At 49.0% G+C, this 140,305-nt stretch overlaps 6 protein-coding genes and 1 pseudogene across 16 annotated transcripts; 3 read left to right on the top strand and 4 right to left on the bottom strand.

Annotated features, from left to right (window-relative positions):
• On the bottom strand, positions 99-7,605 carry GJB1 (gap junction protein beta 1). Of its 7 annotated transcripts, XM_013986232.2 has the most exons (4): positions 7,454-7,539; positions 3,886-3,966; positions 3,047-3,096; positions 99-1,609 (listed from the first exon to the last, which is right to left on the bottom strand). In XM_013986232.2, exon 4 carries the CDS (start codon positions 1,591-1,593, stop codon positions 739-741), a length of 855 nt encoding a protein of 284 aa, XP_013841686.1. In that variant the 5' UTR covers positions 1,594-1,609; positions 3,047-3,096; positions 3,886-3,966; positions 7,454-7,539; the 3' UTR covers positions 99-738. The 7 variants fall into 7 exon arrangements, with proteins under 7 accessions (XP_013841686.1, XP_003135211.1, XP_020935773.1 ...); XM_003135163.4 differs by lacking the exon at positions 3,047-3,096 and having other exon boundaries at positions 7,454-7,541; XM_021080114.1 differs by lacking the exon at positions 3,886-3,966 and having other exon boundaries at positions 7,454-7,478.
• Positions 10,309-12,309, top strand: LOC110257742 (annotated as a pseudogene).
• NLGN3 (neuroligin 3) lies at positions 44,825-75,089 on the bottom strand. 3 transcript variants are annotated; one of them, XM_005652652.3, is made up of 8 exons: positions 73,341-75,089; positions 70,152-70,808; positions 69,457-69,516; positions 65,004-65,063; positions 63,142-63,291; positions 55,611-55,796; positions 52,145-52,934; positions 44,825-50,973 (listed from the first exon to the last, which is right to left on the bottom strand). In XM_005652652.3, exons 2-8 carry the CDS (start codon positions 70,606-70,608, stop codon positions 50,130-50,132), a joined length of 2,547 nt encoding a protein of 848 aa, XP_005652709.2. In that variant the 5' UTR covers positions 70,609-70,808; positions 73,341-75,089; the 3' UTR covers positions 44,825-50,129. The 3 variants fall into 3 exon arrangements, with proteins under 3 accessions (XP_005652709.2, XP_005652710.2, XP_005652711.2); XM_005652653.3 differs by lacking the exon at positions 69,457-69,516 and having other exon boundaries at positions 49,036-50,973; XM_005652654.3 differs by lacking the exons at positions 65,004-65,063; positions 69,457-69,516 and having other exon boundaries at positions 49,036-50,973.
• MED12 (mediator complex subunit 12) lies at positions 75,228-98,711 on the bottom strand. The gene is made up of 45 exons (XM_001927848.6): positions 98,414-98,711; positions 97,767-97,871; positions 97,368-97,559; positions 97,072-97,231; positions 96,210-96,391; positions 95,910-96,020; positions 95,527-95,781; positions 95,015-95,161; positions 94,757-94,856; positions 94,495-94,631; positions 94,142-94,273; positions 93,431-93,557; positions 92,747-92,976; positions 91,947-92,027; positions 91,644-91,814; positions 91,296-91,440; positions 91,079-91,129; positions 90,633-90,751; positions 90,301-90,444; positions 89,162-89,325; positions 88,819-88,950; positions 88,146-88,373; positions 87,824-87,968; positions 87,549-87,669; positions 87,078-87,179; positions 86,863-86,976; positions 86,436-86,611; positions 86,078-86,257; positions 84,953-85,024; positions 84,365-84,498; positions 84,035-84,196; positions 83,647-83,758; positions 83,387-83,476; positions 82,519-82,628; positions 82,152-82,287; positions 81,738-81,899; positions 80,352-80,726; positions 79,981-80,131; positions 79,633-79,826; positions 79,380-79,457; positions 79,070-79,287; positions 76,528-76,756; positions 75,998-76,138; positions 75,716-75,797; positions 75,228-75,500 (listed from the first exon to the last, which is right to left on the bottom strand). Exons 1-45 carry the CDS (start codon positions 98,510-98,512, stop codon positions 75,457-75,459), a joined length of 6,540 nt encoding a protein of 2,179 aa, XP_001927883.2. The 5' UTR covers positions 98,513-98,711; the 3' UTR covers positions 75,228-75,456.
• On the top strand, positions 98,353-106,027 carry IL2RG (interleukin 2 receptor subunit gamma). Of its 3 annotated transcripts, none has more exons than XM_021079497.1 (9): positions 98,353-98,669; positions 102,421-102,490; positions 102,721-102,874; positions 103,104-103,288; positions 103,493-103,632; positions 104,031-104,190; positions 104,749-104,845; positions 105,088-105,157; positions 105,515-106,027. In XM_021079497.1, exons 3-9 carry the CDS (start codon positions 102,813-102,815, stop codon positions 105,698-105,700), a joined length of 900 nt encoding a protein of 299 aa, XP_020935156.1. In that variant the 5' UTR covers positions 98,353-98,669; positions 102,421-102,490; positions 102,721-102,812; the 3' UTR covers positions 105,701-106,027.
• On the top strand, positions 106,525-109,620 carry CXHXorf65 (chromosome X CXorf65 homolog). Its single transcript, XM_021079844.1, is given in 6 exon segments — positions 106,525-106,865; positions 107,047-107,181; positions 107,772-107,840; positions 108,294-108,400; positions 108,626-108,745; positions 109,576-109,620. Coding segments are annotated over 6 exon segments (696 nt in total). The 5' UTR covers positions 106,525-106,645.
• Positions 109,218-117,046, bottom strand: FOXO4 (forkhead box O4). Its single transcript, XM_003135172.4, has 3 exons — positions 116,108-117,046; positions 111,023-112,088; positions 109,218-110,674 (listed from the first exon to the last, which is right to left on the bottom strand). Exons 1-3 carry the CDS (start codon positions 116,570-116,572, stop codon positions 110,667-110,669), a joined length of 1,539 nt encoding a protein of 512 aa, XP_003135220.1. The 5' UTR covers positions 116,573-117,046; the 3' UTR covers positions 109,218-110,666.

The raw sequence follows: 140,305 nt of genomic DNA, 5'->3' as shown, positions 1-140,305 counted from the left end.
CCATTCCTTTCTTGATCAGCAAAAAGCCAAGGCCAGCTCATCCAGGGGGAGGTCAGAGGTTGCAGGAGAAAGAACTTCACAAACACACAAGCCACCTCTTCATTTACTGTAAAATCCTGTTTAATGTGTAACATTTAAGGCAGAGAGAGGCCTTGGGGACTAGAGGCTAAGGTGGCCCTGACCAATCCCCCCTCCACCTTATCTGCCTGCTTTTCCCTCCCTAGATCCTCTGTCCCAGACCTGTCCTCCTTTTCCTCAGTGGCCTTCGGCGAAGCACTGTGCCTCCTTTTCTGGCACTGGCTACCCTCCCTTCTCCACCCACACGTCCACAGCACCCTCCCTCCACTCCATGTGCCCACCTCCCTCCCCACTGATGTGACTCCAGAAATAGGGTATCTGACAGCACAGGGTTAAGATTAGTTTCATAATTGGAGATGCTGTCAGAGCATCCTACCTCTGGTCCCCAGGGTCCCAGGGAGAGGGGGAGGGAAGAGGAAGGGATACGGGCCAAGAGAGCTGCCCGCACCCCCAGTAGCCTTGAGCACTGGCGTGGGTGGCCTCCAGCTCCCCACCCCTTCAGCCCCTGAGGCGGAAGGCCCTAGGAGGAAGGGAAGGAGGGTTTTGATGGAGCAAATCCCTCGCAGGCAGAGGCCTGCTCAGCCAGCCGGCAGGGGAGAAGGAGGGGCAGCCCGGGGCCAGGGTGGAGGGGCAGGATGGGAGGTTGCCTGGTCTGTGGCATCAGCAGGCTGAGCAGCGGTCGCTCTTCTCCGCCAGCCCAGCCCCGGTACCGGGGCTGCGGCGCAGTATGTCTTTCAGGGAGCCGTCCTGCTCGCTCAGCAGCTTGTTGATCTCGTTCTGCTTGTATTCAGGTGAGAGGCGGTGGCCGAAGCCCCCCGAGCCCTTGCGGGAAGGCGGATTGGAGCGGCGCTGGGCTCGGCGGGCACAGGCCCGGAAGATGAGGTACACCACCTCGGCCACATTGAGGATGATGCAGATGCCGGAGGCGGCCAGCATGAAGACGGTGAAGACGGTCTTCTCGGTGGGGCGGGACACGAAGCAGTCCACTGTGTTGGGGCAGGGGTAGGCCTCACACTTCACCAACCGCACCATGGCGTAGCCAGGGTAGAGCAGATAAAAGACGTACATGAAGGCGGCCTCGAACAGCAGCCGGAAGACCACGCTGATGACGTAGGTCCACCACAGCGTCCCTGAGATGTGGACCTTGTGCCTCTTCACCTCCTCCAGGTGGAGGGGGTCGGCATGGCCCTCAAGTCGCAGCATTTTCTTTTCTATGTGCTGCTGGTGAGCCACGTGCATGGCCACTAGAAGAGCTGGGGTGGAAACCAAGATGAGCTGCAGAGACCACAGACGCACATGGGAGATGGGGAAAAAGTGGTCGTAGCAGACGCTGTTGCAGCCAGGCTGGAGGGTGTTGCAGATGAAGGAAGACTTCTCATCACCCCACACACTCTCTGCAGCCACCACCAGCACCATGATTCTGAAGATGAAGATGACTGAGAGCCATACTCGGCCAATGGCAGTAGAATGCCGGTTCACGCCGCTGAGCAAGGTGTACAGACCTGTCCAGTTCATCCTGCCTCATTCACACCTGTAAAACACGAGCCACAGAGCAAGCTGTCAGAAGGCTGGGGCGGAAAGCCAGGCACCATAACTAACACTGCCTGACACCCCCCTCACCCCTGCCAAGAGCCAGTGACAAGAAAGGAAGCAGGACAGTCATAGCTTTCCTCACCACCCCCTCTCCCTTGCCAGCCTCTCCTCCTCCTCCTCCTCCTTGCTCATTTGCTAACTTGACCTCCCTGAACCCCATCTCCCTTCTTCTCTTCCATCCAACATTCTTTCCTCTCCTGCCCTTCTTTGCCAGGCCCATTTTGTTCTGCCATCAGCCATCCTCTTTAGCTCCCCTTCCCCCAGCTCCTTAAGCCTGGACCTGGGGCAAAACCAACAAAGCCCCGTTACCTTGGGGAGCGCCTATCCCTGAGGCCACCCAGACAGGTCCCCTATGGTCTCATGTCTGTGCAGGGGGAGTGGTCCCTGGGTCCGCGCCTGCGTCCCAATTCATCACCGCCCGGTGCTGGGGAGTCATATGCTGCTTTATACCCAGTGTCTGCACAATGGGACCTTTGTGGGGCTCTGAACAACGCCCTTTAGAATTCAGATCAAACGCCCTGACTTCCGCCCACCCTACACACAGAGCACTTGTGTCCCAGCGCCGGACACCCAGCCTGCACCCACCTGTTCTGTGCCCGCCCGGTCCATCGCCGCACCCGCCCCATAGCCCCACCAGAAGAATGGCCATGATGGGGGCGGGGGAGTGGAAATGGGACAAAGACAGGTGCGCATGTAAGAGGGGACCCCAGGGGACCAGGAGGCTCTGGGCTGAGGCCCTCTCCCATGACCCTACTAGAAACAGATTCAGCAGGATTTTTCCTAGGCTTAGCTCCCTTCCTGGGTATGGGTGAGCTTGAGGTTCAGGAAGGGAGCTCACATTCATTAAGCCAGGAACTGTGCTAAGCGTTTTCCCATACATTCTTTCTTTTGACCCACTTAGCAAGCCTTAGAAGGACTGCAAGTCTTTCCAGCTGAGGAAGCTGAAGCTCAGAGGAGTTCAGTAACTCACTCAAGGTCACACAGCTGAAGTGTCTGAGTAGGCTGAAACACAAAAGTACCCGAAGCAGAAGTCTCGGCTCTTTGCATGGTATACTCTTTGTGCTTTTGCAGACGGTGTTCTCAAAAGGGAAGGCTAGCCATTAACAACAACAGTAACAACAACAACAAAGGCCAAGGCTAATGCTACCCATAAAAGCACAAGCAACGTGGAAGCTGCTGACCTGTGGGTGCATTCCAACTCTGGTGTCATGGAGCAAACCCTGACTATCCCTCCTTGAGCTTCAGGAAACCGAACCCATAGAGAGGGTGGCCAGGTGAGGACAAGCCAGAGGGAGAAAGGAAAAGTTAATCAAGCAAACAGAAGGTTAGAAGATGGAATAGGTAAGAGTTTTGGGTTTGAATCCTGGTTCTTTACCTACTGTGCCTTTGGGCTAGTTACTAAACCTCTTGAGTCTGCGTGCTCATCTACAAATGGAGTTAATAGCCAGGGTTATTGTGAGGTTCAATGAAGCAACCTGCAAAAGTCCTTAGCCCAGCTCCAATTTCATAGTTGGTGATCAAGGGAAGTAAAAACCTTATCAGGAAGAGAAAACAACGTGGCTTTGGGGGAACTAAGTGGTCTGCCAAACCCAATATCCTTCTTTTTTCCCTTCCAATGCTGTTGTTGACCTATAGTGTCTGTCTGAGATAGAACAGACTGTTCCATTGCTACCCTGCCCCCCAAGTCAAGTGTACATTGTAACTCCTGGTTTCCTGAGCTTGCCAGTTGCTCTAGGGAAGAAATTCCCCTCTGTCCCTTAGGCAGGCCAAGAAGGCCTCCCTCTACCTCCCACCACTTCTGCCCTTAAGTTGTAAGGAGATGGTGCTGGAAGCCGGGAACTTGCTATGAGAACACACAGGCGGGGACACAGGGGCAGTGGTTGTGGCAGGAGCCCCACATCCCATTCTGGGTGGTTCTCTCTGTTGTAGGGGAAAGGGCAGGATATTTGCAACTAGAAAAATTTGGGGAAGGGAATGAAAGAAACTATGGGACAAAGGGAACATCCATGGGACATAGATCACTTTTTTTTTTTGCTTTCTAGGGCTACACTTGCAGCATATGGAGATTCCCAGGCTAGGGGTCTAATCGGAGCTGTAGCTGCCAGCCTATACCACAGCCACAGCAACACGGGATCCAAGCCGCGTCTGCAACCTACACTACAGCTCATGGCAACACCGGGTCCTTAACCCACTAAGCGAGGCCAGGGATCAAACCTGCGTCCTCATGGATGTCAGATTCGTTAACCGCTGAGCCATGACGGGAACTCCCATAGATCACTTCTTTGAGCAAGATTTCTTCATTTGGCCAAAAAAAAAAAAAAAAAAGTGTCAGTCCATCCATGCTGTGGGCCTAAACCAGTGTGGGAAAAACAGGGACACAGGTGCCCTTCCTCCCAAGCCTGGGATTCTGAAGGCAGAGCTGATAGAGGAGAGCATGGAAAGAAATGCTTCATCCAATGAGATGTGTTAGGTTCAAAAACAGATGATCGAGGGAGTTCCTATGGCAGCACAGTGGTAACAACGAACTCCACTAGTATCGGTGAGGATGAGAGTGCCATCCTGGGCCTTGCTCAGTGGGTTAAGGACCTGGCATTGCTGTGGCTGTGGCTGTGGCTGGCAGCTGCAGCTCCTATTTGACCCCTAGCCTGGGGACTTCCATATGCCTCAAACGCAGATCTAAAAAAAGACAAAACAAAACAAACAAACAAAAAACTAGGAGGTCTAAGACCCTGATTAAGAAGAATCATTTCCTGAGCACCTGTTTTATGCCAGCCCCTCGCACGCACATGATCTCATGTAAATCTCAGAACCACTCCGAGAGGTAGGTGTTATCTGTGATCTTCATGTCCCAGATGAGGAAACTGAGGTAAAGCAAGCTGAAGGGGCTTATCCTAGGGTCACAAGGGTCATGCAGTGAGTACGTGACAGAGCTGGGATTTGAGCCAGGTCACGCTGACTCCGTAGTCCATACTCTTTCCAGTAAGCTTTGCCCCCTCGGCTACGATGATCGTTTTTTCTTTCTATGAGTGTGATGTGTGTGTGTGTGTGTGTGTGTGTGTGTTGTGTGTGTGTGTGTGTGTGTATGTGTGTGTGTGTCTTTTTAGTGGCATATGGAGGTTCCCAGGCTAGGGGTCTAATCGGAGCTGTAGCTGCCGGCCTTTGCCAGAGCCACAGCAACGCGGGATCCGAGCCATGTCTGTGACCTACACCACAGCTCACGGCAACGCCGGATCCTTGACCCACTGTGCGTGGCCAGGGATTGAACCCATGTCCTCACGGACACTAGTCAGGTTCGTTAACCACTGAGCCACGACGGGAACCCCTCTATGAGTGTTTTTAGGACCAGAGAGATTCAAGACTGGTTGGACTTTTATTCTCCTCTTGCCCTTCTCCCCTTTCCTATAACTGACACCTCTTTTCCTTTCCCCCCTTCCCAGGACTTTCAGCTGCCTCCGGATTTGTTCTGTTTTTAAGGTAAGCTTCCTTACCTTTCTCCGGCTGCTTCCTCAAACGCCCAAGCAAATTCAGCTGTTCTCCTCTCTCTGCCCCTCAGGGTGCCCCACAGACAGCCTGGCCACCTCTGAGTTTCTAGGTACTTGTAGCTCTCCGCCCCTCATCCTCTCGAGCCTCTGGGACATAGCCACGCACTCACTTTGAGGCCCTGAGGACCCTTGTGTGGGCACTGGGATCTCAATTTTTCCTCTCCTTTTGGAAGAAGAGCTGATCCCTATGTCAACATCAATACCTCAAGGGTTTTATTTCATAAACATCCAGGAGAGTTAACTGATTTTGAAATCCAAACTGTTTTTGTGACTTTGGGTTAAAGTCCAGGTATTGATATGCTCTGTGTTGCTCTAGGCGTGTTTTGCTCTTGGGTTTAACTAGATACGACTCTGGCCTTGTCCGCGGATTAAGATTTGCCCACCTGCCCAAGCCCCCATTCAAAATCAGGCAATTGTCCTTTGTCCCTTCAACTAATATTATACCCACTTCTCAGACGAGGAAGTTGAGGCTCAGAGAGGTGAAATAACTTGCCTCAGTGGCAGCTGCACTGCTGCTAAATGGTAGAGCAAATTTCAAATTTGTTTGCCTCTGACCCCAAAGCCTTTGTATATTGCACTGCCATTGGCAGCCTCCCTTCCTTTAAGGACATCGTGTTCTAACAAAGACCAGGCCCATAACTCAAGAATCTACACTCCTTCCCACATGTGTCTGCACATGCGAGTGTGTACACGCTCACCTGCTCAAACATTGATCAAGTCTGTCTCTCTCATTCCGCCCCCACCTCTTCCCTGGTCCCTCCTTCCAATTATGGTAAATTCTTGTGTTTTGGAGGGTTTAGGGAAGAGGGGTCTGCCTCAGCTGGATGAGGTCACATTCAGCCTCAGACCCCACACTCCATCCCCTGTTGCACAGGCAGCCTCTGGCCAGGAAAGGACAGGGGGCTTTCTCTGAGATTTTCTTCTGAATTTCCACCTGGCTTTGTCAGTTTGGCGCTGCTAAGACCAAACCCCTCCAGCCCACCTCCTCTTCTGCTTTCCTTCATTGCCTCCACCCTGTGGTTCCCCAGCACCTCAGTCACTGACCAACCGCCCTGTCCCCTCTGCCCTGCCATATGTATTCTGTGGCCGGGCTTGCATCAGGGCCAGACTAGCTCTTTCCAATTTTCTCCTTTCTCGCTCCGCGGTGGTCTTTCCATAGAACTCCTGCTAATATTAGCTCCCGTACTCACTGTTTGGACGATACCCTCATACTCCTTCATCAGCTATCTGACTTCCTCTTGCTCTCTACTTGGGCTTCTTATAGCAGCCACCATTTATGCCAGGAGCAGTGTGTTCATCAGCTCTTATCCTCACAACAATCCTGCGAGCTGTGGGTTATTGTCTTCAATACACAGAGGAGGCAGTGGAGGCTCAAAGAAGCTGAGTAACGTAGTATACAGCTGGTAAGGCAGGGCTGGAGCTCAGATTAGGACTCATGTTGGCCCCTCACCAAAGCCTGGGTCCCTTCTTCATTGTTCTGCTGCATCCTCATTTATACTCCTCTCCATTCAACTCCCTCTTGTCTCTATTCTCCTCTCCTCATCTCATTTTCTAAGTCCATGCATTCTGCCGTGCCATTCCCAACAGCTGGAACAACTTTCAAACAGCTGGGGGGCCACCCTTCCTTTAGATCTCCAAATTGTCAGTTACTCCAAGCTCAGCTTGAGTCACCCGGCCTCCTTCAAGAAAATGGAAACGCAGGCTCCCAAATCTTGGCCGCACTGGCTGGTTCGCTAAGCCTGCTGAGTGCACTGTATTCATCGACCCGCAGCCCCCATGTTGGTTACATGCCTGGTTTACCTTCTAATCAGGGAAGGAAAGCAGCACCTGGCAGTGCCCCAGCGGCCCCCACCAAACCCTAAGCCTGTGTGGCAGGAAGCGTCTTAAAAGAGGCAAACTTGGCCACCCTGCACCTCGGGGGCCCCTCCAGTCTTTCTGGGGATTTGGCCCCAAGCGGATGGGGGGAATTCTTGTCTGGGGGAAAAAAAGGGAGAGCAGAAGCAACACTCAAACTGGGAAGAGGCTAAGAGTTGGGGGCTATAGAGAGAGACCAAGCAAGCCTGGCCCCTGGCAGGAGGGGCCTCAGCCGAGCTCAGAGGGAATCACAGAAGGGATCTAAGTGGCTGAAGGCTGAGCCCAAGAGAAGGCAAGACCCGGGCCTCTCCCCAGCCCCCACTTCTATCCCCCTGGGCCACACCAGCCCCCCGGGGCCCACTTCCCTCAGCCCCCAGCTTCCTCACCTGGCTGCTGCTTGCCCTTTCCCAGGGAATGTCTGCAGGCGTGTCTGCACTATGTCACTAGGTACTGTCAGCCCAGTCCAGGGGAGGGACAAAGAGCCCAGGGCTGGAGCCAGATATGGCCCATAGCCCAAGAGGAACCAGACAAACATTAACCAGCTCTACCTCCTCCCACACACAATCATTAAATAAGATTGATCCCCTGAGCTCCCAATGGCTTTGGAGAGACCGATCACATAGCCTGGAGTGACTGGCCCATCCTAGAGGAAGAGAGGCATCATTGTCAGCCATGTACCCATATTTGACCCATCTGGAAGACTGAACTGGACCTGGGCTCATCAACAGCCCTCAGCCTTACCCCACCCCTTGGCCATAGGTAGAGCAAATGTGTGGGCAAGCTGCAGAGAGGGCTCCTGTGCGGAGTTCCATCCCTTCCATCCCTTCCAGCTCCCAGCCTCTAAACTGACGTGACTCTGGGGGGTGGGGAGGGAGGCCCTGGGCAATGCTTAATGACGCCTTGAGGTCAAGGTGAGGGATGGCAGTTCTTCCCCCATGTGGCAGTACTGGGGTGTCTTTGGCCCTCTGGTATCGTCCACGTCCTGAGTGGCTGGGGGTGAACCAAAATATATCCAATCCCATCCCAGAACCCTAAAACCTCTTCAAAATTGCCTTCTACCCTCAGGGCCAAGGCAGTTGAGCCACAAAGTGTATCGTGTGCAGCAACAGATCTTGGCAATCATTAAGGTAAACAGAGAATGTCAACCATTAACTGAGGAATCAGCCCAGTTTTGAAAGAGGGTTTACCTGAAGACCCTGCTAATTCTGTGGCCTGGGTGGCGGTGAAAAAATAAGCAAAGTCACTGGAAACTGGTTCCCCTGCCTGCTGCTCTTCACCCCAGCCAGAGCTCACTGCCAGAGAGAGAGAAAGAGCCAGAGCCTCGGTTTCCCTTGGCCATACCCTGAGTACATTAATAAGTCTTTCCTCGACACCTGTTGGGTTCCCAGTACTGGTAACATGCCAGGGGCAGGTGGCAGAAGCAGGGACAACATCCCAACTCTTCTTAAGGAATGTATCAACTTCCTGAGGAGACGAGACCGAGACTCAAGAAGTTACCATGAAAAATATCAGTGTATCTTCAGTTACATGGTTCTGACTTGGACTGCTGAGGGGGTTTGAAGAAGGGGAAGAGGAGAGTAAATTTGAGGTAATCAGGGAAGGCTTCCCAGAGGAGGTGAGGCTAAAGGGGAGAAGTAAAGGATGGTGGGCGGGGAGTTGGAAAGGGGAAGGTTAGGGCTAGCATTCCAGGGAGGAGAAATAGTGTGAGTAAAGGCACAGAGATAGGACTGAGCAGGGCATGTCTGGGAGACAGAAAGGAGGAACTGTGTTGGGTGACTGTGGAAGAAACCTTCAGCCAGCCAAGGGGCTCAGAGCAGGGAGGACATTTAAAGTCAGGCAGGGAAAAAAAAAATAAAGTCAGGTAGGGAATTCCTTTTGTGAGTGTATGGTAAACTTGGTACAAGGCAAAATTGAGCTAGACACCTTGGGGGACAGGCTGAACGCTGTTCTTTGGCATTTTGCAATTCCTGCTGAGAGCACAGGTTGGAGTGGATAAAGAGGAGTAGAATTTCTTGAGTACTTAATGGGTGACAGGCAATGTTCAAAGTGCTTTGCAACTATTTCTTTGATCCTCAAAATAGTCCTCTGCAGGAGTTCCCTGGTGGTGCAGCAGGTTAAGGACCTAGCATTGTCACTACTGTGGCTCAGCTCACTGCTGTGTTATGGGTTCAATCCCTGGCCCGGAAACTCCCACATGCTGTGGGGGCAGCCAAAAAAAAAAAAAGAAAAAAGATAGCCCTTGGCAGTATGTGTTTTTTTTTTTTTTTTTAAGGGCCGAACCCACGGCATATGGAGGTTCCTAGGCTAGGGGTTGAATTGGAGCTGCTGCTGGCCTATACCACAGCTACAGCAATGCCGGATCCAAACTGCGTCTTTGACCTATATGACAGCTCACGGCAACATCGGATCCTTAACCCACTGAGCAAGGCCAGGGATCGAACCCGCAACCCCATGGTTCCTAGTCGGATTCGTTTCCGCTGCACCACGATGGGAACTCCCTGCAGTATGTGTTATTAATATTCCCATGTCCCAGGGGAATTAAGGCACACAGAGGTTAAGTGACATAACTGAGGTCACCCAGCTAGCAAGTGACAAAGCAAGATTTGAACCCAGGCCGTCTGGCTCCAGAGCTTATTTAACTGTGACATCACAGCCGATGAGCTCTATACTGGTGCCACTGAGAATCTAAGTGAGAACTGGTCTAGACGGTTCTCAGCTATCAGAAGAGGTGAAACATGTACCCGAGAACCTCCAACAAGGGAGTATGTCCTAAATGATATACGTAGATATGAGAGGCCAGAAGGCGTTCAGAGGTAGGAGTAAAAAGTAGGCTTTATTGGAAGAGGCAGAGTTGGATGTGGGTCATAAAGGAGATGGAGAGGCCAGGCATTCCAGGTGACAGGAAGCTGTGAGATGTGTTTGGGGAATGGTGGGCAGACCTGTTTGACCAGAAGAGAGAGCTCCTAGGAAGGGAAAATACAGGTCAATATCAGTGTGTACTCATTGTTTCTTGGAGTTCTGGCAGGGTTTCTCTAGGGTGCTTGTAGTTCTAGACTACAGGAAGTCTTTTAGAGTAGTTTGTAGCTGTATAAAAATACTTTTGCTAGAATCGACTTGTCCTCTGTTTATTGCTACTTGAACACATCTTCTGGACGGGGTGCTGCTACGAGAGCGAGGAAAGGGGAGAGCAGAGGGGGAGAGGAGGGAGAGGACGGGAGGGGGGAAGAGGGGAGGAAAATGGAGAGGAGAGGAGGAAACCTACTACAGCCAGCAGTGCAAATCCATTTGCTCCTGGTAAGTAGCTCATATCAGAGTCTGCCTTGAATCCTAGCAGACTTTCTTCTTACAATGGAGGTTTGGGGGGATATGAAAAGATTTTACATCAGCCTGTTTACTTCCTCAGATTCACTTGGGGAGCTCTTCATTAGATCTTGAAATCTCTAAGATAAGAGGCCCTCGGCATAAGCCTGCTGTCTCTGGTAGGGCTCAGACATCAGCCCAAATAAGGGCTTTCCACACTCCTGTTCCACTCAGGACCATGACAGTTGCTGGAGAAAATGGAAAATATTATTTAAGAGCATATCGCATCAGCAACGTCATTGCAGTTCAAAGGTTCAGACCTCATCAACAGAATCAGCAGGTTGTGGGCGCTCTGTTCACTACATCCCAGAGAGGAGAGGTGCTGGCTGCCTCAACACAGCGATCTTGAGGCTTCCCTGGATGGTATGCAGCAGCCTTGCCTCGCATGTGGAGTCCATCATCCAGCCCGTCCCAGGGCCTCATTACAGAACAAAATGTGGCATTTCGTATGGCTTTGATCAATAGGAGAGCACTGCTGTATGGCTCAGAAATCAAAGGGGACAGCTTCCAATGTAAATGTTGCTTAAGACACCCAGGCAAAACACTCTTCCCAAATGAGTCCATAGGATTAGGGAAATGGCTAATCCTGAAAATCTGCAGAACATTTCAAAAGTCCCCACCCCAGCTCAGGCTGTGGAAGGTTATGCAAACTCTTTCCAGTAAGGGCTGCTAGGGAAAGATGGAAGTTGTCCTGTATTCATAATTGATATTGGTTTTCACAAATCCTTCTCAAAGGGCACATAATTATATGAATGAGTTTGTGCCTCAGGAATTCAGATTCTTAGAAGAGGTCAAGTAGGGAGAGTTGTCAATATTTGTCCAAGGTTTCTGAAGAACTGGACCCAGATAGTGCACCAATTCATTTCACGTTAAGCATGTAACTTTTGCTCTAAGGACAGTTTGGAGCAGAAAACAAAGCAAAGTTGCTTCATCCTTTCCCCTCAAAAAACCTGAGTGTCTCTTTTGCTCAGGCCTGTGGTGCTGGCAGGATGGCCAAGTGTCGCAGTCTTCGTACTGCCAGGAAGCTCCGTAGCTACTGACGCGACCAGAATTGGCGCGATAAACAGTACAAGAAAGCCCATTTGGACACAGCCCTGAAGGCCAACCCTTTTGGAGACACTTCTCATGCCAAGGGAATTGTGCTTCAAAAAGTAGGGGTTGAAGCCAAACAGCCAAATTCTGCCATCAGGAAGTGTGTCAGGGTTCAACTAATCAAGAATGGAAAAAAATTACAGCCTTTGTACCCAATGATGGTTGTTTGAACTTCACTGAGGAAAATGATGAAGTTCTGGTTGCTAGATTTGGTCACAAAAGTCATGCTGTTGGTGACATTCCTGGAGTCTGCTTTAAGGTTGTCAGAGTAGCCAATGTCTTTCTTTTGGCCTTATACAAAAGCAAGAAGGAGAGATCAAGATCTTAAGTCTTGATGACAAAAGCAGGATAGTAATAAATTTTCATATGCCAAAAAAAAAAAAACAAAAACCAAAAAAAACCTGAGTGTGAAATATCGTAAAACCTGCCCCACATGGTCAGGACTGTGCACTCATTCTACCAACAGTAAAGCCTAAAGGTGATGTGGTGCTTCTTTGGAGCTTATAGATTTCCTGGGAGTAAGAGTATTAAGCACTGCCTTATTGACTCCCTGTAGTTTGAAATTCATTTTGCCCTGGTTTTTGTATTTTATGAAGACCTGAATTCCTGGAGGGGGGTTTTGAGGAATGGTACTGTATTTCACTGATGTCCAATCACTGCACCAACAGAGTGTATGCTTGCAAAAGACTCCAGAAAGTTCCACATCATTTCAAGCAGCCAAATGGAACAAGTGAAATGGGAAATTGGAACTTTTAGGCTCCTGTCTTAATGTTGCTGGGTAGTCAGCCAATACAGCTTTTTCTTTCTTTCTTTCTTTCTTTCTTTCTTTCTTTCTTTCTTTCTTTCTTTCTTTCTTTCTTTCTTTCTTTCTTTCTTTTCTTTCTTTTCTTTCTTTCTTTTTTGTCTTTTTAGGGCTGTACCCATGGCATATGGAGTTTCCTAGGCTAGGGGTCTAAAAGAAGCTGCAGCCGCTGGCCACAGTCTCAGCCACAGCAAATGGGATCTGAGCCACATCTTCGACCTATGCCAAAGCTCATGGTGACACCAGATCCTTAACCCACTGAGTGAGGCCAGGGATCAAACCCGCATCCTCATGGATACTGGTCAGATTCTTAACCCACTGTGCCACAGCAGGACCTCCCCAAGTAGAAATTTATTGGTCCATCACCCACCCCCTCAAACTGAAAATCCAATAAGACATATAAACCAGGCTCTAAATAGAGGCCCTGGGGCTTATCCTTTCTGTCTAATATTTGGACTCCTTTGCCCTTCCCTCTGTCAACCAAGTTTGCCAAAAATAACACCAGAATCCCCCAGCCTCAGCAATAATAACCACTACGCCTGCTATTTCCCTGAACCACCAGCACTCCCAGGTCAATGCTCAGGGGAATGCCAGGCTGCTGATGATACCCTGAAGGCCAAGGCTTCTTCTGACAAGCATCACTCATAAGAGGGATGGTAGGCCATCTGGGTAGGAAACCCAGGCACTTTCCCCCCTACTCCACTTGCCCCAGCTAATTCTGCTGCCATTTAAAGGACTGATTCTTTTTTTTTTTTTTTTTTTTTTTTTTTGCTTTTTAGGGCTGCATCTGCAGCATATGGAGGTTCCCAGGCTAGGGGTCTAATTGGAGCTGTAGCTGCCAGCCTACACCACAACCACAGCAATGCCAGATCTGAGCCTCATCTGCACCCTATACCACAGCTTACCACAACGCAGGATCCTTAACCCACTGAGCAAGGCCAGGGATTGAACCTGCTTCCTCACAGATCCTAGTCGGTTTGTTAACCACTGAGCCACGAAGGGAACTCCTAAAGGACTGTTTCTTAGGCCCATTCAGATCCCTGAAATCATGAACTCCATTGCCTTCTGTCTGATGTTCCCTTCACCCTCACCTTCTTGTCCAAGTATATCCACTCACCCTAACGGGAATAGGTAACCAGCATGTGTGTTACAGAGATTCCTGGATTCCCCAGCAATGAGGGTTCTGGGACCTGGTCCAGGGAGAGAACAGTGGGCCAGAGGGCCTATGAGCTTGAGTCCAACCTTAACTCTCATCCCTAGTGTGTTATGCCAACTCAGCTCCAGCCCTAGTCAATACGGTGGTGTGTGTGTTTGTGTGTGTGTGTCTCAAGGGGAAGATAGGATCTACCCCATATGCCTTCTTTAAGCTGTCAAATCAGTCCCTGAGCATTATATAAAAGAGGGAGCTCTCATACCTCATCATCCTTCACAACCTTCATTCTAACCTACCTATTTTCTTTAAATCTTTTTAAGGCCACACCCATGGCATACGGAAGTTCCCAGGCTAGGGATCGAATCAGAACTACAGCTGCCGGCCTATGCCACAACCACAGCAGTACCAGATCTGAGCTGTGTCTATGACCTACACTGCAGCTCATGGCAACACCACATCCTTATCCCACTGAGCAGGGCCAGAGATCGAACCCGCCACCTCCAGTATGCCAGTCGGGTTCCTTACCACTGAGCCACAATGGGAACCCCCCTATTTTCTTTTTTTGGTCGCACCCAAGGCATATGGGAGTTCCCAGACCAGGGATCAAATCTGAGCTGTAGCTGCAGCCTATGCCACAGCTGTGGCAATGCTGGCTCCTTAATCCACTGCACTGGGCCAAGGATTGAACTAGTGCCACCACAGAGACAAGCTGGACCATTAACCCACTGCGCCACAACAGGATCTCTTTACCTATTTTCTTTAATCTGTTCCTCGCACCTGAATGGGATAATCTTGCTCCTAAGCCTCTCAGAAAGATTTTGTCTCCTTCTATTTCCATCCTCATTTGCCTTTTCTTTAAAGATTATGGTTCTCCTCTATGGCTTGGCTGCTTTGGGCCTCCTCATGTGAAAACCTCTTGTATTTGAATGCCCATAGGGTCCTTCTCCCTTTGCTCACCCCTAGAAGCAGACACATCCAGAATCAGGATTCCATAATCTATGGGGCCTCTGCTTCAGTTATAAAGTAAGAGCTTCAGATCCTCCGAAGAGGTCTCCATTTTTGTTGTTTTTCCCTCCTCCAAAAGACAAGGATGATTGAGCTACTGCATTGTCTCCTAGGAAATGGGTGTTCAGTGGCATTGGATTTGCCAGCATGAGGGCGCTTTTCAGAATGTCAAGCAGTTATTGATTGCTAAATCTGAGTTAGTGCTTTAATAAGCATCAGCGGCTCTTTCTCACTGTGGACATTTCACCTCACAGTGTTGGGAATGGGTTGAGCCGTAGCAATCACTGAGGTTTGGCATTATTCCTAGAGAACAACACTGTCTACAGAACTGAGCTACACACCTTGATAAAGAAACCCTGACTGTTATCACATGAGTCATAAGAACTTCCACAACAATTTCATACTTATCACCAGCTTTGGGGGAGGGCTCTTTTCCAAGTATTAACCCACATTTTAAATTATGTAGGCGCATATGTAGCACTGGAGTGTTTTGCTCGGTTCTAATGATGCTAAGTTTGTCTCTGAGCCCAGGAGAGCAGCTTCTGGCATTGAATCCCTGAGCTGACTGCTGCTTCCAGTTCCTAACTCCGCTCTACCCCCTACACTGAACATCTCATTGTCAGAAGGCCTTCATAATCTACCTCTCTTCAGGGCGCTCAAAGCCACACACATAATGTTGGGAATCTTAAATCGGGTAGTGTCTTAAACTGGGCTTCTTCCCTCTTTTCCTCCTTAACCACATTTTTTTAGTGGCATCTATACTTGCCGTCTACACTTCTTCATCTCCCATTCACTCTTCAGTTCCACTCCCATCTGGCTTGTGCCCCTGCTCCCCACTCCACTGAAATAGTTTTTGCTAAGGTCACTTGGCTGAATCCAATGGACATCTCTCAGAACTAGTCGTACTGACTCTGAGATGTTTGATCCAGGTGACCACTCCCGCCTGCTCTAAATTTTCTTCTTTAATTTTTTTCTTTTTTATATTAATTTTTAAGTTTGCTGCTACACAAGAAATGCATATTCCTTACGGAAAACTGGACAATACAAAAAATCATAAGGATGAAAGTAAAAATAGTCTGGGGAGTTCCCATCGTGGCTCAGTGGTTAACGAATCCAACTAGGAACCACGAGGTTGCGGGTTCGATCCCTGCCCTTGCTCAGTGGGTTAAGGATCCAGCGTTGCCATGAGCTGTGGTGTAGGTTGCAGACGCGGCTCGGATCCTGCGTTGCTGTGGCTCTGGAGTAGGCTGGTGGCTACAGCTCCGATTCGACCCCTAGCCTGGGAACCACCATATGCTGTAGGTGCAGCCCTAGAAAAGGCAAAAAGACAAAAAAAAAAAAAAAAAAAGAAAGTAAAAATAGTCTGTAACACCACCATCCAGAGATAACTGTTACTAACAGGTGTGAAACCTTACAGTCATTTTTCTTTTCTTTTTTTTTTTGGTCTTTTTGCCTTTTCTAGGGCTGCACCTACAGCATATGGAGGTTCCCAGGCTAGGGGTCCAATCAGAGCTGTAGCTGCCAGCCTGTGCCACAGCCATAGCAATGCAGGATCCGAGCCGCATCTGCGACCTACACCACAGCTCACGGCAACACCGGATCCTTAACCCACTGAGTGAGGCCAGGGATCAAACCCACAACCTCATGGTTCCTAGTCAGACTAGTTAGCCACTGAGCCACGAAAGGAACTCCCATTTTTTTTAATTTTAATTTTTTTATTACTCAATGAATTTTATTATCTTTATACAGTCATTTTTCAATGAAAAAAATATATATATTTTTGCTTTTTAGGGCTGCACTCACGGCATTTGGAGGTTCCCAGGCTAGGGGTCCAATTGAAGCTACAGATGCCAGCCTACACCACGGCCACAGCAATCACAGATCCTTCACCCACTGAGTGAGGCCAGGGATCAAACCCACAACCTAATGGTTCCTAGTCGGATTCATTTCTGCTGTGCCACGACGGGAACTCCTATATACATATACTTTTAAAACGAATTTGTCATCATATGATATATATTATTATTGTTGTATTGCTGCATCCGAGGTAATTGTAAATTCCCAGACCAAGGATCTAATCCTAGCCATAGCTGCAACTGAGCTGCTGCAGAGACAACGCCGGATCTTCAACCTGCTGAGACATAGCTGGAACTCTCTCTCTTGCTTTTTAGGGCCTCATTTGCAACATATGGAAGGTCCCAGGCTAGGTGTCAAATCAGAGTTTCAGCTGTTGGCCTATACCACAGCTGCAGCAATGCCAGATCTTAAGCCTCATCTGCTACCTACACTGCAGCTTGCAGCAACGCTGGATCCTTAACCCACTGAGTGAGACCAAGAATTGAACCCACATCCTTATGGATACTAGTTGGGTTCTTAACCTGCTGAGCCACAATGGGAACTCCATGATACATATTGTTTTTTTATTGAGGCATAAGTTTTTTTCATTTTTTAAAGTTTTATTGAAGTATAGTTGAGGAATTCCTGTTGTGACTCAGTGGTAATGAGCTCAACTAGTATCCATGAGGACCCAATTGCCCGGGCCAGGAATCTGGAAGAGTTGGCACTGGCTTCCTACTCTTGCTCCCCTCCTATCACTCCATAGTCTATAAATAACTAAACCCTGTAGATTTTTATTTAAAAAAGTTTTTTTAATTGTTATTTCCCCAATAAAATTTTTTTCTACTGTAGAGCATGGTGACCCAGTTACACATACATGTATACATTCTATTTTCTCACATTATCATGCTCCTTCATAAGTGACTAGACAGCAACACCAGATCCTTAACCCACTGAGTGAGGCCAGGGATCAAACCTGCAACCTCATGGTTCCTAGTCAGATTCGTTAACCACTGAACCACTACAGGAACTCCGAGGAGGCAGGCAGGTTTGATCACTGGCCTTGCCCAGTGGGTTAAGGATCCAGAGTTGCCATGAGTTGTGGTGTAGGTCGCAGATGCGGCTCGGATCCGAGTTGCTGTGGCTCTGGTGTAGGCTGGTGGCTACAGCTCCGATTGGACCCCTAACCAGGGAACCTCCATATGCCAGGGGTGAGGCCCAAGAAATGGCAAAAAGACACACACACACACACACACACACACACACACAAATAAGTGACTAGACATAGTTCCCAGTGCTACACAGCAGGATCTCATTGCTAATCCATTCCAAAGGCAATAGTTTGCATCTATTCACCCCAAGCTCCCAATCCCTCCCCCTCCCTCCCCCTCTCTCCCCCTCCCCCTTGGCAACCACAAGTCTATTCTCCAAGTCCATGATCCTGTAGATTTTGCCTCCTCATCTTTCAGCTCCTTCTCTTTCTTTCTATTCTACTTCCACTGCCCTACTGCAGATTCCAATAATTTTACAACTGGATTAGTAAACCACTTTCCTAAATGTCCCCTGCCTCCATTCATGGCCTTTTCCAATCCATTCTCCAAACTTTCTTCAGATGGTCTTTCTAAAATGTTTATCTGGGAGTTCCTACTGAGGTGTAGGACCTGGTATTGTCACTTCAGTAGCTTGGGTCTTTGCTGTGGTGTGGGTTCAATCCTTGACCCAGGAACTTCCACATGCTGTGGACGTGGTCAAAAATAAATAAATAAAAATAAAACAAGGAGTTCCCGTCGTGGCACAGTGGTTAAGGAATCTGACTAGGAACCATGAGGTTGCGGGTTCAATCCCTGGCCTTGCTCAGTGGGTTAAGGATCCTGCGTTGCCGTGAGCTGTGGTGTAGGTTGCAGACGCGGCTCGGATCCCACGTTGCTGTGGCTCTGGTGTAGGCTGGTGGCTACAGCTCCGAATAGACCCCTAGCCTGGGAACCTCCATATACCGTGGGAGCGGCTCAAGAAAAGGCAAAAAGACAAAAAAAAAATAAAATTAAATTAAAAAAATAAATAAATAAATAAAACAAGAATATGATCTTATCCCTCCCCTGCTTCAAATTCTCCATTGGCTCATCAATGCTTTTAGGATGAAATCTGCCTATAATACCTGTTCCCCATTTCTTTGCCAACTCTTAGTTCTTTGAAACTCGGCTCAGATAGTCTGCCTTTTACATACAAAGGCTGAGGAGTAGGGAGAGGTAGCCAGTGGCCTTCTGTGCTAGATGCAAGAGTTTAGGTTTTATTCCCTCCACTTCCTCTATCCCCAGGTTTCTCCTCTGTGCTGTATATCTCTGTGATAGCAGTTATCGTAGGCCACCATATTGGCTGTTTACTTGTGTGTCTCCTCCATTAGCATCATACTTTTTAAGGGCAAGGCTATTTAGTTGGGCCTTGGAAGATGAATAAGAATTTGACAGGAGGAAAATCAAAGTAAGACACTCATTGAGAGAACATTATGTAAAAAGGCAGCAGGGCATGAAAGTGCATGAGCTGTACAAGGAACACAGAGTGTTGGGCATGGCTGGGTCATGAGGTATAAATGGTCATGTGGGAAATGAAGCATGGAAAGGTGGGCGGGCACCAGATTCCAAAAGAGTTTTGATGCCTAGCTTGGACATTTGAATCTTATTCAGTAGGCAATGAGGAAGCACTAAAAGCTTTTCCTTTTCTTTTTCTTTTTTTTTTTAATTTTTTTTAGGGCTGCACCCGTGACATATGGAGGTTCCCAGGCTAGGGGTCTAATCGGAGCTACAGCTGCTGGCCTACGCCACAAGCCACAGCAACACAGGATCCAAGCTGCATCTGCGACTTACACCACAGCTCAAGGCAACGCTTGATCCTTAACCTACTGAGTGAAGCCAGGGATCTAACCCATAACCTCATGGTTCCTAGTTGGATTCATTTCCGCTGTGCCATGATGGGAACTCCTAAAAGCTTTTCAGTGAGGGGAATGGCAGGATGGAAATGAGGCTTTAGTGGGGGCTAACTTGTCAGGATGAACTGGGGATGGGGTAAAGGAGAGGTGGAAAGAGTAGGTAGAAGGTTGTGTCAATAATCTGGTCATGAAGTTATAAATATTCAATCTAGGGCGGTGGCAGTGGTGACGGGTCCAATAAGATTCCAAGAGGCAGAATTCCCGTCGTGAGTCAGCGGTTAAGGAATCTGACTAGCATCCATGAAGACCATGAGGATGCAGGTTCAATCCCTGGCCTTGGTCGGTGGGTTAAGGATCTGGCATTGTCATGAACTGTGGTGTAGGTCACAGACGTGGCTTGGATCCTGCGCTGCTGTGGCTGTGTGGTAGGCCGGCAGCTACAGCTCCAATTCAACCCCTAGCCTGGGAACCTCCATATGCCGTGGGTGCGGCTCTAAAAAGACCAAAAAAAGAAAAAAGAAAAAAAAAAGGATTGCAGGAGGCAGTCTGGTGCTGTACAAAGTGCATTGGACTGGGGCTCCAATATCCCTGGGTTCCAGTTCTGACTCCTGTTTACAGGCTGTGGGGATTTAACTTTCAGGGATTCAGTTTTGTTTTCTGCAAAAGGTGAAGCTTGGAGAAATAATTATCTTCAAGTTCTCTTCCAGTTCTAATGGCCTCTGTTCAGACTACATCACTTGCCCAATCCACTGCCAGGATTTTGTCCCAGGCAGTCTTATCCCTAGAGGCAGTGAGCTTAACTACTGCATCACGTGGACATTTTATATAGCACTAGTCGACCAGATTTGGTAACAGATTAGCTGACTAGGAGCATGAAGGTGCCATTGATGGGATGATGGTATCAAAGAGGGAAGCTAGCCTTGTGGGGAAAGATGATGTTTCAGACATGCTGAGTGTGAGGTGTTGGTGGAACATCTGTTTTTCTTTTCTCTTTCTTTTTTTCTTTTCTTTGGTGGGGGGGCACACCCATGGCATATGGAAGTTTTCAGGCTAGGGGTCGAATCGGAGCTACAGCTGTCGGCCAGAGCTCACAGCAACACCAGATCCGAGCTGCATCTGCGACCTACAGGACCTACAGCTTACGGCAACGCCAGATCCTTAACCCACTGAGAGAGGCCAGGGATCAAACCCGAATACTCATGGATCCTAGTCGGGTTTGTTAACCACTGAACCATGACAGGAACTCCCCTGACTAACTGTTGAAAGATGGAATAGCAGCTCTGGAGAGAGGTAAGAGTTGGAGATTTCATTTTTTTTTTCTTTTTAGGGCTGCACCTGTGGCATACAGAAGTTCCCAGGCTAGGGTTTGAATTGGAGCTGCAGCTGCAGCCCTACTCCACAGCCACAGCAACCCTGGATTCCCGCTGCATCTGCAAACTGTGCTGCAGCAAGGCTGGATCCTTAACCCATTGAGCCAGGCCAGGGATTGAACCCACATTCTCACGGATATTGTGTCGGGTTCTTAACTGGCTGAGCTATGGTGGAAACCCCCAGAGTGGGAGATTTCAATTTGGGAATCAAAACCCCTAAAGGCAATCCTAGAAGCTATGCAAACAGACAAGTTTATAAAAAGAGGAAGTAAGTATAAGAGAGCAGAGAGCAAAGAACTGTGGGCAGTGAGAAATGGGGAAAAAAAAAAAGACAAAGAAGGAACAACTGACTGTGAACCTTGAACCAGCTACTTCCATTTTCCGCCTCATTCTTCTCATTTGTAAGATGAGGGGGTTGACAAGAGTAAGCGATGAGGCTGAGACATCCTATGCATAATCAGAGAAGAGAGAAGAGAACAGAATGCCATGGAAACTGCAGAAGAGAGTTTCTAAAAGGAGGCTTGAAGAGGTCACTTGCAATGGTGCAGAGGTGTCAGGAATCGAGAAGTTAGAAGATGAAGCCACTGCATTTAGCAATTTAAAGATCCTCTCCAAGGTAAGGACCTCTCCCTCTCTCTCACGCCACTGTTTTTATGTTCCCTTTCTCCTACCACTTCTAAATGTGAATATTCTGCCAAATTCCTTTCTCTGCCCTTCACAGTGGCTCAGCCACTCTCTAAGATCAACTATTATCTTTATAAGGTGAATCAGAAACCACTGGTCCATACCTTCCTTTTGCACATTTCCAACTGCCTATTGAACATTTCCATCAGTCACTGAAATTTAGCTGGCAGTAAAAATAACACTTATTAAACATAATAACTAGCACTTATTGAGTATTTACTCTGTTTTGTCTTGTGTGGTATGCATGTTATTATCCCCACTATGCAGATGAGGAAACTGAGGCTCAGGGATGTTGAAAAATGTGTCTAAAGTCATACAGCTGGAATGCTACAGAACCAGGATTCTTCCTGATTCTCTAGCTCAAGAGCATAGTAATTTCATTAGAGCAATCTAAAGTCAAGTCGTCATCTTTATTTCCTGAATCGACTCAACTGCTTCACTTTGCTATTTCTGTTTCATTCTCCTCCAATATCTTGCCACTGTCTTAGAACAGGTTCTCATCACCTCAAGCTCAAACAATTATTGGTCTCTTGATGGGTCTCGACACTTGCAGTTTTACCCTGGACCTGTGACCCACCTAGCTTTAAAAAGCTCTAGAATCTTCGCATTATCTACGTTAAACTGACTAATACACCCTTTATCTGCATTGAGCCATTAGTCATCCTCAAACATGGCAGAGACATTTCTATCTACAAGCCTTTGCCTATGTGTCACTCCCCACCCTTCACTGGGAGAACTTCCTCTCTTCTTTCAAATCCCAGCTCTAATGTCATTTCCTCCATCAAGACTTCTCAGATTCCTAACCTCTTCTTCTGACAGAAATTGTGTTTCCTCCTCTGTGCTCCCAGATCTCTACATATGTCTGCTACTATGCTATGAGCACCTTGGGGACAGTGACCTCACCTCGACCTCCCCAGTAGCCAAGGTACCTAATAAATGTTTGCTGGAAATGAAAGAAATCGCAATACTCGCCTTCTGTATATTTGTTATTTAATATACAGTAACTGGTATTGCTAATGTGAAAAGAAATATCCAGATTCTGATTTTCAGAAAAAAAATAATTCACACTCACTATCTTTACTTCCTTACTTTCCATCATAATTCAGTCCCTGAGTTCTGGTCTCTGTCCCAATCATCAGCTTTCATTATGCTCATAAGTGGCTCCCACATTGGAAAAGCCACAGACATGCTTTAGAGAGAAATTCTCAGTAGTATTTGATGCTAAGAACAAATCTCATTTCTGGAGAATTACTCCTCTTTTGGCTGTCATACATACCACGCTCATAATTTTCCTCTGCATTGTCCACTTCTGAATCCTTCTCTGTGGAGCTCCCCAGAATTCTAGCCTCAGTGTCTTCTTACTCTTGCTGAGTGATTTACTTGACTCTCTTGAATCCAAACACTATCTATTTGTTGATGACTCCTCTAGCTTTATTTCAAGGTTTTTTCGTTGTTTGTTTTTTTGTTATTTTTAGGGCCACACCTGCAGCACAATGGAAGTTCTCAGGTTAGGGGCCGAATCGGAGCTGGAGCTGCCAGCACAGCAACTTGGGATCCGAGCCGCTTCTGCAACCCACACCACAGCTCGTGGCAACACCGGATCCTTTACCCACTGAGTGAGGCCAGGGATCAAATCTGCATCCCCATGGATACTAGTCAGATTCATTTCTGCTGAGCCATGATGGGAACTCCTATTTCAGGTTTTGATGGTTCCTTCCTACCTCCAGCTCATTCCAGCTATTCCCAGTGTGAACATCCATTTCTCTTCAAACATCCATACTCCTCTCCTGGAATCAGTGCAAGATCAGTAGATAAATATGTCTTCATACAGTCTTCACCTCACATCTAGGAAGGTTTTTAATCCATTTATTTATTTTTTGTCGTTTTAGGGCCTCACCCATGGCATATGGAGGTTCCCAGGCTAGGGGTCAAATTGGAGCTGTAGCCTCTGACCTGTGCCACAGCCGCAAGGGATCAGAGTCGTGTCTGCAACCTATACCCACAGCAACGCTGGATCCTTAACCCACTGAGCGAGGCCAGGAATTGAACCTGTGTCCTCATGGATGCTAGTCAGATTCGTTTCTGCTGAGTCACCACGAGAACTCCTTTTTTTTTTTTTTTTTAATCCATTTAAATGCTATGGTGCAGGGCAAAGGTGCTGGGCAGTCCTGTGAGTATATCAGATGGTGACCTTTTTTTCATAAGCACATTAAACTGAAATGAATGAATTCACCTAAAGATTTATATATAGAGAAAAAAAATATTTAAATAATTCACAGATCCTACCTTTTAAAAGAGCAGTTTTAGGTTCACTGATCAGGCCAGTAATAAGGTAACATAGGAAATGTGGATCTAATGTTTTCTCCAAATTGCTCTCCATCCCCACAGGTATTTCATGACATCAAGTGGGATTTGAATTTACATTTTCAACAGGATGGCTCCTAACTGCATGTGCACACCTTCATCAAGGGTTTAATTCAAGAAACAGCAATCTGTTGCAGGCTGACTATGCTGAATTTCTTGAGAGAAAGTATGACATCTTCCTCCTCATGGTTTTTTTGTTTGTTTGTTTTGTTTTGTTTTTAGGCTGAGTTTTACCACTGTTATTTGAGGAGAAGCAAAAGTATAAAAGGAAGGAGGAGTTTCAAGAAAAATGTCACAAGGATCTGGCAAAAATTGTGAAGGTTATCCTTGAATGACTAAAGTTTGGGAAATATTACCTGAGTAGTCCTTGAGAACTGGGCTAACCTGTGTCCCTTGAGAGTCTAGCCAGACACTCTTGCATTGAGTTGCAAAAAGACTGAATTACAATCCAAAGGGCTTGTAGATGGTGGATTCCTGATCCTGATTCGCTGGTATCTAGGAGAGGGCTAAGAGAGCCTATTCCCAGAAGGCAAGGGTATGGCAGCCTTGTCAGGAAGAGGTGGGTCAGGGCAAGTACCAAGGCCAATGCAGGGAAGCCATGACCTTGATGGCTCTAGACCTGTATTTCCAAGGCCTTCTACATATCTCCTGGATGTTCCTTAGTCACCTCTATTGATATGCAGGAGTAGGCTGCACTGGCAGTCGATTGTTAATTTTTTTAAAGGCAATTTTTTTTTTAGGACCACACCCTCAGCATATAGAGGCTCCCAAGGCTAGGAGTCGAATCAGAGCTGCAGTTGCTGGCCTACACCACAGTCACAGCAATGCCACATCTGAGCCTCTTCTGCAACCTTCACCACAGCTCACAGCTATGCTGGATCCTTTAACCTACTGAGCAAGGCTGGGGATCAAACTGTATCCTCATGGATACTAGTCGGGTTCTTAACTGCTGAGCCACAATGGGAACTCTGAAAAACAATTTTAAAAGAGCAGTTTTAGGTTCACAGCAAAATTGAGAGTAAGGTACAATTATTTCCCATACACCTCTGCCTGCACACATGACAGCCTGCTCCATTTTCAACATCCCCCACTAGAGTGGTACATTTGCTACAACTGATGAGTCTACATTGACACATCATAATCACCTGAAGTCCATAATTTACCTTAGGATTCACTCTTGGTGTTTTACATTCTATGGGTTTAGACAAATGCACAATGACGTATATCCACTGTTATGGTATAATACAGAGTAGTTTTACTGTACTCTGCACATTCATCTTTCTTCCAACTCCAATCCCTGGCAAGCACTGATTTTTTTTATCATCTCCAAAGTTTTGTCTTTTCCAAGATGTTTTATATTGAAATCATACAGTATGTAGCCCTTTCCAGATGGCTTTTGGGTGTGTGTATGTCTTTTGAGAGCCGCACCTGCAGCATATGGAAGTTCCCAAGCTAGGGGTGGAATCGGAGCTGCAGCTGCTGGCCTACACCACAACCACAGCAACACCAGATCCAAGCTGTGCCTGGGACCTACACCACAGCTCATGGAAATACTGGATCCTTAACCCACTGAGCAAGGCCATGGATCGAACATACGTCCTCATGGATACTAGTCACATTCGTTTCTCCTGAGCCACGACAGGAACTCCCCTCCATGTCTTTTTGGGGCTTGATAACTCACCTCTTTTTAGTAATGAATAATATCCCATTGTCTGAATGTACCACAATTTATTTATCCATTCATCTACTGAGGGACATCTGGGTTGCTTCCAAGTTGTGGCAAATATGAATAAAGCTGCAATAAACATCTATGTGCTGGTTTTTGAGTGGACATGTTTTTAACTCCTTCGAGTAAGTATCAAAGAGTGCAATTGCTTGGTCATATTGTAAGAGTATGTTTAGTTTTGTAAGAAACCACCAGACTCATTCCAGTCAGGAGCCCTCCAAGGTGAAGTGTGCCCCTCCCGCCACGCCCAAGCAGTCCTTTTTCGTGCATTAACATCCCCTCCCCCCAAAGGAACTATGGAGGCCGAGCCTGGGACACCCCCCACCAAAGCCACCATTGCCAACACTGCCATGTACGCCTTCGCCTCCTCCGTGTTCCCCCGATGCCTGCCCGGCCACCCCGCACCTCCTCCACCACCGCCTCCCGCTCCCTGACAACAGACCATACTTTGCCTTTTAAAAGAAATGCCACCCACATTCAGAGACACAGGTGCAGCAGTTTGCACATGCCTGACCATGAAAAGTTGATGCAAACGTGTTACACGCCCAGCCATGGTGGAGAGAACACTTCCTCTGACCCCCAGTACCCCCTCCTCTCCTACGTGTACAAGGAAAAAACAGCAACAGAAATGACTTGCAGAACCAAACACTGCTTCTGATGTGTTTTACAAGCATAAGTTCTTCCGTTAAAAGACAACACGTTGAAGTTCCATTTTCCCTCTTGCCCACTTTTGGTCCCTGACACACTTTGTTAGAGAAAACTTTTTAGCACACAGCCCTCTTCCCCTGCAAAAGGTCCTGTTTCCTCTTTTTCCATTCTTAGATGAAAATAAGTCCACTGACACTTAGACGAGGAAACATGTAAACTGCAGTTCGGTGGGACACTTGTTTTGATCTTCCTCTCAACATGTTCACAACTTAACTGCTGTGGTGATCTTAGGTATGAAAATCATTTGTGGGAGGAAGAATGGTCCACACAGTCCAGTACTCTGCAAAAAATGTCTGAAGCACAAACTGAATACACCATCCAGTGCACAGAGTCAGCGGCAGATGCTTTGCATTTATTTGGGGTTACCCATCCTTTGTGAAATTCCTCCTCCAGGAGCCAAGTGCAGAAACTGGATGCTAACAGATGACCCTTCCAAGTGTCTAAGGGCTACTGAGTTGTGGAAGGATGCCTTTTTAACTTTATTGTTAAATGAAATGTGAAGAAAATGGGATTTTTCTTGTGAGTGAAAATTTTAGCAGTCATTAATTTTTAAATGTTTTAAAACGCTCAGGCATACCAGCAAAAAAAAAAAAAAAAAAAAAAAAGAAAGTGTCTTCCAAAGTGTCTTCCATTGCCCATCAGCAATTAATGAGTTACTATTGCTCCATGTCCTCACCAGCATTTGGTATTATCACTGTTCCAGATTTTGGGAATTCTAATAAGTGTGTAGTGGTACCTCATTGTTGTTTTAATTTGCATTTTTCTGATACCATACAATGTAGAGAATGTTTTCATATGCTTATTTGCCATTCATTTATCTTCTCCTAGTCTGTAGCTTGGGTTCTCATTCTCTCAACATTGTCTTTCACAGAGCAGAAGTTTTCATTTTAATTTTAAACTTATCAATTCTTTTTTTCATGGATTGTGCCTTTGGCATTGTACCTAAAAAGCCATTGCTGGAGTTCCTGTTGTGGTTCGGCAGTAACAAACCCAACCAGTATCCGTGAGGACAAGGCTTCAATCCCTGGCCTCGCTCAGTAGGTTAAGGATCCGGCGTTGCCATGAGCTGTGGTGTAGGTCACAGTCACAGTTCGGATCCCTGGCCGGCAGCTAGGCTCTGATTCGACCCCTAGCCTTGGGAACTTCCATATGCCATGGTGTAGCCATAAAAAAAAAGCCACTGCCATACCCAAAGTCATCTACATTTTCTCCTAGTAGTTTTATAGTTTTGAGTTTTATGTTTAGTTCTATGATCCAGTTTGAGGTTTTGTTTGTTTGTTTGTTTTTTGCTTTTTAGGGCCGCACTCGTGGCACATGGAGGTTCCTGGGCCAGGGGTCAAATCAGAGCGACAGCTGCCGGCCTGCACCACAGCCACAGCAACGCCAGATCCAAGCTGCGTCTTCGACCTTCACCACAGCTCATGGCAACGCCCAGTGACCGAGGCCAGGGAACGAACTTGCAACCTCATAGATACTAGTCGGATTCGTTTCTGCTGCACCATGATGGGAACTCCTTGAGTTATTTTTTTGTGAAGAGTATAAGGTCTGTTTCTAGATTCAATTTTTTTTCTTTGTCTTTTTGCCATTTCTTGGGCTGCTCCCGCGGCATAGGGAGGTTCCCAGGCTAGGGGTCAAATTGGAGCTGTAGCCACTGGCCTGCGCCAGAGCCACAGCAACGCGGGATCAGAGCCGCCTCTGCAACCTACACCACAGCTCACAGCAATGCCGGATCCTTAACCCACTGAGCAAGGCCAGGGATCGAACCCGCACCCTCATGGTTCCTAGTTGGATTCATTAACCACTGAGCCACAACGGGAACTCCAAGATTCATTTTTTTTAGATGTAGATGTCTAGTTCTTCCATCAGCACTTGCTGAAAAGACTATCTTTGCTCCATTATGTTGTCTTTGCTCCTTTGCCATAGATCAGTTGACTATATTTATCTGGGTCTATTTCTGAGCTGTATATTCTTTTTTTTTTTTTTTTTTTGCGGAGGGTGGGGGCATATCTGTGGCATATAGAAGTTCCCAGGCTAGGGGTCAAATCAGAGCCGCAGCTGCTGGCCTACACCACAGCCACAGCAATGCCAGATCCTTAACCTAGTGAGTGAGGCCAGGGATCAAACCTACATCCTCAGGGACACTATGTCAAGTTTTTAACCTGCTGAGCCATAACCGGAACTCCATGGGCTTTGTATTCTGTTCCACTGATCTTTTTGTCTATTCTTTCACCAGTGCCACAATGTCTTCATTACTATAGTTTTTTTTTTTTTCTTTTTCGACTGCACCTGTGGGCACATGGATGTTCCAGGGCCAGGGATCAAATCCAAGCTGCAGCTATGTCCTACGCCATAGCTGTGGCAATGCTGGATCCTTAACCCACTGTTCACAGCAGGAACTCTGATGACTATAGCTCTATAGTAAATCTTGACATGTCCTCCAACATTGTTCTTACCGTTAGTATTGTGTTGGCTATTGTGGCTCTGTTGCCTCTTCATATAAACTTTAGAGTCGTTTTCTGATACCCACAAAATAACTTGCTGGGATTTTTTTTTTTTTTTTTTTTTTTTTTTAGGGCCACATCTGTGGCATACCGAAGTTCCCAGGCTAGGAGTCAATCAGAGCTATAGATGCTGGCCTATGCCACAGCCACAGTGACATGTGATCTGAGCCTCGTCTGCTACCTGCACCACAGCTCACGGCAACACTGGATCCTTAACCTACTGAGCGAGGCCAGGGATCGAACCTGCATCCTCATGGTTCCTAGTCGGATTCGTTAACCACTGCACCATGATGGGAACTCCTTGGATTTCTTCTTTGACATTTGTGTTAGAAGTGTGTTGTTTAATCTCCACATATTTTGAGATTTTTCAATTATCTTTGTTTTTGAATTCTATTTAATTTCATTCTGGTTTGAGAGAAGACTTCGTATGATTTCTATTCTTTTAAATTCATTAAGGTGTGTTTTATGATGAAGAATGTGGTCTATGGAATGTTTCATATGAGCTTGAGAAAAATGTACATTCTGCTATTGTTGGACCAAGTTTCCTACAGATATCATTCGTATCCAGTTCACTGAGGTTGCTGTTTGCCTTTTTTTCTTTTTGCCACCCCATGGCATATGGAGCTCCCAGGCTAGGGATCTGAGTCGCAGTTGCAACCTGTGCTACAGCTGTGGCAGTGCTGGATCCTTTAGCCTACTGTGCTGGGTGGGGGATTGAACCTGTGTCCTGGCACTGCAGAGACACTGCCAATCCCATTGTGCCACAACAGGAACTCCTGAGGATGTTTTAATTCAACTATGTTCGTTCTTATTTTTTGTCTATCGGATCTGTCCATTTCTGATAGGGGGTGTTGAAGCCTCCAACTATAATAGTGGATTCATTTTTTTCTCCTTGAAGTTTTATCAGATTTTGCCTCACATAATGATAGGGGAGACTTTTTCAAGATGGGGAGAGATTAGGTTCAACTCTGAATTCAACAGGACAGGTGAGTATTTATAGCCAATGACCAGAGTGAAGGGGTCAGTGGACAGAAAATTACTAAGAGGCAATGTCAAGAATGGGGGAGTTTCACTAAACTGACCTAACAGTCTTGCTGATGGTAGGTCAAAGACTTATACGTCTGAGTTTGGGGATGAAGAACTTGATCAGATATCAAGGGTAGGAGGATAACTTATCAAAATCTTCGTTAATATTGGGCCGGACAGACCAAAGAAGAGACATTCTTCTTTCTTTGAAGCAATTTAAGTCCATTTCCCACCTGGTTACCTTTTATCGATTTTATTTATTTAAGAACCAGCTGAACCATATGTTGAGACTAGGTCGTAGAGGATATGTATTGGATGATGCGAGCCATCGGGCATTATTCAGGGAATTTCCATGAAAATGAAAGAACAACAAAGATTAGTGGTTGGTGGAGTTCCTGTCGTGGCTCAGTGGTTAACGAACCTGACTAGTATCCATGAGGATGCGGGTTTGATCCCTGGCCTGGCTCAGTGGGTTAAGTATCCAGAGTTGCTGTGAACTGTGGTGTAGGTCACAGGCATGGCTCAGATCCTGCATTGTTGTAGGCCGCCGGCTACAGCTCCGATTTGACCCCTAGCCTGGGAACTTCCATATACTGAAGGTGAGGTCCTAAAAAAAAATTAGTGTTTGGAACAGATTATAAACCCAGTTTCTGGAGTTCCCATGGTGGCGAAGTGGTTAACGAATCCGACTAGGAACCATGAGGTTTCGGGTTTGATCCCTGGCCTTGCTCAGTGGGTTAAGGATCCAGCGTTGCTGTGAGCTGTGGTGTAGGTCGCAGACCGGCTCGGATCCTGCGCTGCTGTGGCTCTGGCATAGGCCGGTGGCTATAACTGCGATTCGACCCCTAGCCTGGGAACCTCCCTATACCACAGGAGCAGCCCAAGAAATGGCAGAAAGACAAAAAAAAAAAAAGACAAAATAAAATAAAATAAACCCAGTTTCTGAGTCCAGAAGGCAGCCAGTCAAGAAGACATCTATACATCGGGCTCAAAGAAGATTTCTATACACTAGTGGAATAAGGACAGCAGTGGCAATCTGATGGGTTTTCTAGTTTGCACTTGCATTGATTGATTCCTGGAGCACAGCATGGAAGGTGCAAGTATTTCAGTGAACTTCCTGAGTGGACCATTCAGCAGCAGGCACAGAGGTTGCCCGTATGTGATCTGCTGTGGTGATGACGCCTTTGAGATTTATATCAAGTTGTCCAGCTTCAGTTTACATGGCTTCTATAGATCCCGGGGGGGAATGTCAGCTACATGACAACATTGAGTAACCAGATATTGAGGGACACTAGAAGAATTGAGAAGTTGGTAAGGGAGTTCCCTTTGTGGCTCAGTGGGTTATGAACCCCACTGATATCCATGAGGATGTGGGTTTGATCTCTGGCCTTGCTCAGTGGGTTAAGGATCTGGCGTTGCCATGAGCTGTGATGTAGGCTGGAAGCTGAAGCTCCAATTCGACCCCTAGCCTGGGAACTTCCATATGCCACAGGTGTGGCCCTAAAAAGCAAAAAACAAACAAACAAACAAACAAACAAAAAAACAACAAACAAAAAACAAACAAACAGGAGTTCCCGTTGTGGCGCAGTGGTTAACGAATCCGACTAGGAACCATGAGGTTGCGGGTTCGGTCCCTGCCCTTGCTCAGTGGGTTAATGATCCGGCGTTGCTGTGAGCTGTGGTGTAGGTTGCAGACGCGGCTCGGATCCCACGTTGCTGTGGCTCTGGCGTAGGCCAGTAGCTACAGCTCCGATTAGACCCCTAGCCTGGGAACCTCCATATGCCGCGGGAGCGGCCCAAGAAATAGCAAAAAGACAAAAAAAAAAAAAAAAAAAAAGACAAAAAAAACCCAAACAAAAACAAAAAAAGGAAGTTGGTAAGGACTGACAAAATGTGCAAGATGACAGGATGCAGTCCAATTTACAGGTAGAGAACAAACTAGAAAATAAAATTTAGTTTACCAAGAGGTGAAAAACAGCTCAAAGACAATGAACAAGACTAGAATCTAATAACCCACAGAGGTGTACTATATACTTTTCTATGCAATGCAAAATTTCTCTCTATGGTAACCCCCACATTTTTTATTCTGGTTTTAAAAATACATCTCATCTCATTAGATTTGGCCTCATTATTTACATAAATGCAGCAAAAATGATAATTTACCACATTATTAAAGTTTGTTCTGCTGAAGAGTTTCATGAAGAATCTTACATTAGATTTTCAAAAGCCTTCTGAAAGCCAAGCCACGAACTTGCCACCAGATTTCATTTCAACGATTCCTATAGTTGCAAGCGAATTCCTCTTTTCACAAGGTCTCCAAAGTAGGCCAAGATTCCTGGGCCCTTCCTTCCAGGAAATGATCTTCCTTACTCACCTGTAAGCCTGTGAACCCTGTAAACCAGGTATCAGGGCAGTTTTCTCAAGAGGACTTTCTAAGCATTAGCTCCATAAAGTCAACCTTATTTCCTTAAAACTGTCTGATTCTGTGCACATCATTTTCATTCTTTTTTTCTTTTTAGGGCTGCACCTGAAGCATATGGAATTTCCCGGGCTAGGGGTCGAATTGGAGCTCCAGCTGCCAGCCTACGCCACAACCATAGCAATGCCAGATCCAAGCTGCACCTGTGACCTACACCAGGCTCATGGCCATGCTGGATCCTTTAACCCACTGAGCAAGGCCAGGGATCGAACCTGCATCCTCATAGATACTAGCCGGGTTCTTAACCCACTGAACCACAAGGGGAACTCCACATCATTTTCAAATACGACATCCCAAAGTCTTGGTTATGTATGCAATGTTTCTAATTATATCCTATTTCAAGGAGGAGAGATCCTTATTGAACTTATGTAAATAATTATATTGCCAGAGTTCCCGTTGTGGCTCAGTGGAAACGAATCAGACTAGGAACCATGAGGTTGCAGTTTCGATCCCTGGCCTCGCTCAGTGGGTTAAGGATCCGGCGTTGCTGTGGCTGTGGTATAGGCTGGCAGCTATAGCTCCGATTGGACCCCTAGTCTGGGAACCTCCATATGCCTCAGGTGTGGCCCTAAAATGAAGCAAAAAAAAAAAATTGCTATGGAAATAAAAACAATCAATAAGAGTTTTCAAATTCCCAAGAGTTCTCTGTAGTACAGCTCGTTAAGGATCTAGCATTTTCACTGCAGTGGCTTGGGTTGCTTCTGTGGCAGGGGTTCGATTCCTGGCCTGTGAACTTCCACATGTCATGGGCACGGCCAAAAAACAAAACGAAAACACACAAAAAAAGAGTTTTCAAATTCTGAAGAGATCAGTTGGGGAGAAAAGATGTGTCATTTCTGTTTACAAAAATATAGTCTGCTAGCTGTTATGAGTATAGCCAACTGAATTTTTTTTTCTTTTTAGGGCCATGCTTGTGGCATATGGAAGTTCCTAGGCTAGGGGTTGAATTGGAGCTGCAGCTGCCGGCCTACACCGAGCAACACCAGATCCAAGCTGCATCTGTGACCTACACAGCATCTTGCATCTACATCGTATCTTGCAGCAATGCTGTATCCTTTACCCACTGAGCAAGGCCAGGGATTGAACCCATAACCTCATGGATACTAGTCAGGATCTTAACTCACTGAGCCACAATGGAAACTCTGAGTATAGCTAACAAGAGAAATAAAAAAGGAGTTCCTTAAATCCAGCAGCAATATTCCAAACAAAAGCTATAATCATCCTTCATCAGCTCATTCAGTACCATATAATTAATTCTTGTTCTGCTTGATCTGGGATTAGCAGTTTAATGAACCCATTAGCTTCTTCACTGGAGTTCTGAAAATCCTGACTCAGTCCAGTAGTGTGGTTTCAAAATTATTTAAGTAATGCTATCAGAAGCTTGTGCCCCAGATTACCTGGCACAATCCTTTCTGGGGGTCTCTGAGCTTGATTGTTAAATTTTCAGGAATTTTGTTTGTTTGTTTTTAGGGCTGCACCTGAAGCATATGGATGTTCCCAGGCTAGGGGTCGAATTGAAGCTGTAGCCACCGGTGTACACCAGAGCCACAGCAATGCCAGTTCCGAGCCACGTCTGCGATCTACCCCACAGCTCATGGCAACGCCGGATCCTTAATCCACTGAGCGAGGCCAGGGATGGAACCTACATCCTCATGGATCTTAGTTGGATTTGTTAACCGCTGAGCCATGATGGAAACTCCAAGTTTTCAGGAATATTTTGAGTGGGTTGCTGTCACATTGGTAGCCTGAAATTGGTCATAGTGGGTATATTTACACCACAGAAATCAGTAAATCAAGGACTCCCCACCACCACCCAGAGCTGGTAGTTAAACATTTACCAGCACAATACTGAGAACTTCCAACTTAGCATGTCCCAAACTGAAGTCTTTATCTCCTCCCATAAAACCCATTCCTGGAGTTCCCGTTGTGGCTCAGTAGTTAACGAACTCGACTAGTATCTACTAGTATCTACGAGGACAGGCCCACTGGTCCTGCTCAGTGGGCTAAGGATCTGGCATGCCATGAGCTGTGGTGTAGGTCGCAGATGTGGCTCGGATCTGGCGTGGCTGTGGCTGTGGTATAGGCCAGCAGCTGTAGCTCTGATTGGACCCATAGCCTGGAAACCTCCATGTGCCGCGGGTATGGCTCTAAAAAGCAAAAAAAAAAAAAAAAAAAAAAAAAAAAAAATTATATTGCCATGGAAATAAGAACAATCAAAAAGACACACACACACACACACAAAAATAGAAAACCCATTCCTCACCATATATTCCCAATCTTTATGCGAGTAATGTCTCAGTTGCCTAAGCAAGAAATCTTTGGCATTCTCCATGACTCCTTTCTCCCTGTCACTCACCACCTCAGTCACAGAGTCTTGTCAGCTCTCCCTTAGAAATGTTTTCCTGAACTAATCCTCTCTGTCACTATCTTAGTTCAAGCGCCCATCATTTTTTGCCTGCACAATGCACAATTGCAATAACCTCCTGAATGATCTGCCTGCCTCCAGTACATCTGGGAACTATTTCCCATGAAGTCTTCCTGAAACACCTCAATGCAATTCCGTCACTTGTCAACATAAAGACCGCAGCTTGGTCTCCTTTGCCTATGGGAGAATGTCCAAGATTATCAGCAGCACCCGAAAAAGCCTTCATAATCTGGCTTCAGGTCTTCTTCAGACTCATAGTCCCCACCCCTCCCTACTTCGTACCTCATGGTCCCTATGAATTGCTTATTGTTCCCCAAATGTGGCCTACTCTTTCAAAACTTTATGCCTTGGCTTATGTTATTCCTTCTATCTGAAATCTTCTCTGCTACTCAGAGCCTGGGAATTTTCCCCTCTTCTTTGAAGACCCAGGTCAGAGTTAATATTCTTTGTGAACTCTCCCAAGGGAAGTTAGTCTCTTCCCTCCTCCACACACAGAGTCTGTTTGTGCCTCTAATATAGAACTAATCACAGTACTGTAGCTATCCATTTTATTTTACTTTTATTTTTCTGTTTTTTTAGGGCTGTGCCCGCGGCATATGAAATTTCCCAGGCTAGGGGTTGAACTGGAGCTACAGATGCTGGCCTCTGCCACAGCCACAGCAACACAGGATCTGAGCTTCATCTGCGACCTACACCGCAGCTCACAGCAATGCAGGATCCTTAACCCACTGAGCAAGGCCAGAGATCAAAACCCATGTCCTCATGGATACTAGTCAGGTTCGTTGACTGGTGAGCCACGATGGAAACTTCTATTTTTATTTTTCTTTCTTCTTCTCCCCACCCCCCACCTGCCTTTTCTGGCAGCCCCATAGCATATGGAGTTCCCAGGCCAGGAATCAGAAGAGCCACAGGTGTGACCCATGCCACGGTGGTGGCAGCACTGGATCCCTAACCCACTGTGCAGGGCTAGGGATTGAACTTCATCCCAGCACTCCAGAGATGCCAATGATCCCTTTGCGCCACAATGGGAACTCCTATTTTTATTATTTTTTCAGCTCCAGTGTGCAGCAGCTTGATGTGGGATCTCAGTTCCCAGACAAGGGATTGAACCCAGGTCGCAGTGGTGAAAGCACCAAGTCCTAACCACTAGACCACCAGGGAACTCCTATCCATTTTATAGGTCTGGCTCCTCCACTAGACTGTCTTACCGCAGAGCTTAGCATAGCACTTACAACATAGTGAGAGCTCAAAATATGTTGTTGGAAGAATAGATGACAGGATGAATGAATGGAGTTGATTCCCAGCTCTAATAACTGCTGTTTCCTGGTTTGCTGTATAAAAGCCCCTAGTTTAAGCCCTATTCAGGTGCTCCGGCTCCTTACTCCTACCTTGGTGCATTATCTGGCACCTTAGTCTTTACTAGAATAATGCTTCATCTAGCTCTTGCCAGACTTTTTGACATCTGGCATCCTGCTCTGGAAAGCCTAGGCCCCATGGCAGAGCCTCTGTCACTGGTTGCCAGATACTCCTGCTGCCAACCACCTCCTAGTGTCTGCTGCATCCTGGTTACCCAGATGCTTGCTCTACCCACCTGCTAAATAGCTGGCTGCTGCTACTGCTTCTGGGATCTTCTGCTTTACCTGGTCTGCTTTCAAAGTCCTGGCCCTCCCTGTTCTAGCCTCCCTGCCACCAAAGGAGTTCCATTTCTATCAGTGTAGAGCACACTGACCAAAGTCATGGGCTCCAGACTCGAACTGCCTAGATTCACATCTCACCTCTTTCACTTACAGCCAGCTGTGTGATCTTGGGGCAAGACACTTCATCTTTTTGAACCACAGTTGGCTCATCTGCAACATGGGCATAATAATGATACCTACATCATAAGGCCAATGTGAGATGTAAATTAGATAATGTGTTTAACACAGGACCTGGCACACAGTACGTATTCAATAAGTACTTGTTCTTATTCTTATTTTTATGTTCCCAGTATCTAGGACAGAGTTGGAACTCTACAAATGTGTGTGGAGATGGGAGGAGGAGAAGAAATAACAATCAGTGGTTATTCAAGCTTTCTTGATCAAAGTCTACTCCATCTGCTAATTCCTCTCCCACCTCAGGATGTGAATGCATTATGGCCATTTGGTTCTGTCACTCAGCTATTTCTGAAATCCCACCTCCTCTAGGAATCCTTTACAGTTGAAAGCCAATAGCTGCACTTGTCCCAATCTACCTAGATCTAAAACTCTTACAACTGCCCACCCCCCACTTTTCATGGCAATTACATGCATTTATCTTGATTCTTTAGCCCTGAGCCGCACTGATGCCCAGATGTGTCACTGGTGTGAACTTCTCTGGACTACACATTTCACCACATTAGCCTCCTTCTTCCCTCCCCGGCCCCCCTCCTGTGTAAGTGCTTTCTGTATTTTCAGTGTCACTCAGCCCTTGTTGCCTCTGACTGTCAGGGCAAGGGCTGTGTGTAAATGAATGAGGACAAACTGAACTTTGGACAGAGAAATGCTTCTGAAGTGTTTTGTGATGAAGATGAAGGAAAGGAGGTGGAAGCAGAAGCTGGGGAGGGGATAAGATAGGATCTGCGTCTCCCCTTACTCTTCACCCCAGCAGGGGCAGAAAGCATGCCGCCTCTTTCCTGTTCATTGGCTACATTCCTCTCAGAGGCCAGAGGGGCAAGCCTGGACAATGCAAATGAGCTGTGGATGGGACTTAGCCAAGGGGCCTTCAAAGGGAGAGCAGCTGCGGCGAGGAGGGAACAGAAAAGGAATGTGCCTACGTATTTCTCAGCACCTTCTTTTCCCCGAGCAACAAACTACTCTCTTCTCCCAGAGGCGCAATACCAAAGTGCCTAAGTTCCCTCTGAAGAAATGCCTTAGTCTGTGAGCCCTTTGCAGGCTGGGTGGTCCCTGAGTCTCTGGCCTCTGGTGTGATACTCAGACTTTCTTGTGCACCCACTATGCACAGAGCCCTACACAGGCAGTGTTAGACCTAGGTGGACTGAAGCTTTCAATCACAGGCTCTCGACAGAGCCAAGTGGTGATGGCTGTGTGAGCATGAAAGAGCAACTGAACCTGTAAGTGCCCAAAGGGGACAAATTTAGCCAGTTTCTTGCCAACTTCCTACTATAGATCTTTCACTGGCTTCACCTGACCTATTCAGAAAAGCATGGTTCCTTGCCCAGGTGAAAATCCATTCATTCACCTATTTAAATGGACTGGTCCGGGACAGCTTCTTTTTTAAAATTTTTTATTTATTTTTAGGGCCGAATGTGTAGCATATGGAAGTTCCCATAGGGATCGAATTGGAGCTAAAGCTGCCAGCCTATGCCACAGCCACAGCCACGCCAGATCCGAGCTTCATCTGCAACCTACACCACAGCTAGAGGCAATGCCAGGTTGTAAACCCGCTGAATGAGGCCAGGGATCGAACCCACATTCTCATGAGTATTAGGTTTGTAACCCCCTGAGCCACAACGGGAACTCCCAGGACACCTTCTAATTTCAGTCCCAGCCCCCTACTTGTTTTGCTCCCCACCCCATCCCCACTTTCCTCTCCACACCGTTCGTTAATGACTCAAGGTCTGTTTCCCCTTTAGGGCTGCAGTCTCCAGAAGCTGTCCTATATGCCTAACGCAGATGCCCAAGAGACCCACAGAAATGTCTGAAAACTTGCAACCCTAATCGTGCTTCCCCTGACTCCTCCTGCTGCGAGGCCAGAGGTTGGATTGGAGCTGCTTGACCTTTGCTAAGAACTCGGAGCTGCCTGGGGTTTGGAATTGAACTGGAAACAGAGGCAGAAGCCACCCCAGCATGAGAAAAGGAAAGCTCAAAGAACTGTGACGGGTTAAGCTGCTTTTAAGGAAATGAACCTTCACTTTCCTGCCCGGAAATTGTGTTTTTTGCTTCTATATGTTTCAAGTACACTGTAAAAATTACACCCGATAGGATTCACACAAGGGTGGGGGAAAACTACGAGTTGAAAGAGAAAGGACGGGCGGGGCAGGTATAAGGAAGGAGAGCGAGCGAAGAATTTGAGGGATGAGTCATCAAAAAGAAGCTGGGAAAGAGAGCGGAACTAGTAAGCAGAGCTCGGAAAGAGACGAGCATTCATTAGACACAAACCGTGTCAATCACATCTGCTCCACAAATGACCTGAGAGCCTCCCAGGCCTCTCAGACCGGAAAAAGGGTCTCAGTGGGCGGTCTCAAGGCTTTGAAATCGGAAAAGACAACGCGAGCAGCCGTCAGAGGAGTCTGATGCAGCGCCGTCAGGCTTCTTGGAAAGATGGCGTTTCCCATCAAGGTCACATGGCCGCTTTAGGGGTCTAAACGAAATACTGGTGAGAGTTATAGGAACAGCCGCCAAAGGATTCAGATTTTTCAGAAGCAGTCTCAAATCCAAAAAAATTTTTTTCCAATTAGACTTATGAGCACACATATTTATCAGAACATAGGTCCTAAAAGACATAAAAACAGTAATGTGAAAGGGTGGGGTTTCACTGGGGCTCTGCTCTCTCCAGGAGCAGGAAAGAGTGGGGATGTTTTTTTAGGACCTATGTCTGAGGTGACTGCAAAACTAGAAGGCAGCTGGGGGCTAGGCCAGAAGACAATGGGGGAAGCTGACTCTGCTGTGGACTGCCAAGCTCACCAGATCTATGTCAGGCTAAAGTCTAGGTAGTGTACAGAGTTCCCATCGTGGCTCAGTGGTTAATGAATCCAACTAAGAACGATGAGGTTGTGGGTTTGATCCCTGGCCTTGCTCAGCGGGTTAAGGATCTGGCGTTGCCTTGAGCTGTGGTGTAGGTTGCAGACACTGGCTTGGATCCCGCGTTGCTGTGGCATAGGCTTGGCAGCTACAGCTCTGATTAGACCCCTAGCCTGGGAATCTCCATATGCCGTGGGTGCCGCCCTAGAAAAGGCAAAAAGACAAAAAAAACGTCTAGGTAGCATGGTCTAACCTCTGGCCTCTCACCTCACCTGTTTTGCAAGTTGGCCCTGACACAAAAGGACTTGGTTGGGTGCCCTGTACCTTGTACCAGATAAGTTCACCTACAGTCAGGCTTTAGCTGATCCGGATAGGATAAGAAATGTTAGTTAACCCCTAAACTCATTTGTTTGTATGTTCTTTAGTTAGTTTTCTTATCTGTTAGTTTCCTAGCAAATGTTACTTTTTTAAAAAAATGGCAAGCCTGTTGTAGCTAAACTACAGGATAAAGAAGGAATTGTTAACTTTAGCTTCTTGGCTTCCACTACTGCTGATCTGTATTGTAGGATCCAGGGAAGAGCTGGGACAAAGAAAAGTAGTGATCTGATGAGCTCCCATTGTGGTTCAGTGATAACAAGCCCGACTAGTAACCATGAGGGTACGGGTTCGATCCCTAGCCTCATTCAGTGGGTTAAGGACCCGGCGTTGCTGTGAGCTGTGGCATAGGCTGGCAGCTGCAGCTCCAATTGACCCCTAGCCAGGGAACTTCCATATACCACAGGTGTGGCCATAAAAAGACAAAAAATTATTTAAAAAAAAGAAAAAGAAAGAAAGAAAGAAAGAAAGAAAAAGAAAATGCCATTTGGGAGTTCCCATTGTGGCTCAGCGGAAATGAATCCGACTAGTATCTATGAGGATGCAGCTTCCATCCCTGGCCTTGCTCAGCGGGTTAAGGATCTGGTGTTGCTGTGAGCTGTGGTGTAGGTCGTGGATGAGGCTCAGATCCCAAGTTGCTGTGGCTGTGGCTCAGGCAGCTAAAGCTCTGAATTGACCTACTAGCCTGATAAAAAAGAAAAAAAAGCAAAAGGAAAAGAAAAGAAAAAAGTAGTGATCTGAGACTTCTGATCTAGCTGATTCCTTCCTTTTGCACTTCAGCCATGTTCATGCTCGCACCTGCAACCCATACTCCAAACTGAGAGCTGGCCCAGGATTTCCCAGCACTCAGAAGAGCCTGCAAAGGCTATGCCTGAGAGGATAGGGCACAACAGAAAAGCAGGCTTCAAGGGTACCTGAGAATGCAGGCAGTGGAAGAGAGATTTACCTCTTCACTAGCTCAGTCTTCTCCTTACTCAGCTCTGGCCACTCGCTTTCAAGCCACCCCCTCAATCTATCCTTTGCTGTTATTCCATTGTGAGGCATCATCAGACCAATCCAGTTTCAGTTTTATTGATCACTTTTTTTTTTTTTGGTCTTTTTAGGGCCACACCCACGGCATATGGAGGTTCTCAGGCTAGGGGTCTAATTGGAGCTGCAGCAATGTGGGATCCTGGCCGCATCTGTGACCTACACCACAGCTCACGGCAACGCTGGATCCTTAATCCACTGAGCAAGGCCTAGGATCGAACCTGCAACCTCATGGTTCCTAGTCGGATTTTCTGCTGTGCCATGAAGGGAACTCCTTAGTGATTGCTTCGAATCTGTTCGAGAATGGGGTTTGAGGGGAAAAGGGGCCACCATCTGTTCTACTTCTCGAGCCCCCCCATTTCTTCCCCTCCCCCCATCTTTTAAAAGGGCTGGAGAAAGTCTAAGTGTAGCCTCAGGGAGCAGATTTCTTATGGAACAGTTTGGGCTCAGTCATTCTAGAAGAGTATAGCTCACTCAGGAGGAAACACTTAAACCTGAGTCCGTGGGGGAACCAGACCCTTTTACTGTTGTGACTCCCTTGGCCACCCTAGAGGCTCCAACAATGTCTCTTGGTCCAGGCTGAAAGAGAGCTCTTGTAGCGTCTGTTACAGATATTCAGGCCATCGTAAGAGAGTGTGTGTGAGTAGGGGATGGGTGGAGGGAGGGGGCCAGGGCGGGCAAACACAGTCCTGTAGTGCTTGGGAAAACACACATCTCCGGGGGTACCCTGGGGAAAATAGATTTCTCGAGAGAGGAAAGGATGGCGATGAGGCCTGCCTGGAGTAGCACTCTCCCTTTCTTCCTCTTCTTTTCTGTTACCCACATCCCAGAGTGCCTCGGAACAGCTGGCTCTACTCTGCTGGAAGGAAGTTAGCCCCATCCTAGATGCTGGGCAGCAGTACAGCGCTCTGCTCTGAACTGCGCGGCTTCAGGAGGGAAGGAGGCTGCTATATCCCATCTTGGACACCAGGTGGCACCAAATTATAACCATCACTCCAAAGAAACTGGCAGGAAATGGACCTTGAGAGTCCTTGAACTATTTTCCTCTCCCTCCCCGCTCCCCACATGGAATTGAAAAATAAGAGGCCTTTTAGATATGGTGGATAACTTTCATTCAGTAAAAACACTTGAGTCCTTAATCTCCCAGCTGAAGATTCCTAGGATTTAAATGCAGCCTTACTCCCCACCCTTCCCAGCTGCAGATAAGGAAAATGGTGACTTTCTTGGAATCATTTCAGATGCCTCCACTCTCCAGAAGAGTTGTTTTTCTCCAAGATGGTCAGCTGAAGAGTAGCAGACATGAGACTCAGGAGGCCCTGCTCAAATGCTGGGCCTCCTTCCAAAGGGCTGAGTGTTCTCTCATGGGCATGGCCATGTCTAAACAAGTTGTGATGTGGCCCACCAGCCTCATGGCCTCTGACAGTCAGACTGCACTGCTTCCAGCCCCTCAAACGTGCTGCACAAGTTCCCATTCCCAGGCTCCTTCACCTGGAATGCTGTCCTCTCTCAGCCATTTCTGTCAGATCCAACCCACTTGTTGAGGGGTAGATAGAACTCCAGGAAGCCTTCCTTCATTTCCTCCAGTCTGAAGGGACCTCCACCTTTCAAAATTACCATAACATAACAACCTGTGCCGTTTGCCCTATTCTACTTTATATTACAGTTGCTCACAAAGTTGTGAACTCCCCAAGGGCAGGGACCATATCTTCTTTATCTTTTTAGACCCTATAGTGATGAACACAGTAGACACTCAATAAGTAATGATCATATCTTACATTTGTATGGTGCTTATAGTTTACAAAGCACATTCACATCCATTTTCTCGTTTAATCCTCACAACAACCCTGTGAGGTAGGTATTTTCAGCTCGATTTTACAGATGAGCAAACAGACCCAGAGAAAAGTTAAAGAATTTGCCCAGGGTCATACAGCTGGAAGGAGGCAGAGATGTGTCAGAAAGTGCAGGCTTTCTGACCCTAAATTCAGTTCTTTCAACTTTCTCTACCTGAGTTGGTGGCTGGAAATTCCTTTGTGGAGACTGAGGTCATGGAACTCATCATGGGACTGGGGGAAAGGGAGGGCAAGATCTAAAGGTCACGCTCCTTTCATCTCTGCTCCCTTTGCTCTCCTCTCCCTTGTTTCCAAAGAGGATTTCAGAACGCGATCTTACTTTAAGAATGTCCTGGTGTGAGATGTCCTTGTGGATAAGGGGAAAAAATGTGGGGTGAAGATAGGACAGTAAGGTGTATTCACAGCCGGTGACTAATGGATCTTTGGAGGCCTGAAGGGAGGTCCCTGGCCTGTCCAATAATTTAATTAAGGACTTGGATCAGGACATTGATGGCATGCTGATCAAATTTGTAAATGACATGATGCTGGTTTCAGGAAGAGCCCAAGAGGCCACAAGGAACCAGGAAAATGAAACGTAAAGTTTCAAAGTCGAGTTCGTCAAAAGCAAATGCTTAAGTGCCAGGTAGGAGAGAGGTGACTCGACGTGAAAAGGTTTCAGGTGTTTGAAGTGCCTGTAAGCTCATGATTTTTTTATGCTAGCTCCTGGAAATGCTAATGAATTCGGGGCTAGGATGTAGGAGATTACAGCTGTGCTTTCTTCTCTGCTCAGTAGACCACAGCACAGGACTGTTCTTTAGCCTTGGACATCACATAAGGACAGGGGCATTAACAACCTGGAATAGGCACAAAAGACAGAGACCAGGAGTGTGCGAGGGCTTCAGAATCATCGCGTATGAACCGGCAGAGGAGCTGTTTAACCTGGAGAAGGGATCAACAAGGGGATAGCGGAGGTTTGGGATCAAGTTTTCAAATATTGGAAGGCTCATCATATAGAAGAAGGATTCGTCTTGTTTTGCTCTATAAGAGGGGCAAAGGGCATGTGTTCTGGGAAAACATATTTTGACTCAAACTAAGGAAGAACTTTATGATGGTTCAAGATGACCAAATATTATGCAATGGTCTGCTTTGAAAGGACACGATATTCCCATCACTGGAGGTATTTAAACAGAGACAAGATAACGATTTGGCAAGGCAGTTGCAGAGGGAATCAAGCACCAGATCATAAGGGTGAGGAATTAGGCAATCATTAAGCCGGCTTCTGACACTGTAATTTGGGGATTCAATTCAGGGGTAGGGGTCGGGGCTGGAGGTGAAAATAGTTGTGGCCCTCAGAGTAGGTACCTCTTCACCCGTTATTATCTCTGCTTCCAGCCTACCCCATGCATAGGCTCCAAAATTTTTTTTCTGAATACTTTATCATGAGACTTTCCAGCTCACGTATCATAGAATCCAGTAATGCTAGAGGTCATCCGGCTCAGTCCTTTATCAGACACTTCCTTTGCCTTTGAATCACCCACATGGCATGGTTGTCCGATCACTCGTTGGTTCTCGCTGGTGATGGGGAGCTGCTTCCCTTTTGGGGTAGTCCCTCTAATTTCACAGAGTATTACCAATTATTAGAAAGGGCTTACTAACACAGCAGAATATTTATATCGGGATGTTGAGATTAGGGAATTTTTTTTCTTCTCTGTTTTTGAAACTGTCGGTAATCAATTTTATTTTATTTTATTTATTTATTTGGGCTTTTTGCCATTTCTTGGGCCGCTCTTGTGGCATATGGAGGTTCCCAGGCTAGGGGTCCAATCAGAGCCAGAGCCGCCAGCCTACGCCAGAGCCACAGCAACGCGGGATCCGAGCTGCGTCTGCAACATACGCCACAGCTCACGGCAACGCCGGATCCTTAACCCACTGAGCAAGGCCAGAGATGGAACCTGCAACCTCATGGTTCCTAGTCGGATTCCTTAACCACTGCACCACGACGGGAACTCCGGTAATCAATTTTATTATTTTTAAAAATTATTTATTTATTTATTTATATTTTTGTCTTTTTGCTATTTCTTTGGTCTGCTCCTGCGGCATATGGAGGTTCCCAGGCTAGGGGTCGAATCGGAGCTGTAGCTGCCTGCCTTCGCCAGAGCCACAGCAACGCCAGACCCGAGCCGCGTCTGCAACCTGCACCACAGCTCACGGCAACGCCGGATCGTTAACCCACTGAGCAAGGGCAGGGATCGAACCCGCATCCTCATGGTTCCTAGTCGGATTCGTTAACCACTGCGCCACGACGGGAACTCCCCCGGTAATCAATTTTAAAAGGACTTCAAGAGGCTGGAATCATGAGCCAAAACTTTTATTATCATTTTTTCATTATAAAAAGGAAAGAAAAAAAAAGCCTCTTCTTTGTGTTGAACCAAAATCTGCTTTCCTGTAACTTCCACCCATTAGACCTTAGAGCCCTCGGAGTTGTACGCAGAGTAAATCTACAGCTTCCTCTTCACCATGAGCCCAGTTGTGATTTGCTGACAGTAGACAAATTTTTCTTGGGATTTGCTAGTCCCTTCACTATTCTCACCTCTCCTTCTCTGGCTGTACTTCTGTTGACATCTCCTTTGAAGTGTGATGCCCGCGTTGAACAGAGGACCTCGGGTGTGCTCTGACCAGTGCAGAGTAGCACAAGATGATCACCTCCTTTATTCTGGACATCATACCCTTATTAATACAGCCCAAAGTCACAATACTTTTCGTAACAACCAAACCATGCTTTTGACTCCTGGCTCACAATGAACTTTCATTCACTCTAAAGCCCTCTAAGCCACACATCTCACTTCCTACAGTTACATTTTGAAATTCAGATAGGTGGCTTTGCATGTGTCCCTGTAAACTTTGATTTTTGCTCTAGCAAGTCCAACATACCAGCCTCTTGACATCTGTATGAATTCTTATTCTGTCCTCTCACATTTTGGCTCTCTTTCCCAGCTATGTGTAATTTTCCAATTTGATCTAGTGACATTAAAACAGAACCCTTTTTGTGTGCAGTCATTCAACTGGTTTAGAATCTCCTAGTTTCCCCAGAATTTCTTCACATTGTCCCAAGAGGATGACGAGAAAATGTTTCGTTGATCTCCAGGGATGCTGTCGGGGTAGCACGCTCCTCATCTATCCATCCAGTCACCCTATCTAAGGAAATGAGTTTGCGTGGGGAATGATTTGTTTTTCCTGAATCCATGCAGGGGCTGAGGGATCTTCTCTTCCTTGTGTAAGTGCTCACCAACACTCCTTTTAATAATTTGTTCTAGAATCTTGCCTTCAGTAACACTCAACTTATTGATCTCGGTGAAGTGGAGGTATGCAACCCCCTCACCCTCCACAGGGTTGTCACAGTCATCACCAGTTGTCCTGCAATCCTAGCTGCAGGTTGTCACAATGCCCTGGGCTCTGCTGACCCAGACTGTGACATGGAGTTGCTCAGAGCAGCTCAAGGCTCTCTGGGCTTAGATTGCCTTGAGGAGCCTCTCTCTGGCACTCACTTCATTCCTTCCACTCTGAAAATCCTTCTCCTTACAGAAGTGAAGGAACACAAGGGTTGCTGAGGAGGTTTTGTTTCCTCCCTGTAAAACCACTAGCAGAAGGAAAAGTCAGGGCTCCCCACCACTCATCCAGGAACACCAAAAATCCTCTGTTGTTTTGAGGACCTCCACAGCCTGCCCTTCCAATCTGACTTCTCACTATTTAACTTGAACCCTCTACATCATTCAAGTCAGTTCCCTCACGGCTTCTCGAGCACGTGTAGACCTTCTGGCCATGCTCTGGCTCAGGACTTTCTCCCCATTTGAAATGCCCACTATTCCACCTGCCCACCCAACCCCGATCTCACCAGAGCCTTTCTTGCAATTTCTCCAGCCCCTTTAACCTTTACATACAATCGAAGTCACATTATCCATTTCATTCATGTGATCATAGTTCAGTTTTGTCTTCCTGACAGTATGCACCCCAATGGGGGTATCTTTTATCCCTCATAGTATATAAACCAACACAGGGCCAGGCCTGTAATCCTCATAACCATCTTTGCTTCCTATGCAGACGTCCACAGCGACCAACATCTGGCCCTTCACATACATCACAAGTTCATATCCCAAGATAGCTGTGTCCAGCTCCCAGAAGGACCCATATAGAAACTAGATAAATCGAGGGATGCAAGCTGGACCTGGTAGACTCTAGGCACTAGGGATTTTTGCAATGTAAAAAAAAAAATACAAGCATATCCCTAGGCCTTCTTTAAACAAGGACCTGGGCTTTTTAGCCGGTCTCAGGGCTGGCAGTCAGCAAGGGGGCCAAGAACACTCCAGCCACCCAGGGCTCAGCATTGACTGTCAATTAGGCTGAAATGCAGCCTGTCTTGCAGGTCATCTCTTCCTCTCAGATCTTTGGAAGGTGTGAAGACCAACTGTAATCTCTCACTGATGGGTTCCAAACAGGACTGCAGCTGGGTTTGCTATGGCACCTTGAGTTCTTAGAGGAGAGGCAATGTCTGAATCCTCCCCCAGTAGAAAGCCTCCTAATTTGGAGGTACAGACTCTTAAGAGGATGGCGGATACCAGAGTTCCCGTCGGGGCTCAGTGGTTAACGAACCCGACTAGCAACCATGAGGACACGAGTTTGATCCCTGGCCTCGCTCAGTGGGTTAAGGATCCGGCATTGGCGTGAGCTGTGGTGTAGGTCCCAGATGTGGCTCGGATCCCATGTTGCTGTGGCTGTGGCGCAGGCCAGCAGCTACAGCTCTGATTCGATCCCTAGCCTGGGAACCTCCGTATGCTGCGGGTGGGCCCTGAAAAGACAGAAGACAAAAAAAGAAAAAAAAAAAAAAAAAGGAAGATGGCACATGCCATGTTTAACTCTTGTCTACAGCAAAGTTCTTCCCTGTGTCTAACTTAATCTTCCCCCGTCTATCACTCTCAGGAAAGACAGAGAACAGATCATCTACTCTGTCTTTATGTAGGAGGTACAGTTTTGAAGATGACATAGCATACGTGTCTTATAGTAGATGCTCCACAATGACCAAATGTTACCTCATCAGCTTCCTCCTTTCTAAATAAAAAATAAATAAATAAAAAACCTAGTCCTTTGGCACATTGTTTTGGCTCTTCACCAGACCCTCTCCAGCTTTTCCACATATGCTGAAAATATGTTGACCAAGGGCAGACCCAGTACTGTTTTCAAAGGCCTAACCAATAATGCTAGGTAGAGTGGAGAAAGTTGAGGACTGTAGGAAAGGTCATATGGTACCAGACTGCATTCTAGGTCTGTTTCTAACACTAACTGTGACATTGTGCTTTTCTGAGCCCATTCCCCCAATTATAAAATAAGTGGGTTGGACTAGATGACTCTGAGGTTACTTCTAATTCTAAAAACTCAGACTCTGATTACTTCCCAGCATCTCCATGCTATATTTTTTGTTATTATAGGTTAGTATTCGCCTTAGTTTGGGAAAGAAGGGAGGGAGGGAGAGGAGGCAGGAGAGAAGGCAAAGGGTGGCAGGGAGGAGGGAGGAAGGAGAAAACCAGTTCTACACTATGGACTCATTCAACTCGTGACCCACCCTGACACCCTCCCCCCAGTTCTTTTTTCTTTTTTCTTTTTTTTTAACTAACCTGGGTCAAGTCAATCATTGCCCATCTGTCTCGTCCCCACGTACCATATTAGTGTATTAGTTCTTGGTTTTGGTCTTTGTACTACCTTGTGTTCGTCCCCTCTGAACATCATCCTGTTGTGTTGGTTCCCTCATTTTATCAGGGTCACTTTGAAGAATTCTATTCCTGGTTTCTGAGGTGTCAGCAACCCCGCCCAACTGTCACACTTGATGAGCCCACTCCTGGTTCAGTCCTTCAAGTCACTGAGAATAATACAAGATACCATACTGCTAACTCTGTGGAGCCCATTGAATCTGTCCCCAGGAGCCACTGATCACAATCCCGGAGAGAGATCGCTCCCAGGGCCCCAGTAACTTCTCCAATTCTAATTCACACGACAGGAAACGAGTATCCCTGGAAAAGAGAGGGTCCCTGCTCTGTCAGTCACCCAAGCCTGGGGAGTCCACATATTTGATGCTGCACTGGATTCAGACACGAACAAGAATGTCAGTGCGTTACAGGGCAGGCCTCCTCCCAGCCCCCAGTCCAGGACGAGGGCATGGTGGTGGTGATGGTGGCAGTGGCAGAGGCAGTGGTGGGTGGTGGTGGCGGCAGCAGCAGCAGTGGCGCGAAGAAGGAAGTGTTATTTTTGCCGTTTCATTAGGAGGCCCAAGGTGCTGAGAGAAGGCTTCAACCGCAGGAACCCAGAGTGTTGGGGGACGGGGGGTGGGGGGGGGTGGGGACAGCAACCTGATTAAGATTGGAGAGGCCTTCGTGCAGGGGGCCAGCCGTCTGCTGCCCAGACTTGTATCAGCTTAAAGGCACAGGATGCAGAGGGAGGCTGCGACTCCTAGCCCCACAGAGGCGCCCTGCCAGGGAGGTCTGTTGGGGCAAGGCCTGTGCAAGGGAGGCAGGTTGGGGGTGCTAACTGGATTTTTTTATTTTTATATCAAGACACTGTGTTTAAAATTTTTACAAAGGACAAACTCCATGGGTTTCCGTTAGTGTTTTAAGAACTTTTCTTTAAAAAAAAAAAAAAAGCCAACAACAACAAAAAACACCGCCTTTTTGAAAGAGAAGTGACAGACACAAAAGAGACTCTGGAAAGAAAATGGGGCAAATTTCTGCTTAGTGTTACCCCAAGGGCAGAGGCAGGGCCCAGATTATACCCGGGGGCCCGATAATGACATGGCCTCCACAGAACCTCCTTCAGCAAATCTGGGGTCTCCTGCTCTAGCCAGGCCGATGCTCTTGGCCTTCAGGGGGTGCAGGTCACCTTTCGGTCTCTGCAGCCCTCGGCAGGGATACAGAGATGGCTGGAGAGTTGTCCCCTACGGCCCTCCAACCCCATCCAGTGGCAGCCCCATCCTCCTTCTCCCCCACGGTCTTGCTCGAATCTGTTTCTCTCTTGGGGAGTGATGTTCCTTGGTCAGATGGTGTGAGCATTGGGAATGCCAGAGCCAGAGAGACCTGGGCTTGGAGCCCTCCCTTCCGGAGCCTCTTCGCACTCACTCGTGGGAGAAGCGTTGGTTCCAAAAAATTTTTTTTTTAAAAAAATCAACAAAAACAAGACCCAGAAAAAAGACCAAGTCTGGGGGAGAAAGAGCTAATCTGCTCTTTAAAGCTCCCAAGTCTGGAGTTGGTCGGTGGTGCAGTTCCAAGAGAGGCGGAAGGCGAGCACCAAGGAGGGGTGTCCAGCTGGTGCTTCAGGCTCCCCAGGAGTTGTCTGTGGTCAGGCTTGGGGAGCTGGCTTCAGCTGCTGTTCCATGGGTCCTTGGTCTCCCAAGGACTCTGTGTTTGTGTCCCCATCTGAAGGGTTTGTTCAGGTTTACTTCCTTATTTGTGTTGTTGTACATGCGGGTGCATGTCCATATCTGTCTGTGTTTGTGCAGGTGGGTCAAGCTTTCAGGTGGGTGCGTGTGTACGTGTGTGTGTGTGTGTGTGTGTGTGTGTGTTCATGGATAGATCTGGAAGGGACAGAGCCGGGATCTAGGCTGTGCTCTGGGCTGGAGCTATACCCGGGTAGTGGAGTGTGAGTGGGGCAGCCCGGTACTGTTGAACCCTGCGGCAAAGGTGTTATAGGGGTGCAATGTCTGCAGCCCCACCAGGGAGTTGGGGATCATGGTGATAGTGTTGGGGGTCATGAGCGGGATGTCATCAGGGGAGCGCCGCAGGGTCAGCGTGTAGTCGGGCAGTGCGGTGAGGCGCAGGGTGTCGTGGGGGGGACCCGCCTCGCACTCGTGGTGTGTGGGGCCCAGCTGCAGTGCCGCCAGCTCCTCCTCGGGAGCGGCTCCCAATTCAGTGGCCCCAGCTCCCCTCTGAGGGCTGGGCTGCCGCAGGGGCTCCTGGCGCCGCTTGTCCTTCCGATAGTAGAGGGCAGCGAAGGCCAGAACATTAAGGAAGAGGAGGGAGGCCCCCACTGCAATGGTGACACTTAATTCAGTGGAGTAGTCACGAGGGTTCTCCACCAGGAGTGGACCTGCATCCTGGTCCCCGTTCCAGGACCCTTGGGCGTTCTCATTGCTGTAGGCGGGGGAGATGGCTGGCCGCTTGGTGCTCCAGGTCTTGCCATTGGGCCTGCGGGTGATGTGGGAGCTGTGGGTGGTATCGGGGGGCGGCACTTTGGTGGTTGTGGACGTGTAATGAAACATGTCATGCAGGTTGTATAGGTGGGGAACCAGGTGTTTCCAAAAGGCCACCTTAGTGGCCCGGTAGTGATCGCGGACCCTTGGCTTCAGCCCGATGTGAAGGTAGAGTTGGTCTCGGGGATTGTATTTGGACCAGGCCACTTCCTCAAAGCGGTTGGCCTTGGTGTGAATGAACTTGGTGTCCTGGGGGACCGGCTTGTTGGGATCCCTGAAATACCACATGGAAATCTGGGGTCACCACTCTATCTAGATGAGAAAAGGGCCCAGCATTCTTCCTCTCACCCGCCCATAAATCCTTTCCCAAGTCCCAAACTTCCCACCATTTCCATCTTTCTCGCGGTCCTTGCCACCCACCCCCCGTCCATACCCCTCCTCATCTCCAGGCCTTGAACTCCTATTGGCCATGGCATCATGGAAAACATCTCATCCTTCTCTGTGCCCACCCTGTGAGATCAAGCTATAGGGCGCTGCTTCTTCTCACATGCTACAGAGCATGCATCAAGCTTTTCAGCTGCCTACTCTTTCCAAGAGCCCTTTAAAGGCTCTTTCTCATTTATGTATTTAGATTTTGTTTTTTTAGGGCCACACCTGCAGCATGTGGAAGTTCCCTGGCTAGGGGTTGAGTTGGAGATACAGCTGCCGGCCTACACCACAGCTCACAGCAACACCAGATCCTTAACCCACTGAACAGGGCCAGGGATCGAACCTGCGTCCTCGTGGATACTGGTCAGGTTCCTTATCGCTGAGCCACGTGGGAAACTCCTAAAGGCTCTTTCTTTCTTTTTTTTTTTTTTTTTGTCTTTTGTCTTTTTGTTGTTGTTGTTGCTATTTCTTGGGCCGCTCCCGCGGCATATGGAGGTTCCCAGGCTAGGGGTTGAATTGGAGCTGTAGCCACCGGCCTACGCCAGAGCCACAGCAACGCAGGATCCGAGCCGCGTCTGCAACCTACACCACAGCTCACAGCAATGCCGGATCGTTAACCCACTGAGCAAGGGCAGGGACTGAACCCGCAACCTCATGGTTCCTAGTCGGATTCGTTAACCACTGCACCACGACGGGAACTCCTAAAGGCTCTTTCTGAATGTACTTTATTCCCACTTCACACGGCCTCTGACCATCCAACCTTGAATCCCAGAATTCTGCCAGTACCTCTCACTCCTGCTCAATCCTCATGCTAACCGAGTTCGGGGCCTCAGCAAAATTTCTGAGGGAAGGAAATGGCATGAACGACTTGAAAGGGGGATGTAGGGGGGAGGGGTTACCAATCAGGATCTGGGGACTGTCTTAGGAAGGCAGACAATGGAAGAGGTTCAAATAGAGGAGCAGAGGGGAGGGCAGGCTGAGGTCCCAAAGAAAAAAGAACCCCGCTTTCTCCTTACCCGGTCTTGGCAAAGTTGGTCCAGTAGGTCATGACGACAGCACTGAGCATAACGTCATTCTTGGAGAAGTTGCAGGGGAAGAGGTCTGTGGGACCTACCATAGGGACACCAAAAACGTAAGGTACTTCATCCCCATGAGCTGCGTCTGACCAAGCAGGCTTCATGAGGCTCTGGCAGTGATGGTAGAAGGCGTAGAAGTAGGTAGGTGAGCCGTAGCGGGCGTGCAGATCAGCTGTCACCACTGAGGGCTCCACCCACTGGTGGTCAGTGAAAAGCGCCACCAGTGTTTTACGGCGGGTCTCAGGATTGTCACGGTCGGCCCAGTCTGTGTACATGAACTTGATGGTCTCCCGCAGGGTATCCTTACCCTCGGGATAACCATAGAGATTGTCCACAAAGTTAGAGACTGAGTAGTCAAAGTCAGTGCCAGAGACACCATCCTCAGGGTCCACCACCCCTTCCACAAACTTGAGTCCCTCGCCCTGGTTGACACCTAGCATGATGTCATAGTTGAGGAACTCGCCCTGTTCCATGAGAATCTCAGGGTCATCAGGAATGACGTCACCGTCAATCACCGGGCCAAAGGCCACATGGTAGCGGGCTGGCTGGATGTCCTGCTCTACCAGCTCCTTGGCACTCTTTTGCCGAAGACAGTCCACCATGTCCACTGTGTCTAGCACATTACAGCCCACCTTGTCTGCCAGCAGGCTGGTGTACTTCACTGGTTGGTAGTTCACAGCCCAGCTGGACAGAGCTGAACCACTTTGGATGATGGCCCTCTGGAAAAGCCCTACAGAAAATAGGCAACAACAGGTCAGATCTGTCATGTCACTCACAGCCTCGGCCTCCCTTGCTTGGTCCTGAGGGGCAGATCAAACACCTCCTCATTCGTTTGTTACTGACGCTGCCCTCTGGGTTGAGCGAGCTGCAAGGGAGGAATAACTCTTTTGGCTGGAATGATGGGTTAGGACCAGAGGAGTGCCCGGCTCCTTTTCCTTTCTGCTTCTTGCTTTCTTTCCTGGGGTGATGGTTGGTAACTTGGGGGTTAAGGACATGCCAGGAAGAATTAACCTGTTGGGTCCCAGACATCAGCGTCCTTATGCTCCCTCTCTTTATCACTCCTTGTCTTCCCCTCTTGCTTCCTGCCCAGCTGGGCCCAGCTCTGTGCCAGCGCACCACCAGGGAGCTGGCGCTTCCACCACAAAAGGGTCTTTTTCATGAGAGATGAGAAATGCAAGCAGGAGAGAGCCTCACATTCTGGGAGTTTGGGGAAGGATTCCCGAGGGCAAAGGCTTTGTGGTCTGAAAGTCTCCAAGGAACATGCCCTCCCAGGCTCTAGTCTCCGCAGAGACTTGCCTTTTCCAGAAGCTACTGATGCCTTAGATCCAGGTTTTCCCCTAGCCGACAGGAAGCCTGTCCATTAAACTCAAAAAGTAGGAGATTCTTCCCCTCCCCCCCAGGGGAAAAAAAGGTGTCATTCTCTCTCAGCCCAACATTCCCAAGTAAGGGAGAATCTGGCCCTCAGGCACACAGTACTGCTCCTCTAAGAGAAAGGCAGTTGGCATGGATGAAAAGAGAGGGAGAGACATAAAAAAAAAGAAAGAAAAAAGACAAGAAAAAAACAAAAAAAGGAAGAAAAAAAGAAAAATTTAAAAAAATAACAAAAAAGGAAAAAAAGCAGAAAAAAAAAAGAAAAAAGAGAAGAGAGGGAGAGAAATACAGATTACTACTTAAGAGAGTACTAAGGAGTTCCCATCGTGACGCAGTGGTTAACAAATCCGACTAGGAACCATGAGGTTTCGGGTTCGGTCCCTGCCCTTGCTCAGCGGGTTAACGATCCGGCGTTGCTGTGAGTTGTGGTGTAGGTCGCAGACGTGGCTCAGATCCCACGTTGCTGTGGCTCTGGCGTAGGCCGGTGGCTACAGCTCCGATTCAACCCCTAGCCTGGGAACCTCCATATGCCGCGGGAGTGGCCCTAGAAAAGGCAAAAAGACAAAAAAAAGTACTACTACTTTTTGAAAGATTATTCTAGCTTATTCTGCATTATCAATTACAGAAAGAGAGAATAATTTTTTTTTTTTTTGGCTTTGCCCATGGCATGTGGAAGTTCCTGTGCCAGGGATCAAACCTGAGACACAGTAGTGACCACACTGGATCCTTAACCCACTGTGCCACAAGGGAACTCCAAGAGAGAATAAGTCTCTTTTTATTTTGGCTTTTTAGGGCCGCACCTGCGGCATATGAAGGTTCCTAGGCTAGGGGTCGAATCAGAGCTTCAGCTGCTGGCCTACACTGCAACCACAGCCATGCCAGATCTGAGCTGCATCTGTGACCTACACTCCAGCTCACGCAATGCCAGATCCCCAACCCACTGAGGGAGGCCAGGGATCGAACCCGCGTCCTCATGGATCCTAGTCGGGTTCTTAATCCACCGAGCCACAACAGCAACTCCAAGAATAAATCTTTAAAGCAGCTGGGCCTCCAGGGACCCAGGCCCCCTATGAGACAGAGAATAGCACCACATCAAGAAAGGCCTCCTCCTCCCAGGGAAATAATGCCCAATCAGAGGAGGTACCGTCCCTCTCTTTAGAGAGAGACACCCTAACAACCGGTCACTTCACCCTCCTTTGTGGAAAAAAGGGATGACCATTCCCGTACTGTCACCTAGAAGCATCCTCTCCTACATCCTACCTCAATCTTCCCTCACCAGGGGTGTCCCTGTAGGGACAGAGACAGAATTTCTAGGTCAGAGAAGGAGATTTTTCTCCCTCAGAGAGATAACAGGCCTTCTTCAGAGAGAGAGAGAGAGACTCAAAGTCTTCCTGTGAAAATATCACTAACTCATAAGGTTGATTTACATGAAAAGCTGGGGCGGGGCGGTGGGGTGGGTGGGTGTCTGGAGTCTGAGAAGAACTCACCATCCACCCCCCACCCCCCCCGGAGAAAGCCCACCCGCAGGTTTGTACTCCTCATCGCTTAGGTCCCCTCTCCTCTGTCAAGGACAGTTCCTCCTCTTGCACAGACTTGTTCTTCAGAGACAAAGACAGAGAATGAGTGTTTCTGACACCCCGAAACTAATTTCACTCTAGAGCTCTACCTGAAGTCATGTGTCCTTCCCACACAGAAAGATTCCCCCCCCCACCCAAAAAGAGCCATCGTCCCTTTGGAGAGAGACGTTCTACTCCCACGTTCCTCAGTAAGACTCCCACATCAGAAGGAGAACCTTCCTTTCTCGAGATGTAAATGGGATTCTCTCCTTCCTACTCTCACGCAGGGAGAATTACGTCTCCCCCTAGAGAAACATTTCCCTTCCAAAGGGACACCCAGCTGGCAGGCGAGGGCTGTGGATTTCCCTGGGTGCTCCTGGGGTGTGGAGCTGGGCACCCTGAAGCCTGGAGGGCCTGGGGCTCAGGGTGGGCAGCCAGCACTTGGCTACTTCCCGTTTTTTGTCCCAAGAGCTACCTACCCTCAGAGTGATGCGACAGCGTGAGGAGGCTGACACAGGACGCGCCGATGCCCGAGCCAAAGACAGTGATACGGCGGGGATCACCACCGAAGAAGGCAATATTCTCGCTCACCCAGCGGAGGGCCTGGATTTGGTCAAGGAGCCCATAGTTGCCCTTGGCAGCCTGATCGCCAGTGCTCAGGAAACCTGGATTCAACATATTGCATGAGGACAGTGAGGTGGATGGATGGAGGATTTGGATGACAATGGAGGTCGGGGGCATGAGGATGGAGGATGAGCATGCAGCATAGTTCTTTCCACCCAGCTAGCATTACCTGCCGCTCCTTTCTGCAAGGTCCAGCACCATCACTAAAGGAAAGATGGGCTGCCTGCCTCCTACCCATTCTCCAGTTTGGAAGGCAGGGGTCTTCCACACCACTGGATGGGGAAGCCTTCATTTGGGAGACTTAAACTGCAGGAACTGCAAACGGCCAGGACCCAGGGTCCTCTGCCCTGATGTACTACCTGGAACATTACCCCAGAAGCTGGCAATGCAGAATGGGAAGAGCAGGGACCCTGGAGTCAGATAGCTCTTGGGTGAGTCCTGGCTCTACCACTTACTGGCCATGTAGTTTTGGGCAAGTTCTTATTACTCTTATCATTTTGCTTTTTAGGGCTGCACCCTCAGCATATGAAGGTTCCCAGGCTAGGAGTTGAACTGGAGCTACAGCTGCCAGCCTCTGCCACAGCCACAGCAACTCAGGATCTGAGCCACATCTGCGATCTACACCACAGCTTGTGGCAATGCTGGATCCTTAACCCGCTGAGTGAGGCCAGGGATCAAACCTGTGTCCTCATGGATACTAGTCGGGTTCGTTACCCGTGAGCCACAACAGGAACTGCTGGAAAAGTTATTTAAAATCTCTGGGCTCTAGTTTCCTCTTCTTTAAAATGGGGATAAAATACTTCAAAGGGTTGTAACAAGGATAAAACAAACATAAGCCTCTCAAATATACTCAGCATATTTTAAATCTATAGTCACTTCTCTTTCCCTTTCCTTCTCTCTGGAGGAAGTAAAGATCCCAAGAGGCTACAATCCCTAAGCCCTCCTTGCCCTTCCTGTCCAAGTTCATCCACCTCTACTTCCCTCCAGGGCCTCAGATGCCCCCTTCACCTCATTCTCAAGTCCTCGTTTCCCTGTCTGTCCTCCAAGACCTAATGAATCAGAAAATCTGGGGATGGGGCCCAGCAGTCTGTGTGTTTAACAAGCTCTCCAGGTAATTCCAATGTCTTCTAAAGTTGGAAAACCACTGGGTTAGACCATCTTTTTCATCTGGTGGAGAAATGGGGAAGTCAGTGCAGTGCGTTACCACAGAAACAGGTCTTCCTGCCCACCCACTGGGATTTGCTGCTGAGGAGACAAGTCACCATGGAGACTACCTTCCCACCCACCTGCTGGGATTTGCTGCTGTGGAGACTTGTTGCCATGGAGACTACCTTCCCGCCCACCTGCTGGCTATCCCACAGAGATGTCCTATATTCCCCCCCCAACCCTGATTCCATTTCAGCCTGATCTTGCTGCTTCATTTCAAATCTCTTCCCTGATCCTTAGTCTCCTTGGAAGGCTCTATCTTCTGCCCTAGGCTTTCGGAAAGGTTCTTTCCAGGTGGGTAGTTGTGGTACTCCTACACATGGAAACCCATACCTGGGTCAGCATTTTTGGCCTCCACAGTTAAGAGCTCATTCACAGCCCTTGGGATCAACTTTGTGGGAGGCCGCGTGTGAGGCAGCTTCCCAGCTCACTGAGTTCTCTGACAGTCCTGGCAATCCATGGGCAGTAGCTGAATTCAAATAGACTCAAGCAGGCACAAGACCTCATCACTGTCTTTCTCGAGTCCTTCTGTTTCTAGCTTCTGCAAAAGAGCTCATTTCACCCTCTTCAAGTGTGTTATTAATTTATCTTTGGTGCAATTAAGTATGTAAAGTACTTAGTTATTCCTCTCAGGACCTAGTCACAAGCCCTCTTTAGCCCCAGGTTCCCGATGAGGAAATGAGAAGGAATTAGAGAAAGCCCGAAGGAGGATGAACGGAGGAGCCCTTGTTCCTTCAGACAAGGGAAACAGCTTCTCCTCTGCCCACCCATTCACAAGCTGAAGCTGCTCCTGCAAGTCTTAAAAAGCATGCTGACCAAGATCCAACCTGGCCGTCCAAACCTCAAGACCCTCCAGCAAAAATCACTATGTGCTTCTCTTAGCCTGCCTGTCCTGCCTCCCTCCTCTCTCCTTCCTCCATTTCTCTCTTCCTTTCCTCTTATTTAGGCAATAGGTATCATTCACTGAAATGTGTCACATACATCTGTCCTGATCAGCAGGAAGAGCCTGCATTTGGTTGTAGTCAAGTAGATTTCTCCAACATGTAGCAATTCCCTGGGTTAGCAACAAAGGCCTGAAAGCGCTGGGTGGAGGATTTGACCATCACTCTTTGCTCCCTCAGATCCCATGAACCTCGGGACAAGAGGCACTGAAGCCTGTGGATGACATCATGTCAACCATCCTACTACAAGCTTCCTGCTTGAAGTGCTCTATCCAACAGGCTCAGGCAGATGATACAGCAAACGTCACCAACCGCAGGCACATAAAACCTGGCAGTCTAGGAGAGCAGTCACTCGCTGCTAGTTCCCCAGTAACTCAGCCATCCACAGGAACCAGGAGAGAACGAGGGCTGAAATACCAAACTCCGTAAACTGTCAGAGCAAATCTGAGCCAGTGTCCTTGGGCCCAAGTTCACAGTGCAGTACATGGTAAGCTGCTTGTCAACAGAAGACGGGGTGGGGTGGAGAGGAGTGGATCTGGCACATTGTATCAAAACCAGATATCTATGTCACTCAAGGCTTGACGTGTACCAGCTTTTCAGTTTGCCTGAAGGGTACCTGGGCAAGGATGGAGGATTAAATTCAGAAATCCAGAATAAAACTCAGCAAGTCCCTATTTCCTCAGCTCTAGGAATATCCACATCCTATATGTTGCTGGGATCCTGTTCCTTGGTTGTTCTCAAGCTCAGGGGGGGCTTCTCACATTACAGCTACCCCTCTGCTTTGGGTGGGATCCACAGACTAGCCTGTGATATTCTCCAAATATGTTAATCACTCAAGACATCTGAAGAAGCACCTTGGAGGGAACCGTCTGTTTGGGCTCAGGGCTCCAGAGAAGCTGATGGGAGGGACCATGAAGGAATGCATATCATTGAGGCGCCAAACTGGCCCCCTGTTCTGAGATGTTTGGGGAAACAAAACAACACAGCCTCAGCTATACAGCAAAATCCCCAAGAGTCAGGGATAAACCCACGTTCTATATCTGGTGCCAAGAGACAAAAACATCTTGTATGTACCCAGAATCCAATCAGTGGCTTATTGATTACATTTGTGTTCTAAAACAGGCACTGAAGGGTATACAGGAAGTGGTGGAGAACTTCTGGCCAAATCTCACTTTCTGGCTCCTTCTGAGGTTTGGGTAATATTATTATTATTATTATTATTTTGCTGTGTCCATGACATGCATAGGTTCCAAGGCCAGGGGTCAAACCTCTGCCACAGCTGTAACCAGAGCCATGGCAGTGACAACACTGGATCCTTAACCTGCTGAGCCATGAGGGAACCCCTGCGTAATATTATTTTGATCATTATTTAAGCTCAAAGAATAAAAAGCCTGCCCCGGAGTTCTCACTGTGGCTCAGCAGTAATGAACCCGACTAGGATCCATGAGGATGCAGGTTTGATCCCTGGCCTTGCTCAGTGGGTTAAGGATCTGGCATTGCTGTGAGTTGCAGTGTAGTTCGAAGACACAGCTTGGACCTGGCATTGCTGTGGCTGTGGTGTAGGCCTGCGGCTACAGCTCCGATTGGACCCCTAGCCTGGGAATTTCCATATGCCGCAGGTGCAGCCCTAAAAAGTGGAAGAAAAAAAAAATCCTTCCTGGAGATGTGTTGTTCTGGTTATCCAAATGAGAGGAGATTGTAAGTTGGGGATGGGGGTCTTATCCTGAATTTTGTGGATGTGTTTCACTGGGATCAGTGAAAAAATGTCTAGAAGTTTGTGCGTGTGTGCACATGTGTATTTGAGCACTAGCTCGTGCACACATTTTTTTTGCTGGGGTGGGGGGGGTCTATAGCTTTCATCAGAATCTCAAAGGGGTCCAAGTCTCCCCAAAATGTTAAGACCTTCGGATATACAAGCTTAAGGGTTAGAGCAATTGAAGAGTTTTGAAGTAATCAGCAAAGCAGGATATCACAGGGAGCGCTTGCCAGCAACAGCCTCCCGTGCCGCCCACAGATCCCAACTGACGTTTCAAATCCTGAGTCTCTCCTCTGCCCCCTTTCCGCTTCCTTTTTCTGTGTCACTCTTGTCCTCTGTTCTCTTCCCCATCCCTTCCTTGTCTTCCTTACTTTTGCCCCCTCTCTCCCCCAGTCCTCCACTCTCTTTATTTTCATTCCTAGCTGGTCCGATACTTTGGAACTGAAGCATATTCTTAGTATTCTCCTTGCTTTCCAGTGATTCTTAGAGAATGGAGCTTTGTGTTGGTAATTTTGAAAAGCAGCTGCGTTGGATATTTTCTATCACTCTCATTAAGAAAATAAAGTAACAAAATTACTTCTGGCCTTCAACTACCACACACGTGTGCCTGTGTATCTGTGTGTGATTACATTTGTATATTCATTACTCTTCAGCCCTGGTGTGTGGATTTGTGGCCACTTTCTCATGGTACCAATTTTTTTTTTTGTCTTTTGTCTTTTGTCCTTTTAGGGCCGCACCCGCGGCATATGGAGGTTCCCAGGCTAGGGGTCGAATCGGAACTGTAGCTGCTGGCCCACGCCAGAGCCACAGCAACGTGGGATCTGAGCTGCGTCTGCGACCTACACCACAGCTCACGGCAATGCTGGATCCTTAACCCACTGAGCAAGGCCAGGGGTCGAACCCACAAATTCATGGTTCCTAGTCAGAATCATTTCTGTTGCACCACAATGGGAACGCCCCCTCTCATGGTGCCATTTTTACTGTCTGAGACTCAGATCCCCTTTCTCAACAGGACAGGACAGCTTATGAGGGCTGTGCCGTGATAGCTGGGGCACCAGACAGGCAGTGGAGCTGTGGCAGAACCATGAAACCTAAAGCCTGCTAGGCTGTGGAGAGGCTAGGGAGACGCCCTGGGTGCCTCACACCCAGTATCCAGATGTCCCTGAAGGGGACCAGGTGCCACGGTTTTCAGGGAATATAATTTCTCCAAGCCCCCTAAAGGTGTCCTGCTGTCCCACATAGTATTAAGGGGACGTCAAGTGGAGACTGTCTTTCCATGTATGTAACTGCACCCAGGAGTGGAATGCAGCTCCAGGGCCTCTGAGATTCAAACTGGCAATGCAAATATACTCAAAAGCAAAATAAAATAAGGTCTTGTCAGCTTACCAGCCCTGGAGTAAGCCAAGCCTTGTTGCCGGTTCAGCCCCCAGGCCTGCAGACCTAGACCCCCACTGGGACCCTGAGGACACCAGCCCTCTGGGCAGGAAGGTGGCTTCTTTGTGCCATGGCCTGTGTGCCCACCCTCAGAGGCCTGGGTGGGCATCCGAAAGCAAGCAAGTCCCTATGGGCTTAGTCACTCTCTCTGAGGCACTTGACCGCCACACCTTGGCCAAGGTTTGGCATTAAGGCACCAAGGAAGGCACAGGATAGAGGGACAGCCTAAATCACCAAAGGAAGTGTGTGGGCCACAGAGTATGTGTGGGGAAGGGCATATATGTGTATGAGGAAGTATTTGGAAAGTAAGTGTGGGTGTGCGGGAGTGTGATGGTGTGACGGGTGGGAGTATATGGGCATGTATGCGTGGAGAGAGCCGAAATGTGTAGTACATATATATATGGGGGATGTAAGCGTGAGGTGTGCATGAGTGTGGGGCGAGTAGAGGCACGTGTATGGAGTATGGATATGGACAGCCAGGTGTGGATATGTGGATGCATGTGTATTTGTGGGGTAGGGCAGGGGAATATGTATATATGTACGTATTGGATATATACATGCCAAGCGTGTGTGGGAAGAACGTGTGTGTGTGTGTGTGTGTGTGTACACATATCTGTGTGCATGGGTATGAGTATGATGGGCTGTGGGTGTGTACATGGAGGGGGATATATAAGTGTGGGATGCATACGTAGACGTGGAAGTAGGGATAGGAGGTGTGCATGTAACAGTATTTGTATATTGTGGGGTGGGGGAGGTGTAGACAAGGCAACTATGGCTCCCATGCATGTGTGTGTGTGTGTGTGTGGGGGGGGGACACTGGTTTGTGTTTACGCTGGGAAGGTGAGGAACATATGTACTGGGTGTTGGAGGAGAAGTGGAAGTGGGGTGTGTAGGGGGACAGGGGTGTGTCTGCATGTGTGTGGGAGGAATATTTGTGTTCTTTTAAGGTATATATGTGTGGAGTTTGTGTGTGGATGTGGATGTGCAGGGTGTGGGTCTTTGTGTATGATGGGGGTAGAGGAAAGCATGAGTGTGGGTGTGTGTAGTGTATAGGGATATGGATGTAGTTACAGCAACGTGGAGGGAGAGGTAGATGGGAATGCGTGTGCGTGCACATGCGTGGAAGGTGAGTGACATCTGTAGATGTGGGGTATGGGTATGGAGTGTAGCGAAGTAGTATATGGGTGTGTGGAACATGTGCACTGGGGAGTCTATATGTGTGGAGTGTGTATGGGGTAGTGGGGGAATGTGTGAGGGGGTCTGTTGGTGTGGATGTGGGGATCTCTATGTGTATGGGTGTGTCTGCTTGTTGCAGGGGAATGAGAGATGGTCGCATACATGGTGGGGGGGTGGATGTGGACAGTGTGGGTGTGTAGACATGTGATTGGCTAGAAGGAATATCTGTGTATGTGCAGGGTGTTTGGGGATGTGGGAGCGGGTGGCTAGGGATGAGGACAGGATACCTGAAAATGAATGAACCCTACAAAAAGCCAAGCAGAAGACTGGAAGCAGAGACCTGGTTTGAGACCTAAGGAAAGATGTAAAATCTCAACTGAATTTTCTTTCCTTTCTTCCTTCCTTCCTTTCTTTGTCTTTTTAGGGCTGTACCTGCAGCATACGGAGGTTCCCAGGCTAGGGGTCCAATCGGAGCTGTAGCCACCAGCCTACACCACAGCCACAGCAACATGGGATCTGAGCCGCTTCTGTGGCCTATACCACAGCTCACAGCAACGCCAGATCCTTAACACACTGAGCGAGGCCAGGGATCAAACCCGCATCCTCACGGGTGCTAGTTGGGTTTGTTAACCATTGAACCACGATGGGAACCCTCAACTGAATTTTCAGTGGCATCTCAACATTCCAGAAAAGGGCCTGGGGACGTGGGGAAGCTCCAGGCTGTTGGGTAACGGCCATGGGATAACAGCACGGTGACTATGGTCATCGGCACCAGCTAGAGAACCAAGGTGGCCTGTTCTCAACTCCTCAGTATTCTTTCCTGCCTCCTTGAGAACCCAAGCTTCCTTCTAGGCACCCAACAGGGAACCATACCTAGTACCCCAACCCGATAGTTGAGGGTGATGACGATGACGTTGCCATAACTGGCCAGGACGCTGCCATCAATCATGTTGCCTGTCCCTTCCATGTAAGAGCCTCCATGGATGTAGACCATGACGGGCTTAGCGCCACTGTCCCGGATATCTGCAAGGAGAAGGGGTGAGACACAGGCTGGGTAGGCTGCCCTTCCTCCCCCACCCCCACCATCTCTGGGGGGGTGGGTGCAGCAGCAAAGCTATTCCAGGTGCCAGGACACCACCGCCATCTCTGAGGGCAGGACTCAGGGGGCTGCTCAGCCCGGAGCTCAAGCATTGGCCAGGGACAGTTGGACATGGTGACATTTTTAAAGACTGGTTTCGAATGCCTCCCAGCTGAAGGCAACCAGGCAGGCCTGATACTGCTAGGTTGAGAGAAGCCATGGCTGGGCCCAGGGAACAGGGGGCAGGAGAAAGAAGAAGGGCTGGTCCCTTAGCTGGATCAGTGTGTCCCTGCCCTGGGCAGCCAGGAGTCCTGGGACCTGACATGGCTTTAGAGAGCAGGGGCTGGGGAGCCCTGAAAACCCCCGAGACTAGACCAGTTACATGGAAATACGGCCATTGGCAGCAGCTGGCCCCCCAGTGCAGACAGAGACAAGAGGGGTGGGAATAAGGGGTGGCACAGGGAGAGAACAAGGGAGAATGTGGGGACAGGGGAGCGAATGGCAGAGATGGGGTGGGGGTGGGGGACCTTACTGACATGGTTTCTCAGCCATGTGCTCGTTTATCCCATTGTCTCCGGGGAATCAGGCAGACTTAACTGGAAATACGGGATGGAGAAGAGGTGGGGGCAGAACTGAGAATGACAGAGCCTGGCCCCCCCACCCCTACCCCCGTTAGCATTAAGATGAAGATGGTGCCTCCAGAGAGGCCATTCAATGAGGGACCTTTAAGTAGCTGCTCCCAAGCCCGAGGCAGCACGGGTCAGGGCTGGGCAGCCACTAGAAGGCTCCCAGCCCGACCACTTCGACTTGCAGCCTCTCAGTCTGTGCTGGACCAACGCTCTGCTGCACCAGCCCAGCCAGCCCCACCAGCCAGCAGTGGGCCCCCCTGAGCTGTGTGGCCCCCAGGGCAGGGCCAGGGTATGGAAGTGGAAGGGAATGGTCTCTGCTGCCGAGCAAACACAACCTGTTTTCCTGAGGAAGAAGGAAGACTGGTTCAACCGTCACCCAAGATCTCATGCCATCCGCTGCCTGGGCTGTGATGTCCTGGCCTCAGCCTGGCATTTTAGCCCAGTCCTTGTGGCCCTGTCCTGAACCTAAAGCAGCCCCTGGCTCTGAGGCCATCTCTCTTTCTGGGGGAAGGCTGCAGAGGTTCTAGGTGGAGCTGTTTCCCAGCCCCTGTGGTTGTCACTGCCTCACTGCTCAGTTCAGCATCCTGCTGGGCCCCTCTCCCAGGAGCCAGTCTCCCCGGAAAACACAGGCGTCTCCTCGTCATTCAGTTTCCTCTGGACCTCTCCTCGACAGCCTCCCTCCCCAGCCCTGCTTTCTCTCCACTCTCCCTGCTGCTCAAGTAGGGGCAGGTGCCCATGAACCAAGGAAGATGGGGGAGGAAGCTGTCTCTGGGCAGTGGGGGACTGGGGCCAGGAGGATGCCCTCCCCATGGCTCTGCTCGTGGTCCCCTGCTCCCGCCAGCCGTGTCCATCACCCTGGAGTCCCAGTGGCCAACCAGGCCAAAGATGGATGAACAGCCCAACAGCCTTGTACAGGAACAGAAACACACCAACGGACGGACAGACAGACAGACGGGGCTTCTCCCCATCGAGAGGGGGAGGGGCTCTGTGCCATGCACCAGCCGCCGCGCCCTGCAGCCCCCAAATACCTTCATCTTCATCCCCGTCATTATCCGCTAAGTCCTCGCCCTGTTTCTTAGCGCCGGATCCTGGGGACCAGACACGGGGAGACACAACAGCACAGAACAGAGAACAAAACAGAGAGAGAATTCAAAAACAGCATGACTGCAGTGTGGCCCAGCAAGCCAGCTCTGGGCCTGGACCCAGGACAGGCAGGAGGGATGGCAAGAACTGAGGGAATGGGTGGGCTGAGGCCCAGACCTTCATCAGGATGATGGTGCTGCCGGCCCCTGCTGTGCTGGCCTCCCTGCACCTCCCTGCCCACCTCCCTGTCCCCAGCAGCCCATCTTGACCAACCACCTTCCCAGTTAGGAAGGAGGTAGCAGCAGGTGGGCCAGAGCCAGAGGCCCACTTAGGGGAAGGCCATCTCCCAGGTGGAAGGGGCTGCACACGTGTACACGGGCAGGCTGAGCTGGAGAGCAGGGGCAGGCACCGAGGGTGAGAGATGGCATTGCCAGCATGTGTAGATACAGATGTGAACTATTAGGGCAGAGCTGGGTACCAGGAACCCCAGCCCTGAGCTACTCAGGCCCAGTGGGCAGGCTCAACCTGGGCCTCAGCTGACCCTGATTCCCACAGGAGGAGATGGGAGATGAAGCTTTCCCTCTGGTCTTCCTCGTTGGGGTCTGCTCTGAGTAATGGCAAATGGAGTTCCTGCCCACAGGAACCAGGCCTGAGAGCAGCAAGCATTGCTCTGAGATCTAAAGAGAGCCAGAGAGGGAGGGAGGGGGAGAAGGAAAGGGCAAAGGAGAAGGGGACATGAGAGAGAGAGAGAGAGAGGGAGAAAGAGAGAGAGAGGAACAGAGAGATGGGAATAATGGTAGTAGCTCCTACCATGTACCGAATAGTTACCATGTGCCCTCTCCTTCTGCCATATTGTTTGATCCTTACACCCCAGTGAGGGAGGGACTCTATTTATTCCTGTTTCACTGATGGGGAAACTGAGGTTCAGAGAGCCAAAGTGACTTGCTTAAGTTTGCACAGCTAGGAAGTGCCAGAGGTGAGATCCAAACCCAGGTCTGCTTGATTCCAAAGCCCGTGATCTTTCCACTGCACCATGCCACCTTTCTGGGATAGGGGAGAGGGAAGGGAAAAAGTAAGTCAGGAGGGAGGTGGAGCACGGAAGGAGGGAGAGGGAAGGGAAGGAGAGAAAAGAAGAGACTAGAGGAGAGAAGAAGGCCATTTAGGACCTGCGGGTGATCTGGCACCAAATTCTCCTTTTTTTTCCCTTTCTTTTTTTTTTTTTTGGCTTTTTAGGCCCACACCCACAGCATATGGAGGTTCCCAGGCTAGGGGTCTAATTGGAGCTACAGCTGCTGGCCTACGCCAGGGCCACAGCAATGTCAGATCCAAGCCATGTTTGTGACCTACACCACAGCTCATGGCAACGCCAGATCCTTAACCCACTGAGCGAGGCCAGGGATGGAACCTGCGTCCTCATGGATGCTAGTCAGGTTCATTTCTGCTGAGCCATGACGGGAACTCCCCCAGATTCTCCTTCTTGTTCTAAGGAGACGAGAAGTTAGTTCATCTTGAGAATGGCTTTGAGAAAGAGGACCTACTGCCTGGGTGCTGGTCAGTATGTGGAAACAGAGGTCATTCTGCTGACACCCCAGGGCTTACCCTCTTGTCTATGACACCAGATAGTCTTGGCCTGGAGGCAGCAAATAGCCCTCTTTCTCAGCTGGTCTGGGTTCCCATGACTGAATTCCCTTACAGCTATTAATCAAAACAGGAGCTGCCCTCATATTACAAAATGGCTTTTCAACTGGGGCAAGAGCCCAGCCTGAGGGACAGAAACTGCCTCCGGTGTCCCGCACCTCCAGTGGCGCCTACCCTCTTAACACCTGACGACAGCACTGCCTTCAGGAACCCTGTGGGACTTGGGGCGCCACCAGCCCCACGGTGGACAGTCCCCACAGAGAAAGCAATCCCTGGTCCCTAAGCGTGAATTCCCTCCAACTTGATGGGGGGACGTGGTGGACCTTCCCCAGGAAAATCCTTCACTTCCCCTGGACCCTGACTTAGAAGATGCGTCCCTTTTGCCCTCTCTGGGAGTGTCCCTGGGTTGCTGCACTGACCCAGCCTCCTCCTGCAGATGCCTTTGCTCCGTCAGCTTAGCACTTGCTCTGAGCAACTCCTTGCTGCCCTGCCTGCCACCCGGGCCACCATCCCCCATCCCAACCCGGCCAGCCCTGCCTGCCCTGCACACACCACAACCCTTACCGCCTCTGGGAACGGGTCTCCCCCGAGAGGCAGGCTTTTTACGTCTGTTCCAAATGGCCAACAGGCCCTCGATAGGGAACTAATTTGAACAGAGCAGTGACCAGATGCCCTCTCTCACGCTGTCTGGAACCCACTTCCCAGCTCGGCCATGGGGCTTAGCTAAACCAGCTGAGTTTAAAATACTAGACTAGGGGCTTCTTCAGAGCAGCCGTCAGGTCTTCAGTTATTTCAAAAAGTTTCCTCTACCTCGCATCCCTTCAGATCCCAGCAGCACCTAGCACATGGCCTGGCCCTATAATCTGCAATCACAATTTTTCCATGGCATATGGAAGTTCCCAGGCTAGGGGTCTAATCAGAGCCGAAGCCACCAGCCTACACCAAAGCCACAGCAACTCGGGATCCGAGCCGCGTCTGCGACCCACACCACAGCTCACAGCAACGCCAGATCCTTAACCCACTGAGCAAGGCCAGGGATCGAACCTGCAACCTCATGGTTCCTAGTCGGATTCGGTAACCACTGAGCCACAACAGGAACTCCTGCAATCACGACTTTTACGGTAAAGGTTTGCACTTGACTGGAGCTTCCAGGCAGCTCTCTAGTCAAACTCTCCACATTGGAATGGACTGACTGTCCTTAGGCCCTTACTGGTGCCCTGAGCATCATTGCTCTTAGGAATTGCTTAAGGTTTTTGTCATCCCTTCTCCTAAGAACTAGTAGGAGCAGGTTTAAGACACCCTCTTCCTGAACTCGTTTATACGTTAATGGAATGTTAATACCAGAACCATCTTCAGATGCAGAAACAGAGGTTCTCAGAGGAAAAGACTTGCCTCCCCTGAGGTTTCGCTGTGAGTTAGCAGCAGAGCTGGGACTCAGTCAGGCTTGGGGCTCCCAGAACCATACTTTTTCTGTGGCACCACAACGCATCTTCATTTGTGCAAAAACGTGTTTACTAATTGCTTTCTGGGTGTGAGGTTCCTGGGCTTGGGGGGTGGGGAGGAGGTGGACCGCTTATCCCCAGGGCTGCAGACCTCATTCAGAGCTTCCTGGGCAGCATCAAAGTCTACACACTCAATATGCAGACTGCCGGGCTCTGCCCCCAGAGGTTCTTACTCAATAGGGAGCATCCAGCCCCAGGAATCCTGATGATCCTACTTGGGGGAACCCTGCCCTGTGATTTCAAAGGAAAACCAGCTCCAAGCTTGCTCAAGGGTTGCAGGGACCAGGCTCTGACTTTCCACCTGTTCCTTTAGTCTGTTACTGCTCCCGGTTCGGCCCAGCCCATCCACACATCACCATTTGTTTCAGAGTCCGGAAGGTGGGAAGGACCAGATGGGAGTTGCCTCGCATGCTACAGTGGAAAGAACACCGCCCTGAGGGTCAAGAGATCTAGGTTTTGGTCCCCGCCCTGCCACAGACCAGTGGCCGGGCCTTGGGCAGCAGCAAGTCACTCCCCTGGGCCTGTTTCCACATCTGTAAAATGGGGACACCCATTCCTGCCTTAGAAGCTTCCAGAGATGGGAGATGGGGTGGGGTGGGGTGGTTATGGGGTAAGTGTGCAAGAGCTTTGCAGAAAACATAAAGTGGTGTTTGAACAGGAAGACATATTCTGGGGGCGGGGGGAACAAATTCCTCCCAGCAAGAGGGTCCATTTGAAATTCGGGGTCGTCTGCCTCCTTTAGAGTCTACAGCTCCTGGAGACCCCCAAAGCCTGCCACCTGACTAGCCCAAGTCACTCAGCTGTTCCTGAGGCCAGAGATGGTGGGCAGGGTGGCAGGGTTCCTCCACCTGGGTGACTGTTTGGTCTAAGCTCCAGGGCTGGAGAGTTGAATCTCGACTTTCAGTCCGGGAAAGAGGATGAGCTGGTGGCTCCGTCACCAGGAAAAGGGCAGAGCCTCTGGCTCCATCTTGGAGAGAACCACTGGCTCTGTCTTTGGCACACACTTTAGGGTGGAATTGGGGGCTGAGAAGATTGGAAGGAATGGGGTTGCTGCTTCTGCTCTGAACCTGCTTTAGGCCACCAGATTGTTCCTGAAGAGCAGCTGGGGCCCTGGGATGAAGTGGAGCTTATGCCTGCTCACAGACCGCCCCATGAGCCTGGGCTACTTGAAGGAAGGCTGGGTCCTCGGGGACAAGGGCAGGTGGGCAGGCAGCCCTCCCTCTCTCTCTCTCTCCCTCCCCGCCGGCTCGCTACCTACCTCCTTTCCTACAAATTTTCTTGTTGGGCTTTCGGGCGCATTCCTTGGAAATCCGCTTTACTGTAAAATGAATAAAAAACTAAAAAATAACAGGAGGCCTCTGCCCAGGGGCATGCACCCCCCACCCCCCCAGGCCCCAAGAGCTGCTCTGCAGGCGGCACATGGCAGAGAGCCTGTCCCACCATCTCCTTGCTTCTGTCACTTACCTTAGTGTGACCCCCGCGGGAGGAGGCATCAGCTAGTGAAAGAGGAGGCACCTAAACACTGCCCACCAGGCTTGCCCCCCACCCCCCACACACACCCGGCTCCCTTGGCCACACACACCTACCACCTCTCAAAGCAGGTGGGATGGCAACAGGGGGGCCTGGTGGAGCCAGCATCCTCCCGCGGGCAGCTGCCAGCAGTGACCCATACTCCCCAGGGGAACCCCATCCAGCATCTGGCCCTAGACCTGTCAAAGCTCTCAGGCCTGGCCAGGCCCCTCCTGGTAACAGTGTCACTCACACATGGGAGCTCAGACAATGCTGGGAGAGGAGAGAACAGGGAGGAGGAGGGGGGAGGCCAAGCAGAGTGATGGTTAGAAGCATTTTCACAGACGGACAGATGCATGCTGCAGGGCACACGACCACATGCCAGCCAGAAACACAGCGGGGCGGGTGGAAGGCAGGGAGGGCACAGTGCCTGGCTGCACTCACCATCCTCCGTGGGCACATAGACGTTCAGGTAGAGGCAGTCCTCATTGGGCTCCTGGATGTAAGTAGCGACGATATCCAAGTTGGCCGTGAACCAGACAGGAAGCATGACTTCGGGCACAGCTGTGTGGATGTTCTGGGGGCACACTGGGGGAAAGTGTGTGGCGTTCCGGATGCCCGACCAGGACGGGGGCGGTTCGGGGGGCAGGAAACGTTTCTCGCCGATCGGGGGAGCTGCGTAAGGCACCCCCAGGTATTGGTCCACAGGCCCCAGGATCTCACTGGGCAATGGTACCCGGGCACCCCTTAGCTTCCCAAAGTGAGTATTGACTGTGGGTGCTGGGGCCTGGGTACTGGCCCTCAGCACCAAGCTGAGGAACCACAGGCTGAGGCACAGGCTCCGGCCAACTGTGGGCTTGGGGCTCAGGGACAGCGAGGGCGGGCCAAGCCGCAGCCACATGTTCCGGGCAGGGGGACTGGCAGGAAAGGCAGACTCCAGGGTCACAGCATCAGCCCAATAGGCAGCCCCTTCATGGCCACACTGGCTTGAACCTCAAAACTGAGCTCTCGAGGGACACCTACAGGTGCCCGGCAATGTGGAGAGCAGGTCGTCCAAGCACCACAGCTTCAGAAAGGGGTCTCCCTCAGGGCCAGACAGGCCTGTGAAAAGAGGGAAGCATGCGTCATCCAAGATGGTCGGGGCAGGCTATGGAGTCGCTCTTTGGGGCCCTGTTGGGCTTGGGCCCTTCTCCTACAGGTAGGAGAGGTTTCCCATGCCCGCCATTCCGGGGACCCACAGGTGATCTCCACTGCCAGTCAGAGCCACTGGCCTTGGTTGGAAAAGCCAAGGGGAACGACAGAGTGACAGTGGCTGCTGCAAATTCCCAGTCCTCAACTTCAACTCCTCAGCTAACAGAGCTCATCGGGGTCAGCTGGATCTAGAGGAGCATGTGGTAGCAGGCAGTGGGAGAACAGGAAATGGAGCTCAGGTTTCTAGGCATGCTGCATGGCCACTGACCTCTTAGCCCCTGGGACCCATAACCCCACACAGAGACCTCCAGGTCAGGAGAGGGTAGGATCATGACCCTCACTCCGGGACTAAGGCAGAAGAAGGGAAAGCCGCAGATAAGCAAAGGGTCCCCCAGAGAGATCCCCTTCTCCCTCCCGTAAGGCAGGGGGAAGGATGGCCCTTCACCAGAGTCTCCAGACCCTCCCGTACATTTCTCAGCAGCCTTCGCTGCTCTCAAGCCCTTAAGCCTTGGTCCTTTCTGTGGCTATCTCTAATTCACACGGGATGCCAGAAACTGAGGCAGAAAGCCTTCTGCCTAGCACCCTAGGCATTGTGGATGCTCAGCCAGTGTAAAATAAACAACGGAGTGCGGGGGACACACACTCAGAGACTGATGGAAATAAACTCACAAAGACTCAAAGGAGGAGTGAGAGACCAAGCCAGAATCACAGACACTGCGATATTCAGTCACAGACATACATTCCAAACCCACAGAGATCCCCTCATGTAGTCCCACATTCTGAGACAGAGTGTCACAGAGAGCCAGAGACTCACAGAGAGATATATTCAGAGACACACAGAGACTTACTGAAGCCTAATCACACACACACCGCGTAGGTAAATATCCAGAGACACATGCAGCATAATGGTGACACATAGGTGGAGACAAACAGAAATAGCAACACACTCAAGGCACACAGGCCTTCTGGCACAACAGTTGTACGGTCAGCACATATACACAGGCACACACAGACACTCCCGCATGGACACACACACATACACACAATTTAGTTTCCCCTCATTTCTCCCGCCATCCCAGATTGGAGGCCTGCTCCTTTAAGAACTGGCAGAAGGGGTGGGGGAGGGAGATTGGGAACGCCCGGCCATCGGCCAAGAGAGGGGAATGAGAATGTGTGTGTGTGTGTGTGTGTGTGTGTGTGTGTGTATGTGTGTATGTGAGAGAGAGACAGATAGACAGACAGACAGACTGAGAGGGAGAGAGAGAGAAGGAGGAGGAGGAGGAAGGAGGGCGGGCAAAGCGGCTAAAGGGGTGGGGGCTCAGAGGAAATGGGGAGCAAAGTATGGGTGGTTAAATCCCAGACACTGCCCACAATGCACCCGGGTGGGGGGAAGGAGGGAAAGGGGAAGGAAGGGGTAGGAGTAGGGAGGTGGGGCAGGAGGGAGTGTGTGTGTGTGTGTGTGTGTGTGTGTGTGTGTGTGTGTGTGTGTGTGTATGGGGGGGGAATAGTCCGCAGCTGAGTTCACACAATCCCCCCATTCACCGTCTCCATGGCAACTCCGGGGCACAGACCGCTCATTCACACGGCTTCCCCGCCAGCAACCCCCCCACACCATTAACCCCCTCAGTGCCGCCCCTCCCAGAAAATCCCATTAACCCTTTCAGGATGCCTCCCTCTCCAGTAACCCTTCGGCGCCAAATGCCATTCTCCTTTGAGTCAATTCCCTGCAGCCCCTCCCCCGTGAGCACCTAGACAAATCGACCGACCCCCAAACGCCCTCTGTACCCTAGGACCCACTGTGAGTCCCCAAGGCCAAGATCTCCATCCTGGTCCAACTTGCAATTTGGGAGAAGACAAGGGGAGGTGGCAATGCCGGGGATTAGAATGGCATCTGGGGGTACTTTTGGGGCTGGAGCAGTATTGGGCGAGGGGCATTGTGCAGGAATGGACTGGTGTCGAAAACTGCAGTATTGGGGGCTACGCGGGTTTGGAATGGTATTGGGGGATGGAGCTGCATTGGAATGGGGGAGGATAGGATAAAGGCCTGGGGGGGGGGCTGCAGAGAGTGGGGGAGGGAACCTAGCTGTGAGATGCTAGGATGGAAGAGGGATGGGGCTGCACTGCGGGGGAGGGGGGACTGGTAATGTGCAATACAGGGGCCCTCAGGAGGGGTATTTTGGTGAGCATGCGGGCCAGGTTGTGGAAATAGCGGGACCATGGGCGGGAGGATGATAAGGATGTAGGATTCAGGGAGGAGGTGGAGGAGAAAAGAGAATCGGGGAAGGATTGGGGGGGGGGGTCAGGGGTGCCGATGGAGAACATGGGGTTGAGAAGGATGGGGAGCACTGACTGGGGGGTGGAGGACCCCAGGATTGGGAGGGGATGGGATTGGGGCAAGGTATGGGCAGCTAGAAGATGAGAGACCGGGGCAGGCGGCCTCACCTGTTCCCCCGGCTGCTGCGAGCGACTGAACCGGGCCACGGACCACCCATATCGCCTCCAGGCCAAGGGCTCCGCACCCGAATCCCCGAGATCTGCTCTCCGGCAGCCTGGCTGCTGTGCCCGCGCACCGAGGGGGCGCGCTGCGCGTGCCCGGACACGGGGGGGCGCGGTCCCTGCCATTAACTCCTTTTGTGCCAGAGATGGCTCAAGTCCTGGGGCATGGCCCAATTCTTCCCAGGCTGAAGCATGCTCTCCTCAAGCTTTCTCCCTCTCGCTCACACACACCCCTTAAGTCACAGACAGGTGATGTTCCAGGACAGCTAGTCCAAACTTTACCTGCAAAGCCGGAACCCTGGAAACAAAGGGAGAAACTGAGGCAGTGGCTGCAGGAGTCCCCGTATTCCACAAAGACCTGCCTCCACCCCACTTTGGGATCCCTCACCTCTTTCCAGCATCAGCACCACTCCAGCAGCAACCAGTGGGGGGGGGGTGAGGGCACTTTGCCCTCATCCTGTCACTCTCCCAAAGGTCAGTGTTGTTCCCTTTCTGCTGCTTCTACTGGGGCATGTCAGACTCCGACTGTCAGCAGGTCCGTTGTCTGACCACGTCATTCTCTCCCCTCCAGACCCGGCTGTCTTTGTGTCTTGTGCTTCTGTGTATAATGCACCCGTCCAGTTTGATTAGCCCCCCCACTCCCAGCCCCTCTGAGTGTCCCTTGTCCCAGTCAAGCCTCTATCTCTATAGCTCCTCAGAATATTTGTCAGGACAGGACAGGTCAGAAGAAAGCTTCAGTCAATCAAGTTCACAGTTACTCTGTTGGGGAATTACACTCCTTGGGAACAAACCTCTTAAACTTGGTAAGTCCCATCCGAGCGAGGGCTTTGCTGACCTCAAAGAGGGAGTTTTTTTTTTTTTTTTTAACTTTTTCATAACTTGAGTATTGATTGGTGCTCCCGTTTTTACCAGCACACTTTTTTTTTTTTTTTTTTGACGCTTCCCAGCGATAGAGTGGAACTGTGGCCTGGAAGGGATCCTGAAGTTGTCAACTCACGTGGTACCACCCACCCACAAGGCTGGGGCTGGCCCTCTTCCAGCCCTAGCTGGGCACACCGGAAGACTCCACTGTCATAAATCAACTGGCTCTCCTGGACAGCCTTAGGCCTAGGGCCCCAAACCTGAAGGCAAAGGGGTACAGAATGGTCCTGCCACAGTTCCAAATGTGACTCTGGAGCAATAGTTTTGAGTTTTCTCGACTGTCAAACGGGAGTGAGCAAGTCATCCTGGGTAACTGCCAAGGTGGGTCATGTGAAAACAAGCAGTTCCAGCAAAGGAGCAGAGAAGAGAAAAGGTTTCTCCTATGTTTCCCTATGTAATGGTGACACTTGCCAATGGAGGGCAATGTTTCATCCCAGAAATGTGACTCAGGGAAGTTCTCTGTCTAGGATACTGCTTAGTGCATGATGGGGACCATAAGGTGGCAAAAAGGGCAGGTAGTGTCTGTCACCCCCTCCACCCTGAAGCTTGCCCAAAGGCCAGCATGTGGGATGGGTGGAAGGAGAGTCAGGTTCCAGTGAGTTTTCCTCTGGCCTGACGGCCCCTCCCCAATACCAGCGGTGTATCAGCCCCTGGAGACAAGCTGTTCAGAAGCTGTACCATCTAGCCGAGAAGGTAAGCTGCCCTTATTAAGAGAGACTAAGGCCCCAACCCTTAACATGTTGCCAAGTTGGAAAAGGGAAGAGAGGGTAGCAATCCAATTCAGAAATTCAGGGGGTGGAAGATAAACAGGGGAGATGAACTGAACAGAATGAAGGCACTGACTGGTCGGTCCGGCCCCTGCACCCTTCTGAGAGCCCGCCCTTCCCGGACATGCCAGACTCACACACTCCCTTTGCAAAGAAGCTCTGTGTATTGGGTGCAACAGCTCTGGGGTCTCTATATAAATAATATACAAAACCCAACAGCTCAATGCCTCACATTAACAAAAATACTAAAAACTCATTAAAAATGGAGCCTGAGGGAAGAGCCCCAACCACTACTGGTGCTAGTAGAAGGGGACTGGGAATTGAGAGGAAAGAGTGGGGCCACATCCAGTGCACAAGCAGTTCCTCCAGGTGGCTCAGTAGCGTCCAAATATGTTGGTACTGGGCTGTGGCTGGGTATCTGTGAAAAACCAGAGATTATCAGGCATGGGAGGCCAAGCAGGAGTGTGGGTTTGCAGGAGGAGACCCATTCAGGCCCAGAGGCAAGGGACAGAACGCAGGACTGGGCTTCCCCCTTCAATCTGGGCCTGAAGCAATCACCTCCACTCCTTTGGCCCCCCACCCCACCCCCAGTTATTCCATGGGGGCTCTCCTTGGGAAGGAAGGCGGGCTTACTGGAGAGCTGTTGTTGGAGTTGCCGGACCAAAGCTGCTGTCTGCTGCTGTTGCTGTGTCTGCTGAAGCCCCTGGCGCTGGAACTGAGGTGACAGCAGGAAGGGGAAGAATGAACTCCATCCTTCCTCCTCCTCCATCCTCACATCTGGACCCCTCTGTAGAGGGCCCTGCCTTGCCTCCCGCCTCTCCTCCACTGCACACTACTGTCCCCAGCCAGGTTTACTGGCTGTGTGCCCAACCTGGGCTGCTCTCCCATAGCCTGAGGCTGGAGTTCGGGAGCTACCTGGGGCTGGGACTGGGGCTGGGGCTGGGGAGGAGCTGCCTGCTGCTGCTGCTGCTGGTGTGCTTGTTGTTGCTGTTGCTGTTGCTGCTGCTGCTGCTGTTGCTGCTGCTGTTGCTGCTGCTGCTGCTGTTGCTGCTGCTGCTGCTGCTGCTGTTGTGAAGACAGAAAGATCTCTAAAGAGAGCAATGGGCTGAACCTCAGTGGTGGAGGGATGGGGACAGGGGGAGAAACACAGGGCAGGAACTCTGGGTCTGCTGCTCTCCCCACTCAGAGAGCTGGAGAGAAAACCAAACCTGGAGCACCCAGCAGACAACTCCCAGCTCTCTCCTACCAGAACCCTCAGGAAAAGGGGGGAGAATTGGTATCTTAAGCCCCAACTTCAGGCCAGCTGCCCTGCCCTGCTGGTGGCTTAACACACATATACTGCCTCGTTCAATCTTGTGAACCTCCGGGGGAGCTTGTGTTGCTGCTGCTGCTCCTTCTCCTCCTCCTCGGGCTCCCAGGTCCCAGATGACATCCCAGGGCCTTACCCGCAGGATCTGTTGCTGCTGCTGCTGCCGGATGTGGTACTGTTGCTGCTGCTGCTGCTGCTGCTGCTGCTGCTGCTGTTGCTGCTGCTGCTGTTGTTGCTGCTGTTGCTGTTGCTGTTGCTGCTCAGGCAGGATGGAAGCCGACCGGACACCAGCCTGGACGCTTTGGGCACCCAGTGGGGTCATAGTGCCTATCATGGATGTTTGCTGCAATGTCTGGTGAGAAAACCTACAAAGACAAGGAGGCACAGAGATCACAGCATGGGCTGGGGAGAGAATAGAGATGGATGAGCCCCAGGTCCCTGCTCCCAAAGAAACACCAATAGGTCATTTCATTCGCTTCTCCTGTCACCAACCAGAAGAGCCCATTTGCGTTCTGATGGAGTTCTGGGTTGAGGAATGAGGGGCAAAGACAATATCCTGTGTCAGTGTCTCTTAACCTTTGTGGTTAGGAATTTTTCAATTCTGTTCTAGCCATTTTTCGCTTTTGAAAATGAATTTTTTTTTTCTGTCTTTTGTCTTTTTAGGGCCGCACCTGTGGCATATGAAGGTTCCCAGGCTAGGGGTCGAATCGGAGCTGTAGCCACCAGCCTACACCAGAGCCACAGCAATGCCAGATCTGAGCCATGAATGAGATCTACACCACAGCTCACGGCAACGCTGGATCCTTAATCCACTGATCGAGGCCAGGGATCAAACCCTCAACCTCATGGATCTTAGATTTGTTTCTACTGTGCCACGATGCAAACTCCGAAAATGAAAATCTTAGTGCAGGCTAGGCATTCTATCAACACTCACTGAGGCTGTTCTGGCTGCTCTTGTTGTCGGTCCCTAACATTTCGGGGTCTTGAAGACTGCTGAGTTCGACTGCTCCTTACACCTTCCTGACCCCAATCCGCGCCTCTTGGCAACAGGCTACTGGCTGGGCCCCGTCTCAAGTCTTCTCTCACCCTCCCTATGCATCCTCCTCACACCTTCCACGCTCATCTCTCAACACGCCCAACTCATCATATCACTTTCCTGATCAAAAGAGCCCTTTCTAGGGTTGTGTCTCAATCCAGCGCTGAGCATTCAAAGCTCTCAACTTGCCCACTGCCAGCCTATCCCCTCCTCCTTCCCTGGCAGAACTGTACACTCCATCCAAGCTCTTCTCCTTCCTGTCCTCTCAGCCGCCTTTTGTTTGCTCTGTGCTCTCTACCTAGGATCCCCCTCCTTCTCCACTTCTCCACAAATCCAAATCACGGCTCTTCTTCAAGGGCCAACTCAAGCCTGACCTCCTTCACGAAACTTTCTCTGATGACTCAGGTCCACAATGATATCATCCCACACTTTTCCTGAATTCCCACTTTACTTCACAGCACACAACTGCACAGCTGATTACGGCTTTCATTGCAGGGTTCCCTAAGTGTTCTTCCGAGTCAATCTCATCTCCTCAGCCATAGTAAAAACTCTCTGTGGTAAGGGACTTTGTATTTCTTTTAAAAAAGCTTTCCTCACCCCGCCTAGTCCTAGCATACTGCTGACCACACAGTGGGCAGTAAATCACTACCTCTAAGTAAGGGACTTTTCTCCCAGTCCACCTCCCAGTGTTCTCAATCCTAAGCTGCAGAACCTCCAGACATGATGAGAGTATCTTTTTTCTTTGTGACTCCTTTTTTTTTGGTTTTGTCTTTTGTCTTTTTAGGGCCACACCCACAGCCTATGGAGGTTCCCAGGCTAGAGGTCCAATTCCAATGACCCCTAGCAGCAACAAGGGATCCGAGCTGAGTCTTCCACCTACACCACAGCTCACGGCAACGCCGGATCCTTAACCCACTGAGCAGGGCCAGGGATCGAACTCACAACCTCATGGTTCCTAGTCAGATTCATTTCCACTGCACCACAACAGGAACGCCATTATTATTATTATTGTTGTTGTTGTGGTTTAGGGCCACACCCGCGGTATATGGAGGTTCCCAGGCTAGGGGTCAAATCAGAGGTGTAGCTGCTGTCCTACACCACAGCCACAGCAACACCAGATCCAAGCCAAGTCTGCAACCTACACCATAGCTCAATCATGGCAATGCCAGATCCTTAGTCCACCGAGTGAGGCCACGGATTGAACCCACATCCTCATGGACACCATTCAGGTTCGTTAACCACTAAGCCACGACGGGAACTCCACGATGACAATATCTTAACTAAGGCCTGGCTGATATTCAGCACAATGGGAGGATGCATTCGCTGGTCCGTTCCAGTGCTAAACTGCATCTAGATGACTCCTCACCACAGAGCACATCTATGAACCTCAAGTCTTTCCTTCTCACAATCATATAAACGATTTCCCCTCTCCAGTCCTCAAAGATATGTTGGTGAAGTGGGTGTGAAAGTATTAGTCTCCAGGGTCCCTTCCAGCTCTGCCATTTTGTGGTGACCGGCCAAGTGGCAGGATAAGAGTTCTCGACGCCTCCAAAAGTCCTGACTAGTCCCGTCACCTCAGGCCCAGGTTTTCCCAAATCACAAGCCCCAGTGTGTCTGCACAGCCCCCAGCTCCCCTGGGTACCTTTGAGTGGAGGTCAGCCCATGTCCGTAGGTTGGAGCCTGTTGGTGTACATAGCCACTGGGCCGCTGCTGCAGGTGGCGAGTAGGATCTACAAGAGTAGGATTGGTAGAAGGGTGGGTGCTCTGATAAGGCTGGCTGGAGTAGCTGGGGGGCACCATGGTACCTGCGGGGCCTGTGTGTTGCTGCAATCCCACATGAGAAACATAAGGAGTATAGCCCTGGAGGGAAGGAGGACAGAGGGAGTCAGGGCCAAAAGTGTGCAGAGTGGCCTGCCTTGAGTGCCCCGATTCTCACCATCTCGTGCCCTTACCTGGGAGGTCTGCAAACCGTAGGACGAGCTGGGAGTCATCTGATGGACAGATGACTGTCCCAACATCCCCTGACTCTGCTAAAGGGAAAAAAGGAGAGAAACTCAAACTTAGGAAACACATCCTGCCACCTCATTTCTTATATCTCCTGCTCGTTGTGTCCTTGTGGAAATCCCAAGTGTCTCCTCAGTTCTGTGACCCTCAAAAGCCCCTCTCCCTGACGGCCCTCCCTACGGCCCCTCTCACTATCTTTGCCTGGAGCTGTTGGCGAAGGCGCTGTCCTTGGGGCACTGCAGGCTGCTGCTGTCGGTACACAGAGGTCTTGTAGGAGGGTTCCAGGCCCATGACGCCAGTCATGGTTGTGGGCAGCACTCCGGGGTAAGGTGGTCGGGTCGGCAGCTTCTGCATTGGCAACCGCACAGGGCGGTACGGGTCCACGCGGGGGCCGCCTGGAAAGGGGAGCAGGCTGACCTCTCTAGTCTCCTGGCCCCTCTGTCCCCTGCTCAGTGCCTGGGGCATCCACAGCTCCTTGGAAGAGTGGCATCGCCCCTCAGGCAGGAGGAATGTCCAGGTAAGCCCCTCGGGCTGGTGGCTGGCACTCACCTGCCGGGAGTGGCTGGTTCTGGGTGTAGAGGCCTATGGAGCCCTGCCTGTAGCTAAGGTGGGATATGGAGCCAGGGTTGGGGTGGTGCAGGAGATCTGGAGGCACTGTTACTCCATAGGGGCCACTGCGGCCTGAGCCCATCCCATAGTCCTGTGTGAATAGCAGAAGAGGAAGGTGAGAAGGCTGAGGTGAGGGAGGGTAGGAGGGGGGAACAGAAGCCGGATCTACGTGGCTCATTTTTTTTTTTTAATTCTAAGGGTCCCTCTTCCCCACATGCCCCTACCCCTCCCACAAACCAGACGCTAGACAGAATCAGGAAGAGACATGGGCTGGGGAGGCGTAACAGGGTCGTGGTGTCGGCAGTGCTAACCTCCGTCTTGGTGGCTGGCTGGCTGCGTTTCTTGCCCTTGGTGGACTTCTTCTTGCGTTCCTCAGTGCTGGGCGGAGCAGCCCCAGGTTTGTCAGTTTTGGGGGGCTCTGGAGCCTTTTTCTCAGGCTCCAGCAGGGTGGGGGCAGGGGGCTCCTCATCCTCCGGCGGCAGTGGGAGTGGCTCCAGGTAGTAGGCGCGGGGCCGGGGCCTCAGGTGTGTGTGGTAGAGCAGGAGCCGCTGCTGCTCCTCTCCGCGGGCCACACGCCGGTCCACCCGGACTGTTCCAAACCAGCCCCAAGACAGTGGTGCTGACGGCTTCAAGCCCTCGAAAAGATCCCAGGGAGAGATCTTTTGTTTGGTGGAAACCTGCAGACCCTGCTCCGGAAAATGAGAAACAGTGAGCTGTTGAGACTTGGAAAACAGAAGACAGACCTTGAGGACTTAGAGGAGAAGGAAAAGTTATCTGTGGGCAATAAAAGAAAGCCATAGGTAGATTTGGGGCAGAGGGCGAGAGGAAGACAGATGGACATGGACACACAGACACACAGACACACCGACACACACACACACACACACACACGTGGGGAAGAGAGAGTTAAGAGGGGAGAGGATGATGGTGGAGGGAGCAGAGGGAGACAGACAGAAACAGAGAGAGACACTGTCAGAGGAAGACAGGTATAGAAACAGGAAGGCAGAGAAAGAAAAGGCAGCAAGAGACTGAAGACAGAGAGAGAGACAGAGACAGGGAGAGAGAGAGAAAAAGAGGATGAGAGAGACAGTCAGAAAGAGAGAGGCAGAGACACTCATGCAGATAGAGAAAGATGAGCCAGGAAAAGAACGAAGAGGATGGATGGCTGTGAGAATGGGTGGGACTTTCGATTCTGAGCTCATCGTGTCCTCTTCTCCTTCTCCCTCCACTTCTCCGTAACAGTGATTATGGTTACCCAACAACTACTGTAACTGAGAGAGAGGAAAGAAAACTGCAGAGATGGGTGGATGGTTGTGGGGGGTGGGAGTGGAGAGAAACACAGGGATAAAAGAGATATGGGCTGTCAGCCAGGCGGAGAGGTGGGGTGCAGCCAGGCGGACAGGAGGCAGGTGGGGCAGAAGAAAGAGGAGGGTGGGGTGCTGAGAAATGGGTGGTATGTGCAAAGGTGCGTGGGGTGATGAAAGAGACCAAGGAAAGACAGTGAGACTCCTGAGCTGGGGAGAAGAGACGCGAGGAAAAATTAAGTGATTAGCTCAACACCCCAGGGATGGCTCTCAGCACCGACAGAGCCTGATGAGCCTCTTAGAGCTATAAGGTTAAGGCAGGGGAGGCTCTGGCCTGAAATGGAACAAAGGTGGAGGGCGGGGAGCAGGAGCAGGGAAGACAAGGGCACATGCCTCTTTCTTGAAGATGGAGTCAAAGCCAGCAATCTTGTTGCCCTTGGTGTCGATAAGGGAGCCCTGCGGCTCACATGTGATGACGTCTCGGGTCTGTTTGGGCAGTGGCAGTAGCTGGCGAACTTTTTCCAGACTGTCTGACTGGCGCTCCCCCAGCTCTTTCTGCAGGAAGACGGGATAAGAGTTCAAGGACAGAGGAAAAGAGGGGCCGGAAGTCTCAGGGGACAGCAGAGCAGCTGGCACAAGACACTCAGTAAATCCTTGCCGTCCAAATAACAAAGAAAACACGGACATGCAGGGGAAGGGTAGTGGACTCTGGGCAGCACGATGCCGATGCCCCTGAGGCGGGCCCACAAACAGAGAGGGAGCCGAAACTCTAAGTCCGCAGGCCTCGCCCTGGTTGCTTCCACGCACCTGTAGTTTCTTCACCAGATTCATGTAAGCACGTTTGTTTTCCTCCATGCTTCCTTGGGAGATGCTAGACATGTCTGCAGCCAGGGTCCCATTGATGAGCACACTCAGCATGTCCAAGACGGTGGTGAAGAGCTCGCTGTGGCAGGAAGGTGGGGAGAAAACCAGAGAAAGAGGTTCAGACAGACAGAGACCTCGGGGTTGGACACAAGCGGGGAGCAGGCACCAGGACCGTGTGGGGAACCCCGGACCGCGGAGTCCGCACTATCAGCCACACCAATTGTGGCGGGTCTGGCGGGTCGTGCACCTGGTCTGGGGAAGGGGATCCTCTCGGGTACACCACTGGAGGGAGGGGATGGGGATGCTTTACTTGTTGGACTGCATGTCGACAGTGCCGCTGATGATGATCTCCAGGAGGAGCACAGCCCACTCCGTGGTCTGCTGGGTGCTGCGCTGCACCGTGTCAAACATGCCCCCCACCTGCCAGGGCCACAACAAGTCAGTCAGATGGCTCAGGGGCGGAGGCCAGCACTCAAGGATTAGAAGCTGGGTGGGATGTGACTCGGGACACCTGAGGTCAATGTTCCAGCTGGACCTACGATGTGCTGCAGGATCTCAGGCCAATGACTTAATTCTTGACATCTCTGGGCCTCATTTTCCTTACTTATATTTCATTTCATTTTTTGGCTTTTTAGGGCCACACCTGTGGCACATGGAGGTTCCCAGGCAAGGGGTCCAATTGGAGCTACAGCTGCCAGCCTATGCTGCAGCCACAGCAACGTGGGATCCGAGCCATGTCCGCGACCTACACCACAGCTCACGGCAACACCGGATCCTTTACCCACTGAGCGAGGCCAGGGATCAAACCCACAACCTCATGGTTCCTAGTCAGATTCACTTCTGCTGTGCCACAATGGGAACTCCTCGTTTTCCTTATTTATAAAGTAACGGGAGTTGGACTAAAGGATGTTGGGATTCTAGTCAACATTCCACAATAGGTGTCTAGGGCTTCTTGGGCCCAGTCAGAATCTAGGATACTCAGGCAGGGTCCCTGCAAGGAGACAGTGTCCTTAACCACCTTCAGGTCCTGCGTCCTTAGGAGAGCTGGGTTAATACAGAAAGACCCAGAAGAAGAGCCTGGGCCCTCCAGCCTCACCCTTGCCTCCCCAGGCTGGGGCTTCTTTGTCTGCAGTCCTAGCCCCACCCCTTTCCTTCTTCTCCCCAGCTCCCTCTCTCACCAGGTTGAGCCGCAGTTTCAGTGCCTCGTGCATTAGCTGCTTTGGCTTGCAATCGTCTAAGTACTGGTCATCTCGCCAATTGTTCACAATCTAAGACAGAAATAAGGACAACACATAGCTCAGGGATCTCCTCATTTCCATGCCAAGGCACCCAGGGTGTTCTTGTCAGAAAATACTGGAGATTCAGAGTATGTAAGTGGCCTCTTGGCTGCAGCCTTCTCTGCCCCCCCTGCCCGGCTCCAGGGCCCAGAGGCCTGTACCTGGCGCACCTGGCTGTAGAGGGAAGTGAGGAGTCCCTCACGCTGCTCATCCTGCCCCTTCAGACATGTCAGCACCAGGGATAAGAAGGGCTGCTGGCTCAATAGAGACATGCTAGAGATGGGAGAGAAAGACAAGACAGGACCCTGGGTTGGAGATCAGGCAATGTCCGTCCAACCTCATTCCTCCAAGCCCCAGATTCTACCCTCTTAAGATCTAACCTCTTGCTCAACCACGCCCACTCTTACGCTCTGATCGTCTTTTTTTGCTATGATCCTAATGCTCATCCCCCTTGCCCCAACTTTTCTTCTTTTCTGGGCCTGCCTCCCCTCCTTTCTACCCTCTCAGTCCCGGTACCACTGCCCCACCCCCGCCCAACAACCGCTTTACCTCTTCTGCTTTTGTCGGTCGCGTTCTTTGCGGGAAGAGGAACCCAGGTGCTGGCCCTTCTCCAATTCTTCCCCAGCAGCCTTTAACACATGGCCCTGGACTGAGGTGGGCAGTTTGGCAATGAGGGGAGCCACCAGCCATACACCAGAACGCTCTAGGGAGCTGGAGAGACAGTGTGCACAAGGTTACAGAAGAGCCAGGCAAGGTTGGGCCAATCCACCCTCTCCTTTCTGGATGGACATGCCTGGAATCTCCAGGTGGCTAAACTCACTTACACTACCAGAAGAGAAAACTCGGAAGGGGATAGGTCCTAACACGTTTCTACCCAACCTGAGCACAGGCTTGGTCTTGCTGCTGCTGGGCATGTTGCTTGCAGTGTTTCCAGAAGATGACCCTGTCTCTGCTGACTGCTGGAAAACCTCGATGGTGGCCTTGGCGATGTTCTCTAAGAGGGAGTTCATCTCCTGGGGAGGATGAGAGGCACAGGGGTGCTAAAAAGGTAACTGCGGCTGAAGGAAAAGAGCTGGTAGGAGGGCTGGGAGATGAGGATGCAGGAAGGCGCCTGTGGAGGCTGACGGGAGGGCAGGGATACATCTCTGCTGGGAGTCGTGCCCTCTAGCACCTCATGTTTCTCCAACGCCCCCAACTTCTCCTTTATATACCCCCTGACAACTGTGGCTGTAGAAGCAGCCTCTACCACCACCGCCGCTGCTGCTGCTAACCCTCCCCATGGCTCAGAGCCCCAACCTTCCCAATCCACTTCCCTTATCATCCATCCGCTCCACACGCCTGCCAACTTCCCATCCTGTCGTATCTCCAGAACCCAAAGGTGGCACCTACGTTCTTCCACGGTGGCCCACCTCCCTGATATGTGTGGCTGGAGGGCTGGGAAAAAAGAGGGCCCAGGCCCATACTCACATTGTTAGGTGTCTGCTTGATCATGAGCTGCAGCTCCAAGGAAGACTGGCGCATGGTCCACTGGTCCAAGTTCTGTGACAGAGACCCCACCCACAGGCTAGTCATCATCGTGTCACCCCAGTCATTCGGCACCCCGAGGCCAACTCCTGATCTCTCACAACCCTGAACCACAAAGGGCCAGAGGTCTGAAAGGGAGTTCTATGTCCCCTCATTAGGAACGATCATACCTAAGTAACCCAAAATGGCTGAAAAATCTCTCCCAGTTTAAAAGCGGTTCTGGAAAGATTTCACATCTTCCCCCAGTTTCCTGTTCCACAGCCTCACATTCCTTAGCATCAGGAAGTTCTGCTTAATGCTTAACCTAAATCTTTGATGTTGAAGTTGAAGCCTGCCACTCCTGTTCTCAACCAGCTGCTCAAAGTGCTTTATAGACCTGAAGGCTAGTCTTAGCTAATCTCTCTTTGGCATTATCTCCTCTGGGCTGAAAAGGCCTCATTCCTTTAGCTTTTCCTCAATGTCTTCAACTTTCCACCTCCAATCACATGAACGTCTGTAGCAGCGAGACGAGGCGTAGGCAATCTGGGCTTGTACACTGACCCTAAACTTCCTAACCAAGGGAGTTACTGAACTTTGGGCAAGTTACTCAACCTCTTCAAGCCTCAGTTTCCTCGCTGGTCAAACAGGGATACTCATACTTACTCTGCAGGGTTGTAAAGAGTCGAGAAAATCTACGTGCGTAAAGTGCTGAGCATGGTACCCAGCATGAAGCAGCCACCTGATAAATAGCAGCTCTTGGGTTGGATCACTGTTTGTTACTGGGCCATGCCCAGCACGCCAAATATACAAGGCCAAAAACTAGGCCTCCTGGATGCTCTGCCTCCCACTCATAAGCTAGAGTCTGACTCCAGACAGTTATGCCCTCAGCCAACAGTTAGCTCTCGAGTCCAGACCATACCAGCTTGACTTCAAAACCCACGCTAGAGATGTTTCTCTCATCACCTTTTGCCCACATCCTCGTTTGTCCTCCTACTCAACTGCCCCCCTTGTTTTCCCCAAGGTTCCCATCGTTGCACCCCAGGCTCAGGCCCCAATGTTTCCCCCAAGACCCCCATCACCTTGGCCTACCTGGAGAATACGCTTAATGCGTTGCCGCTGGGGGTTCTCCCCATCCTCGTTGTCCAGCAGTCGATGTGGGTAGCAGATGAGCTGCATGAGGCGCTGGGCCTGGGCGCTGCTCAACACCGGGTCTTGCAGGTCGTTGCTGTCCTCACACAGCGATTTAAGGCAACGCTCTCCTACCCATTCCTGAGGAAGCCGAGAATCAGGGCGCCTGGGCAACCAGTGACAGGCTTAGGAATAAGGGGGATGGACTGGGGGTTGGTGAGGGACATGATGTATGTAAGGAGGGGGCATGATCACGGCTGAAAACAGGACTATGTTATATAGTGGCATTTAGGAGGTGTGGGGGGAAGGTGAGACTGACCTGCTGGCAGATGCTGCGTAGCACGTACTTGGCATAGACATCCAGACTGGCTGTCTCCACAGAGATGTTGCGGCCACCCTGCCTCCGACCGCCACTGCCACCTCCTCCCTCCTCCTCTGGAAGTTCTTCTGTTCCTCCTGTCACAGTGAAGCCTGAACCCTTCAGTTCCGCATCCCCTGTGGTTCATGGGCAGGAGATAGGGAGGGCAGAGTGAGATCCGAATGCTGTGTGGAGACCCATCCCGGACCCACAGAGGCAGCAACTCCCCAAGTCCTTCCCTATGGGACAGAAATATACTTCTCTCCCTCCTCTCCTCCCAAAAGGTCAGAGAGACCACCTTCAGGAGAGAGAAAGACTGTCCTTTGTAGTTTAGCTAGCGCTCCACCCTATACACACTTCTGGCACCACTCCCTTCCTACCCCCATACCAAGTACAAACACAGCCTTGAGAACAGCAAACACAGCTCCATCCACGATGCGGTTCTGGGAGGCAGCCAGCAGGTGGCGGTCACAGGAGGAGCGTATTCCTACAGTAGGCTTGTCTGCGGGAGGGAGCCCAAGTCAGGGGCAGCAAAAGTAGAAACAGTGGGGGTGGGGTGGCCACACTTTCCACGGCTGGCCGGCTTGGATCGGGGTCACTTACTTCCGTCTGACTGGCAAGGATTGAGTTGAGGTGTCTTGAAAAGGTGGAGGAGGATGCGGCAGGTAAGCCGGGCCCCGGGCTCAGAGTCCTGTTCACTGCAAGCTACAGAGAGGAAGACAAAACAGAAGGGAAAGGATGAAGATGCCCTGTACATGGGTCTGGGGGTGGTGAGGGGCTAAAAGGGGGGTGGTAAGGGGCTAAAAGGGCAGGCGGGAGGAGGGAAAACAAGAAAACGTTGGAGGAGAGGTGGGGCAGTGATCTGTCCTGCGGTATAAGGGAGCACCTCGAAGAAGGGTCAGGAACCGGAAAGATCAGAGCTGCAAAGGCAGGGTTAGAAAGAGGCCCCTCCCAGCCTGAGGCACACCACAGGACTGGCCTCTGGGGCCACCAGGGAACAGCCAGAGTGCTGCCATCAAATGTGTGTTGAGATTTGGGGTCTAGAAATTCTAGGGTTACGGATTGGGAGTTCACCAGCATTAAGGAGCGAAGGGATGGCTGCACAGCGAATCAGGTCCTCCAGGAGCAAACACTGCCGAGCGATGAGGATGGCAACAAAAGTAGCCAGGGAGTCATGAAAAGACAGGTCACTGACCTGTAAGGAAAAAGACACCAGGACTCAGCGTGGAGGGAGGGTGCCTACTCAGAGCGCTTGGCCTCCACTCTGCAAAAACTGTCCCTCCGCTCACTTGACTACTGGGAGCAGCCCTCTGCCCGGTGCCCCAGTGTGCCCCCACCCCCAGTCTCACATCTACATTGCAGAGGAGATCGTTGAAACCACAAGTGCCATTGTTAGAGGAACAGCACAAGGCCTTAAGCACTCCCAGCCACTCTGCACTCAGAGACTTGCAATAGCCGGTCAACTCTGCACACAGGATTGCGATGTCATTCACCCTGGGGAAAAGTACAAATGCCCTCAGGAAAGACCTTGTTCTGGCAAAACCTCAGACTCATTAACTTTGCATCTCCACCCTAGCCAAAACCAAGGTTGCGGTACCTCCCGGACATCTCATCCCTCCCAATATCAGGCGGGAGCGTGGTGCCCAAGTTGTCACTCCGTACGCCCCATACCTATCGGGATCATGGTGCCCCACACAGACGTGCATAAGGGCATTGCAGACAAAGCTGTAGCGGTTAGCAGGGTTCTCACTAAGACTCTTGCCTAGCCCCGTGTAGGTGAAGGTGTGAGCGGCAGGGTTCTCCAGGGTGTCTATCATGAACTCGGGTGCCCAGCGCATGTTAGATTCTGACGGCTCCACATTGCAGTAGATGGTGTTCTTCACTTTGGAGCAGAAATCGCTGCAGGGGTGGGGGAAAGGAGAGAGCAGGGTTGAGGAAGGGCTGGTGAGCTAGACGGTTGGTCAGGGAAGGGGAGAAAAGAAAAATAAAAGGAGAAAGTGAGGGACCAGGCGCCTTAGGGCCAGAAAAAGGGATATGGGACAAAGCAGACGGACTGGGCAGGAAAGGAACCCAGTGAGAATAAGGCCCAGGGGCCTCTGGAGGTGGTGGTGGTGGGGAGTCGGGGCAGGGAGGAGCGTAGGCCCCACAGACACAGGCTGGAGGAAAGGCTGATGAGGAAAGAGGCCTGCTCTCAGGAAGCAAGAACACGCAGACGACACAGTCCCCCAAAGACTCTGCAGAGACAGCAGGGTCCTGGGCTGTGCTCTGCTCCTGAGTTGGGCAGTAACGGGAAGGAGATGGGATGAGATCCCACTCTCTACCCCTTACCTTCCACCTCTCTTACCTGAAGAGCTCCCCAAATTTGCTCTTTAAATGGCTACAGGAGGTGTACAGATCATAGAGATAAGCAAGGATACAGCGTTCTGCGGAGGAGCCATCAGACCGGTTCATCCCATGCTTGACGACGCCACACAGCCTGTTGCGAGGGGGCAAGGTCAGGAAGTGCACCCGGAGCAATGGGGGCCGGGATGCCAAGATTCCTGTCCCTTGGCAATACTCTCCCCTCCCCGCCTGAATGGCACGCACTTCCTTATAGTGAGAGCCAGCCCCACACGTTCTTCGCAGGCCACTTCCACTGGCCTTCACCAGGGCCCTGAGGGTTTTGGTTATTTGGAAGCCCTGCTTACCCCTCAAAGACCTGAGCCATCTGGTCCTGGTTGAGGATGAGGCAGGCGTGATAGTGCCGCAGGACAGCCACGATGCATAGGCACAGGCTGGTGGTGTAGCTGCCCACCAGATCCGAGGATTTGAGGAGCAACTCGGCCTCAACTACACTCAGTTCATTCAGTAGCTAGCAGAGAGAGTAGGGGTTGAGGGATGAGAAAAGGCCTTGGGTATTATACATAACCCCCCTTTCTGTGAGAAAACTGGAGCCCCTTACTACTGGAGCTGCCTCAGCATGGAAGGGCCCTGGAGCATATGTCACCGTCCTTTATTAGTGACACAAGCTAAAATATCTTTTTTTTTTTTTTTTTGTCTATTTGCCTTTTCTAGGGCCACTCCCGCGGCATACGGAGGTTTCCAGGCTAGGGGTCTAATCGGAGCTGTAGCCACCGGCCTAACCAGAGCCACAGCAATGCGGGATCCGAGCCACGTCTGCAACCTATGCCACAGCTCATGGCAACGCTGGATCCTTAACCCACTGAGCAAGGCCAGGGACCGAACCCGTGTCCTCATGGTTCCTAGTTGGATTCGTTAACCACTGAGCCACAACGGGAAGTCCTTTTTTTTTTTTTTTTTTTTTTTTTTTAATAGGGCTGCACCCGTGGCGTATGGAGGTTCCCAGGCTAGGGGTCGAGTCGGAGCTACAGCTGCCGGCCTACACCACAGCCACAGCAATGCCAGATCTGAGCCGCATCTGCGATCTACACCACAGCTCATGGAAACGCCAGATCCTTAACCCACTGAGCGAAGCCAGGGATCGAACCTGCGTCCTCATGGATGCTGGTCAGAGTCACTTCTGCTGAACCACAAGAGGAACTCCCACAGCAATAACCTAACCAGTCCCCAGGATGCAATCCTCTGAACTCCACAGTGGGAGGACAATCTGTGCCCAGTGCTCTAATCTGTCTCTCGGGCCTCCCCAGGGAGCACTTGAGTCTCTATTCCTGCTGGCTTATCTCAGGGGCCATGGGCCACTCCCCCCATGCTAGTCTTCCAGTCCCTCCAAATCGCCTGGGACACTGGCTTGAGCCTCTGCTCTTGTTCCTCTGACCCTGTACAGCACAAACTCCTTCCTCCGCCCCCATCCCCCCAACTTCCCCACCTGAATGGCAAAGTCGATGAGGCCACTGATGCTGAGTGAATATTCCATGAGGTCGAAGATGAACTGCACATGCTGCACCAGAGGCAAGTGGTACGACATGCCAAGGGCAAAGCTTGTGATCTGCTCCAGAACATTCCGGGAGACCTAAGGGCAGTGGGAGTGAGATGGGAGTGGAGCCAAGTGGGAAGAACCAGGGAAGCAGGAAAAGGATGCTAGTAGACAGGGATGCGACCGGGAGGCTTAGTCTGCTTGGGGGTGGAAAAAAAGATCAGAAGGAAAGGAAGACGGGACAGGATGCCAGAACATGGGGAGGGGACTGGACTTAGGCCCACCTGAGCTGTGACCTGGTGTTGATCATAATGCGAAAGGTGCTGGAACTTAGCAAAGATATCCTCGGCAGTGGGGAAGGCTTCAGGCCGGTTGCGTCGCCGCTTCTGCCCATCCTCCCCACCTGAGGGGACAGTTGAAGAGGACCAGTCAGGACAGGGGATGTAACTAGGTGACTGGGAGTGGGGAGGGGGGTACGGAGAGAAGGCTATGGGTGGGGAGGGAAAGGGGAAGGACGGGAGGGTGGGAGAGAGGGAAGGAAGGAAGAGGGAAGAGGTGAAGGGAGGCTCAAGGAAGGGGTGGGGGAGGGCTGAAGGGAAGGGGACAGTGAAGCACAGGTTTGGAGGACCACAGACTATGTGGACCTTAGAGGAATACGTACAGGGAGGTGCTAGGTTGAGGGAGGGAAGGGAGAGGGAGGGCGGGCAGTATGGGGCTTACTGTGAGGTACCTAAGAATGTCAGGTCTCCAGGATTCAGAGGCACAATAGGAGCAAGCTGGTCTGCAGAGGGGGGGAATGAGGGGGGAAGTTTCAAAAGGACTAGAGCTCTCAGGAGACTCCAAGAGACAGGACATCGGGACATGACTGGGAGTTCCCTATGCTGGGGAAGGGGAGACTGACTAGGGCACTCTTTGGGGGAGATCTGTTTAAGGCACCTCAAACCCACCAGTTTCCGCTGTCCCCTTGCGGTTCAGAACTTTCAGGATATCCTTGGTAATTTTCTTGATGGCATGGCGGGCATCATCTCGCTGCTTTCCCACCCCAAACAGTACGACCAACCGCTGGTTGCACTCATGGCTGCATGACTCCTCCTGCATCCCAGCGGCACCATCAGACTCCGGCACGAACTGCTCTCCCTCCTCTTAAAAAGCATGCTCCACGCCCCTCAGCATCCCAGTGCTCAAGCCCTGCCCAGCATACCACACCCTCAAGAACAGCTCCAACCCCATGGCACAGTCCTTGGACAGAAACCTGGGCTCAGAACAGAGGGTCACAAAGTGGTGGGGAACGGTACCTGGGGGATGGGAAAGTGCGTGGCATATTGCACATGCCGTGGCTGGTCATAAAGAACCCCAAGGGTCCCTTCTAGCTTCTCCTTGGGTGGGGGCTTCACCTCCTTCTCAACATCTGGTTTCTCAGGGGACGGACTGCCCTTCCCCTCACAGGGCATAGTAGGGGAGAACAACTACGAGAAAGGCGAAAGGGCAGAACGGTTAGAGGAAGACAAAACGGAAGAGGGGGCATAAAGAAACTCCCCAAAGTGGCACAGTGGGAGGTGTCTGGGAGCTGGATTCTTCCACACCAGGATATAACTTACTGAGAAATCAGGCTTCTCCATGTCCTCAAAGATCACACTGGAGTTATGGTCGATATCCATAGACTCTGAGAGCCCTGGATCCTGAGGGCAGAGAACAGAAGCAGAGTCGCATTAGCCCCAAGGAGCTGCTCCCCACCATCCAGAAAAGTCGACTCAGAAGTTGGAGACAGGACACCATACTGGGAAGAGCACAAGATCCACATCCAAGCCTTGACTGATCACTTAGCCCCCATAGGCCTTGGTTTCATTTAGCGTTATTTTACTTTTTTTATTTTATGATTTTTATTTTTTCCATTACAGTTGATTTACTCATTCAGCTTTAAAATGAGAATAACAGGAGTTCCCGTTGTAGCTCAGCAGTAACAAACCCAGCTAGTATCCATAAGGATGCAGGTTCGATCCCTGGCCTTGCTTGGTGGGTTAAGGATCCAGTGTTGCCATGAGCTGTGGTGTAGGTCACAGACGCAGCTTGGATCCCGTGGTGCTGTGGCTGTGGCCTAGGCCAGCAGCTGTAGCTCTGATTTGACCCCTAGCCTGGGAACCTCCGTATGCTTTGGGTGTGGCCCTAAAAAAAAAAAAGACAAAAAAATGATAACAATACCTCAACGAGGCAGTTGTGAGGATCAAATAATAATAATAATAATAATAAAATGATGTGAGAGTGCTTGGTAAATAAACTATGAAGCGCTAAGCAAATCCTACCCTCATCACTGGGTAAAGGATCCTCAGATTACTTCAGGAGCCAGGAAGAGGGGACTGTACAGGAAGAAACAATCTAGGGTGAGGAAAAGCCAGCTCACCTCCAGCTTGCTGCTGCTGCTGCCCTCAGCCTCCTTGCGCTCAGGGTCATCAGCAGGGTCATCAAAGGGAGAGGGAGGCCGGGGACCAGGGGCTCCAAAGGCAAGGTCCCCTCGGGAGATGAGGGTGCAAGTGTACATGTTGTGGGAGAAAACATCGTGTCGAATCAGTTCACAGAAGAGCAGTACCAAGTTAAAGAATTCCACCCGCTCACTCTCACTTCGGGGGTCCGCTGGAGGGAGGGAATGAGAAAAGATGAGTAAGGGAGCATGGAAGACATGGGCAGAAAGCGAGAGGGACACATCTAAGGTAAGATGCTCCTAGGGTACCTGAAATAGGCAGGAATAGGAATGACTCAAAACCCCCCAACGCCCCCCAAACTGTTGAGGGACAAAGTATGCTTGGTTATCCTACCTCCTGCCCCCCCATCTAATAAAGGAACACAGCATTTCTGCTATTTATACATGAAAACGCTCCGATCCTAAGCACTTGTTTTTATTCTACTCTTTATTTCTCTACTCTGTTAAACTGTAAGATGATCAAAGACTAGAATTATGTCCAAAGACATTCTGCATAGAGCTCAAGCTAAGATTATATCTCAGAAGGCCTTTCATTATGCTTTCTGATGACAGGGGTGGGTAAGGGAGTCTAGGCAGAGGTAACCAGAAAGTAGCAGGGGTCCATACTCAGCATGGGAGCCTGTGTGTCCAGAAACTGCAGGAGGACATCCTGGAAAATGGGAGCACTGGGTGCAGAAAGGGAGCCAGAGGCAATGGAACCCTTCTCATCTGCGGCTTCTGATTCTCCACAACGCTATAAAATGAGAGGACAAACCATAGGGCTGGGTTTTATCTGTTTCTTCACTCATCCACGTACAATCCTTGAACAACTGCCTATCTCCACGTCCCCCTGTTGACTCCCATTTTCTTTTCTTTCTTTGTTTTTAGTCTTTTTAGGGCTACACCTGTGGCATATGGAGGTTTCCAGGCTAGGCATCTAATCGGAGCTGTAGCCGCCAGCCCACACCACAGCCACAGCAACGCAGGATCCAAGCCGTGTCTGTGACCCACACCACAGCTCACGGCAACGCCAGATTCTTAACCCACTGAGTGAGGCCAGGGATGGAACCCAAGTCCTCATGGACACGAGTCGGGTGCCTTAGCACTGAGCCACGATGAGAACTCCTTGACTCCTATTTTCTTTAGCGCCTCCAACTGCAGCCTTGATCACTTCTCTAACTCTGACACTGATCCACTCATTTCTATTTTTGCCTCATGTCCTCCACTTTCCCTGTACGTTCTCTAACCACTTCTTACTCTCACACCTTCAACATTGGTCCCACTATCAGCTCAATCTGGCTCCAGGCCCAGCTGCCACTCCCTGCCGGGCCCCCTAACCTCAGCCTCGATCTCTGCCTGTCTCTTCTCCAGCAGCTTGGCTACCACCATAGCGCGATGCCGACCAGAACGCTTGCAGCTGACAGCCCATTCACACAGTAATGATACCACAGCATCATCATCTGAGGAGATCTGGAGACCAAAGGAAGACGGAGGTGAGTAAGGCAGAGTTGGGGACAAAAAACTGAGTTCCAATTTCCCAGCGATTGGGCCCCATCTTAAAACATTCTAGGCCCAGTAAGACCATCTGTCTCTTCAGACATCCTCTAGTTTTAGTGCCTCACCCCTCCTTCCCGTCAAATGTACTGGTGCTCTTGCTGTTTTTCCCTCCTCTTCCCCGTCTTGCTTATTACCTCGTGTCCATCCTTGCTGGGCCCCAATCCAAAAATTCGGTTACAGAGGGAGTCAAGAGAGTTGCTGAAGTCAGAGCGCTCAAAACTATGGCTGTCCAGCACTTCCAAAGTATGGAGCACCCGTCCAATGGTGAAGCCTAAAGAGGAAAAGCGGTAAAGGGGACTTAACCAGAGGCTTACTCTGACTCTCAGATCTATATGTCATTACCATCCCCACCCTTTCCTCAAACACCCTTCTTACTGCCTGTCCTCTGGCACCCACCTGCAGTAGCTTCCTGGCACTTATCAAAAGACCAGCGAACCTCAACGGCCTGTCCTCGCTCCTTGATCTGCTGCTCGATCTCCCGCAACTTTGCACGGACCTGCCAAAAGGAAGGTTTTAAGGATGGAGCAAAGCATACAAAAAGGCTAGGGCTCCAGGCTAAAAGCATAGTAGTAGGCTCCAAGTCACTAGTTCTGAAAGAGTAACTTCAGCCTCTATATCCAAACCTGCGGTAAGCAGGCTACTGGTCCAACTTACCTGCTGAGTGAAGGCACTGTTGCCCTCTGGCATGGGCAGGTTGGAGGGGGCAATAGGCAGGTGATCGAGTGGTGAGCCAGTCTTGATTCGGCTATCAGTCAGCGAGTAGTGCCAAACCAGGGCACTAGGACAACACAGGAGGATGGTCTGCCAGACAGGAACAGCTAAGTCAAACTCGGTTACCATGGCTACCTTTCCAGAAGCCCATCATAAGACCCAATGCTTCGATTTCCAATCCAAAGTTATTCTGAGTCCCTAGGGTGGCATCACTCCATCTCTGAGCCCCTCCCCTCATCCACTCTCCTCCAAAGGCTTTGGGCCTACTATGTAGACCTGGAAGGGAACTACCTGAAAAGGAACTATCGCCCCATGAATGAGCAGCCAACAATTTCCAAGCAAGTACTCAGTGCCTACTCTCACCTCCAATTTAGAATCCCCCTATTTTCCAGGACAGGCACCTAATTCTTCTCAAGAGGTCTCTTAATACTTCCATAGGCCCACCGAGTACCTACCTGAAGGATACAGCTGAGGCCAAAAACCAGGGGTCGGTGCTGAGGACACATAAGCAGGTCACTAAAGGGTGTAGAGGGTGTGCTGCTAGTTGGGGGCTGAGGAGCAGGGGTGGTGGGTAGTGTGCTTGTTGACTGAGCAGACATCACATGAGACGAGTGACTGCTCACACCATCCAGCTGCAGGGCCAGTCTCCGGGTACAGAAGTAGGCAAGGCGGCGGGAGAGGTATGCAGACTGAACAAATTCCCCGGAGTACTGTGAAGACATGACGATCAAAACCCCCCAGTTCTTTCCAAGAGACACTGCTCTCACGTCTTACTCCTCCTCACATCCTCCCTAGATGCTCCCCCACCCCTACCCCCTGGCCAAATCCTAGGCCTTACTCGAAGCAGCAGGGGCAGCAGCAGTTTAAGCAATTCATCCTCTCCAGGGCGGATTTTCTCAAAGCACTCAAGTACCCAGGTCAGGAACTCATGTCTGTCCAGCATTCCGTCCTGTGGGCACCAGGGGTGGGAAGAGGATTAGCTTTGCCTAGGGACTATTCAAGATGAGGCAGAGAAAGTAAATGAAAGGATGAAGAGAACCACACAAGTGGGGCAAGGTGGCAGGCCGATTCTGTTCTATGCTGGCAGAGTGTGAGATCAGGCTCAATCCCACGCCCTATAACAAGCTCTCCTTCCTACCTGAAACATGAACATGGCCAGCTTCTCGTTGTAGTCCCACTGCCAGATCGCCACCTCTACATCATGGGGCAAGGGCCCTACAGTGGGACCACAGCCCCCACTTCCGGCAGGCCCTGGCCGGTAGTATTCAGCCATCTTTTGCAGCTGCTCCCATAAGTACTTGGTGATGATCTGAGTCCACTCTAGGGGAAAGATGGGAAAACGGCTATTTTATACTGTCCCTCTGCTTAGAACATCTTGTCCCCTGCTCCCGTCCACAGTCACCATACTTCTAAATCCTATTCAGCCCCTTAGGCTCTAGTCAAATGCCACCTTCCTAAAGCCTTTCCAGGTGTCTCCAAAAGAAAGTAATCTTTCTGTTCACTGAGTCTCAAAGAAACCTTCTGCCTCCATTTTTTATGTTTATTTTATTAACTTACATATTTTTATTTATTAATTAATTTACATATTTTTAAAAATTTTGGCTGTGCTCGCAGCATGCAGACGTTTCCCGGCCAGGGATGGAACCTGTGCCATGGCAGTGACAATGCTGGATCCTTAACCTGCTGCACCACTAGGGAACTCCTTGCCTCCACTTTTGACATTATGTTCTATATTTAATCACGGGATCTGTACATATGCCTTGGCATCCCTACTAGACTCTAAGCATCCTAAAGGCAGGGATTAAGTAGTGGTTATCTTTATAGCCCAGTACATGCACGGAGAAGGTACTCAAGATACTCGATGTTTACTAATGGAGTGAATGCAAGATACAAGCAGAAGCAAGGAATATAGATGAGGAAGGAGAATAATCTCAAGGGTCTCTCTACCACTGCTTGAAGTGATCAGTGGTGGGACCCCTGGTGTTAGAGGACTTACTCACCCGTGAAGGGGTCAACGACATTTCTCTTCTTAACCTTGTTCTCCGAGATTGCTGCATAGTAGGCACAGGTCATCTTAATGAGCCAGGCTGCCCGCATCACAGGCACTGTGTATTTGGCTAAGTACCCAAACACTTCTTCCTTCTTACTGAAAATGGGGACCTGGACGGACATCACAAATAGTGAGACCTCCATTACCCCCATGAGCTGGCATTCATGTAGCTTAATCTGGGAATCGGAGGGTGCTTGGTACCCACACTCCACTCCCTGGCTTGAAGAACAAGAAATGGTATCTCACCTTTTTGGCTAGTTGTGTGAGTGGCTTGGTGCCAGCCAGGTCAGTGAACCAGGTGTTAATGGCACTCTGGGATCGTGCAGTCACCAGCCAGAAGTTGTCCTTCTGGTTCACTTGGGGCTTCCTGCGACCAGTGTCAGGGAGGGTGTTACAACGTAACTTCTCTGCAATAATGCTGCTGAAGTTGGAACTGATCTGAGGGAAGAAAACTACACCTCAGGGTGGGAAGAAGGGGTAGAGAGGTGGTTGTGCCTTTGATAGGCAAATGCCAATGTGGTAGCATGAGGTTATGAAGGAAAACTCAGCCATTTAGGTGGTCCCTTTAAGTCTTCCCAACCCAGGGCCTTTGCGCCTTCTCAAATTCTTCCAGCCTTTTCCTTCAGCTTGGCAGGGTTGTCTCACCTTGGCAGGATTGAAGTTGACGTTCTTGGCACTGCCATGTTCATCCCCAGAGACAGCGGGCTGGTTATTGAAACCTTGTTTTACATTCAAGGCTGTCAGTTCATCCTAAAGCGGGAAAACGACATGTTAGCCCCCGCCACGGGGGGGGGGGGGAAGGTTGGTGGTGGGAGAGGGCAGAAGAGAAGGGAACATGGGGAGGGGGGAAGGGAGGAGGAGGATTCGGAGTAGAACAGATTGTTATTTAAAGCTAGGCCCTAACATTCATTTGGACCCCACCCTCACCCCCACAGTCACTAAGATTCCCAATCCCCCAGAGCTCACTCAACAGCACTCTTCCCCTGCGAGCTTGGAAGCAGAGCAGCCGTTGCTCACCCAGCTGCCTCAGACAACTTTCTGAGGTGTGTGTGTGTAGAGGGGGGCGCCTCCAGCGTGGCCCCGATATCACTCCCAGCTGGCACCCAGGAACCACCCCCCACCCCCACCAGATCCTACTCTCCTACGCCAGCCCACTTTACTCTTCCCCCTTTCGGGACTTTCGCTCCCGGCGAACCGCCCCGCCCCCCCCCCCCCCCGCCAAGCTTTCAGTGCTTCCTCTTCTGCCGATCGCTGGCCCCCGGCCCCTGGGGAGCCCGGATTTTTGAACGTACCTCCTTCTGTTTGGGATCTTGAGGGTACACATCCGGAGGCCCCAGCCGCGGCCGCTTCAGGGGCCGGTGTTCGTAGCTCAAGATCCCGAAGGCCGCCATCTTGCCCAGCCCGTAGCGCCAGAGGCGCCAGCCGGGCCCGGCCGCTGGGGGAGGGGGAGAGGGAGCCGAAAAGGGGGGCAGCGGAGGCGAGGACGGCAGCCGAGAGACAACAAGGGGGCACGTTAGAAACTCTCGATCATTGCCGGAAACTACCGAGGTAAACCGAGGGACGCCGGGAACCGTCGGACAATACCGACCGCGGGGTAGGGGGGGGAACGGGGGCGGGGCCCACCCGGCGTGGGGCGGAGCTCGGCGCCGGGGGAGCTTTTTCTGCCCCGGCGGCCGCAGATCGACTTCACTCAGTCAAGATCTTTGCGACATTCGCTAACCCTGTGCTGGACTGGGGATGCGAACCCGCGAGGCGGGAGGCGGCCACCGCACCGAGCTCCGGTTAGAATTGCGTTCCCAGCACCTCCCTCCGTTCCCGGCCTAGAATAAATAAGTGCTTGATCGTCTGTGCGTTTGTTGGGAACTCTGCCTTTTCCAAACTGCTTCTTCATTTCTCAGGTTCCGCATCTGAAAAATGGGTGTACTAACAAACACTTCCTTCAAGGGACTGTTGTGAAGATTAGAAACGATGTATGCATAAGGAAACACATATTAACCCCCCCCCCCCCCACACACACACAAAGGTCGGCTCTAATCCCTCAAGGTCCCTATGGTCTAGCACTGAGGTTCTTAACCTCTTCTGATTCAAAGTCCCTTTAAAATGCGGTGGAAGCTACGGCCCTTCTTCCCAGAAAAAAAAAAAAAAAAAAAAAGCACGTAGAGATATACAAAACGTTAGACACTTTCCACGGAGATTCTTACACACACACCCCTCCACGAAGTTCATCCATATATACTCCGAAGATTCAGGAACTCCAGGTTAAGAACGCTTGCTCTATAGAAAGAGGCACCTATTAAGTATCAGATGCTTTTCAGACATTATCTCTTTTAATCCACAAAAGCCCCATGTGTTAGGGATTATTATTGTCTCCATTTTGTAGATGAGGAAGCTGATTCTCAAGGAGTGGGAGTTGGTTTATATAGCTACTGAATAACAGAGCTGAGACTAGGGTTTTTTTCCTTGACTCTTCTTTAAGTGGTATATCATATCATTGGCTATTCTATTTTTTTACCTGCTTTTTAATTTAATTTTATTTGCTTTTTGTAGGGCCGCACCTTCAGCATATGGAGGTTCCCAGACTAAGGGTCAAATCCGAGCTGCAGCTGCCTGCCACAGCCACAGCCACTGCAACAGGATCCTTAACCCACTAAGTGAGGCCCGGGATGGAACCCGAATCCTCATGGATACTAGTATGTCAGGTTTATAACCCACTAAGAACTCCCCCTGCTTTTTTAAATTGAAGTATATTTGGTGTACAATATTGCATAAGTTACGGGTGCACAGTATAGTGGTTCGTATTTTCTAAAGGTTATACTCCATTCATAATTATAAAATATTGGCTACATTCCTCATGTTATACAATATATCTTTTTAGCTCATTTTATACGTGATAGTTTGTATCTTATAGTCTCCTACACCTAAACTGTCCTTCCCCCTTCTCGCTTCTCCCAGTGTAACCCCTAGTTGGTTCTTTGTATCTGTGAATCTGCTTTTTTGTTACATTCACTAGTTTGTTGCATTTTTCAGGTTCCACATATGAGTGATATCATACTTTTTTTTTTTTTTTTTGTCTTTTCTAGGCCGCTTCCCGCGGCATATGGAGGTTCCCAGGCTAGGCGTTGAATCGGAGCTGTAGCCGCCGACCTACGCCAGAGCCACAGCAACGCGGGATCCGAGCCGCGTCCGCGACCTGCTCTACAGCTCACGGCAACGCTGGATCGTTAACCCACTGAGCAAGGGCAGGGATCGAACCCGCAACCTCATGGTTCCTAGTCGGATTCGTTAACCACTGTGCCACGATGGGAAATCCAGTGATATCATACTTTTCCTGACTTTTTTTTTTTTTTTTTTTTTTTTTTTTTTTTTTTTTAAGGGCCGCATCCCTGGAAGTTCCCAGGCTGGCGATCGAATGGAAGTTGCAGCTGTGCTACACCACAGCCACAGCCACACCAGATCTGAGCCACGTCTGCAACCTACGCCACAGCTCACAGCAATGCTGGATCCTTAACCCAGAGAGCGAGGCCAGGGATTGAACTGGCATCCTCATAGATACTAGCAGGGTTCATTAATTCCTGAGCCACAACGGGAACTCCTTGACTTGATATTCTTTTTATGATGGTATTGCCTTTTAGAGAAAAGAGGGTTATAATACAGGTTAACAAATAACAATAGATAAAAATTATAAAGCTAGCCAATAACCAATGAAAGTAACAGTAAGAAAATGTTATTGAATCACAATGGGAAGATAAATTAATTTTGACTGGGGAGAGAAAAACATATTGGAGGAGGTAACCCTGAGGAATTTTAACCCACAGAAAATTAGGGTGGATAGAATATAAGCACAGTGCCTGACATACATACATACACACACACACACACACACACACACACACATATATATGTATATATATATATATTTTTTTGTCTTTTTGCTTTTTCTAGGGCTGCTCCTGCGGCATATGGAGGTTCCCAGGCTAGGGGTCTAATCAGAGCTGTAGCCACCAGCCTACGCCAGAGCCACAGCAACGCGGGATCTGAGCCATGTCTGCGAACTAAACCACAGCTCACGGCAGACGCCGGATCCTTAACCCACTGAGCAAGGGCAGGGATCGAACCCACAACCTCATGGTTCCTAGTCGGATTCGTTAACCACTGCGCCACAACAGGAACTCCTTTTTTTGTTTTTGTTTTTGTTTTTTTGTCTTTTCCTGGCACATATTAAAGTCTCAATAAATGTTTACTAAATAAATTCTTTCTGTAAATAGTATCTCCAGTCAGCTCTCTGTTTGGGGGGTAAGATAAGTCTGGAAACAGAATGAAAAATGGATTAGAGAGCAGGGGGCCTTTAGAAAGAGAGGCAAGTTAGTGGGTTCCGGTAATAATCATGACTAGAGGGAATGAAAGATTGATTTATCACAGTGGCTGTGGCCATGGAAAGGAAGACATTGCTGGGAGAAACAACACAAGTAAAGCTGATTGGATTCTCAGGGTGAAAGAGACGGGGGAATTGAAGATGACTTTGAGGTTTCAAGTCTGGATGACTGAGAGGGTGATGATACCATTAACTGAGATATGGAACACAGGAAGAGAAGCAGATGTGGGGGAAGATGAAGAGTTTAAAGCTAGTATTGTTCCTTTATTTGCAGAATCTACCTCTAAGTCAGACCTCCACACCAGTCTCAACAGGGACGCTGCTCCCACAACAGCTAAAGGTGGATATTCTGGTCTGGATTAGGTCAGAGGAAAGAGCTATAGATGTGCCCACAGGAGCCAAGACTGTATGTTTCATCTGGCCAAGACAGTAGAGCTTTGATAGTGGTGTCAGTGTGATTGAGCCAAGGAAGGGGCATAGCATAGGATAGGGGGAGGTTCAGACCCTCCACTACATGGGATTAAATAATTTAGAAGAGAGGTGGTTGGGAATGGTGGTGGTGGTGAACACATCCTTCCTGGGATCTAGGTGGTCTGAGGATTTTTGAGCCTGTGACGATATTGGATACCCAGCTTTCGTCTCTGCTTAATACCGGTTACAGTGGTGGGGTTACATCTACAAATTAGATTAACACCTAATCTCCCAGAGGATTTAGCCTGTGTCATAGCATACATTGGCCACACCCTCTTGTAAAGCCCTGGTTTCTAAGGTTCTTTCCACCGGAAGTCATGACAAAAGGAAATGTGTGGGTGGGGAGGGGTAGTGGGTAAGGGGCCCAGGTTCCTGACACAGTCTACACCCAGGAAACAAGGAGTAAGCGCCATGTTGAAGCCACCATTGCCAGTCAAATCCCTCTTATTCCTGCAGCTGCCTCTGCTGGGGGTGGGACTGAACCCGAAGGTCCTCACGCACAGTGGGAATGAAGACATCACAGCTGGTGGGAAACTGGGACGTTGGGGGTAGGGTTGGTGAGCCGGGGGAGGCTGGCTGTGGGAAGGGGTCGTATAGAATTCTGGAACCTGCCACTGGACTATTAGAAGGATGTGGGCAAAATTTTAGAGTACTGGGGGGAGGGCAAGGGGAAGGGTTCCCTGCCTAGTGCTGCTTCTTCTTCTGACCATCATGTCTTCCCTTTGCCTCCCCCACTTCATTTTCTCCCCGTCCTAGATTTCCTCCTGCTCTCTACACCCCCTGGGACTCTCAACGTTTCCACTCTACCCCTCCCAAAGGTTCAGTGTTTTGTGTTCAATGTTGAGTACATGAATTGCACTTGGAACAGCAGCTCTGAGCTCCAGCCTACCAACCTAACTCTGCACTACTGGTATGAGAAGGGAAGAGGGGATATAGCACAGGGGAGGGAGGAAGAGGCGCTGGGCTAGATGTGAGAGATTGTGTGAGGACCAAGAAAGAGGTTAGCCAGCATCCCAGGCTTCCCACTATATTCTCGTGGGGTAAGTCATAAGTCAGTTCGTAGGAGCTGAGGCTGGACTGTGGAATCTGTGGTATTCACATTTACCTCACTGTTATTCTTCCTTGAAATCCTTCTCTAGGTACAAGACCTCTAATGATGATAAAGTCCAGGAGTGTGGCCACTATCTATTCTCTGAAGGGATCACTTCTGGCTGTTGGTTTGGAAAAGAGGAGATCCGCCTCTACCAAACATTTGTTGTCCAGCTCCAGGACCCACGGGAACCCAGGAGGCAGGACCCACAGACGCTAAAACTACAGGATCTGGGTAATTTGGAAATGGGGAGGGTCAAGGGATATTGTGGGGGTATTGGTGTATGTAGAGTGGTATTCTTGCACCATAAGGGTACTTGGGCAGAAAAGAAGAAGTGAGGGATCCAATGGGGTCGGGAGGAGGGATCAGGAGCACTGCCCTCAGGATCCTGACTTGTCTAGGCCAGGGGAATGACCACACACGCACACATATCTCCAGTGATCCCCTGGGCGCCGGCGAATCTGACCCTTCGCACCCTGAGTGAATCCCAGCTAGAACTCAGCTGGAGCAACCGATACTTGGACCACTGTTTGGAGCACCTCGTGCAATACCGGAGTGACCGGGACCGCAGCTGGACTGTGAGTGAGTGGGAACAGCAGCTGGGGCTGAGCAAGTGGGGATAAAGGATTCAATCAGTCCAGTAGGAAGGCTTGATTCCCAGCTCCTATTCTCTGCATCCTGGTGCCTCTGCCCACCTTCTCCCCTCCTTGGACTCCTTTCTCTGTCGTCACCATTAAATTTTCCTTACTCTTACCAATAGCAGACAGACAAGTAAACAAAAGCCGAGCCTTTAAGGGGATCTGGAGAGGAGGCAGTCAATTCTAGCCAGTGAGGGGAGCGATGAGGCTTGAGTAGTCAAGAGAGGATGGAGAAACTGGGAAGAACCGGAGGATGACCTGGGGTGGGAGGGGCAGCAGTTTTAATTCTCCCTTCTTTTATAGACACCCAACTTTCTCTCACCCTCTTTCTCCCCAAGGAACAATCAGTGGATCACAGACAAAGCTTCTCTCTGCCTAGTGTGGATGCGCAGAAGCTCTACACATTCCGTGTTCGGAGCCGCTATAACCCGCTCTGTGGAAGCGCTCAGCGTTGGAGCGACTGGAGCCACCCGATCCACTGGGGCAACACTTCAAAGGGTAAAATGGGCCCACTGTGCCACTGACGCATGAGACCAGTACCCCAACCCTTGTAGCACCGATGTCTTTGGCTCTACCCCTAAGCCCCCAACTTGGTGACCCATCTCCTCTGACTGTTCAGCTCCAGACAGGGGTGTTCTGTGTAGGGCTAGATTGGTGGTGTGTTGTTAGAGTTGGGGGGGGGCGTGGATTGAGAAGGAGGTTGAGGGGGTACTCAAAGGGGAGAGAGAACGTATCATAAAATTTCCCTGCAGCATGTCCAGAAAGCCTGCATGGTGAAACTGGCTTTGGAACCAGGCAAATCTAGGGTCTAAATCTGCCTCTGCCACTTCTTACCTCCTTGACCTTGGGCACATCACTCAGCTCTTTGATTCTGTCTCCTCCTCCATAAAATGGCGTTACTAGTTGCTCCCCGCCCCCCTCAGGAGTTGTGAGGATTAAGTATATATTAAGGAAGTGTTTAGCACAGTGCCTGGCCCCAAGTTGGAGCTCTAAATGCTGGCATACAGTAAGGGCATTATAAATATTAGTTCTCTTTTCCCTTCCTCTTTTCCATAGAGAATCCTCTGCTGTTTGCATTGGAAGCTGTGCTTATCCCGCTTGGCTCCATGGGACTGATTGTCGGCCTCATGTGTGTGTATTGCTGGCTGGAACGGTGAGCTTTTGGAATCCCGGAATAGTGAGGTGGAGGTGGCTGGAAATAGTAGAGGAGGGTTATTACAGGGTCTCCAGGAGTAGAGGGTGGGAGGGTAAGGAGTGAGAGGGGTTCTCCAAAAGATCATGGTGATGCAAGGAGGATGCAGGCATGGAGAATGCAGAATCACTTCATTCCATATGGGAGAACTGGGAGGAGGGTAATAACCGATGTGCTCCTGCTCCCTCTTTCTGCCCCCTCAGGACCATGCCCCGAATTCCTACCCTCAAGAACCTAGAGGATCTGGTTACTGAATATCATGGGAACTTTTCGGTGAGAACGTTGTCATAGGCAGACTGCGGTCTCGTCAACGGCCAACTGCCTGCCTGCTAGACAGGCAGAGTAGGAGGGCATAGGGGAGGGGTGGGGCCTGCACTAACAGTCAGGCAGACCGGTTGGGGGAGGGGCTAGACAGAGACAGACACCCGGGAGAACTGATCCTAGCTTGGTGGAGGCAGATGGAAACAGTGGTCTTGGGGGCCCAGCAGTGTGTGTGTGTGTGTGTGTGTGTGTGTGTGTCTTCTGTAATCACAGTGGTTGCAGATGTTGTGCGTGTTCCCTTGGCACAGAGCCTGGGTCTTTTACTTCCTGCTCCTAATTGACCCCTGACCTGGAGATATCTGTCTTTAGGCCTGGAGTGGTGTGTCTAAGGGATTGGCCGAGAGTCTGCAGCCAGACTACAGTGAACGGCTCTGCCACGTCAGTGAGATTTCCCCAAAAGGAGGAGCTCTTGGGGAAGGGCCTGGGGGCTCCCCCTGCAGTCAGCATAGCCCCTACTGGGCTCCCCCATGTTACACCCTGAAACCTGAAACCTGAGCCCTGAAACTCTGACAGAAGAACCCCAGGGTCCTGTAACCCTCAAATGGTACTAACTTGCCCTTATCCAACCAACCTGGGTCCAATGTTCACTTCGCCCCCCTGTGGCTAATTTTGAATTTTGTGCCCCCATAACTGCCCCCTCATTCAATATGTCCCACTCGAGAATTGCCCCTATGCCCTGTACATGTTTCTCATCTCCCCCAATCCAGCCCTTCCTCCTCACAGCATTGCTTTCACGCATGCATCCCTCCTTCCCTCTTTCCATCTACCCTTCAATTGTTCCCCAAAATAATGAGAAATAAAATTTCTGTTGATAATCATCAAGCATGTCTGTTGTTGGAGCGGGCAGCAAGGGAAACAAGGGAAACGGGGTGGGGGTGTGTGCAATGAGGGTGGGAGGCGTGGTGCCCTCGGGGAGGTGGTGGGAAAAAGGAGCCATGAGCTCATGCAGTTCATGGAGGCAGTAGTACTACAAATTAACTAGAAAAAAGTCCTATTCCAGAAACGTATATTGCTCTAGGTGTCCTGCACTCCTCCTGGGGGCCAGTTTAGAGTTAGATTTCCCGTGTTGCCCTCATTTTCTTTTCTGTTGTTGTTGTTGCAGTCACTTTCAATAAAACTTTTATAGACCGTCCCCCATCCAAGTTCTTCTCCCCTTAGCCTTACTCCACCTTCTGCCATGCAGACCACTTCTGACCTCATAATACCTCTACTGCAGCCTCGGGCCCCACCCCTAGGGATGCTGGTTATCCACAGCTGCCAAAAGCTCTCTCCTGTCTGCCTGGTCTGGGCCTCCTCAGCCAATGTAGTCCATCTGCCTCTCCAGTGCTTCCCCCTCCACCAACCTTATGGACCCACTTAGCCCCCCAAGACCTCTAGAATACGCTCCTTTGGCCATGACTCATCAAGACTCTCTCTGAAGAGTGGGAAGAACTTGAGAGCATGTTCATCTTTATCAAACATGGAGGTGAGGGGTCTCACAGAGCTGTAGGGCTGGGGATGTTTGAGGGCAGTGGAGTTCACAGGGATGGTATAACTAGGGAAGGGCCACATGCCCCATCCCATCTCTTCTCAGATAATCAGCAGTTTCTGGCCAATATTAATTGTTCTGTCCTCCTGTTGCTGCATTATGTCCGCCGTAAAATGGGGCTGCCTAAAACAGGTGAGGAGACTGGGGAGGGCACTAAGGGCCAAGGGTCAGAAGTAGTAGGGTAATCTGTGGCCCCTGAGTCCCCCTGCTGGCCAGAAGAGAGCTCCAACCCATTCTGGGTAGGATCACTGGGCCCTTCTGCTCCCACTCTCCTTCCTTAGGCTGCCCCAATTACCTTGTGGCCTCCCTCCAGACACCATCGATTTGTGTGATGAAACGGGGACAATGAAGTTGTTTTTCCTGACGAAGACCCCCGGAGACTATGCCAACAAATTACTTACACCTCGAAGCACCTACTTCGTTTGTAAGGTGGAGCGTGGGGCACCAGGTAGAGGCTTGGGAGCATTCCCCAGAGATAAAGCAAGGCCCTAAAGGTGGACTGTGAATTTATCCTTCAAATAGGGCCCCCGAAATCAGATCGAAATTGACCATCTCGGGTCAGCCTAAGAAAGAGCACTGCCACTGGAGTTCCCGTCGTGGCCCGGCGGAAACAAATCCAACTAGGGACCATGAGACTGGGGGTTCAATACCTGGCCTTGCTCAGTGGGTTAAGGATCCGGTGTTGCCACGAGCTGTGATGTAGGTCGCGGATGCGCCTCAGATCCCGTGTTGCTGTGGTTGTGGCGTAGGCTGGCGGCTACAGCTCTGATTCAACCCCTAGCCTGGGAACCTCCATATGCTGCAGGTGCAGACCTAAAAAGCAAAAAAAAAAAAAAAAAAGGAAAGAAAGAACACTGCCTCTATGACAACGGGTAGGTTAGCACATCCTATGTCCCCCAACCTAGGGATGGACCTGAGGGGAGGAAATAAGGTACATCAGCTCAAGGTGGTTGAGTAGTATAGTCCTGAAATCTTGGGCTTTGGAAGGGTAGAGATTGGGTGGAAGGGGCTGGGGATAGTACACTGCTGTGTTCACAGGAACTCGACTTGAAAATGCCTATAGGGCTTTTGTGCCCCTCCTGAAGAATCCAGAACCTGAGATAATTGGTAAGGAGCATGATGGAGAAGGGGGGAACATGGAGGTGACTGTACACAGCTGGGTGGTGGAGGATATAGAGTGGGATTGGTGTACTATGGTAGGTAGGATCACCGGATCCCAGAAAAGGGGGAATAGGGTCTAGATCCACTTCAGGAGGGATGTTTAACTCAAAGCAGGTGGAGTGTGTGCATGTGTGTCACTCATGCCTTGTTGCCCTTTCTCAGTCATCGCCTTGGTACATCTGCCTATCACCACCACATCATTTCCATCTTTTCCTTCATCCTTTCCTCTTGGAAAAATTCCCACTGAAAAGAGCAAAGCTTAGGCACCTTCAGGTCACTCCTCAGCCTAGGTTTAGGCCTGGGTACTCCAAGTGATCGTTTGAATGATGGGAGGGACAGGATGGGTAGGTAAGGTCTGTAGCCCTCAAGAGGTTGGAGGTGCCTTTTCCTGGTTCCTAGAGAACTTGCGTACACAATGTGACATCCTGGAGAGGAATCGAGTGAAAATGCTTAGAAGCCAAGAAGCCAAGAAAGTCGTTCCAATTGACTCCTCTGCAAACCTCCCAGTAAGACTTCCCAAACATGGTCTGTCCCAGCAACCTCCTTTCCCCACCAGCCAACCCAACGAAGGCTCCTCCACCCCAGCCCTCCGGGATGAATTTCCTTTCCAAATTCAACATCCATGCCCAAGACCTGCCTCTAACCTCTTTTGTTCTGCCTTCGGTCCTAGTTTGTAGAAAGCTTCCCTGCAGGGGCCTCTTTATTTACTTACTGACCCTGTCCCTTTCCAGTACAAATCATCGGGACGATCAGACGAAGAGGGGCCCACTCGCAGGGGTCCGCTCTTTAGGACCAGAGCGGACTTTCTCAGTAGGAGAGACAAACATCGCTAACAAAATAAAAGTGACCAAGTGAGAGCAGCAATACCAGGTATGAAATTACTAAATTACTGGCATTAAATGTATGGTTCCTTTTTTCAAGAAGGACTTCTCCCACTATCTGCACCTAGGCTGAAGTCTGTCCCAGGCACACTGGAGGCGCTGAGGGTGGGTAGGAGGAGCAGGAGAGGGCAGGGGCAAGCTTATGGGTGGGGGTGAGGAAAGACTTCGAAGTCTAGTACAATAAGCCTTTGAGGGACAGGGTAGGGGGTGGGGTCTTCTCCAACCAAACTACCTCCCCTTGGGAGGCCTATCAGAGCCTGCCTACTCTTGCTGGGGTTAGGTGACTGATGGGCATCTTCCCTCCCCCCACCGCACTCCACCAAGTCCCAGGCTGAAATTCCCCCACCTCCCCCCACGCTGCTGGTCTGCCTCTGGGCAGTCCCTACCCCCCCCCCCACCTTCGTCGTTATCCGAGGGGAACAACGAGGCAGCAGAAACCAGAGCTGGTTATAGGCATTTATTGAATTTATTCATTTATTGATTTGACACACTTCCCCACTCCAATCTAGCACATGATACAATCTGGGTAGGCCAGGCGCTGACACAGGAAATGATGGGAACCCACAGCAGGGGTGGGGGAGGGGACAGAGCAAAGGGGACTGGGGGAGGGGCTGCTTTGGGGGCTGGGGTGGAGAAGGAGCCCCAGATGGCCTCCCTAGCAGGTGCTAGTAAACCTGATCCACATTCCCCTCCATCCCTGCTCATTTCCCAGACCCTCAGCCAAGCTCCCCAGCTCCCCCTTCCCTATTCCGCCCCTCCCCCTGCCTGCCACGGCACACGCTTCCACATAACCCCTGCAGTCAGGCAAGGGGAAGAAGGGCAGGGACAGCTGTCTGGGGCCTTGAACAGGGAGGTCTCTGTGCCTAACTTTACCACCCTAAATCCTTCCCTCTTTCTCTTCTCCCCCCTCCTACCCCCTTCCCAGGCCACAAACTCAGTCCAGGCCCTCCATGTGCTCTCCCACCATAGCACTGACCCACAGGGGGAGACAGGAGAGTGTGGCTGCGCTGCAACACCGCACACTCCCAGGCACAAGGTGACAGAATGAGAGGGGACCTGGCTTAGCTTTTCCTTAGGGAAACTCCAAGCTAGTTCCGCGCAGACCTTATTCTAGACCTGGTCCCTCTGGGAGCTCTTCCTCTTGCTCCTTGCTCTCTGCTGGCCTGGAGTTCTCTCCCCAACTTCCCCCATGTTTCCCGGAGTAATGTCTGTAGTGTTTGCATCAGGTCACTCTGACACAGCCTTCCATCGCTAGCACCTTGCCACTGTTAAAAATCTCTATATTTGTGTTTATATTTCTTTAAAAGTTTATAAAAAGCCTTTCTGTTATCTGTAGCCTTCCAGGGGTGATTTGGCCTGGTGAGCCACTCCAGTGCTCAGACCCTGGCCCTTCCAGGTTCCCACTCCCCTCCCACCACAATCCCACACCAATGGCCAGAGGGGCCACTGCATAAAAATCCCAGGCTCAATCCAGCCTGGACCAGCTCAGATAAGACTCTACAAAAAGTCCTGCTCCCAAAGGCAGGGGTAAGGCCACTGGTGACTTCACATTTCCAACAGCACTGCCCGCCCCTGCTACACAACTTATGGGGTGGGAAGGGGGGTGGGGGGAGCCAAGGATGGCTCCTGAGAGGGGGGGAGCCTTACCCCCTAATTGGCACAGTGAGAATAAACCCTCTCCCTCTCCCTCTCCCCCTCCCTTTTCCCTCCCCCTATAGTTCCCATATGGGGCAGATTTATCTTTATGATTTCCTCAACATCCAGGTGAGCAGACCCTACCCTAGTTCTAAAGCAGGGTCCCAAATTCCTGGGGGAGGGGTCAAGGGCAAAGAGTGGATATGGGCACGCCTGACTCATCTCTGAAGCAAGGAATAAAGCTTCCAGCCATGGCTCAGGGATCTGTGGGAAGAAAAATTGGAGGATAAGGTAAGATGCGCAATCTGGAACACGACAACTTCCCACCATCAAGGTCCATACTGAGGACAACAGAGACAGCTCCTCTCCCACCCCCCAGCTTCTCCCGTGCTGCCTTGTAAGGGGTGCTGAGAGCGCTGCTGCAGTGGGGCCTGGAGGTCCTGTCTGGAAACAATGCCACTCTAATAGGATATCTTCCCTCCAACTCCCAGGGAGCTCCAGCTATCCCTTGTTCTAAATCTCCCCCTTGCCCGATCATAGGACTAGCTCAACACCTAGGAGTGGGCAGAGGTTGTGAGGTGCTACCATGATTGGGGGGTGTGGGGGGTGTACCTGGCTCAAAGTTGAAGTCCAGTCCTTCGCCTCCATCCATGAGGTCACTGATGATGTTATCCATGTCACACTCCAGGTTTTCCATATACATATCAAGATCGAGATCCTGAGGCATTCGATCTTGGCTTGGCGCTTCAGCAGGGGGTGTAAGCACAGAAGCCCCCAGGGGCTTGGGGACAGGAGCACCGGCCATGACTGGAGGCGGTGCTGGCGCCATCATCGGAAGGGTGGGAACCAGACTGCTGGGCCCTGGAGCCTCTAGGGGCTTAGGACCTAGGCCGCCCCCTGTGCCTAGCTTACTGGAGGAGGGTATGCTCCCCAGCAACAGAAGTGTTGGAGCCTGGGACAGAATGGGATCTACCTGGGTCATGAGGACATCAGCAGGGGGTGGTGGTGTATCAGAGGTGAGCAGAGCCTCCAGAGACTGGGAGCTGGAGAAGCACCCTTCTCCTGCTGACAGGGACCCCTCTGCTGGGCTGAAGAGGGAGGTGCTGTAGGTGTGTAAGGGGCCCGAAACCCCAGGATGCTGCAAAGAGAAGCCAGAGAGGCTGCTCCGAGGCAGCAGAGAATGGGGAGATGTGAGATTGAGCCCATCTAACAGCTCTAGATCTTCTTTTAGGGTGGGAGGGACACCCCCTGCATAGCCGCTGGCTGTGGATGGCATTTCCTCTTCCGCCAGCACCTCAGGCTCTGGCCCCCTAGGGGAGGGCCGGGTGCTGACAGTGCTAGCATTTGAACTGCTTCGTGGACGGAAGGTGCTCCATACATCGGCTTCCTCTCGGTTTCGAGAGCAAGGGCTGCCTGACCACTTGGCAAAGTGGCCAACGGGGCTCCTGGGAGTGGCACTTTCGGGTGGAGCTGGTAGCACAGCTGGTTTCTTCTTGGGGGCTTTGCTGCGGCCCCGGAGCAGCTTGCTGCTGCTATCCATGGAGGCTGCCCGGCGGCGGGGCGCCTTGCCGCTCTTGCCTCCCTCCGGATTCAGCATCCACCAAGAGCTCTTGCCGGTAGCCTCGTTGTGAACCTTGATGAACTTGCTGTGCAGGGACAGGTTGTGGCGGATCGAGTTCTGGAAGGGACAGAGGCAACAAGAAAGGGAGGTCAGTGGCCAGCAGTCCAGTCTAAAAGGATACCGTGACACAGCAGAGACTCAAAAGCTAGTCAAATCTGGCGGGGGGGGGGGACAAAGGTAGGGGAGGTGGCAGGGGAGGAGACTGCACACAGTTCCCACCCGAAGTCAAGCTGCTTACCTCTGTTCCAGATCTTTCTACACAGGGGCTGGGAGACAACCTGAGCGACAACCTACTCAGAGGGCACTATGCCACCCTTCTTCTGATAAAGCTCCCCTGAGCTCTACTCCTCCCAAGTCTCTGGGGGCTATCTGGGGCTGATGGGTGTTGCAAAGACATGCTCCTTGTTCAGCAAGAACTAGGCTCAAGTGGGAAAGAGCATTCCACAGCTCCGCCTCTTTCCTTGAGTGCAGCTTTGGGTGGAGTGTACAGGACAGTGGTGCAACAGCAGCCCAAGACTGACCCACCCTGTCCTGAGCCAGTCCTCTGAACAGGCTGAGGGGCCGGAACCTCAGCATGGCTGGTGCTCCATTCCGCACGGATTTCTTTCTTTTCTTTTCTCTCTCTCTCTCTCTTTCTTCCTTCCTTCCTTTTTTTTTTTTTTTTTTTTGTCTTTTGTCTTTTGTTGTTGTTGTTGTTGCTATTTCTTGGGCCGCTCCCGCGGCATATGGAGGTTCCCAGGCTAGGGGTTGAATCGGAGCTGTAGCCACCGGCCTACGCTAGAGCCACAGCAACGCGGGATCCGAGCCGCATCTGCAACCTACACCACAGCTCACGGCAACGCCGGATCCTTAACCCACTGAGCAAGGGCAGGGACCGAACCCGCAACCTCATGGTTCCTAGTCGGATTCGTTAACCACTGCGCCACGACGGGAACTCCCTTCCTTCCTTTTCTGATTTCTCCCAATTCTTGGACACACAACCTCCACTACATTCAGGCCAAGCTTCTTCCTGTGCCTCAAATAGACAAGGCACATCCCTCCTGCCCTCCTTGTCGGGGGAAGGATCTCCCCTCTCTAAATTATACTAGCTCATCAAGACCAAGCTTAAGTCCCCTCTCTTTTCTAAAGTCATTGCATGACTTCTGCAGCCAAATTTCTTGTATGGTATTTTGAATCTGTTCCATGCAATCTGTTTTACTCCGTCTATATTGTTTCATGTAATTTATCTTATCAAGTGTCAACACCAGGACACAGATCACACTATCCAGGATGGCAGCCCCCAGCAGTGCCCCCCTCAGAGTGCCAAGATCCCAGTACATAATCAATATTTGTTGCCTGATCGGTGGGTGGCCCCCAGGTGATGGATGGTGAATCTCCCCTTGAGGCTCCGTCAGCTCTTGAGTGCCTTGGGTATTAGAAGCTGTGTTCTTCCTTCCTCCCTCGCTGCTGATATTCTGCTAGAGATAAGTTTTTTTCCAAGGACCCAGGGAGGTGAGATTACCAGCTTCTTGAGCTTCAAGAGCAGCCTATTCTATTGGTTGCTGCAGGCTAGTTACACCAGGTATCTCCCCCCACCCCAAGAACCTCCCTTCTCTTTTCTACCTCCTTTTCCCCATTTCTCCTCAGGAATTTGTGCATAGGATCTCCAACCTTAGGGGCAATTGACCTCCCACATGAAGTTCTTTAGTGTTTAGAAACGTGGGAGGAGCCCAGAAGGGTTTGGAGCAACTAGGTGGCTGAGGCTATGGACAGCCAGAAATCACTTCATGGGTTTCAGACTGGTGCTATAGATAAAGAGACCCTTTGCCTGGGGAAAGATGCTTCAGTAGTCCTTTGCTCCAGGGTTCTTTAGCCAAAGAACTCCTTGTTCCCCTGGGACCCTGTAGTAATGGCTTTCCAACTACTCTGGCTGCATTAATAGTTTTGGTTCCTTCAAGGAATCACACTTGTCCATTCAGCCTGGGCTCTTAGTAACTGAGAACCACGGTGACTTCTGCCACCATGATTCCCTCGCCCCTGCCCCTTTCATCCTCCAACTCTAGGTCTACTGAGAAGGCTCATTCCTTTCCCTGCTATTTAGTACCCATGAGGCCCATTTGTTCATCCTTTCTTCTTCTTCTTCTTTTTCTTTTTTTTTCGTCTTTTTGCCTTTTCTAGGGCTGCTCCCACGGCATATGGAGATTCCCAGGCTAGGGGTCAAATCGGAGCTGTAGCCACTGGCCTACGCCACAGCCACAGCAATTCGGGATCCGAGCCGCATCTGCAACCTACACCACAGCTCACGGCAACGCCGGATACTTAACCCGCTGAGCAAGGCCAGGGATCGAACCCGCAACCTCATGGTTCCTAGTTGGATTCGTTAACCACTGAGCCACGATGGGACTTCCCATCCTTTCTTCTTTAGGCCTTGGAACTAGTACATGGTACAGCCACCTTCCTGGAGAGGTCAGCTCCCTAGAAGCCTGTTGTTCTTGCCTGTTGGAAAGGGGGGGCAGGTGTGACTGCTAACTGCTCCCCTAGCCGCCTAAACTAAGCCTTCTTGTTCTAGGTGAGTGCCGCCCCCTGGTGGGGTGGTAGTAACCTTGGCACATCACCAGGGAAGCCAATTTAGGCTTGAGGCCTCCCCCCTTGGAGTAGGGTGGAGGTGGGGAGTGAGAGGTGAGAGACTTGGGGGCCCCAGATTTGGCCTTGCCATCATTCCATGGCAGCATGTATTAGCAGAAAGGGCATACGATTTACAGTTAGACCTGAGTTCAAATCTTCATTCTATCGATTTTGGCAAGTTTCCCAACCTTGCTTTACTTTTGTTTCCTAATATGTAAAACGTGGAATCTCAGAATCGCTGTGAAGATGAATACAATTTAAAAAACTCAACTACTTTTTTTTTAAACTCAATTACTTTGTAAACTGAGAAACCCCATATAAGTGGGACTACACTCCCACAGCAAAAAACTAGCAACTCATAGTTATTTCTTCTACCCTGGAAAACAAACCTAAGGGAAAAGAAAAAACAGCTGTGTAGGCTGGGTCCAAGGAGGGGAGCTCTTTATGAGCTGAGACTCGTGTGGCAGTCTACCCAGAAATAGTGCCAAGGGTCTCAGTCAGCTGTCCTGCTTTCTGTTCTGCCCAACCCCTAGGGATACTGTAGATCTGCTCCCTTGATCTCTTCTACCTAGAAGACCCTCTGCTCATTCAACCCTCTGTATTTCCTTGCATCCCGATCTCACCACTTATGGGGGTACAAGACGTCAATAGGAATTGAAGCTCCCCTGTTTCGTGATTAGAGTCCCATGTTTCTCAGGACAAGCTTTTAGAGCATCTAGTGAGACGGTCCCTCAGCGTTTCTTCATGCAAAGCCAATGGAACTCCCAACCTTGTGCTCTAAAGTCAGAGCCTTATCTCTCTATTTTTTCCCCTCGAATATTCCTCAAGAGTGAATGAAAACTTCCCCCACAACTTGGACAGCCCCTTACTAGGCAGAGTTTCCTGGCATTATATAGGGTAAACTGAAGCAGCCTCCTCCTTTCTCTTAGTGCGAAAGATCCGCTACGTCACCCCATGGATACCACTCTTTTTACCTTTTGCCACTTCACTCCATCTTCTTGGGTAGCAGAGTTCTAGAACAGTGCTTCTACCCTGAGGTATTCGGAGGCAAGCAGGGAATCCAAGCAATCCCACAGGAATGGGAGAAAAGGTGTAGGGGTGGGAGGTGGAGGAGGAGGGAAGGCTAGGTTCCTGTGGGGAATCCACACAGTTCCTGCTGTACATAGGATAAAGACTTCTCTGTGGGGATAAGTGTTTGGGGCAGCCCAAGCCAAAGTGCTGGGAGTGTTGAGCAGTGAGCAGAGAATTCAATTTTTCTCCAGGACAAGGACAGTGTCTTATTCATCTGTGATCCTCCAGCATCAAGCACCGAGCAGCATATACTATGTCCTAAGTAAATGTTTGTCTAATTGAGGAGGGAAGGTGGATCTCTGGGGTGGAGGTGTAAAAGGGGCCCCAGAGTAGTAGCAAGGAGACTGGGGGACCCAGGGGCAGACAGGTATTGGGATGGAGGTAGGGGGGTTCATAGTTACCTTCCATCCTGCTGAGCTGTTGCTGTCCCCCTTGTCCTTGAAGTAGGGCACGGTGCGGACCATCCACTCATAGATCTGGGCGAGTGTCAGTCGCTTCTCGGGGGCGCTTTCAATGGCCTGGCTGATGAGTTCTGCATATGACTGATTTCCCCAGGCATTCCGGCGGGAGCCTCCCTTCCGAGGACCTGTTACAGCCCCCAGGATCCCGGGCTGGGGGCCCCCTGCCGGGTCTGGGAGCCGGTTGGGCAACAGGGTCGGCTGGGAGCGCCCCTCCGAGCGCCCCTCCGGGTGTACCTTCTCTCCCAGACCTGACTCCACCTCGGGCGGCTCGGGCGGCTCGGGAGCGAGCTCTGGTCGGGGAAGGGGCCAGGTGCAGGAGCGGGGACGGCTCTGGGGTTCGAAGTCGGGATCGAGGTCTACGGTCGCGGCAGCCTGTCTGGCTGAATTCTCATTCCCTGGATCCATACGTGGAGCTGGACCTCCGCCGCTCAGCGTTCAGAGGAGCCTGCCACAGTCCCTTGCGATGCCTCCCCCCAGGGGGGAAGCACCGAGGGCCAGGAGGCACATTCCTGCCAGTCCTCAGAAAGTCTCGAACTTCCCCCTCACCCCTGGACGCTAGCCCCTAAGCTGTCCCTTCCACACAGTTAGTTGTCTGATCCTCTCCTCCACTACAGCAGCCTGCAGCCTCGGAGCTGTGAGCTCCGAGACACCACCTGTAACCACCGCCTAGCGAAGGCACTTTTTCCCCAACCTCTCACTCAGCTTCCTGCTCTTTTAAATCTGAGGCACCGTATCCCCTCACATATCGCACTCCCATCACAGAACGTCTCCTAAGCCGTAGTTCCCTCCCCCTTTTAAGTTGCTGCCCCCCGGACACTCCTCCCGAATTTCCTCCACCCGGATCGCTGCCCTCCCCCACGCCCCGCTCCCCCGCGTCACTTGCCCCTCCCCTGACTCCCCCACCCCCCGCCTCTTTCCTCCCCCCCAACTCTTAATCCGGTCCACGTCCCGGCGGCCCCAGGCTCTCGAATTCCCGCACCAATCCCCCTATCAACCCCCCCCACCCCCCGCCCCCCGGGTTTCCCTTTTGTTTTGCTCCAAGCAGCGGCCCCCGCCTGACGTCTCTGTTTACCACTCGCCGGGGCAGCCATCTGCGCACGCGCCTGGAGAGTCGGTTGGGAAACCGAGTTCTCTAGTCGTGCCACCCTGGTCGGGCTTGGGGACTACATCTCCCGTCCTACTTCGCGGCTAGGAGCCCGATAAGGGTGGCAGGAGAGCTGCGTGGCAGGATATAGAGAGAGGGAACATTAATTATTAGAGGTCGTCGCGGACTTTTTCTTTTCTTTAAAAATCATTTTCCTCCTCCCCGCACCCCGCCCCCTCCCCCGTCCTCCCTGTGATTCGGGGATCGCCTAGATGACCGTGTGAGGAGATGCTAGAAGAGGGCAAAAAGAAAGAATGCGGTCCCTGCAAGAGGCAAGAAGTAAAGAACTGGCTAGTAAATAGGCTGTTGTCGCGTTGAGGAGTTGGGTGCAGGGTTTGGGGCACATAAACAAATGGATAGCTGATGATAGTGTCTCCCCCACCACCCTCAACTCCCCATACGCAGTTCTCACAGATAGTGCGGTTGCTGACCAATCAGTTTTCTCCACTGGCTCTTCTGGCCTTTCCTCAAATATTGATGTTCTCCAGGTTCCCATCTTCGGCGGCTTCACTTCTCATTCAACAGGTTCCAAACAGAACGCATTATCTGTTCCTGCACCCACACCCCCAATCCTCTGGATATCTTATCTCAGAATTTGGTTAATGGTTGTCCTAATCTATCCAGTCTCCTAAACTAGATTTACCCTTCGTCTTTTCATCTCCGTAACCTCCCACGTCCAAATCCCAGTTCAAGATCTTACTTATCACGGGACTAAATTGCAGCAACGTCTTAATCGGGGCCCCCCACCATGAATCTCTTCCCAACTGCGGTTTATGTTCTGTGCTGTCAACAAAGTAACTTTTCTGAGAAATATTTCTGGTAATAACAACTAAAATTTATGGAGCATTTATTCCGTGCCAGGTACTGTGCTGATTGCTTTATGTACATTAGCTCCTTTACTCTTCAAATCAACCCTATGAGATAGGGTACCACTGTTATCCCCATTTTACAGACAAAGGTACTAAATCTTATTTAGTGACTTGCCCAAAGTCATACAGGAGAGGCTGGAGAACTGGGATATCACTTATATGTGATCAGAGTGTTTTCCTGCTTAAAACTTACTTTCATTTTCCCCATTGCCAATGTGATAAAGCTCAAACTCCTTAGCAAGACAAGCAGGTCTCTTCAGATTCAGGCCTTTGCCGGTCTCTCCTGCTAGCTCTTTCACCAGGCACATTAAGTTTGGACCAGTCCAAGTTTCACACTATTTCCTGGAAATATTGTACATCCCCTTCATACCTTTCCTTCCACATCCTGGGATGTCCTCCTTCTCATCATCCCTTCCCCAAGTCACTTATTCTGGAAAACTCCTATTCAGTCTTCCCTGTCCCCCTCAGGTACAATTCTCCCTTTTCTGCATTCCCAAGCATTTTGTGCAGGCTTACTTTATATAGCATGGACCATACTGTATTATAATTATTTGCCTATGTGTATGTCTCTTTCACTAAACTGTGAACTCCTTGACGGCAGAGACTAGGTTTCTGTAGCTCTGTGATCCCACATAGTAGACATTCAATAAGTGTTGGTTGAACGAGTGGGATCAGGAATCAAGTGACATTGCACTGGTACATTTGGCAACTTTTCTTTTTGTCTTTTTTTAGGGCCGCACCCGTGGCATTTGGAGGTTCCCAGGCTAGGGGTCTAATCAGAGCTACAGCTGCTGGCCTATGGCACAGCCACAGCAATGCCAGATCTGAGCCGCATCTTCGACCTACATTGCAGCTCATGGCAACGCAGGATCCTTAACCCACTGAGCAGGGCCAGGAATCTAAACTGCAACCTCATGGTTCCTAGTAGGATTCGTTTCTGCTGTGCCATGACAGGAACTCCGCATTTGGCAACTTTTTAATAAATGTATCATATTTATTTTCTGCCTGGTCATATCCAATTTTTCCTGTTAGACAGCAAGCTCCTAGGCACAAGGACTATAATTTAACTTGTCTGTATAGTGTCTAGCATTATAGCATTAGCAGTGTTGCTTGATACATGCTCCGTGGTGACCAGGCCTTCCTCCTGTCAAGGTTGTAGGACCATACAACCTGGGATTCTTGAGAGGTGGCGGTTATTGGCCCTTCGCAGTGATATAAGTCTGCTCATGGTAACATAACCTCCTTGATTCTACATAGTCCTGCCTCCTTCTACTCCAACATACATCTATCACGTACAGGGTAAACAGAAGACCATGTATTCCTACCTGAGGTCCAGACTAGAGAGATGGGAGACAGTTGCTCACAATGCCTGTGAACATTTCCTGCCTACACCTCTTTCAGCACAGGCCTGGAGGACACAGTAAGTGCTGCATGGGCAGTGGATTTGGTAGAGGAGAGAGCCCAGTGGGCACTAGGTCCCAAGGAGCTCTCTTCCAACTGAAACAGGTGTGGTGGCAGGTCCTATAGAGCTGCTGAGGCAGGAAAATGGCAGGGTAGGGCAGGCACCTGTCCTGGCTTGCATCGTCTCCCTTTGTGCATGTGTTTGAAGAGGTCCACGTCTCCACCAACTCATGTCCATCACCTTAAATTTCCAATTCAAAGCTTGAAACTTACATGCTCTTGGAAATTTTCCCTAACTGGCCCCAACCTGACAGGTCACTTAACAACTTTGCCTCTCCTGAACCTCTATGAACCCAGTCTGTATTCTTTCATTTTGTGCTTATGGTTATATGGCTTTTCGTTTCATGAGGGCCTGTTGTCTCTCCAACTAGATTATAAATGCTGCAAGCAATCCACAAATGCCTTTATTGTTAAGATGAGAGTATACCTTGGAACTCTGGACAGATAAAAATGACCATAAACATGGGACCAGATGATTTAGGAGGGTGAGCTGAAGGATCGGTGGAATGGTAAGAACACCGAGACTTTAAAGCATGCATCTGGAGAGGTCAGAGTTATGCACCTCATTAGTGTGGCAGTGTTGGAATATACACTAGTTAAGAATTGTGACGGTGGCCTTGGAAAATAGAAGATACATTGGTCATGAAAGGGAACTAATAGCAGGCCTCCAGAGAACTGCTGTAGTCATAGCTTATGAACAGATATATGGCAGAATGTGGGGGAAGCAGTCCTTTCTCTCAGTTGCGACCCCAGAGTTTATGGTCTCAACAGGCTCCCCATTCCCCACCTGTTTTTTTAACTCTTGGTGGTCATAGGGGTTTGGTTTGGCTCTCTTACCTCTTTCACTGACAACACCCACTCTTCTACCGGGATGCCACCCTTCAAGCCTGCTGCCAAACAGGTTTTATTCATTTGAATTGAGATGGACATTTCCCCACTTCTTTCTTACTCTGCCTAGCTCTGAAAAAGTGCCCCCTCCCAGTGTTTGCGTAGGATTTTTGCTTGTAACTACAGAGAAAGATGCAGGGGTTAACAAAAATAACAACAAGAAAGCTTAAGGAATCTCAGTTTGTCCCTGGTCATCACAGATGTGTATGGAACATACGTGTTTTTGTAGCTCTTTTCCCTAAATCCTACTTTATGTGTTTTCGTGAAAGATTTCTAGTCCTTCTCTTAGAAGCCAGCAACACCCTCCCAACCCTGTCGTTGTTTTTAAAAAATCTTTTCAGTTAATAAACATTTCGTAAGAGCCTACATTTCCAGACACCAGGCTACGTGCTTTTACATGAAGTACACCCCAGACTAAAGTCCTTAGATTTAGCCCCAAGAAGATTTGAGTTGGCACCACTACTAAGTACCAGGCAACTTTGAGTCCCTTCCAGATCCTGAAAGTCAGTCTGATGCAGTGAAAAAAGCACCAGATCGAGTTAGGAGATCTGAGTCCTTGTCGTAGCTCTGTCGCTAACTAGTTGAATAATGATAATAATCACACTATCAATAAGTAACATTTCTTGAGTTTTTATTATTTGTTAGGCACCGTGCTAAGTGCTTTATGTGGATTATCTGATGTAATCCACAAAATAAGCACATAAGTTAAATGCTATGACTGTTTTCATTTCACAGAGGAAAATGGGACTGAGAGAGGGGAAAGGGACCTCCTTAAGGTCCATGGTTATTAAGTGATAGAGCAGAGGTACAAATCTGGGCAGTCTGACTCCAGAGCCTACATGGATCAATTCACCTCTTTGGCTTTGGTCTCTTCAGTTATAACATGGGAGTGCTGTATTAAATGATCCTTTCTTTGCGGGGGTGGGGTGGGGTGGGGGTGGGGGTGGGGGTGCACTCGCATATAGAAGTTCCCAGGCCAGGGATCAAACCTGAGCCACAGCAGCGACAACACCAAATCCTTAATGGCTAGGCCACCAGGGAAGTCCATGATAATCTTTAAAGTCTCTTCTAGGTCTAAAATTCTGTTTGTCATCTTCAATATGGGGACAAGACTCCAGATTGCCCTTTTGGCTTTAGGCTGCCCTGAGCTTACACTTCACACACATAAAGTCAGCCTTGGCCCCCTGCAGAATAAGGTCCATGAAGCTTCATCTCTTAGGTTTCTGGCTCTCTGAACTGACCTTTGAGTTTTCTCATTAACTATTCCCATAGGCCTCTATGGTTCTAACCTTCAAAAGTCCTGCTGGCATGATATTTCCTAGACTTATTTCCAGAAGAGTTTCCAATACAAAAAAAAAAAAAAAAGATGTTTGTATTTTAAAGTTATACGAAAAGAGGAGTTCCTTGGTGGCTCAGGGGTTAAGGATCTGGTGTCACTGCAGTGGCCTGGGTCGCATGGGTTTGAACCCTGGCCTGGGAATTTCTATATGCTGAGGGCACAGCCAAAAAGGTAAAAAAAATTTTTTAAAAGTTACACAAAAAGAGCTGAATGTGATACTTTATGCTATATGCTCATAATTTTGTTTAAAACATATTGAGAAAAAATAGGAGGAAATGCAAAGAAGTGTTAACAGTAGTCATCTTTTTTCTTTTTACTTTCTTATATATTTCCAACTTTCTTTGTGTATAATTTTTAAACTGGGGAAAATGCTTTATGTTTTGCCTCTTTCTATAAGGGAGTATGAGGCACTTTACCAGGAAAAAACAGTACAAATATCATAAGATTATAGAAGTAGAACATCAGAGGCATGTAGAGGAAGAAGCGGCTAATGTGCGATGACTGAACATTAAATTAATCTTCTGGGCCTCCCAGGGAAAAGGGGAAAACACAGTAAATTACACAATTCTTGTTATCAGAAAGAAAGACACGTGGCAATCCCTCAAGAGAGATAGAGATTTTCGTCACTAAATTCTTTTTTCCTCCACTTGAAAAGACAGTGCTATAGCAAACAAAATTTTTTTGAAAAAAAAAAAAAGAAAAGATTTGTAATTCCATTGCCCTCATAAAATTTTCATCTTTGCCTATAGCTCTCAGTCCTTGCCCACAGACACAAACAGTTTTACATGGCTGCAATTAGAGTCTATATGCCATTTTGTGCTGTTTTTTTCCAATGAACATATCATAAGCATGTTTTCATATTTAGTCTTCCAGAATTACAATTTTCAACAGCTACATAATAGTTCATCACTGGCACTAAATTCCATAAGAAATTTCTCATGTGGGATTACCACAGGGACAATGTCCTCAGTAACAGTTTTATAACAACACACAGAAGAGATTTTTCATATTACTTTCTTGTAACTGCCCTGGCTTAAAGCCAAGGATATAACATTAAAGCATTTCTGCAGGGGCCAAGCTAATATGGTTCAGGCATGTAACCTTCTGGTGCTCTAACTTGATCTGAGGACACAACTTAAAATGCCACCTAAAGGAGTGGATGGATAAAATGTCCCTTACAATATATTCCATAAATATCTCTTCTCACAGCCAGGCTTTTGGGAGGACCTCAGAGGCTGACTACACTTATTCTCTGATGAAGCCCAGAAGTGTTGGTATGCTCTGTTGTTGACTGAGGCAGGATCCATATGTTTTCAAAGCCAGATGAACAGGTGGTTGGGTGACAGGGTTAACATTCTGGCTTGAAAGCTGAGAAGCTTGACGAGTGTTGTTGCCTGTGTGGAAGTTTACCTCACATCCCCATGGAGGTAGGGTGCAGGTGAAGCCAGAATTTTCTTAGGATCCATCTTTTGGAACTGAGTTCCATACGACAGAGGAAGTATTTTTGATCTGAACAATTTCTTAAAGCCCATAAGCAGTCAGGTGGCCTGTGCATAAGAAGGGAAGTCTCATAAATATTCCAATGGAACCTTTGTTTTTAGGAACTGTAGGGTCCCAGTGTGCCTGCCAGTATGAATTAGCTGCAGAATGGGGTTTTACATTGACCAATTGAATCTTGGAGACTGTCACCAAGGATAATTGGACAGTTTTTGCATAAATGATGTTGAGCCATTATTTCTGGCACTAATTATATGCCAGAGCCTATCATTTCCTCTTAAGAACTACACCTATTGTATGATAATACTATGTCAGCAGCGTAAAAGTGGATTCTTTCTTTTTTTTTTTTTTTTTTTTTTTTGCTTTTTAGGGCCACACCTTCATCATATGGAAGCTCTCAGGCTAAGGGTCGAATCGGAGCTACACCTGCCGGCCTACACCACAGCCACAGCAACGCAGGATCTGAGCCTTCGACCTACACCACAGCTCACAGCAAGGCCAGATCCCTGACCCACTTAGTGAGGCCAGGGATCAAACCAGCATCCTCATGGATACTAGTCAGATTCATTTCCACAATGGGAACTCCTGGATTCATTTTTTATCTTAAAAGTTTTATTGTATTAACATTACAACCACAAAATAAAAGCCTTTTTAAAAATAGAGAAATAGAAGAAAATAATTACCTGCAAACTCACCATTTTAATACAACTATCGTTAGGATTTTGTGTACTTATTTTTTCACTCCCATATTTTTACATTCATGTTGTATATAGAAATTTGTGTCCTGTTTTAATAATTGTAGCTACACAAGTGATACATGAATACATTTTCATTAAAAATTTAGAACATTACAAAAAAAAATCTAAAAATTCCTTTGGTCCCTTATCTCATTCACCTTTCCTCCCTCCTTGAAGTTAGTAATGTCGTGAGTTCGATATGTGTTCTTCCAGACCTTTTAAAAATACTCCTTTTTTTTTGGCTTTTTGCCTTTTCTAGGGCCACACCCGTGGCATATGGAGGTTCCCAGGCTAGGGGTCCAATCGGAGCTGTAGACGCCGGCCTACGCCAGAGCCACAGCAATGCGGGATCCGAGCCGCGTCTGCAACCTACACCACAGCTCACCGCAATGCTGGATCCTTAACCCACTGAGCAAGGCCAGGGATCGAACCTGCAACCTCATGGTTCCTTGTCGGATTCGTTAACCACTAAACCAAACGAACTCCTAAAAATCCTCTTACATAGGAAAAATGTGGTATTGTTTTGGGTGCAATAATGATTACATTCAACAACTGTTTTTTTTCACACAAAAATGTTTTTGAGATCTATCCTTATTGATGCCTCTAGTTCACTTCCTTTAACTGTTATATTGTATTCCATTTAATGGATATGCCACATTTTATTTAGCCTTTCCCTAAGGAAGAATTCTTGGGTGTGTGTATGTGTGTGTGTGTGTGTGTGTGTGTACGTGCGTGGCAAGAGGGTTAAGAAGTCTGCTGAACTGCCTCAGTTTCTCCAGGGTCACTATGAGCACATCGATGCAAAGAGCCAACCTGAAGTAAGAAAAACATTAAATCACTTTACATGCAGACACAGAGATGCCTGATCCCCAGATCACCATCCTGTAGATTCACAGTGCTGTCCAACGGAACCCTCTGTGATGATGGAAATGTTCTATATCTGTACTGTCCAATACCGTAGCTGTTGACCACATGTGCCTATTGAGCATTTGAAATGTGGTTGGGCAACTGAGGAGCTGAAGTTTCAAGTTAATTTAATTTAAATTTGGTCACATGTGGCTAGTGGCTACTGTATTGGATGGTGCAAGACTCTAGCATATAGTAATGGCGGCCATAGTCTTCTATACCATGAATTATATCATCAGGAGCTCTAAGACAATTGTGTCCACTCTTTAAAGGTCAGTGAATGATTTGAAGACCTTGCATTGTTCCCTTTACATTCCCCACTTTTAAGGTTAATTCTCCTGAATGATTTGAAGATCTTGTATTGTTCCCTTTACATTCCCCACTTTTAAGGTTAAGTCTTCCTTTTTCCTGATTTCCAGGTAGGTTTAGAGATGGGTTATCATACAGAAAAAGCAAGGTTGCTAGAAAGGCTTTTTCTGGAAAATGGCTATACTCAAACCAAACCATATAGAAACTTAATTTCTAACTCCAACATCCTCACTTGACATTTAATAGTCAAACTCTCCCATCACCCATCCCGCTAGCCCAGTAATAGCTTCAAGGATGACAGAAGCAATATACAATGCCAACAGAATAATATGAACATCTTACAAAAACAAGTCTTGGCTATGAGCAAGTGTACAGCTAGTCAAGTTGTTTGTCATAAATGGGTTTAGACCCAGAGAGAACTAATCTACTTTCTTGTTTCCCATAAATGCCTCTGGAGCTTCCCGAATCCCCATCCAGATCTCCTTTATCACCCAGAATGTTCCCAACTGTCCCACATAGTCTGCTAAATCTATAGCTCACATAGATAGGCACGTGGTTATGCAATTTGCTCCCAGAGGAGGCTCCAGAATGTCCAGACCTAGTGACCAGTTGATCTTCCCTGGCAACATCAGGCAGATATGACAGCACATGTGGGCTGAAGAAATACACAGTCTGCCCCCAGGGAATAGCGAGGCATGAGGCACAAGCACACATACTCTTAATACAGATAATAATAAAATAACATGAAAAATATGCTAGCTATGCCTGTAATAAAAATCCATGACCAGCTCCTCTTTTTCTATATATATGTATATACCTATCCTTTTGTCTTTCTCTCCCCCCTCCTGTTTCCTGTTGTTTTATGTTTTCTTTCTCTGATCTCTCTGATTAGTCTTTTTCTCCTTATGCCTCTGGCAGTTTCCACTGCTGATCCCCTTTCTTCTTCTCCTGAGGCCAGTCTTATAGCATCCTTTAACAAGGTCATGCACTCAGTTTATCTATGAGAGGTATCAGACCATTAAGGTCCAAGTTATAGAGAAAAGAAGCTTTAACACAGTCCCGTTTTACTTGTGATTGTGGTCTGGTGTACCAGGGGACTTCTACCTTCCTGAGACTTTTTATTTTAAACTTTTTAAAAAAGAAAATTCCCCCACACCCACTATGGAATAATACATGTTTATTAAAGAAAAATTGTGAAATACAGAAAAGAATTTTTAAAATTATTATTATTTTTAATAGTTATTTCCCCAGTACAGTTTTTTCCCTACTGTACAGCATGGTGACCCAGTTACACATACATGTACACATTCTATTTTCTCACATTATCATGCGCCATGATAAGTGACTAGACATAGTTCCCAGTGCTACACAGCAGGATCTCATTGCTAATCCATTCCAAAGGCAATAGTTTGTATCTATTAACCCCAAACTCCCCAACCACCCCACTCCCTCCCCCTCCCCTTTGGCAACCACAAGTCTATTCTCCAAGTCCATGATTTTCTTTGAAATACAGAAAAGAATTTTTTTAAAGTAACTGTAGCTCCATCACCCAATGAAAACCGCAGTTAATAATTTGGCTATATTCCTTTCCAGCATTATTTTTTTTCTTCTGTATAGATTTTCTAAAAAATTCTGTTGTAATCACTGTATACATACAATTTTGTATTTTTTGTTTTTTTTTTCTCTTTCCCACTTAACATACAAGGATGTTTTCAAATGATTACAGAGATTCATAAATACAATTTTAGTGACTGCATAGTACTCTCTCAGTTGGATGTACTGTAGTTTAAACATTTCCATACTACTAGTCATATAATTATATATATATATATATATATATATATATATATATATATATATATATATATATATTGCTTTTTAGGGCTGCACCCATGGCATATGGAAGTTCTCAGGCTAGAGGTCGAATCGTAGCTGCAGCTGCTGGCCTGCACCACAGCCACAGCAACGCAGGATCTGAGTTGCATCTGTGACCCACACCACAGCTCACGGCAATGCCGGATCCTTAACCCACTGAGCAAGGCCAGTGATTGAACCCGCATCCTCATGGATAATAGTCAGATTCATTTCTGCTGCGCCACAGCGAGAACTTCCACTAGTCATTTATCTTGAAGTGCTATTTTTTTGGCCATGCCCAAAGCACACAGAAGTTCCTGGGCCAGGGATAGAACTCAAGCCACAGCAGTGACCTGAGCCACAGCAGTGACAGTGACAGATCCTTAACCACTATGCCATTGGGGAACTCCTTGAATAATATTGGATGAGGATTTTCACTAGCATTGATTGCCAAGGATCTATGTTAAGCACAAAAGTTTAGTCCCCAAACTGTAAATGCCCATGAAATCACAGGAAAAATGATAGTTCAATGAAAGCTACAGTTTTTTTTTTTTAAGGCACAGTAGATTTCTCCATAGAGTTTAAGAGAGTATAATAGTAGTCAATCTTGTAGTAGTGTCAGGACCTCTCTTTCCATGATGACAGCCTGGCATAATTGAAAGAAAAAAATACTTTGGAATAAGACATTCTTTTCTTTGGTCAATAAATATCAATCTGTGCCTATTACATGCCAGGGACTAAAAATACACCAATAAGGAACATATGGTCTAATGAAGTTCACAGCCAATCAGCAATTTTTTTTTGGTCTTTTTCTCTTTTTAGGGCCACACCTGCAGCATATGGAGGTTCCCAGGCTAGGGGTCGAATCAGAGCTACTATAGCTGCCGGCCTATACCACAGTTCTCGGCAACGCCGGATCCTTAATCCACTGAGCAAGTCCAGGGATTGAACCTGTGTCCTTATGGATGTTAGTTGGGTTCGCTAACTACTGGGCAATGATGGGAACCCCCCAATCAACAATTAAATACAGCATGATAAATACTAAGATTGGAGAAATATGAGGGGCTATAGATACATTAACAAGGGACACTTAACTCAGACTTGGGGGATCAGGAAGGTTTCCTGTAGGAAGTGGCATCTAAGCTTAGTTGTGAAGGATGAGTAGGAGTTAGCAGGCTGAAGAAAGGGAGGGGACTAGAGGAGAGACTATGTTTCCAGGCAGAGGGAACAGCAAGAAAAAGTCTTATAAGCATGAGAGAGACTATCTTTTATATGAAGATGTCTTTATTTTGCTTTTTTTTTTTTTTTGGCTTTTTTTGCTATTTCTTTGGGCCACTCCCGCGGCACATGGAGGTTCCCAGGCTAGGGGTCTAATCAGAGCTGTAGCCGCCAGCCTACGCCAGAGCCACAGCAATGCGGGATCCGAGCCGCATCTGCAACCTACACCACAGCTCACGGCAACGCCGGATCCTTAACCCACTGAGCAAGGGCAGGGACCGAACCCGCAACCTCATGGTTCCTAGTCGGATTTGTTAACCACTGCGCCACGACAGGAACTCCTATTTTGCTTTTATTATTGAGGAATATTTTTACTGAACACAGAATTCTGGGTCAACAGTGATTTTTTCCCCCACCAATTTAAGATTTTTAAATTGTCTGCTAGTATCCATAGATTCTGAGAAGTCCATTCATTATTATTCAAATTATTAGATGTTATATGTTGTTTTTCTTTGACCACTTTCAAGATTTTCTCTTGAGTTTTAGTTCTTAGCAGTTTGACTGTGATACACACAGGGGCAGTTTTCTCCATGTTTATCCTGTTTGGCCTTTGCAGACCTTAAATCTGTAAATATATGTTCTTTACCAAATTTGGGGAGTGTTCAGCTGTCACTACTTCTCCCAATAATATTTCTGACCCCATTAACTCTTTTCTCTCCCTCAGGGATGCTAATCATACATATTGTATACTTCTTTTTTTTTTTTTTGTCTTTTTGCTATTTCTTTGGGCCGCTCCCGTGGCATATGGAGGTTCCCAGGCTAGGGGTCGAATCAGAGCTGTAGCCACTGGCCTACACCAGAGCCACAGCAACTCGGGATCGGAGCTGCGTCTGCAACCTACACCACAGCTCACGGCAACGCCGGATCCTTAACCCACTGAGCAAGGGCAGGGACCGAACCCGCAACCTCATGGTTCCTAGTCGGATTTGTTAACCACTGCGCCACGACAGGAACTCCTATTTTGCTTTATTATGAGATTTTTTACTGACACAGATTTGTAAGTATTTTTTTTAAGATTTTTTGTCTGTATCCATAGATTCTGAAATCCATTCATTATTATTATTATGTTTATTTGTTTTTCTTTGACCACTTTCAAGATTTTCTCTTGAGTTTTAGTTCTTAGCAGTTTGACTGTGATACACACAGGGGCAGTTTTCTCCATGTTTATCCTGTTTGGCCTTTGCAGACCTTAAATCTGTAAATATATGTTCTTTACCAAATTTGGGGAGTGTTCAGCTGTCACTACTTCTCCCAATAATATTTCTGACCCCATTAACTCTTTTCTCTCCCTCAGGGATGCTAATCATACATATTGTATACTTCTTTTTTTTTTTTTGTCTTTTTGCTATTTCTTTGGGCCGCTCCCGTGGCATATGGAGGTTCCCAGGCTAGGGGTCGAATCAGAGCTGTAGCCACTGGCCTACACCAGAGCCACAGCAACTCGGGATCGGAGCTGCGTCTGCAACCTACACCACAGCTCACAGCAATGCCGGATCCTTAACCCACTGAGCAAGGGCAGGGACCGAACCCGCAACCTCATGGTTCCTAGTCGGATTTGTTAACCACTGCGCCACGACGGGAACTCCCATATTGTATGCTTCTGATGTTCTCTCACAGGTCTGTAAAGTTCTGTTGATTTTCTTCAACACTCTCTCTTCTTCAGATTGGATAATTTTTATTGCTATATCTTCAAGTTCACATACTCTTCCTCTTTTGTTTCATTCTGCTATTAAGTCCAACTAGTTGATTTTTTTTTTTTTTTTTTTTTTTTTGCTTTTAGGGCTGCACCTGTGGCATATGGAGGTTTCCAGGCTAGGGGTCTAATCAGAGCTGTTAGCCGCTGGCCTACACCACAGCCACAGCAACGCTGGTTCTGAGCCACGTCTGCAACCCATACCACAGCTCATGGCAACACTGGATCCTTAACCCACTGAGCAAGGCCAGGGATCAAACCCAGATCCTCACAGATACTAGTCGGGCTTGTTAACCGCTGAGCCATGGCGGGAACTCCCTATCTATTTAATTTAAAAATTTTCAGATGTTGAGTTTTTCAGTTCTAGAATTTTCATTTAGTTCCTTTGTATATTTCCTATTTCTCTACTGAAGTTTCCTATCTTTTCATTCATTACTAGAGTATTTTCCTCTCCATATTGAGCATCATCATCTCAGGGTTAGCCTACATTAATTGTCTTTCCTTTGAGAATGGGTCACATTTTCCTGATTGTTCATGTATTGAGTAATTTTAGAGGGTTTCCTGGACATTGTGAATGCTATGCTGTGGAGTCTCTGGATACTTTTATATTTCTCTGAAGAGCGAGTATGTATTTGTTTCAGCAGGCAATTAACTTGGTTAGATTCAAACCAAAAACTCTGCCTTGCCTGTGGTGGGTGGCAGTTCAAATCTCAGTTCCATTCTTTTAGACTTAGATGAAAGTTGCTTTTGCTCTGCTCTGTGAATGCATGGTTTAGGATAAATCTTGGATGAATTCATACAGATAATTTAGGACTCCTTTCTTTTAGAATCTCTTTCTGACATATCTCCTCACTTTCTAGAGAATGAGGTTTCCCTGACCCTGTCCTCTGGTTATTCAGGCTAGAAAGATGAGGGTTTCCTAATGTAGTTTTAGTGATGTGGCTGGTAACTGTAGTCTGTCCTCAGGCTAAATCCATTAAAAATGGGAAACTTGGCCCCTGCTGTTCCCTTATTCCAAGTTCCAACCTCTGTCCAATATCTATCTGTCTGCTTTTGTTTACTCTCTGGAGCTTTCAGGTATGTGTGTGTGGGTGTGGGTGGGTGTGCATGGGTGCATACACACGTGCGTGTGTATTTTGTTTAGTGTGTGTGTGTATTTTGTCCAGTGTGTGTGTGTATTTTGTTCAGAGTTTATACTTGTTATCTATTGGAGTTTATTCCATTAAACGTGTGAGAGGTTCTCAGTTGAGATAACAACATTTTAGGGGAAACATCATGGCCCTCAATTTCTTTCTTTTTCACCTTAACATTTCTCTATATTATCACCAATATTCTCCTCTTGCTTCAGAGAAAAAAAAAAAGACTAACTTGTTTACTTTTTGCCATCTCTTCCTCTTTTTAGCAGAAACTACAATTCTTCCATTCAGTTATTCAACAGCTATATATGGAGCCAGGCATTGTGCTAGGCATTACAGGTAACAAGTGTAAGTAAAATAGACCCTACTTCACTGAGACCACTCTCTTTAGGGTCATCGAAGGTCTGGCTTCTTGGATTTCTCTTGTGGTGCAGTAGGTTAAGGATCCAGCATTGTCATTGCATTGTACTTAAACCTTCTTTTAAAAAAAGGTCTGGCTTCTTAATCACCAGATCAAATACCCTTATCTCAGTCTTAACCGTCTAACTTTATTGATCCATCTTCCACTGACTCTGGTGACCAGCCTCTCCTTAAAACCCTCTTTTTTGGCTGTCTTCTAGTTCCCTCACCTCATTGATTTCTCCTCTATTTTCCAAGTAGAGGAATTTTCAGAGACTTTGTCCTTGACTCCTTTCTTCTCCTGTCCTTGGAGTCTTAGTGTTTCAGCTCCCACTTCCATGCCCAAGACTCCAAGTTTCTATCTTTAGTCCTGACATCTCTCCTGAGATTGAGACTTGAATTTCAGCTGTTTGTCTCCACCTGATTGTCTAACAACCACATTAAACTGCACATAGTCAAAATCCAACTCATTATCTAGCCAATGAACCTACTCTTCTTCCTGTGCTTCCTCTTTTGGTTAATTCTTGATACTGGAAGTATATAATTAAATAAGTGCTGGATCAGGGCTATTGCAAAAGTATTCCTGCATTGGGAGAGAAGTTTGACAATAGGGAAAGCTCTAAAGTCCTTTCTAGTTCTGTAATTCCATTATATTTCCAGCATAGCGTTATCCATTTCCTTCAAGGAGCTCACAATCGAATTGGAGGAGACAGCAATTGAGTAATAACTAGTCCTGACTTCAAGTGCAGCAGGAATTTAAAGAAAGGAGACAATGTGCATTAAAGTAGTAAGAGAAGATTAAGCTAAGCTGTTCAAAGGTAGAAGCTGTGCCCTCTGTTTCATTTCTATCCCCACAGCACCATTCTCTACACACTGTAGAAAACTATATAAAGATTTTTTGAATGATTTTGTAATCATCATTACTGTTTATTGAGTACACATTGAGTGCATAGTTCTTCACTAAATGATGTGAGGGTTAACTAAGATTTGATGTAGTCTCTGACCTTTTCCAATCAATCAGTCAACCAACAAATATTTACTGAGTGCCTATTATTAGCAATACAGCATGCTAGGCATTATGGGGGATGCAAGATGCAAGAGAAGTAAAAGTCGAAGTCTCTTCCCTTAGGGAGTTTACAGTATGGTTGATAAGATGAGTTATAAATGCACACAAGGCTAATTAAAAATGCGAGTCAGAGCCAAATGAACATTACAGACAGTAAGTCTGTAACAAATTTTCAAAGTACAGATTACTATAGATTGGATGGATATGGAGCCTTTATGAAGGAGGTGGGGCATACACTGGGCTTTGAAGGATGGACAGAATTTAAATAGGCTTGACATCCTCATAGGTATTAAGAAGATAGAATTCGAAACAGAAAGTTTCAGGTTAAAGGCCAGATGAAGAACATCTAGGCAGGAGTAGGCAACTTATACCAGAATGTTACTAAGCAGTTGTTAGTGACATTCTACCCCTTTCTACCATACCCAAATTTTCCTTTTTTTTTTTGGTCTTTCTCTCCTTTTTTCCTTTTCTAATATTTTTGCCACCTTACTCCCTTTATGGTGACATACAGGGCTAATAGAATTTTCTTTGGGAGGCAGGTCGAAAACATGGGCTCCAAAGCTAGACTGTCTGGTTCAATCCTGACTCTACCACTTATTAGTTGTGTGATTTTGGGACGTTGCTTAATCTGTCTGTACCTCATTAGTAAAATGCAGATATAGAAATAGCTCCTATGTCATAGGATTGTTTTGAGGATTAACGGAATTAAAATACATAAAGTGCTTAAATATTGCCTGGCAAATAGTAAGTGTTCAATAAATGTTAGCTTTTTTAAGGCTGGCTAATAGCAACATTTTATCTTTGCAGGTCTTATTGTTGCTATAAAATTCCTTATATAATTTTTTTTTTTGGTCTTTTGTTTGTTTAGGGCTGTGCCCATGGCATACGGAGGTTCCCAGGCTAGGGGTCCAATCGGAGCTACAGCTGCCGGCCTACGCCAGAACCACAGCAACCCCAGATCCGAGCCGCGTCTGTGACCTACACCACAGCTCACGGCAACGCCGGATCCTTAACCCACTAAGTGAGTCCAGGGATCGAACCTGCAACCTCACGGTTCCTAGTCGGATTCGTTTCCACTGTGCCATGAGACAGGAACTCCAGAAAATTCATTATATAATTAACGAGCACCTGTATAGAGGCTGGAGGCTAAACTCTTTTCAACTAAAGGGTTAGGTATTCAGCAACAGCCGATAAACACGCATAGATATTTACAACTCAGGCCACATCACTTTTCCCCAGATTGCCCTCACCCCTAGGCAAGCCAGAGATACTTTAGTGAAATAAATACAATCACCAACTTAAGTAGATAAGTTGAGTATTTAAAGGACATTTCATCAACATTGGGAGGGAACTGACAACTTTCAGAAGGGATTAAGTTTAAAGTAGAGATGTCTAGGGTGGCACCAGGTGAAATTAGGGTTAAATAAATTTCAAGGGGAGAAGTCAGTAATGGTAGTAGGCCACTGGATGGGTATGTGCGGAAAGAGAGGTGGGAATCCATAGAAAGGTAGGTAGACTCTGGATCAACATTCCCTGGAGTAAGTAGACTGTATGTCGTGAGCCCTGCTTCCTGGATTTCCTCATTGCACCACCTCTTTTACACTCAGACCCTCCCCTTACTCTCTCCCTGTAGTTCCAGACCCCTGCTGCCAAGAACACAAACACCTCAAGTTATAGGGGCTCTTTTTTTTGGCCACACCCATGGTGTGTGGAAGTTCCTGGGCCAGGGATGAAAATCACGCGATAGCAGCAACCCAAGCCACAGCAGTGATAATGCCAGATCCTTAACCCACGGAGCCACCAGGGAACTCATAAGCGGGCTCTGGATTTGCCGATTCCTCGGAACAGTCTGAATAGAGATTAGAACGAAGTTGTTGTCAGTATGGTTGCCATATGACTGAGTCAGATATTGTGCAATCTTCTTTGGGAAAAATTTGAGGGCAGAAAGATGAATAGATGTCTGTTTGATTAAGGAACAGTATTGCCTGTGGGCAGGAGGATGAACAAATGAGATTCTTTGCAACTTGAGGATCCTAAATCTCTTTCTAATTCCTCCCCATTCCCCAACTTTGGACTCTTTTTGGCAAAGAATGAGCATAGTCAAGGAAACTCAATAGAGAGGAAAATGGGCATTGCTCTCACATCATGTTCTGATGTCACCTGTTTGCCAAGAGATTTGACTTGGCTATTCTATTCTTCGTGTGTGCGGTGGGGGGAGGCGGGGGAGAGAAAGCAAATTGGGGTACAGAGGATAACTGCCTTGCCAAATATCAATCACTTGGTAAGTGTGAAGCTCTGTGCCTCTGAAGCTCTGTGCAAAGTAAAAAGGTGTGCATGTGTCTATGTGTGGTGGGGAGCAGCTGATAACAACTGGTAATTGTGTTATCACTGCAAAAGATTTAATTAGCGCAGTACTCTCCTCTCCACACTATCAAATCTTTCTCTTAAAAAAAAGACTGGGTGGAGTTCCCTCATGGCTCAGTGGGTTAAGGATCTGGCGTTGTCACTGCTGTGACTCTGGTTACAGCTGTGGTGTGGGCATGATTTCTGGCCTGGGAACTTACAATGCTGCAGGCACAGCCAAAAAAACAAAAACAAAAAACAAACGTATTTACATCTGATTTTGAACTTAACTTTCACAAGTCTCCTAAGGCTATTTGATTTTAAGCCTTTTCTTTTTACTTATGTGTATATTCAACTTCTCTCTAAGAAATCCACTCTCCCCACCCCCAGCTCTTAAACATATTGTCTCCTTTCTCTTTATTTTTTATTTTTTTATTTTTATTTTTTGTCTTTGTAGGGCTGCACCCATGGCATATGGAGGTTCCCAGGCTAGGGGTCGAATTGGAGCTACAACTGCCAGCCTACACCACAGCCAGAGCAACGTGGGATCTGAGCCCCGTCTGTGACCCACACCACAGGTCATGGCAACGCTAGATCCTTAACCCACTGAACAAGGCCAGGGATGGAACCTGCGTCCTCAAGGATACTAGTCGGGTTCGTTACTGCTGAGCCACGACAGGAACTCTTCCTTTCTCTTTAAAACAAACAAATCCTTCTTTGACGATGTACTGCCTTCTAGCTACCACATTCCTTGAATTTTGGGCAAGCTTCTCAAAAGAATAGCCTCCACTAAAGGTTCCACTTCACTTCTAACTCAATTCTTTTTTTTTTTGTATTTTTTTTATTGATGTATAGGTGGTTTATAGTGTTGTATTAGTTTCAGCAAAAGTAATATAGCAAAGTGATTCAGTTATACATATATACATATGTATGTATATATGTATATAGACATATGTTCTTTTTCATACTCTTTTCCATTATGGTTTATCACAGGATATTGAATATCATTCCCTGTGCTGTACAGTGGGACTTTGTTGTTTACCTATTTTACACATAGTTTTTTTATTTTTAATAATTTTTTTTTATTTTCCCACTGTACAGCAAGGGGGTCAGGTTATCTTTACATGTATACATTACAATTACATTTTTCCCCCCACCCTTTCTTCTGTTGCAACATGAGTATCTAGACAAAGTTCTCAATGCTATTCAGCAGGATCTCCTTGTAAATCTATTCTAAGTTGTGTGTGATAAGCCCAAGCTCCCGATTCCTCCCACTCCCTCCCCCTCCCATCAGGCAGCCACAAGTCTCTTCTCCAAGTCCATGATTTTCTTTTCTGAGGAGATGTTCATTTGTGCTGGATATTAGATTCCAGTTATAAGTGATATCATACGGTATTTGTCTTTGTCTTTCTGGCTCATTTCACTCAGTATGAGAGTCTCTAGTTCCATCCATGTTGCTGCAAATGGCATGATGTCATTCTTTTTTATGGCTGAGTAGTATTCCATTGTGTATATATACCACCTCTTCCGAATCCAATCCTCTGTCGATGGACATTTGGGTTGTTTCCATGTCCTGGCTATTGTGAATATTGCTGCAATGAACATGCGGGTGCATGTGTCTCTTTTAAGTAGAGTTTTGTCTGGATATATGCCCAAGAGTGGGATTGTGGGGTCATATGGAAGTTCTATGTATAGCTTTCTAAGGTATCTCCAAACTGTTCTCCATAGTGGCTGTACCAGTTTACATTCCCACCAGCAGTGCAGGAGGATTCCCTTTTCTCCACAGCCCCTCCAGCACTTGTTATTTGTGGATTTATTAATGATGGCCATTCTAACTGGTGTGAGGTGGTATCTCATGGTAGTTTTGATTTGCATTTCTCTCATAATCAGCGATGTTGAGCATTTTTTCATGTGTTTGTTGGCCATCTGTATATCTTCTTTGGAGAAATCTGACTCAATTCTTAATCCACTGCAATCTAGGTTCTACTTCCAGTGTTCTACTGAAACCTCTCACCTTTAGGTAATTGTCAAATTGAGTGGCCATCTCTCAGGTCTATCTCATTTGACCATTCTACTGTATTAAGCATGTTAACCAACTACTTGCTCCTTTTGGAAACAACTTTTTATCCCTCCCTTTCAGATCACTATCACTATTGTTTTCTGGTCCTCTTTCCACCTCTCTGACAATTCCTTCACAAGCTTCTCTTCCTATGCCTGTCCTTTAATTTTTTCCCAAATGGAAAAAAATTATTTTTTCTGATTAAAAATGACACATGTTTATTGTTAAAAATCAGGTCCTTTAGAAAATTATAAATAAAAACATAAAACTAAAGCCCCACCACCACATGGAGGTAACTACCACTAACATTTTGATTTATATCCCTCTAGTCTTTAAAAATTATTATATATATATCATACACAGTAACACAAATATCACATTACAATATTCTTTCCAGCTTTTTCCCCCCACTTTTTCTTGGGTATTATTCCATACCAATGAGTGTAGAACTCTATTTTAAATGGATACATAGGAGAACCTTGACTTTGGTCATTTACACAAGACACAGAGTTTTATGATCAAAGTGAAAATTCTGGCGTTCTCTTTCAGTGGAGCAGATTAAGGATCCGGCATTGTCTATCCAGCATTGTTACCACTGTGGCCTGGGTCACTTCTTCGATCCCTGCCCTGGGAGCTTCCATGTGCTATGGGCACAGCCAAAAAATTTATTTTTGAGCCCAAAGTTTTGATAACATTTAACACTTAAAAAAATACAAAAGTACTTAAACATAAATGAAGTGAAAATGAAAAACAACTCGGAGTTCCCATTGTGGTGCAGTGGTTAACGAATCCGTCTAGGAACCATGAGGTTGTGGGTTTGATCCCTGGCCTCGCTCAGTGGGTTAAGGATCCGGTGTTGCTGTGAGCTGTGGTGTAGGTCGAAGACGTGGCTCGGATTCCACATTGCTGTGGCTGTGGCATAGGCCAGCAGCTACAGCTCTGATTAGACCCCTAGCCAGGGAACCTCCATATGCCTCAGGTGTGGCCCTAGAAAAGGTGAAGACAAAAAACTAAAAATAAAATAAATAAAAAAATGAAAAACAACTCTTCTTGCTGTCCCTGACACCTGTTCTCCAGAGACAACCAGTATTACAAGTTTATTGAGGTCAAAGATTAAAAAAAAAAAAATACATACTGCCAGGTGCCTTCCAGAAAGATTGTATGGATATACACACTCATCGATACTACATGCCTTCACCAACTTTTAAATATTCTGAACTTGTCTCTTCTCATTTTTCTTTGTACACTGTATGCTGATGATTCCCAAGTCTCTAACCTTGATCACACCCTCGAGCTCCAGGCCAGTGTTTCCAGTTGCCTCCTGGACATCTGGATGTCCTACAGACACTCCAGATTTATCTAAACTGCACTCATTGTCTTCCTTCCCAAACTTACTCTTCTTTCTATAATTCCATTTTTTTTTTTGTCTTTTTAGGGCCGCACCTGCGTCATGTGAAGGTTCCCAGGCTAGGGTTGAATCTGAGCTGCAGCTGCCAGTCACAGCAACACAGGATCCTAGCAGCTTCTGCGACCTACACCACAGCTCATGGCAATGCCGGATCCTTAACCCATTGAGCAAGGCCAGGGATCAAACCTGTGTCCCCATGGATGCTAGTCAGATTCGTTTCTGCTGAACCACAATAGGAACTCCCTGTCATTCCAATTTTGATTGGTAGTACCAGCATCCACCTAGTTACCTAAATCAGAAGCCTAGGAGTCATTGTATCTATTTGTTCCCTCTCCCCTCAAATAGCAGTAATAGCTAATAGTTACTGAACACTTACTGTTAGCACATATTTAATTTAATTTAATTCTCACAAAAACCCCAGAGGTAGCTTTTAGTCTTATTTCCATTTTACAGAGGAGGAAAACTTGTTGGATAACATGTTCAAGGTCATACAGCTAAGGGAGTTCCTGTTGTGGCTCAGCAGTAAGGAACCCAACCAGTATCCATGAGGACTTGGGTTCGATCCCTGGCCTTGCTCAGTGATTTAAGGATTCAGTGTTGCCTTGAGCTGTGGTGTATGTCACAGATGTGGCTTGGATCCCACACCCCTAGCCAGGGGACTTCCACGTGCCGTGGGTGTGGCCCTTAAAAAAATGATATACAGCTATTAAGCAAGGATTTAAACTCAGGCAGCCTAAGTCCATAGCCCACATATTTAAGCTCTATACTATATTACCACTATATCTAATCAAATACAACTCCTATTTTATTTCCTTGATCTCAGCCTTTTCCCTTTTCTCCATTCCCACCACCTGATCCATGTGCTACCATATGTACGTTCATAATTGGTCACATTTAACTCAACTACATTTTCCATCTTGCCTGCAAAAGAATCCTTCTAAAACACAAATCTGATCATGTCTTTTTTCTGTTGAAGATCTTTCTGTGGCTCCCTATTGCCTTCATCATAAAGTCAAAGATCCTTTGCTTTAAATAGAAGGATCCTCTTCTGCCCATCCCCAGCCAGCCTACCTCTCTAAGTACTTCCATTACACAACCTGAATTGATGACAATTTCCTAAAATATCATGCTGTTTCTTAGCTGGATGCCTTTGCATATGCTATTCCTTCTGCAAGAAATTACCTTTCCCCATTTCTACTCCTGGTTGTCTTTTACATCTTTTCATGTGTGTCAAACTCACATAGTTCCTCCTCCAGGAAGCCTTCCCTAACTCCTCCAAGTATTCATGTCCTCTGCACTGCTTTGAACATTCATTTATTTTGTATTTGTCACATTATCATAGTTTTATTCACTTATCTCCCTTTCTAGAATGTTAACTCCTTGAGGGCAGGGACTCTTACTGAACTCTAGGTCTTTAGTATTTAGCACGGTGCCTGACACATGAGTAGTTGCTTAGGAGATATCAGTTAAATTGAATTAAATAACTTAATTGTGAAATTATAGGACCTTGTACTCCGTTGAAAGAATTTCAGGCATAAATGACATGGGAATTTTTTTTTTTTTTTTTTGAGCAGAAGAGTGCTGGTGCAAAGAGGAGAAAGGATGACCTAAAATTAGCACTATTGATATGGGCGCTACTCCCTTTAAATGGGCTATGTGTAAATTTGTCATATAAATACTAGTATTTCTATAGATATTCTCATGAAGACACATATTCTATCTCCATTACGGGCTGCAAGCAAGCAACCTCAG

This window comes from Sus scrofa, chromosome X (assembly GCF_000003025.6).
Source record: "Sus scrofa isolate TJ Tabasco breed Duroc chromosome X, Sscrofa11.1, whole genome shotgun sequence".
In the NCBI taxonomy this organism is placed as follows: domain Eukaryota; kingdom Metazoa; phylum Chordata; class Mammalia; order Artiodactyla; family Suidae; genus Sus; species Sus scrofa.
This window is presented reverse-complemented; position numbering and strand designations above follow the sequence as displayed.

Excerpts from the sequence above, each read along its gene's own strand:
- FOXO4 (XM_003135172.4), bottom strand. The coding sequence starts at position 116,572 with ATGGATCCAGGGAATGAGAATTCAGCCAGACAGGCTGCCGCGACCGTA. Across the intron at positions 112,089-116,107 it reads ACAGCTCAGCAGGATGGAAG|AACTCGATCCGCCACAACCT; the intron begins GTAACTATGAAC and ends TGTCCCTTCCAG.
- MED12 (XM_001927848.6), bottom strand. The coding sequence starts at position 98,512 with ATGGCGGCCTTCGGGATCTTGAGCTACGAACACCGGCCCCTGAAGCGG. Across the intron at positions 90,445-90,632 it reads AACACCAGGTCACAGCTCAG|GTCTCCCGGAATGTTCTGGA; the intron begins GTGGGCCTAAGT and ends CACTGCCCTTAG. Across the intron at positions 82,288-82,518 it reads GTCGACATGCAGTCCAACAA|CGAGCTCTTCACCACCGTCT; the intron begins GTAAAGCATCCC and ends TTCCTGCCACAG.
- GJB1 (XM_003135162.4), bottom strand. The coding sequence starts at position 1,593 with ATGAACTGGACAGGTCTGTACACCTTGCTCAGCGGCGTGAACCGGCAT.
- IL2RG (XM_021079496.1), top strand. The coding sequence starts at position 101,717 with ATGTGGGGGAAGATGAAGAGTTTAAAGCTAGTATTGTTCCTTTATTTG. Across the intron at positions 102,875-103,103 it reads AACCTAACTCTGCACTACTG|GTACAAGACCTCTAATGATG; the intron begins GTATGAGAAGGG and ends ATCCTTCTCTAG. Across the intron at positions 103,289-103,492 it reads GCTAAAACTACAGGATCTGG|TGATCCCCTGGGCGCCGGCG; the intron begins GTAATTTGGAAA and ends ACATATCTCCAG.
- NLGN3 (XM_005652652.3), bottom strand. The coding sequence starts at position 70,608 with ATGTGGCTGCGGCTTGGCCCGCCCTCGCTGTCCCTGAGCCCCAAGCCC. Across the intron at positions 69,517-70,151 it reads CTATGTGCCCACGGAGGATG|TAAAGCGGATTTCCAAGGAA; the intron begins GTGAGTGCAGCC and ends TTCATTTTACAG. Across the intron at positions 55,797-63,141 it reads CTATCGGGTTGGGGTACTAG|GTTTCCTGAGCACTGGCGAT; the intron begins GTATGGTTCCCT and ends TGTTGAATCCAG.